At 41.3% G+C, this 144,179-nt stretch overlaps 3 protein-coding genes across 5 annotated transcripts in view; all 3 read right to left on the bottom strand.

Annotated features, from left to right (window-relative positions):
• The window catches only part of drgx (dorsal root ganglia homeobox), a 12,604-nt gene extending 6,309 nt beyond the window's left edge, over positions 1 to 6,295 (bottom strand). The window contains exons 1-6 of the mRNA XM_043678838.2: positions 6,170 to 6,295; positions 5,957 to 6,022; positions 4,632 to 4,732; positions 3,495 to 3,596; positions 1,344 to 1,516; positions 1,120 to 1,232 (exon numbers count right to left, since the gene is read on the bottom strand). Coding sequence (XP_043534773.1) covers positions 1,120 to 1,232; positions 1,344 to 1,516; positions 3,495 to 3,596; positions 4,632 to 4,732; positions 5,957 to 6,014 — 547 coding nt within the window. The 5' untranslated portion in view covers positions 6,015 to 6,022; positions 6,170 to 6,295. The remainder of the gene's footprint in view (positions 1 to 1,119; positions 1,233 to 1,343; positions 1,517 to 3,494; positions 3,597 to 4,631; positions 4,733 to 5,956; positions 6,023 to 6,169) is intronic.
• A 37,544-nt stretch (positions 6,296 to 43,839) lies between these two features.
• LOC122541707 (bone morphogenetic protein 2-like) lies at positions 43,840 to 49,524 on the bottom strand. The gene is made up of 6 exons (XM_087982345.1): positions 49,227 to 49,524; positions 48,636 to 48,763; positions 48,375 to 48,485; positions 47,056 to 47,239; positions 44,682 to 44,868; positions 43,840 to 43,951 (listed from the first exon to the last, which is right to left on the bottom strand). The coding sequence occupies exons 1-6, from the start codon at positions 49,522 to 49,524 to the stop codon at positions 43,840 to 43,842; spliced, it is 1,020 nt and encodes a 339-aa protein (XP_087838471.1).
• Positions 49,525 to 58,569: 9,045 nt separating this feature from the next.
• On the bottom strand, positions 58,570 to 115,504 carry ercc6 (excision repair cross-complementation group 6). 3 transcript variants are annotated; one of them, XM_087982430.1, is made up of 22 exons: positions 115,424 to 115,504; positions 112,038 to 112,478; positions 110,447 to 110,567; positions 109,587 to 109,692; positions 105,052 to 105,754; positions 89,085 to 89,219; positions 88,033 to 88,191; positions 87,145 to 87,280; positions 85,296 to 85,466; positions 81,876 to 81,935; positions 79,712 to 79,888; positions 78,328 to 78,444; positions 75,249 to 75,344; positions 74,618 to 74,836; positions 73,782 to 73,892; positions 73,500 to 73,619; positions 72,646 to 72,740; positions 70,999 to 71,144; positions 66,748 to 67,503; positions 66,111 to 66,312; positions 65,142 to 65,220; positions 58,570 to 59,550 (listed from the first exon to the last, which is right to left on the bottom strand). In XM_087982430.1, the coding sequence occupies exons 1-22, from the start codon at positions 115,459 to 115,461 to the stop codon at positions 59,134 to 59,136; spliced, it is 4,605 nt and encodes a 1,534-aa protein (XP_087838556.1). In that variant the 5' UTR covers positions 115,462 to 115,504; the 3' UTR covers positions 58,570 to 59,133. The 3 variants fall into 3 exon arrangements, with proteins under 3 accessions (XP_087838556.1, XP_043534776.2, XP_043534775.2); XM_043678841.2 differs by lacking the exon at positions 81,876 to 81,935; XM_043678840.2 differs by lacking the exons at positions 81,876 to 81,935; positions 115,424 to 115,504 and having other exon boundaries at positions 112,038 to 113,855.
• Positions 115,505 to 144,179: the final 28,675 nt, after the last annotated feature.

Raw genomic sequence — 144,179 nt, 5'->3', positions numbered from 1 at the left:
TAACAGGTCTCACGGGCTTATTTTGATATATTAACGCGACAGATAGCTGATGCTCAGAATTACAAAGTGGGAACACTGCGCCCGTAAAAGTCCACACAGTTTCTGAATGTCACCTTTTGGATAGTTCATACAGGCTGCGTTGATGGGAAATCTAATACCGAGATTGAATGTTACAGTGGGTAACATTTCTGGGTCTTGACGTGTGAAACAGGGTGGCGGTTGCTAGAGGGTCGTTTCCTACATTAGGAAATGTTATCAGAAATCTGCCCTGAAGCCTAACTGCTCTCTTAGTCTGCGGGGTTGGACTTGCCTGTTTTCTCAGTCATTACTGAATGCTGGTTGCGCGCAAATCTCCCCGAAACAGCGTCGGAAGAGACTCCTCTCGAGGTTTAGGCATGCGTTGAGTGTCCTACTGAACAAGTTGAGGGAATGTGAAAAGCAGACCGCGTTGTGTCACATCACCCGGTGGAAATAAATACTTAATGCCGTGAAAGGTTACATCAGATCCCAGATTCAATGGACGAGAGAGAGCTGGGCAGTATTTTGTTCAGTGTTCATTGGGAACAGTTGTCTTTCAGAACAGTGAGGTGGGTGGGGGGGTGGGGGGGTGGGGTTCAGAAGATAGAGGACAGAGGACGGGCAGCTCAAAGCTGAATCTCAGCACGGTTCATTCGGGGCTGGGGGTTGCTGAACTATGCAGGGCTGTTTTAACATTGAATGGCAAGTTCACACGTCCTTGACCGCCCTGTTGACACAAGCATTTAAAACCGAAAGAACTGCGGATGCTGAAAATCAGAACCACGAACAGAAATTGCTGGAAAAAGCTCAGCAGCTCTGCGGAGAGAAACCAAAGTTAACGTTTCGGGTCCCGGGACCCTTCCTCAGAATTGAGGCGTGACTTTTTCTAGCAATTTCAGTTTTTGTTTCTGTTTGCGTTAAAATTTGGATCCCATTTCGCCTGTTCTCGCCTCTTATTTTGTCCTCGAGTTCGCTTCATTCGATGAAAGTGTAAGGTAACCCCCTTGGTTTTCCAGCGGGCTGGATGAGTGAGTCGGGCCCCGGCCGGTAGCTGGAAATGAACCTGGACACAAAAAAAAGGGACGAAAAACTAAACCTTACCCTTCAGCGTCGCAACCTGCGTCAGAGCTTGGGCGTAAGTGGCCGTGTTGAGCAGAGTCGTGGGCAAGCAGGAGGGGAAGAAAGGGGCCGAAGGGCCTACAGTCCTGCCGAGGCTGAAAGACAAACCCAGCATTAACGGGACCATTTTCGGGCTGACCATATTACCCAAACGCATCCCCCGTCCCCATCTCCCCAACATCAGATTCGCCTCCCCTCCTTCTTACTTCTGTTGCATTTCCAAGTTTTCCTTTTTGCCCCGAGTCGGCTCCATGGGAGAGGGGGAATTTAGGTTTCTCATGGGCGGCGAACCCTCGGCTGCAATCTCCTTCCCACCTTCTTGATCGGAATTGCCCCTCTCCGTTTTCCTCCATTTCGCCCTTCGGTTTTGGAACCAAACCTGTCGGAAAATTGCTTTTAACAAAATCAGCTTTGAGAAGATTCGTAGCTCAGACTGAGCTTCTAGGTGTAGGTTTGCTCGCTGAGCTGGAAGGCGCATGTAAAAATAAAAATGCATCTTTACATTTAAAATAAAAACTAAACTGGACCGTCAGTTCAACTCAGGAATTCTCCCTCTGTGGTGGTCATCTGGAGTAATTTCTGATGCAAAGGGTGTGGGTTATTCAGGGACTCGGCTAACCTTTAAGATTCCTCTTATATGGAAATACAGGACTTGAAGGGAGGGGACAAGCGCTTGTCCAAAACGTTGCCTTTTGAGAAAGTGCAATATAACACTGACGGAGCTGATTGAGCTAAGATTTGAATCGAGTCCCATCGCTTCTTGCACCTTTTTCTGCCGTCCCCAACCATTCTCTCAGAACTCCAGCCCAAATTCGTTGGAACGGTCAACCCATCAGGAGCGAGGGGTTTTGTGTTTCCACATTGCGGCACCTTACACCTGGAAAGACGGTGTCTTCCTGTTCAGGGACAATGCAATAAATAGGGATCAGGCTTATAATCTGGAATTCAATCGGTTTTGCCCCGGGATTCCACAACTCCCGAACTCTCCCCCACCCCCCAGCTACGTGTATGTGGGCGATTGAAATCGCAGTTAGCTCCACAAGGATATTAATGACTTTATAATCGTGTAAACTTGGGTCAGTTAAGTGTGGACCAGATGCAGACAAGTTCTTGCATCGTAATTGAATGAAGGTCGCTGGCTATAACAACATTTAATTGAGCAATTTTTCATTATCATATTTTAATGACTTTCTGGTGACAGTTAGCCTGCTTCTGAGTAACATGCATGATGAAGTCGTTTATTTCCTATTTAGTGATTATTTGACAACATCAGCCTCGATTAAGGCTCGGCTTTCTAACGCATTAATCATATTTTAGTGGGTTACTGAATCTTTGCAGCGTTTTATATTTGTGTGTGGGGGGGGGGAGGTGATTTTTGTTTTCAGTTTTTTTTTGCCTTCAGTAAGGGTCAGGGAATAAAAGGACAATTCAAAAGATTCTGCTGCAGTGTGTTGGCAGAATAATTGTCTCAATTTGCTATCTCACCCTTACACCTTCCAGCATGAAGTCGTGATCCGCCCGTCCTGAATGCGCCCTAATTGCTGCATTTATCTTAATTTACAGTTCCTTCCCCAGCAGTAGGAGAGCAGGCGACATTCAGTGAGCACTTCAAACTATATCTAAACCAGGATCCCATTCGAAAATAATAACACGCCTCCGTGTGAACGCCGCTTCATGCCTAGATTTAATAAGCAGGATCCCTTAATCCGTTTAAGGAAGAATAATCTGTTTACAATCCCTAATTTAGAGCAATGAATTCCATTATCTCGCTTCATTTATTGTGTTTTAAACGATAGCACCATGACCCTCGGGGACTCGAGTCAAACTATTATAATACTTACAATTACGTTGGCTCATAGATCTCACCCTGTGCAAATCTGAAAGATTAATAAATACGTGTGTGCAAGTCTCGTATTAAAATGGGGAGGAGGGGAGGGGATGTTGATGCATCAATATTCAGGCCTGAGTGCCCACATGTATGCAGCTAAGAGACTTGCCAACTCGACTTTGCAAGTCTAGCTTCCTGCTTTTATTCAGTTCAATCTCAAAATCAGTTTGGGTTCCAATTTTAAAAGGTAGTTCGAAGTTTTTTTCCGAGGCAAGGAAATGGATGTGCATTGATGTAATTTAGTGCCTTAGAGACACGGACAAATTAGTGTAGAACATTATCACTAGTTAATTATGAATGACCGATTAATCAACCTAATCTAATATTCCACATTATGTTGACGTTATTAAAGTGCATCACATAAATGACAGATAGTCTTTCATTTGTTTTATCTCTAGCCAAATATGCACTTTACACTGACAGTGGCGTAAAGTCTGAACGCTCAGCTTTTTTTAAAAAGATGATTTACCTGAACTCTTGCTTCAGTGAGATTTATCTTCATTGCGAGCTCTTCCCTGGTGAATACGTCTGGGTAATGCGTCTGTGCAAAAACGGCCTCTAAAGCTTCTAACTAGAGAGAGAGAGAGGGTGAGTGTCTGGGAGAGAGAAAGGGAGAGAGGGAGAGAAAGAGAGAGAGGGCGAGGAGCTGAGAGTGAGAGACAGGGGGAGGAGAGGGGGAGGGAGGGTGAAAGAGAGAGTGAGAGAGGTGAATGAGAGAGAGGGGGGAAAGGGAAGGGGGAAGAGAGAGAGGGTGAACGAGAGAAGGTGAAAGAGAAAAGGTGACAGAGCAAGGGTCAGAGAGAAAGAGAGGGTGGTTTAGAGAGTGATTTAGAGAGATGTGAAATGAGAGGACAGCGTAATTTCATCTTTGAAAAAAAAGCCCAAAAGGAGTCGTCAATCAACATCGCAAACAGTTGTGATTTTAACACAAACACAAACAGAAAATGTTGGGAAATCTCAGCAAGTCTGGCAGCATTTGTGCAGAGAAATCAGAGTTAATGTTTCGGGTCGAGAGACCCATCCTCAGAACTGGTCACTGGGCCTGAAACATTAACTCTGATTTCTCTCCACAGATGCTGCCAGACCTGCTGAGCTGTCCCAGCAATTTCTGTTTGTCTTTCTGATTCACAGCATCCGCAGTTCTCTGGGTTTTTAGTTGGGATTGGAAGTTTCCGCAGAAACGCAAAAGCTGCGAAGAAACGGAAAGGCATCTGTGGAGCTGGTCGAGCGGCTGAGGGTTTGTTTTATATTTCTCTCTCTCTGACCAGCTTGCTTTTATTTTAATTTCCATTTCCAATGGCCTGGTCATTCAGAGTTTGCTGTGTTTGAGGTGAAATCTCATCAAATCCACACTTTGCCAGATTTGGCTGCCAGTTATATCCGATTGGTTGCAGGCAGGAATCTGGAGAAAACAAAATCAAAACTCCCGGTGGAAGAAGGCTGGCTTTTAAGAAAAAAAATTCAGTCCCACACAACGCCCTTCACTCCGTTCAAAAAATGGGGGGGTGTTAATTTGTACTGGGGTTGGGGAAATGAGCCCTAATGTTCTCCCGGAGTTTGGCAGTCAGTTTTAAGCATTGTTTGCCCCTCAGGGAGCAGGACAGACCTGCTGGAGGGTAAATGTCGTCCTGTTTCGGCGCTGCTTTCGGCGTAAGAAACCGTCGTCAAAATCGCTGGTACTGTGTCCGCCAAACCCGCCGGAACTCACTGGGGGAGGAAAAATGCAAAGAGAAGTTTTTATTTAAAAAAAGCCTGGACAACGAGAGAGAGAGAGAGAAAGTAAATCTTAGGTCAGATGCATATTATAAATTCGCCCAGCAATAAGCAAAGCCCTCCGACCTGAAGGACTTCACCAAACAAGCTCAGGAGGCAACTCCAGCAAGAGGGAGATTATCAAGAGTTTACAAAGGTTGGAATTCCGCCTCCCCCCCCCCCCCCAAAAAAAGCGCCAGTTCAAATCATTGCCCTAAGTGTTCGAGCCCCTTACCAGAATATTTCAAAGCCAATCCTCAAGGCTATTTGGCCCCTATTTGATTTGATTGTCCGCCGCCTGCGGACTTGTTTTTAACCTTCCAAGTCTCCGGCTGGCAGAGGGTGAGTATTCCCACACCCCCCGACACCACTCACTCCTCTTCCCTTGTTTGTAATTTGTTTGCAAAACAGCATAAAAGATTGATGCAGACCTTTTAGGGAAGGGAGGAGCGTGACCACTTTCCAAAGCTTTGATAAGAAGGATGACACCAACCATCTGCGATGGTAAAAGCCTATTTTAACCCTCAGGCAAAAAAAGGGTTTTGTGTGTGTGTGTATATACAGAGAGAGGAAGCAGGTGGCAATATACTGCTGGGACCGCCACTCGCTTTTCCTAGCACCAAAACACAGCAGAACACAGGAGAGCAATGCGATAGACTTTACCTATTGCAATGTTGAACGTGTCAGTAATTCCACAAAATATCCAAATGGTTTCAGATTAAAATAAGACTTATGATAACGGTACACATAACGAAACATAAGGTCCGAGATGGGACGTGTACATTGTCCTAATCTATCCATAGGATGTGGGAACAAACTGATTCAAGCTTCAGCCGCTGTCGATTTTCCGCCAACGTTATATCTGTCAGAAATGCTACCTCCCCAGTGCTCGACTGCATGTAGTTGCATATAGTTTGACACAGTTACAGGCTCAGCAAATCACGACGTAAAAACGGGGGGGGGGATGTGAAAAGTTGGAATCGCCTGTTAACACTGGTTTGAATAATGTCTAAGGTAAAATCAAACAGATTACGGGGCGTTTCGTGTTGACTTTGTCAGCCTTCGTTCCTCAATCGGGTGTCTGCGATTGTGTGCCTGTGTGTTGCAATATGTCATACATTCTATACACAGGAGATCAGGCGGAGGATAGGTAATGAATTTACATCTAAACATACGTACAGGAATTGGTCCGGTAACACTCGCCATCTAACTGCGGTGGACAGTGGAAATAAAACATTGTGGAGTCTGTAACAAAACACAGGAGCCAGTCAGCTGCTTCTGAGGCAAAGTTTAGACCGCCAGAGAGAGAGAGAGAGAGAGAAAACAACAAGGCAATTTGACATCTGCTTCCGCTACAATCTAGAAACAAAAAAGACAAGATGCGAACTGTACCTGAAACCGAGCAGATAGCGGAGCTGGGATGGAGTAGGGTTCCTGGCAGAGATTACCTAGCCATCAGCAAGCATCTGACCAAATGTCTTTATCTGTCTAACATGCCCAACCGCTCGGCAACTTGCTTTTATAATCTCTCGCGTAATTGGCCTTAATCTAATTATTTCCAGCGTTGTCTTCTGTGAGTAACTTCGATAGGTCCCTTGGGTTTTGCCAAAATGTGCACGTGGTCCAGGACGTCATTTCTCTCTCTCTCTCTCTCCCCCTCTCCCTCTCCCTCTTTCTCTGAGCAGAGCGGAATTTTCCTCCCCCCACTCTCTCGTTCATCTTCGGAGCGCCAAATGAAAACATTGCTTAAAATATCCTGCCGCTCGTTCTCGGGGTACGCGAGCAGACATCCGCGCTGCTGCTGATGTTGCCCTCCCCGGTCTCTACGCCTCCTCTTGAAAGGAGAAATATTGTTGCTGATCCCACGCTCGGATTGCACCCGTTCCCAGTTTGAAATCGGTGGGTTGTTCCACAATGTGAGTGAGGCTTTAGCAGCAGTTCAGGCGTTCGCTCACTCCCTCTCTCACTGTCGCGTCCCCAAATTTTGACTTCCAGCCCAACAGGGGGGAGGGGGGTTCCAGCAATTTATTTTGCTCCCCCTCTCTCCATATACAATGGACTGGGGAGTTTTAAAATCCATCAACATTCGCTCAAGCGCATTAGAGGGGACAAGACAGCTCACCTTCTGCAAATAAGTACTGGCTGAGATTTTTAACTTAGAGATGGGGAAATCACATAAAAAACCCAGCAAGTATAATGGTGCATAATTGGTTCTGTAATAGCATTACACAAGGATAATAGGCTGTTACAACCCCCTTCCCTATTAAGCGTTTCCCTGGCGTAAAGCCTTTATGATATTAAAGGGTGGTGGAGGGGGTGAGTGTAATGATATTTTGGTTATTAAATGCGTGTAATTAATTTATGCACCGCAGAAAATAAAGTTGCTTTATGACCTCTGCAAGACGCTCAGAGTCAGAGACAACTGTTGAGAGGGGTTCCCTTCCTTCCTGCCTCGCCCCAGCCCCTCCCTCTTGTCCTGGCCATGTGGGCTTTAAGGAAAACAGAGGTATCGAGCTATTGGCAACTTACCGTGAGGCAAGAGTAATCCAGTGGCCGGTCAGAACTGGCCTGCAGAGAATTCGTACGTGAATCTTCACCTCATCCACGCTGTTCATTGGGTCACCAGTCCTCGACTCTTTAACGAGAAGTATTAATGTGATTTACAGCTCAATTCCGTCGATCGAACGAAGAAAATGATGTTTGGTGTTGGAAGTGGTAATTAAATAATAATAATGACAGAGATCCACTCCTTCCCCCCCCCCCCCCCCCCGCTCCTTTCCCGGAATGTACAGTGGTCAGAGGGCATGCCGGCTCCCGGCCTGATCTAACACACACTCACTCGGTCCTGCACTCTCTCCAGCGGGAAATTCAATGCAAACACTCAAGCAGCCTGCAGAAAAGGAGACAAGACTCATCCGCAACCAGAACAAAACAGAACATGAGCAATTGGTCCTGGAAGATGTTGTGTTGGCTGTGAACACTAATTTTAAACAGGCAAGCGTCGATAGAAAAGGGTATCAGTTGTGTGTTGTATAATAATATGCTCAAGTTGTTCTAAGGAATTTATGTTTTTTAAAATATACCTTATTCATAAAAACATCTTTATGTTCAGTCACAGCTACTGAAACAGTTCTGTGTGATCTTTAGAAACATTCCAATCAATTCCCACAGTTGTTCTAAGGAATACTTCATTCATTTTGTTTTAGAAAAGAGAGCTTCCAAAACAAACTATTTTTTTTTACACGCCTCCTCAACATAAGTGGCATATTAGTCTAGGTGACTGGCTTTAATTGCATCTAACCTCTTTATTCTAGGTGCCCTGAAGCCTCACAATGTTAATTGGCTTGGGGTACACGGGTCAGCGGTTAAAACTGAGCAAATAAATCCTCCCGCTCGCTTTTCCTCGCTCAGAAAGTTAGCGTGGCTTTGGGATTGTTGGAATTAGTCAGTACGGGACAGTTAAGGAGAACATTCCACTGCCAACTTACCTACACAACCATGCTGCAGCTGGGGACTTTGTAAAATATGACCGCTGTAAAATGTGGTGAAATATGTCTGGTTGAAACGAAGATCAAACGTGTTGGCCCAGACCAGCATTCGAATCGTTGCCGATTTTATAAGAAAAAAAACCAAACCATTTTTGTTAGTTCGAATCATCACCCGAGTTGAAGTATTGGAGCTAAATTGCATCTTCAGGAGCCCTTGCTGGGGAAGAGGAAGCTCGGCTGTGAATTGCAATGGATTCCAAACATGTCAGTCGTTCGAATGTGACCACGAGCCTTTGGGAATCCCTCTGTCAGGGATTCCGCCCTCGGAGATCCCCAAGGTGCACGTGTCTCTTAAAGGGCGTCCACCATGTCGTTCTCGGAGCTCCGCAGAATGGGTGCCTTCCCATCAGCGTCAGTGCAGGTTGTGATAGGGCTCAACACAAACCCCAAAGAGCTGTGGATGTTGGAAAACAGAATAGAGCTCATTGTACCACTCACCACCCCCCCCCCACCTACACACACACACACACACACAGAGTAACGTGGGGCGTCCGCTTGGGGATGTTACTAGAGGAACCGGGGCTGCCGTTTGCAATGCAGCTTCTACCTGTCCCACGGGCGGTCGGCTTTATCCAATTATTTAAGGAACAGTAAATAGAGGAGCGTGTTTACCCTCGTGCAGTTCAAAGCTTGAATCTCCATCGATGAAGCCCAGTGGCGTACATCCTCACCCACTCGAATAATCAGTTCATCAGGTTTAAAACATCCGCTGTGAACCGCAACAATGGGTAGTTCCATTGACATAGCAAAACGATTCCATCAATATGCATTGATGGGTCATGGTGTCTGATTCTTTGAAGGCATTTTCATTCTGGCCTGTCACAAATTCGGGGTGGGCTGTTCCAATGCTACCGGCCATTCAACCCATCGGGTGTGTTCAATCGGTCCAAAGACATGCTGGCAAATGGGATCAGAATCATAGAATCCCTGCAATGTGGAAGCAGGCCATTCGGCTCATCGAGTCCTCCGAAGAGCATCCCCCCCCCCCCGGACCCACGACCCCTACCTTTAATCCTGCATCCCCCGTGGTTAATCCACCTCGCCCCTGCACATCCCTGGACACTATGGGCAACTTAGCATGGCCAATCCACCAAATATGATTAATCATAAAAAAAAACACAGAACGAGACCAGCCGGACTCGAAATGTTAACTCTGTTTCTCTCTCCATAGATGCTGCCAGACCGGCTGGCTTTCCCAAGTAATTCCTGTTCTTGTTTCAGATTTCCAAGCCCCTACACTTTGTTTCATATTAGAATAGTAAGGTGTATTTTTTTTTCCCTGACCGGCGCAGACGCGATGGGCCGAAGGTCATTCTTTTGCTGTGCAGTTAACCTCTGCGACTCTAACGTGACTGACATGTCTCGTAACACCATCCTTACCGTGTTTGGTTCTCTAACCTTCAGGTGCCCATTTTTAGTACAAATCTGACAAACTCTGTTTTGCCAATTTTGGGGCGGCTCGGTGGCTCAGTGGTTAGCACTGCTGCCTGACAGCACCAGGGCCCCTCGGTCTGTGTGGAGTTTTCACATTCTCCCCGTGTTTGCTCCGGGTTCCTCCCACAGTCCAAAGATGTGCAGGTCAGGTGAATTGGCCATGCTAAATCGCCCATAGTGTTAGATGCATTAGTCAGAGGGAGATGGGTCTGGGTGGGTTACTCTTCGGAGGGTCGGTGTAGACTTACTGGGCCGAAGGGCCACACTGTAGGGAATCTAACCTAATCATTAATTGGTGCCCTTGGGCTGCTGTAACAGTAGGATCATGCTGATTTAGTGTCTGCGTAAGTTAAACACAAATGAGCGAGACTTGAGCTGGGATTTCAAATCTGACCCACTGAAGTGAACATAGATTTCCTCTCCTCTCCACCTATTTCACTTTCCCCCTCTCCATTTAGCAAATAATCTTCAAGCCAAACCTGAAGCCTCTGGAAACAAAGTAAAGTCGGTACTATTTTCCAGGGCTTTTCCAGCAACACATTTTCAGCACTATTTTCCATTCACAAAGCTTTAGCTGATGTGATGAAATCTAAATAAGCATTTTATATCCTCTTTTTCTTAAAAGCTCAAGAATAATACAAGCAAAATATCGTGGATGCTGGAACTCTGAAGTTTTTAATAGGTACGAAAAGTGCTGGAGAAACTCAGCAGGTCTGGCAGCCTCTGTGGAGGCAGAAACAGAGTTAACGCTTCCGTGGTCTCGTCAGACCGGATCTGAAGGGACTGGACAAACCGTTTAAGACTAAGATAATTTTCATCACCCGATGAAGGGGCAGCGCTCTGAAAGCTAGTGCTTCCAAATAAACCTGTTGGACTATAACCTGGTGTTGTGTGATTTTTAACGTTGTCTACCCCAGTCCAACCACCGGCTCCTCTAAATCGAGATTTTTTTGGTTCACTCAGAGGCTGATGAATCCAGGGAACCCCACAGCACCGTGAGCTGAAAAGAGAAATTCGACAGATTTCTGGAGATTGGTTAAAAACCGAAAGAAGTGCGGATTCTGGAATTCAGAAACAAAAACTGAAATTGTTAGAAAAGCTTAGCAGATCTGGTAGCATTTGTGAAGATAAAGCTGAGTTGACCTTTCGGGTCCAGGGACCATTACTCGCAGAAACATTAAAACTACTTTCTCTGCACAGATGCTGCCAGATCTGCAGAGCTTTTCCAGCAATTTCTGGAGACTGGTGTCGTTTTCTTTTGAGCGGATAAGACTGAGAGAGGATATGGTTGAAATGTATAAAATTATGAGGGGCACAGATAGAGTAGCATGGAATTTTTTTTTCCGAGTCTAGATGAGAATGGTGCTGGAAAAGCACAGCAGGACAGGGAGCATCTGAGGAGCAGGAAAATCGACACTTCGGGCAAAAGCCCTTCATCCTGCTCCTCGGATGGTGCCAGACCTGCTGTGCTTTTCCAGTACCACTTTAATCTAGACTCTGATCTCCAGCATCTCCAGTACCCACTTTTGCCCAGAAATATTTTCCCCCTTTGTTAGAGAGATTAATGACCAGGGGGCAATGATTTAAGGTAAGAGGCAGGAAGTTTAGAGGAAATGTGAGGATAATTTTTTTTTATCCAGAGCGTGGTGAGAAGCTGGAACTCACTGTCTGTAAGGGGGGAGAAGCAGAAACCTTCAACACATTGAAGAAATATTTAGACGCGCTTGTCACAAAAGGCTGCTGCAGGAAAATGGGAGCGGAATAGTTAAGTGCTTGTTTTATTTTTTGACCGGAGCAGAATTATACAATCCCTGCAGCGTGAAAGCAGGTCATTCGGTCCATCGAGTCCACACCGACCCTCTGATGAGCATCCCACCCCATCCCTTTCACCCTGCATGGCTAACCCACACACCTCTGGACCCGATGGGCAATTTAGCATGGCCACATTTAGACTATGGGCGGAAAACCGGAGCAAACCCACGCAGACACGGGGAGAACGCCACACAGACCGGAGGGTGGAAGCGAGCCCGGCTCCCCAGCGCTGCGAGGCAGCAGTGCCAACGACTGAGCCACTCAATGGGCCAAAGGGTGCTGTAGAACTCTGTAACCCCCATGATAGGGATGATGGTATGGAGATAATGGCTTTGCAGGGATGTGATCAGCCATGATCTAGAATAGGGGTTGAAAGACCTAGACCTGTTCCTCTGAATAAAGAGCTGAGTGTGTACAGCATGTCAACTGCGATTCAGCTGGTGGGATGGATGGGGGGGGGGGGGCGGGGGGGGGGGGGGGGCGGGGGGAGAGAGAGAAACGGCAGTGAACCAACTGGCAAACTGACAGAACACTATTAGTAATGACATCACCGATCTTCTGAAAGTGTCTGGGAAGTGAGGCAGTCTGGTTTGACAACACTGAGGTCAATTTGGAGTAATCCAAACAGCCACAACATTGACTAACCCCCAGCCCGGGGACAACAAAATGCTTCTCATTTCAAACAGCCGCTGGAGCGAGTTAGTGAAAGAAATTGAGCAGCCTTTGGCGTGTCGTGTTTGAGTCCCCCATAATCGACATTTGTGGTGAAGGTTGTGTTTTAGTAAAACATTCAAAAACACGTTTGTCCGAGAATAACCATAGAAGTTGGGGTCTCAGTGCAGGGAAGACGCGTTGCATCCAATTCTCGGTTCTCTTTCACCCTCCTGAGTTGCTGTACATATTTCCAAGTTGAACTCATTGCCACGTGAAGTGCAAATGGGCTCCTAATTACCGAAAGGCATTTCCATCGGTATTGCATTGTGCAAAAGCAACATGAGCATCTACCTTCCAATAACATCAAAGTCATACAGAGCACCATGTCGAATTGCATGAAGAACTGTTTAACGGCTAACATTGGGGAATTGAAGTTAAAGGTTTATTCATCATCCAACTCCTTTATAGAATAAAAACAGGAAATGCTGGCGAAACTCTGCAGGTCTGGCAGCAGCAGTGGAGAGAGAAATCGGTTTAAACTGTGCAGGTCCAATATTAAAAATCACACACCAGGTTATAGTCCGACAGGGTTTTTTATGGAAGCACTAGCTTTCCGAACGCAGCGCTCCGAAAGCTTGTCCTTCCACCTGGTGTTGTGTGATTTTTACATTTTGCACACCCCAGTCCAACACCGGCACCTCCAAATCAGGTCCAATCTGCCTCATTCAGAACCTCGAAGCAAAAAAAAAACAGAAATTGCTGAAAAAGCTCAGCAGCCTGTGTGGAGAGAAGTCAGAGTTAACATTCCGGGTCGAGTGACCCTTCCTCAGAATTTTATTCAGAACTCACAAGGGCCACGTAAAACCGTTGTTTCTATCCATTGTTTTCATGCCTAGTTTAAAAAGATCATTTGATAGTTCGCTCTTTGAGTTAAGCAAATGGAGTGTGAGTTAAAATGGACTGGTTACTTCCATTGTGTCGAGTGCGCTGTTCTGCATTAAGGTCTGTTTTCTTGAGAGCTCACTACCGTGCCTCTTGTGCACGGCATACCTCATTGACAGGGTATTTCAAACATTGTGTCAGAGATTTTCATTGACGTTTAGGCTTTGAGCGATGAAACAAGGGGATGACTACACATAAATGTTTACTGTTGCCAAATGACTTGGGAGTATATTGTAAAGATCTGCCTTGGAGATTTCCTGTTCTGAAGCAGAAATGGGACTCGACATTAAAATATTGTCCTCTCCGGCGTCTCCGAAACTTTTCGCGTGCAAATAATATCTTTTGAATCACTGTACTCTTGAACAGCACAGCAAGACTTCACAGATCACATTGAGGCGAATGACCAGTCCAGCTTTGTTTTTACATTTGGCAGCGCCTGCTAGAAGGGATCAGAGATGGATAAGTATCAATCCCCAACCCGCCCGCCTCACTCCAGCACTTCAAAAATAAATAATGCTTGAGAATTTTTTCATAATGTTTGGATCTTCTTCATTTCACCCTAAGACAACAATAAAATCATCCTTAGTGTTTTTTTTTTCCCTTTGTTCTTTCACAGGAACTGTCATTTGTTACCCTGTCCCAAATCCCCTTGAACTGATTGATCTCCCCAAGCCATTTCAGATGGCAATTAACAGTCAAGCACATTGCTGGTCTTTACAACATACTGGAGTCTAGAGTCCCATGTAGGCAAGAACAGGTAAGGATACTAATTAATATCAAATTATATTAATATCAAAATATATTAATTATTAATATAAAAAGATATTAATTGCACAGAAAACATTTCAGAGACATTTTCCTGAGGCTGGACAGGGCAATATTTTAATGTTGTGTCCCATTTCTGCTTCAGAGCAGGAAATCTCCAATGCACCTCTTTACAACATACTGGAGTCTGGAGTCCCATGTAGGCCAGACCAAGTAAGGATGACAGATTCCCTTCCCTAAAGGACCCGAATGAAATAGATGGATCTTTTTGACAATCCATATCACTCCAATATTTTTGTTCTAGAATTTTATGAATTGAATGTAAATTTCATTAGTTGCCTGATAGGGTTTTCATCAGTATGGTCAATGTGTTAGCCTAGATACCTTGAACATTAGACTATTGACGTTATCATTAGCCTACCATGTAAATTACAGGCACAATTCTGGTGGGACTCAAAGGTGACAAGTCTAATAAATGCCAGAATATGGGGTAGAATTACAACAGGGGTCAAGGGCTTGATAATATCATTGCTAGATCATTAATCCACAGAATCAGATCATGTTCTGGTTTGAATCCTGCCATGGCAAATGGTGGAATTTGAATTCAATAATAATTTGGAATTGAGAATCTAATTATGATCATGAAACAATGACAAATTGCTGGGGAAAATCCTGTCTGCTTCACTAATGTCCTTAAGGGAAGGAAACATGTTGCCTTTACCTTGTCTGGTCTACATGTGATTCAGCAATGTGGTTGACTGTTAAGTGGTCACTGGGTAATTAGGGATAGGCAATAAGTATTCCAGCTATCAATATCCTGTCCATATCCTGTGAACGAATTTTAAACATGAGGTCAAAGTTCAACAATTTTAATGACTAACAGGATCAAATTAACTGCTCAGTTTTGGAGAAGGATCACTGGATCCAAAACATTAACTCTTTTTTTTCCACATAAGCTGCCTGACCTGCTGAGCTTTTCCAGAAATACCATTTTTTTTCAGCATCTGCAGTTCTTTTGAGTTTTGTTTTCAAATTAACTTTACAACTGAATTGGATTTTTGGGGAGGTGATGGCCTAGTGGCATTACTGCCGGCCTGTTAATCCAAAAACCCAAGTAATTTTCTGGAGATCTGAGTTTGAATTGGTTTGAAATGATAGAATTTGAATTGAGTAAAAATCTGGAATTAAGAGTCCAATGATGACCAAGAATAGACTGTTGGATAAACCCATTTGGTTCACTAATGTCCTTTGGGGAGAGAAACTGCCATCTTTACCTGGTCTGGCCTACATGTGACTCCAGATCCACAGCAATGTAGTTGACCACTAACTGCCCTCTGGGCAATTAGAGATGGGCAATAATTGCTGGCGCCTTCATCCTGTGAATGAATAACCTGAGGAGAAGGTGGTACAGTGGCTCAGTGGTTAGCACTGCTGCCTTATAGCACCAGGGCCACAGGTTCAATTCCACCCTTGGGTGACTGTCTGTGTAGAGTTTGCACATTCTCCCTGTTTCTGCTGGGTGCTTCATTTTCCTCCCATAATCCAAAGATGTGCAGGTTAGATGGATTGGCCATGCTATTTTACCCATAGAGTTCAGGAGTGTGCTGGCTAGGTGGGTTAGCTGGGAATAGCAGGGTTACAGGGATAGGCTAGTGACGTGGGTCTGGGTGGGATGTTCTTTGGAGGATCAACGTTGACTCGATGGGCAGAATGGCCTGCTTCCACACTGTAGGGGTCTATGAGTACTAATGCCAGAGCATCTGAAGTCTGCTCAATCAGGTCAACTCACATCAATTTTCTCCCAAAACAGTTTCATTAGTCTTGACAGAAATTGCACCTAAACAATTTGCAAATGGCAAGCATGCTTTTAGCTGGTCCTCGTTTTAATGGAAAGCAAGCATTGGGCCATCTGTGCTGGCCCAACCTTAGCATCTCAGAAATAGGGAATTGAGATTCTGTGCGAGTAGTGAATCACAATTTTGCGAAGTAACTTTGCAAGAGATTTAACATTGACTATGTAAACAGCTAAGAGCTGAAAATGTGTTGCTGGATAGTGCTGTGAATACTCAGCAAGTCTGGCAGCATCTGTAGAGAGCAACAAAGTTAAGGTTTCACTCTCTGACTTCTCATTAGAATAAGAAAATGTAGAGATGCTAATAGATGTTAATCTGATTTTGTATATTGCATTCCAGAAACTGGGATGTGACTGTTGGCTGCACTGTGCAACCCAACAGCTGAATACTTTTACAGTTTAAATTTGGGGTTTCAGTTTAATAGGTTATTCCTGGGGCTTCTTCTGTTTATTGCTCCTGGCAAATAAGGCTTCTGCACTACAATGTATATGAGATTTGTGGGACAGAATTACAAAGTAAGATCGCATCATGGTATTGAACCTTGCTGATCACTGAGATGCTCACCATGCCTTTGTGTGTCCTTCAGGAGGAAAAAAACATCAGACTATTCAATTCAACTTTATTTTCAAATAGAGTCCTGCATGGAAACAATAAATCACAACAAGATATAGAAATAAGCAATAAATCCAGGCTCATTCAACTGGGGATTAAAATAAGAGATGCAAACAATCCTTTCAGAACATGTTTTATATATATGGCTTGGTAAGAGGTAGGGTGTTTGACCTTCATAGTGTGGTATATTAAAGGAGGATACTTCCACTCTTCCGTGACATTAAGGTTTTGGCAATGTCACATATGACAAGGGTCTGCTTCTGCACAAGACCCACTATAGCAGTTTGTTGGAAGAATTACTTCAAGGAGGGGTTGGCTAGCTCTGTTGGCTGGATGGCTGGTCTGCGATGTGGAGTGACACCAACAGGGCAATTTCAATTCCTCTACTGGCTGACGTTTCCAAGATGGACTCTCCCCTCATCTGAGAAGTAGTGATCCTGAGTGTAAAACACCACCAGTCATCCCCCTCTATCTCTGTAATGACAGAGCACCCTGATGGTCTGGCAGGACTGTGGCGAATTTACTCTAAGGTGGATGGGTGTGGCAATGAAGATGACTCAATCAAGCACGGAGCTGTATCCAGGAGGACCTATAGTACGTTGCCTGCCATTTTAAATGAATGGACCCTGGCCTGAATATTTAACTGTAGGGACAATGCCAGAAACAATCTAACTGTAAGCTATAAATCATATTACTGGAGTCCAGCTTAGAATCTTAATAACCTGTTGAAGATTTAAATTATGGTTTCCTTGGCGGGATAAAATTATAGTTCATCCGTTTCAAGTAATGGAAGAATTCCTGCAACTGCCTAACTTATTTATGTTGGGAACTGTAGAAAGAAGTGTCTCACTTGTACATGTTTATGTTTCTGCCACAAGTGTAAGGCAGTATGGTGCTGAAGGGAAGTGACTAAAAATGGAAAAATGTGCACCAGGTAATTAGTGGCTAATTGCTGAAACAGTTGTTTTCACAGGACTCAGCGCTGCCTACCACTGCAGTACATCAAACCACACACATCCTTGATAGGTCTTCGGAAAGCTTCTAAGTTCACACAGGAGTATATTTTGCCCCAAGCATGACAAATGCATTATGTAATTTATTTTTCCTTAAATCTAAGCGGTGGCTGTCAGAGAGGCATTGACACCACTGATAATGATGGTCAGAAGCATTTGTTGCCATTTCCATCTTAAGACAGGTTGACTCACAGGTTGGGGACAGGTGGGTTGGCTATAATTGACGGTAATTAATCACACTGCTGATCATCATGATTGTACCTGCCAGCCCCCAGGAGCTGAGTCCTTTTTTGACTTCCAAGTGTAATAATCAATCTCTACGACCATCATGCAAACATTTTTGAAGTAGACTCTTGGGTGCCCCAGTGGTGTCTGGTTCCAGCTACCTTACTACACAGAAAGCCCTTGGGTTTGGAACTATTTCCATTCTGTGGATGTCACAACAAGCATGGGAGCTCTGCCTTTGAGAGGGCTCCTCTACCTGTGATTCCATCCTCCCATGATATATCTATAACATGCAACAGATATCAAAGATGAGAATTATTTAATTTCTTTTTCAATAATTGTTCATCATCCGTGCAATGAGGTAATGAAAATATAGGCCTTTGAAAGCATCAACTTAGTCCTGATGGTCAGTTTGATCTTACTTCACACCAGTGCCCGTTCCCGTGACCAAGTGTACCAGAGCTTGTGGTAACCACATCAGTCTATACAACCACCTAGGGACTCACCCTGAGAGTGGAAGAGAGTCATCCTGGTCTGTAAGGGACCGCCAATGATGATTCCATGTGTGTTTCTTAAGTTGGCCAAAGATGATTGCTGCTTTCCCTGTGCATGCATTGTGTTCTCCATCAAGGGACAGGTCATGGACTTGAGGCAGCAGAAGTTGCTGACCACTTCTAATGGAATGTTATTTTGTGTGATCTGGAGTGAAGATTCAACACTTTGTCCCATGACTACGGTTTCATTAATGGTTGGAAATAACTGAGCTCAATAATCTATGACACAGCAGAAGCATCATTTGGTAAAGCTGAGACCCTCAATATAGACTGCTTTCTGACCTATTGACCTGAGATGACATCTGCCATTGATGCGCAAAACAAAGGTGAAATGAGGCACAACTTGAATCCTCCAGCGAAAATAGTGCACCACCTGAAAGCGGCCAAGGAATCCATACAAAAGGTAAGAGTTTTTGTACAAACAAACACCAATTAGCTTATGGCCAGAAATCCAAACTGCCTGTGGCAATAGAAATTTATGATCTCTGTATGAAGGGATCAAGGGGGCACTTGGTTCTATCCTCTAGTTGCCTCTCTGAAATTGGCAGATGGTGAAGTACTCACTGACAGATGTAAACATATGTCCCACCGGGCTAAACATGAGTGTGTGCTGTAATCCTGAGAGATAGACATCTCCCAGTCAGCACTTGACACTTTCCAGCAGCTTTCTGTCATGGATGTGTTCAATGAAGAGCCCTCATCACTCGAGCTTTAGAAGGCCATAGGCCATTTAGCAAACAGAAAAGTACATGCACTAGTGCTTAATTAATATGGAATTTATTTACGTCCATTTTGTTTTTCATGATTTAGAGCTTTGTTACACTCCTGGATTACTATAGGAATAAATAAATTAACATCAACAGACCATCACAGAAGTATGAATTGTCTCTATAAAGAGTGAAATGCTGTTTTAAAATAGGTGATTCAAAACAACTGAGACTGTGTTATTGTTTTGTGAAAAGTTGACTCAAATCATGAAATTCAAATGTAGAAATGAGGTTCAAAGAAGAGGAGGCAAGAATGTACTTTATGTGCAAAATTGAATGAGATCAGGCTTTTCTTAGTTTCACATATTCCAATTTATCACCAAAAGCTGAATTCAGAAGAACAGTAGAGACATGAACAAAATTATAATTAGAAATGACAGACCGAGAAATGGTAACAATCTTCAGAATTTCATCAAAAGGATATCATTACTCAATAATAAATTTGCATGTGGTCTTTAAATGTATGTTAGGTTGAAAATACTTCAAAAGATAATTTATTAATTTAATTAACTGTAAGATATATTCAACTAATTTTCAACTAAATTGATACTGGATAATAACAGTATAATGACTGTACATTGTTCTTCACTGAAACTGAGAAAGGAATTTCCCTTAACTAATTTAATAGGCAGTAGAATGGACATGGGTTGAACTGCACAGATTTCTCTCTGTGAACACTATTCTTAGCTTACTTTCATCATAAAAAAAATGACAAGAATGGACTAAAGCACATCTGTAGAATGTCTCATTCTGAGTCTCCCATTTACTCTTTCTCAAATGAAAGTAGGTTTTATGAAGAAAAAGTTGATCTAATTTTTCCTTTAATTTTTCCCACATTTTTCTTGGCTATGCACATTTGCAATTTATGGATGTGTTCCAGTGATGACTCACATGAAGCCAGCTTATTGATGCAGATACACCCACATTAACCATTAGCATTGCAACAACACAACAGCAATGCTGTTTCACATTATTACGCCACGTGTTCTGGAATCCTTATCTGCAAATGTAAATAGAACTCTAGTGCAAAGTTCTCAATTTTGGAAGAATAATTCACTGTAAAAGGAAAGCTTTGTATTTATACAGCACCTTTCATGATCTTCCATGAGGTACTTTTGAAGTATGGTTGTTGTTGTAAAAACGTATATGTGGCAGCCATTTTGCACACAGTATGCTCTCATAAAATGTGATAAATTAATGTGCTTTTTTTCTGATGTTGATTGAGAATTGAATATTGAGAGTGACATTGAGGATTTTTCAACAAATCCATTCATGAGATGTGCTGCCAATGGCTGTGTCAGAATTCATTGGCCATCACTTATTGCCCTTGAGAAGGTGGAGAGCTCCCTTCACAAGCTGCTGCAGTCCATTTGGTATAGGTACATCCACCATGGTGTTCCAGGATTTTGACCCAGTTCACACAAAATGAAGTGTGATATATTTCCAAGTCACATGGCTAGTAGCTTGACAGGAAGCTTGCAGGTGGTGGTGTTCCCATTTATCTGCAGCTCCTGTTCTTTTAGATGGTAGCACCGTTCAGTTTGGAAGGTGCTGTCTCAGGAACTTTGGTAAGTGTCTGCAATGAACTCTGTTGATAATACATAATATTCCTACTGATCATCGGTAGTGGAGGGAGTAGTTGTTTGTAGATGTGGTGCCATTAAAGTGGGCTGCTTTAATCTGACTAGAGTCAAGCATCTTGAGTGTTATTGGAGTTCTACTCATCTTGGCAAGTGGGGAGTATTCCATCACACTCCTGACTTGTGAATGGGACAGGCTTTAGGGAATTAGGAATGAATTACTCACTGAAGAATTCCTACCCTCTGACCTGCTCTTATAGCTCTGATAGAATTTATATGGCTAGTCCAGTTGAGTTTCAGGTCAATATTAACCTCCGAGATGTTGATCGATGGGCAATGGTTACATTCTGTCTTGCTGGAGAAAGTCATTGTTGGCACATGTGTGTCACAAATGTTTCTTAGCAGTTGTCAGCCCAAACCCGGATATTGTCCAGGTCTTGTTGCATTTGTACATGTACAAATGCAACAAGACCTGGACAATATCTGAGCTGTCAAAAATGGTGCTGAACACTCTGCAATCATCAGCAAATCTCCATATTTCAGACTTTATGATGAGAAAAAGTGGTTGATTAAGTCACTGAAGGTGGTTGGGCCTAAGACTCATCCTGAAGAACTCCTCTCTTTTTCAAAATGAAGAATGGCGGAGAATGAGTAAAAGGTTAATCAAGAGGAAGACATCAGAGATGAGGGGAAGCTAGCTAGAAATGTGAAAATGATAGCAAGAGTTTCTGAAGGTATTTTAAAACAGGAAGCAGTAAGCAAAGTGAGTGTTGGTCCTCTAGAGAATGAGAATCGATACATAATGGTAGTGATAAGAAAATGGCAGGTTGAACACATAAATATTTTGCTTCTGTCTTCACATAGCAAACATAAAAACTTCCCACTAACAGCTGTAAATCAGGAGGTGGAAGGGAGAGAGGAACTCAGTGACATTATAATCACATGAAAGATGGTCCCAAAGAAACTTTTGAACCTTGGCTGGCAAATCTCTGGGTCCAAACTGATTTTATCAATTTAAGCATGTCAGCTGAGGGAAGGAACCTCCAACAGTGCAGGGAGAGATTGGGGATTGCAGATGTTGGAGATCAGAGTTCCAACTCTGACCTCCAACAGTGCAGCACTTCTTCGATATTGTACTGGAGTGGGAGTGTTAGATTTTTCTATTCAAGTAGACGAAACATGTTGACTATGCTTTGCAACATTTTCCTAGCTACTACAATTCTGAAGAAGGGTCACTACACTCAAAACATTAACTCTGCTTTCTCTCTACAGGTGTTGCCCAGATCTGCTGAGTTTTTCCAGAAATTTCTGTTTATGTATTTTTATTGCACTTGCCAGACACATTAAATCTCTGTCATCTTATTATCAACTATTTTATTATTGGGAACAATTTAGATGTACTCCATTTAAATTTGTCATTACTTTAAATATCTCTGTCAATACTTTTTCAGCTTTGTCTACTCTTCAGTCATAGAGTCATAGAGTTGTACAGTGCAGAAACAAACCCTTCATTCCAATCGTCCATGCTGACCAGATTTATTAATCTAGTCCCATTTGCCAGCATTTATCCCTCTAAACCTTTCTTTTCAAATACTCAATCAGATGCCTTTTAAATGTACCAGCCTCTGTCATCACTTCTGGTAGCTTATTCCATACACAGACCATCCTCCGCATGAAAATGTTGCCCCTTAGGTCCCTTCTAAGGCTTTCCCCTCTCACCTTCAACCTATGCTTTCCAGCTTTGGAGTCCCCTAGCCTAAGGGAAAAGACCTTGGCTATTCACTTTATCCATGCCCCTCATGATTTTATAAACGTCTAAAAGGTCACCCCTTTCGACATTCCAGGGAAAACAGTCCCAGTCTTCAGCCTCCCCATTTAGCTCAAACCCTCCAACTCTGGCAACATCCTTGTTAAACTTTTCTGAACGCTTTCAAGTTTGACAACATATTTTCTGTATTAGGGAGACCAGAATTGAATGCAGTATTCCAAAAGTGACTTAACCAATGTCCTGTCCACCTGCAACATGACTTCCTAATTCCTGTATTCCGTGCACTGACCAATGAAGGCAAGCATACCAAATGCTTTCTTCACTACCACAGTCGACCTGTGAGTCCACTTTCAAGGAACATTGAACCTGCACCCAAGGTCTCTTTGATCAGCAACACTCCCCAGGACCTTACCATTATATCTTGCCCTGATTTGCCCTAGCAAAATGTGGCACCTCACATATACCTAAATTAAACTCCATCTGCCACACCTCAGGAAGACAATCTTAGCATCCCCAATCTATCCATGCAATTGCAGTCTCAAATCTCTGGAATTGTTCCAGTAAATAGCTCTCCACAGCTTTCACAATCTTCTTAAAACATGATGGCCAAAATACTCCAAATGGGATTGAACTAACATTTTGTATAGATTTAACATAATTTCTTGGTTTTATTGCCTCTACAAAGCCCCAGGTCCCAAATGTTTTAGGATCTGATTGTAAAGTCCTATCCTTCTTATCAACACACACGTCTCTTCATTGTATTTCATTTGTCCTGGATTCATCCATTCCATCAGTCAATGTCTTGTTGAGGTCCATGACTATTTCCTTCACTGCTCACTGTACTTCCTAGCTTCATGTCATTTGCGAGTTATGAATTTACATTACATGCCTCCAAGTTAAATTATTAATATATATTAAATATGCCAATCATCCAACTGCAGAACAAGAAGAACAACTCAGTATACCCTCCTTCATAAAAGCTACCCTAACATAAAAGCCATTCGATTGAACTTTCTACTTCCTATCCCTTATCCAATATTATATCCACACTGTTACACTCCTTTATAATCTTTGAACTTCAATTTTGCTAACAGGCCTGATGAATGGTACATTTTCAAACATTTTTAGGAAGTCTATATATATATACATATATATATATAAAAACTGACGGCACTGCCCTCATCCAACATGTGTTTCTTTACCAAAACTTCAACCAACTTAGTCAAACCTGGTTTACTCTGAAAACCTGGTTTTACTCTGAGCAAGTTCATGCTAACTCTTCTTGATTAGTCTATGCTTGTCCACTTGGCTGTTAATGTTCTCTTTTCTGAAAGCTTCCCCACCACCGATATTAAACTGATTAAGCTTTAATTGCTGGTTTTCTGAAATTATCTTGGGCTGGGGAGTCAGGTAGATTTTCTTGATGTTTATTACACAATTTAGACATTGATCTGTTGGGTTGAGGGCCTGATGTTTGATTACAGACAGGGAGAACCAAGTCTGTTTTCATTTCAGTAACTATTTGCTTAGGAATTTACTGAACTCCCCTAAGAGTAAATCTCATTGACTCTGATTGAATTGTTGAAATATTTTCATTTATTTTAAGTAATAAAAATTTGCTTGTTTGAATAACACAATACCCTGGGCTTTATTTAATTTTACTGCAATAGTTTTCATCCATAAAAACATTTAAGAGCAAGTGTGGCATAGATTAAGAAAGGTTTTGCTCATTTCTAAAACCTAATAATGGAGATTTTTAACATGGGGGGTCTCTGGTACATTGGAACTGTTTGTAGACTGATAATCAACCTTTTTGACTGTGTTATGATGCACCTTCTGTGGTAATCATGGCTTGAGATGAGACTTGAATCCAGAGCTCTTGTCCAGAGGTAAGGATGTTCCCATTCCATTTCAAGACTTCCTACATTTGAGAGTATCCCTGAAAGCATACAAAACCTCCACTGTTCCAGATTTGGAGCGGATGAATTGATTATTATTGCAGCATACATGAACATAAAGAATTGGCATGGGCAGTTGTCAGATTATGTTATATCTAGCTAAATTATACTGGAGGATGAATGGGAAGTAACAGACGATATTTAGGCTACTGTTAGACCTCTGTATTGCACACCTTTGAAGTTGCTAGATGTGTAGACAAGAGTGTGACTAGGATGACTGTAATCAAAGGGACTAGGGAAATATTTAAAAACTAGAAGTTAAACTTGTTTCTTATTAGTGGAAAGAAGTTTGCTTATAAACATTATATAGGATAGGACAACATATCTATCCTAGGACAAGCAATCAGAGACATGCATGAGAATTCCTAGAAGCATGGCATTCCAACTGGAACTCTATCAACAAACACATTGACTTGGATTCCATATACCACCCATGACAAAAAGAACAGGAAATGACCTCATCATAGGAAATGACATCACCAACCAAGACAACCCAAACATATAAATAGACTGCAGGAAACACCAGAAGTGCTTCGTTTAGAGGCCCACTGAAGATGTCACCTAGTATGGTGACGAAATGTCTGAAAATGAACTTTCCAGCTGAGCAAGCAAACCTACATCCAGAACCTCAACCTGAGCTACAAATCTTCTCAAAACTCGTCAGGCATTATATACGTGGCAAAGTATATGAAAAGGTTGAAATTTGAAAGTTGTGCAATAAACATTGGACTGGGGAACACAAAGCAAGATCACAAAATAACATAAAGTCCTTCCCATTCAGAAATGTAGACATATTGACCAGACTCACAGAGAAAGTAACTTATTCAAGATCAATTGACATCTTCATAAAGGATTTAAAGCCCTCGAGAGGAGATGTAGACACTAGAGGTACTGAGAGAATCATTGTGTTGGTTAAAGGAGAGAATTAATGGGCGCTGTGAGGGGAGTCCAAATTTTAATAAGAACAAATGAAGTCTGGATGGAGAGGGATGAATGTTCTGAATGAACTTTTCTTGTACCTGTATGATTATTATATTCTTATGTAACAATAAGAATCCCTCTATGGGAAGATCGCATTCCAAAAAACCAAAGAAACCAAAGTCTAATATTAATATAAATTTCTATCAATATTAGAAGCAAAAGCTTCCTTTGACCATTACCTTAAACAAACATTGGGATATGCAGCCAAATCACTCTAATTCAAAGAGCTCTTGATCAATAGCTTGGATCTACTAATTGTTGTAAATCCCCTGAGAAAAGAACAAACCTAAACCTATGTAATATTTAAACATAAATTATTACTAAATATTGGGCATACTGTTGGAGAAATCTGTCTTCTGTAGAATAGTAATGTAATCTAAATGGTGGGGAAGGGTAAAACAAACAAAACTAGCAGAGGAAGGTGTCTGAAAATATCATGAATAAATGGAATTGCCTGTGTATCACTTAAAAGTGGACAGCAATTTCTGTTTGAAAATCTGGCTGTGTTTTTCTGTCCTATGTCTAATAACCATAGCTTTAACAGCATGCTCATGAGAGAAAGCAGAATACTTTCTCGAAAATTAGATAATGGTTGCAAGCCTTTGAGTTATTTATGATACAGCGTATAAATGCTTTCTTAGCTAATAGTTGATTTATTAAACTTTATTGCAATTTGTAAGATGTGTTTATCATTCATTTATAAAGCTATTCTGGCAGATTAGATAAACAACACTCGTAAGTATTACCGCCTATTACCCAATGGAATAGATGTGGAGCAAGAGCTGCAATTTACATAAGGTTTGCCAAATGTTTCTTCAGATGTTCCCCAATATTTAATATATTGGAACTTTCACCTTTTTGATTCTTGAAGAAAGTTAAGATTTACTACCATCCATGAGTGTTAGACATAGAGTCTTAGAGTCATAGAGATGTACAGCATGGAAGCAGACCCTTCGGTCCAACTCATCCATGCCGACCAGATATCCCAACCCAATCTAGTCCCACCTGCCAGCACCCGGCCCATATCCTTTTAAACCATTCCTATTCATATAGCCATCCAGATGCCTTTAAATGTTGTAATTGTACCAGCCTCCATTTCCTCTGGCAGCTTGCATGTAGTGATTCAGTATCCTATAGAAAAACAAGGGGAGATGGTGGCCCATAGTATTGTCGCTGGACTATTAATCTAGGTAATGTTCCTGAGTTCGAATTCCGCCACAGCAGATGGTAGAATTTGAAATCAATAATGGTCGGAATTAATGGTAACCAAAAAAAAAGTCAGAAAACCCATCTGGTTCACTAATGCCCTTTAGGGAAGGAAACATACCAGGTCTGGCTTACATATGACTCCAGACTCAAGGTAATATGGTTGACTCTTAACTGATCTCTGGGTAATTAGGGCTAGGCAATAAGTGTTGGGCCAGCTAGCGATATCCTGTCAGTATCCTATAAATGAGTTTAAAAATTGATGCAGGTTCAATTGCTTGGGGCAGGGTCCTCTGCTCCTAATGGGTGAGGAGTCCAAGGATGGGCAGCACAACACTGTCTTGATTATTTCTGCTCTATGGTAGGCTGTTTTCATAGCAAGATGCAGGTATAATGTGAGATGAAAGTGCACATATTACAGATATTGCTGTTAACGCTGATTGGGAGATTTTCAGAATGAGTGAGTAGGTTGGAAAAGGGCACATTGGTTTAGTGGTGTCAGGGGTTAGGATAGATGAGAGTGAGCGGGAAAGATGGTGAAGGCAATGGTCAGACTGGTAGATATTTGTTAGGAGATGGCTACAGTATATTTGAGTTCACATACATTTCAGCTATCCTTGCTGAGAGAATCTCATTCAGCATCCTTATAAATGGACAGAAAGGACTGCCAACTGAGCCTCCAAGTTTCACATGTCCCACAGACTAATGGATGCAATACTGGACAATGAACCGATAAAAATAAGTAAAAGAACCAACATTGTTTCTTCTACAATAAAGAAAATGTTTTTCATGTGTGCTAACTATGAGGCGTTCCAAACGTTTAGCTCTCTAAAACTGTCTCAATAAATAATGTTGCACATGTGAATAAAGTAAAACAAATGTAATTTGAAAAACCACAAGTGAAATTTAATTTTGTAAAGTATCCATGCCTCCTTAATGATCTGAAGTTTTACGTGACTGCAATGGACGTGGGCAGGAAGGCCTGGGCAATGATGGGGTGTCACCCTATTTGACGTAGGGACTCTTCATTCAGCTCCTCATGGACACAGTGATGGCAGGTTTCACCGATGTAAAGCTTCCTTTGTCGCAAAATCAAATGTGTTTTGCATGCATGCATGCCTCTTGCACTTTGAATGTTCATCATAATCCAGTGGAAAAAGACGAAAATAAAGTGAATTTGGCACATTCTTCCAGCTACAGTGTCAGCAATAGCACGCTGTTGACCAAATTCCAGCCTCAAATGTCCAAATTCTTCTTGGCCAGTAATCTGACTCCTTGCAATGGGAACAAACGCTCACTATATACATGGAAAATCACCAGATGATAAATGAATAGTCTTGTCCCTAGGTTAAGCAGCTACATATTTCATGTACTACATCACATTAAATTGAGGATCAACTGCAATAAAACTGATTTAAAGTTGATCTTTCTGGATATCTACCTTTCAAAACATCCAGTCACATAGGTTAGAGAGAGGCAGCTGTACATGAAATTTGACTTTTATAGAAGAAAAATGAATGGTAGCATTGGCTGCAATAAAACAAAATTAATGCTTTCTTCTGGCACACATTTTATTGAATGTCTTTCTGTGGAGCATTTACCTAGTTTATTAAAGTAATTGCACATGCTTTACAACCTATAATGATTGCATTATAGTTTGCTTTCTTTTTATGTGTTTTCTGCTTGGAAATATTGAAATGTTTTCAATATTTCTCTTCCAGTAGAGACTGCTTCTGTCATTGTCAATTTTCCAGTCAGAACTTGGTCGAATCCAAATACATTGTTTGTCCCATTTTGTTCGTTTGTAAAATGTATTTTGCCTTTAAATCAGCCATGGAATCCTATGAATCCTTTTCTATTTTTGTGTCCTGTCATTTTCAAATCAAAATTTTGATGATTTTTTTATGAACACAAACTAACAGACTTATAATCCGGATTATAGCTTTCCTCTTTGTCCTATAATTCAACAATCAATGCGAAGATCATAAGAATCCACAGACAAATCAACCTTAAATAATATCAGGAGACAGAATGTTTCCAGCTGAATTCATTTTAGTTCCAAAAGTAAATGAAAGGATTTATGTTGGATGCTAATTGCATACAGATATTATTCAAAACAATGGATGGCCATACATCTGTGTAGCTGAGCAGTGGAGTCAATAGGCTGAGGTGTGGCGGATGGAGTTTAATTTAGATAAATGTAAGGTGCTGCATTGTGTCAAGGTAAATCAGGGCAGGACTTAGACACTTAATGGTAAGGTCCTGGGCAGTGTTGCTGAACAAAGAGACCTTGGAGTGCAGGTTCATCGTTCCTTGAAAGTGGAGCCACAGGTAGACAGGATAGTGAAAAAGGCATTTGGTACACTTGCCTTAATTAGTCAATCCACTGAGTGTAGGAGTTGGGAGGTCATGTCGCAGCTATACAGGACAATTTTAGGCCACTCCTGGAATGCTGTGTTCAGTTCTGGTCTCCCTGCTACAGGAAAGAATTGTAAAACTTGAAAAGATTTACAAGAATGTTGGCAGGGTTGGAGGGCTTATGCTAATTGGAGAGGCTGAATAGGCCTATGTTATTTTCCTTGGAATGTTGGAGACTGAGGGCTGACCTTATAAAGGTTTATAAGATTATGAAGAGCACGGATAGGTGAATAGCCAAGGTTTTTTCCCTGGGGTAGGTGAGTCCAAAAGTAGACAGCATAGGTTTAAGGTGAGAGAGGAAAGATTTTAAGGGGATCTAAGGGGTAATATTTTCACATAGAGGGTGGTGTGTGAATGGAATGAGCTGCCAGAGGAAGTGGTGGAAGCTGATGCAATTACAACATTTAAAAGGCATCTGGATGGATATAGGAATAGGAAGGGTTCAGAGGGATGTAGGCCAAATATTGGCAAACGGGACGAGAATAATTTAGGATATCTGGACAGCATGGATGAGTCGGACTGAAGAGTCTGTTTCCCTGCTGTACATCTCTATGACTCTATGACTCTAATAGAAGATACATTTTGATGTCAAGTGCGGGCAGATGTATGGATAAATTAAAATGACTGGATTTGAAAACTAAGCAAAACAGTAAGTTACAATAAGAGACTAATAAATCTAAAAAAAAGCTAATGAAGATTAAACAAGCTGAAGAATACTTAAAATCCCTTTATGCAGATAATTCTGACATGGGTAAATAACCATCAAAGCTTATGGATAAAAAAAAACATTCCTCAAACTTGGTACAATATGATGACGCACAAGGATAGCACTAATCTCTCATCCATAAGTTTAGGTCTTAAGCCAAAAGTTATTCTCCTGTACTTAAAAGCTTCTGAAGTCTAAGTTGTGCAATCATGCCTGATCAAAGGGATGACTATAAGAACAATTGGATATGATGTTGATGGGCAAGCGTTCCCAGCGCAACCCGATCTCACACACCTGCTTTGCTGTATATAATTTGATAGGGATCATGAATAAAACCTTTAGATCTTGACCAATTTTTAGAATAAACAACTTGGTCTGAGTTTTCCAGACAATTTGTCTCCAACGTTCCATTGGAACTCCAAAAAAATTCAAAACGTTTTTCAAAAAATACCGGAATTCTCCAATTTCATTGCAAAGTTCAACTCTGGGTTTTTCACTTAGCCCTCCTGTCGCTGGTGCTCTTGATTAACTTAATAATTCTTTCTAAACTAACTTTATAACCTGGTGCACACATTTGCCTGTGGTTTAAATCATTGTTCTTTACAAATATAGTTTTGCCTTCAAATGTGTCTTTGTTGTAGTGTCTGATCTGACATAATAAATGTTTTTAGCTGACTGTTTATCTGTATAATAATCCATATTTCCATTGTATTAAGCTTTGCCATTACATTGCAGAATGCAGTTTATATCAAATCATAGCGATGATAGCACTGTATTCACAGAATGAAAGCTTAATTCTATGTACATAGTCCCTTCAATATCAAGGTTCTATTACTCCTGGTGATTGGCAGAGAGGTCACAAGGTCGATCTGGCTCAGGAAGCCAACTTACTCTTTTTTTAGCTCAAGTGTTAGCTGAAGAATCTTTACGATATAGGACTGTAGAGGCTGAGTTGTTATGAATAGTCCAAGCTGAAATAGACAGATTTTTAATCAATAAGGGAATTGAGGATTATGGAAAACATGAAGGGAAGTAATGGTGAGGCTTATCAAATCAGTCATGATCTCACTGAATGGTGGAACAAACTAGAAGGGCTGAATGGCCTACTTCTGTTACAATGTACTGTGGTCTTAAAGAGCATGGTATTGATCCAATATCTGAACTATTCCAGTTTTTAGCCTGCTCTGCTCAGAAGTCATTTCCACGCATTGATCACATTTTGCAGGATGAAGTTTCTGGCATCAATCTTAATTATGCTATTTACTAATTCAAACCTTTACCCTCTTGCCCACCTGTCATAACTTTGGTAAAACTTGTACTTAATTAGGTTTTTGACAAATTTCGCTGTCTTATAAACCTCTATGGTAATGTGTTTTAGACTAACAAGTAGCACAACGGTTTCTGAAAGATAGCCTTCATGATGCAAATTGTTCAGACAATGGAGTAGCTCTGGATCGAAATGTATTGTGTTTATTTAATGAGAAAAACTCCAGAAATATCAAATGGGGGCATCTGTCTCACAATACCAGTCAATAACAGCCTGACATAGTTATACTCATGGAATCACAGCTTTTTGCCAAAAACCCAGGCACCACCGTCACTGTTACTGGGTATGTCCTGTCGCACCAGCAGGACAGATCCAGCAGAGGTGGCAGTACAGTGGAATGTATTCAAAAAGGAGTTGCCGTGGGAGTCCTCAACATTTGACTCTGGAAGTCTCAAGGCATCAGGTCAACTTTGGGCAAAGAAACATCCTATTGATTTTTACATGCTGTTTCCCCTCAAATGATGTATCAGTGCTCCTTCATGTTGAGCAATACTTGGAGGAAGTATTGAGGGTAACAAGGGTAACACACTGTACTCACTGGACTTCAACATCCATCAACAAAAAGTCAATCAACAGTACCACTACTAATTGAGCTGGTTGAGTCTGAAAGAACATATCTGCAAACTGACTCTGCAGTCCCACCGCATCCAGTCATGGATGGTGCTGTACAAATAAGTTCATTGGAGGATGCTCCACAAACATCCCGATTTTTAATAATGGGGGAGACCAGCATACCAGTGCTCAAAGAATTCTGAAGTATTGACAACAGTCTTCAGCCAGACATGCCTCTTCCAGGGTATCACTGATGTCAGCTTGCAGCCAATCCAATTGGCTGAATATCAAGAAATGGCTGAAGGCACTGGATACTACAAAGGCTATGGGGCCTCAACAACATTCTGGTAATAGTATTAAAGATTTGAGCTCCAGAGCATGTTGTATCCCTCGCCAAGCTGTTCCAGTACAGTTACTATACTGGCATGTACCTGATAATGTGGAAAATTACCCAAGAATGTCCTGGACATAAAAAGCAGGATGTATTCCACTCAACATACACCCCCATCAGTTTAGTATTGATCATTAGTAATGTAATGGAAGGGGCCATAAAAATGATATCAAGCATCACTTCCTTCGCAATAATCTGCTCACTGACACTCAGTTTGGGTTTTGCGAAGGCTACTCATCTCCTGACCTCATTACAGCCTTGGTTCAAACACAGCCCAAAAAACTGACTTGCAGAGGTGAGACAAGAATCACTGCATTTGAAATCAAAGGCAGATTTGGCCAAGTGTAGCATCAAGGACCTAGCAAAATTCAGGTCAATGAGAATCAAAGTCAAAGGAAGATGGGTGAGGGTCTTGAAGGTCTATCATCTCAGCTCCAGGACATCTTTGCAGGAGTTCTTCAGGTGGTGTCCTTGGCCCAACCATCTTCAGCAACTTCATCAATGACCTTCCCTACATTATGAGATTCACTGATGATTGCACAATGTTCAACACCAATCTTAACTTGTCAAATACTGAAGTAGTGCATATCCAAATGCAGCAAGATCTGGAGAAGATCCAGTTTTCAGCTGACAGGTGGCAAGTAACATGCGTGTTGCACAAGTGCCAGGTAATAACCATCTCCAACAAGAAAGTATCTAACCATGACCCCTTGATTTTCAATGCCATTATTATCACTGAATCTCCCACTATCAATATTCGGAGGGTTTACCATTGATCATAATTTTAAATGAACAAATTATATGAAATACTGTAGTTGCAAGAGCAGGCCAGAAGCTAAGAATCCTGCTATGAACAACTCACTAACACTGTTCCCAAAGTAGCCTGCTTGATTGGCATCAAGTTCACAGGCATGTAGTCTCTTCGTCACAAATGCTCAGAAGTTGTAATGCACATGATCTAGAAGATGCACTGCAGAAATTCACCAAGACTCCTTAACCAGCATCTTCCTAACCCATGACGGCTGCTAGAAAGACAAGAACAGCAAATACATGGGTACACAACCCCCTGCAAGTTCTCCTCCAAGCCACTCATCAACTTGACTTGGAAATGTGTGACTGTTCCTTCAGGGTCACTGGGTCAAAATCCTGGAATTCCTTCCCTAACAGCATTGTGTGTCTACATGCTCCAAATGGTCTGCAGCAATTCAAGAAGGCAGTTCATCACCAACTTCCCAAGGATGCTGGGGACGGAGAATAAATGCTGGCCCAGCCAATAATACCCACATTCCATGAATGAATAAGAAAAATTCAGGAACTTAGCACAGAGAAGAAGCAAACTGACTCAATGACCTCAACTTGTGAGTTGGAATTCAGAAAGAATGAGTTCTGGCGACAATTGTATTTTGCTTTAAAGAGAGTTTCTTTAGCTATATAGTACTGTTGAACATGGGAATCTCTAATCCTTGGTATCTATATCACATCGAATAAATTGAACAATATGAATTTGTTATGTTTACCTGTTATATGCAAACTAAAACAGCCAGAAAAGGCTAGGGCTTATCAAATTCAGTATTAGATCTCATTTTGATACAGACAACAAATACTTACTGCACTTAAACTTATCTTTAATAGGTGTAGAGTCTTAGTCCTTCAGGTTTTAATTACTTTTGGGGGATTTGAAAGAAATTTTAAAATGTACATATTTTCTTTCTGTCTGTTTCTCAATCTATGCAGCATTTCATTTACTGTACCTTGTGATCAATATTCTAACTGCCATTTCTTGATTCACACTCTGCACTGTTCATTACAAATTCTTTAGTCAGATTGGTTATATACAATTCCACGCCTTGTTCACAGAGGATCCATATGCTCTGAGGAGGATAATGGATTGTTAGGCTGGTTGGCTTGCAGAAACTTTTGGAGAAGAAATTGATTAGTGAGGAAAAATGTAGGAAATGGCTCACGTCAATCTTTCACATCTGACAACAAAATCCAGCCCATTAAGAATGTTCAATTTAAAAAATGTAAATGACAAAACAATGAACCAACCCTAGATAGAGCAAGAAATATGAGCCTGATCTATTTGCACTGAAAAAGGATGAGGTAAATTTATACCTGGAAATTTAATACCACAACTTTCTGGAAGATCCTCAACTGAAATGTAAACTTTTTTTATTTCGATAAATGTGTGCATTCAGTAAAACATTCTATGTTCAGCAGCAAACCTGCTGGGTTACAGATGGTGGGTAGTGATTTGACTGTCATAACAATTCTGCTTAGAAGCACGAGCAGAGTAAAAGTTTGAAAATTTCCCCGTTTTAGTCAACATGTATTACTGCATGTAAAAGGCCCTTCACCCCGTTGTGTCCATATCAATCATCAAGCACTTATCTACTCCAATCCCATTCCCTGTATAGCCTTGTGTGTCATAGCATTTCAAGTGTTCATTGAAATACATTTTAAATGCTTGTAATGCTTCACCCCTTGCTTTACTTTCAGACAGCTCCAAATAACCACTGCCCCTTTGACTCCTTAAATCATTCTTAACATCCTGCCCCTTACCTCATCCGTGCTCCTTAGTAATTGAACCCTTTGTGGGCGGCACGGTGGCACAGTGGTTAGCACTGCTGCCTCACAGCGCCAGAGACCCGGGTTCAATTCCCGCCTCAGGCGACTGACTGTGTGGAGTTTGCACGTTCTCCCCGTGTCTGCGTGGGTTTCCTCCGGGTGCTCCGGTTTCCTCCCACAGTCCAAAGATGTGCAGGGTCAGGTGAATTGGCCATGCTAAATTGCCCGTAGTGTTAGGTATGGGTGGGTTTGGGTGGGTTTCGCTTTGGCAGCTCGGTGTGGACTTGTTGGGCCGAAGGGCCTGTTTCCACACTGTAATCTAATCTAATCTTTACTCAGGGGAACAATGTGTTCTTATCAACCCTATTTATATTCCTCATAATTTTGTTGGCGTAAGTCAGATCCCACCTCAACCTTCTCTGCTCCAAGGAAAGTAACACCAGCATACGTAGTCTCTCTTCGTAACTGAAATGTTTCAGCCCAGTCAAAATTCCGATGAATTGTCTGTGCACCCTCTAATGAAATCACATTCTTCCTCTAGTGTAGTGACCAGAACTGTGCAGAGTACTCCAGCTATGCCCTAACCAAGGTCCTATGCAACTCCATCTAACCTCTGAGCTTCGTATTCAATGTCTCAATCAATAAAGGAAAGTATCCCAGATGCTTTGTCAATCACCCTATCAAGCTGTCCTCTTGCCCTCAAAGATCTATGTGCATGCATACTATGGTCTCAGGGTCCTACCATTTATCTTGTACTCCTTTGCCTTTTTACATCTCCTAAAATACATCACTTGACACTGCGTTTGTTCTGTCCATCTGGTCAGCTCATGCTGTAGTTTAAACCTTTCCTGCCTGCTATTTACCACACCACCAATTTTCATATCATCTGCAAACTTACTGATAAGCATCCTATAATTATACAGTCATAGAGTCATACAGCGCAGAAACAGAACCTTCGGTCCAACCATTCCATGCCGAACATAATCCCAAACTAAACTAGTACCATCTGCCTGCTCCAGGCCCATTTCCCTCCAAACGTTTCTTCTTCATGTACTTAGCTAAATGTCTTTTAAATGTTGTAATTGTACCCATATCCAACACTTCCTCTGGAAGTTCATGCAACACATGAACCACTCTCTGTGAAAGAAAAGTGCCCCTCGTCTTTTTGAAATGTTTCCCTGCTCACTTTATAAGTATGGCCCCCAATCTTGAAATCTCCCACCCCCTAGGAAAAAAAGAACGTTTGTCTCTATATCCTACCCATGCCTTTCAGGATTTTATAAACCTCTATAAGGTCACCCCTCAACCTTCTGTACTCCAGTGAAAAACATCTCAGCCTATCCAGTCTATCCCCATAACTCAAACCTTCTACTTCCAGCAACACCCTAGTAAATCTCTTCAAAACCTTCTCTAGCTTAATAATATTCTTCCAATGACAGGGAAACTAGAACTGGACACAGTATTCCGGAAGAGACCTCATCAATTTGTGGGCGGCACGGTGGCACAGTGGTTAGCACTGCTGCCTCACAGCGCCAGAGATCCGGGTTCAATTCCCGCCTCAGGCGACTGACTGTGTGGAGTTTGCACGTTCTCCCCGTGTCTGCGTGGGTTTCCTCCGGGTGCTCCGGTTTCCTCCCACAGTCCAAAGATGTGCAGATCAGGTGAATTGGCCATGCTAAATTGCCCGTAGTGTTGGGTAAGGGGTAAATGTAGGGGTATGGGTGGGTTACGCTTCGGCGGGTCGGTGTGGACTTGTTGGGCCGAAGGGCCTGTTTCCACACTGTAAAGTAATCTAATCTAATCTAATCTAATCAATTTCCTGTACAATTTCAACATAATTGTGTCTACTTCAATAATGTACGCTGCAAACAACAAGGGATCCAGCACCAAATCCTGTGGTACGCCACTGGATACATGCTTCCAGTCACAAAGACGATTGCTGCTTGCCTGACTTCATTCCCTAAGATTTTGTCCAGATCTACCCCCTCTCTGACTGACTTTCTATGGGCTGGCTTAAAAAGCTCTCCTGGGCACCGTTCAAGCATACTGTCTCCTGTCAGCTCTTCAGACTTTGTCTATCCCAGTTAGTCTTAGGGAAGTTGAAATCCAAGCCTATTATTACCCGTTTTTTACTTTCATAAAAATTTGCCCATCTGTCTCTCCCTGACTATTAGGGTGTCTGCAACAACTCCCAATAACGTGATTGCTTTGTTTTTGCTTTTAAGTTCTTGTTAATGGTGGACTAAATAAATGGCTTCAAATCTGGTGAATCTGGAGTGAGAACCATAATCAGCACCACTTGGAAAGTCTCTTCAATCTCTTCACTGCCTCCCAGACAAATTCCAAATTCCAATCATTCTCTGGGTGAATGATCTTCCTTCAAATCCCCTCTAAGCCCCCTGTTTTTCACCTTAAAATTATAACATTTCATTATTGACTCTCTACTAAGGACTTGAAAGCAGTTCTATCCACCCTGTCCATTCTCCTCATGTTCTCATTATTGACTCTCTACTAAGGGCTAGAAAGCAGTTCTATCCGCCCTGTCCATTCTCCTCGTAATCGTATCCACCCCTATCAGGTTTGCAATCAGCCTTTTCTGCTCTAATGAAAACCCTGCGCTTATCCAACCTCTCTCATCACTGAACACCTCCATCCCATGCATGATCCTGGTGAATCTCTTCTGCACCCCCTACAGGGCAATCACACCCTTGCCATAGTGCGGTGACCAGAACTGCACACTATACTCCAGCTGTGGCCTAACCAAAGTTTTGTCCAAGTTCAATGTAACCTCCCTGACTTTATAATCTATGTACAACTGATTAAGGCAAAGTTTTTTTGAACTATTGAGGAATAAAAGTACAAACAAAATTTGGAAGAGTCTACCTCAAGATAACTCAGGATATTAACAGGTAAATTATTTATAAGCATTATAAGCATGTCTTCGAAAGAGCTCTGCTCAAAGAATGATGAATGCTCAGAGCAATCAGCCAGGCATGATCGTAGAGCTGAGAATTTTAGAGACATTGAAAATGTGGTTATATGTTATAACAGGGAAGTTAAAGTCTGAGAGTGATAAGCTTAGATGAGCCTAATAGCTTTTCGTATCCTTGGCTTATCTTATATTATTTGTGCCTCACAACAGCTCTCAGACAGGATAATGGCTAACCTATAATTAGTTAACTGGTGAGAGCCAGACAATAGACCATCACCAAACAGTCTGCATCATGCAATTAATGTGAGTTAATGAATTCTCCATGACAAGTACTTGTGGAATCCTTTCATCAACTTTTTGCTAATACCCAAAGGGTCCTGGGACCCTGTGGGGTTGAGATTGATGTTGAGCAGTATTGCATTATGGCTAGTACTTCATCATTCATTCATTCATGAGGTGTGGGAATTACAAGACAGAGAAACATTTATTGTCCATTCTGAATTGCCCTTGAAATGATGGTAATAAGCGACCTCTTGAACCAATGTGGTCCGCATGATGTGGACTCTCCCTCTTTATGGGCATTTAAGAGGGCATTGGATAGGTATATGGAGGATAGTGGGTTAGTGTAGTTTAGGTGGGCTTGGATCGGCGCAACATCGAGGGCCCAAGGGCCTGTACTGCGCTGTATTCTTCTATGTTCTATGTTCTATGTTCTATGTAGGAACATGGACATTACGGTGAGGAAGGGAGCTCCAGGATTTTGATCCAGGAAAGTGATAGATTTTCAAGTCAAGATGGCAAGTGGACTGGAGAGAATTTGACAGATGATGATGACCTCCTATTTGCCCACTGTCCTTGTTCTTCTAGGTGGTAGAAGTCACGGGTTTGGAATGTGCTGTCAAAAGGGTTTTGATGAGTTGTTGTATATGTCTTTTATATGGTACACACACTGCATGTGGTAGTGCGAGTTCATGTTGAATATGGTGGCTAAGGAGGTTAATACAGTATGTTGTTTTGTTTTGGATGATGTTGAGCTTCTTGAGTGTTGTTGGAGCTGTAATCAACCAAGCGAGGGGACAGTCTTTTATTATTTTCCTGACATGTACCTTGTAAATGGTGGACAAGCTTTGAGGAGTTAAGAGGTGAGTTACTTGTTGTAGAATTACAAACCTCTAATGCACTGTTATAACTACAGTATTTATACAGTTGGTCAATTAAATTTCTGGTCAATAATGATCGTCAGTGAAATGACTCCATAAACGCTGTTACCCCATCACTGGGTCACCCCATATTTACATGTGCGTAGTACTTGACACTGGTCCGGCTCCCTCAGAGCCAGCTCTCAGAGTGAGCAGAACCTCTGGCACTTCTATTTCTTTTTCTTTTTTTTTTCTTCTTTTTTTTTACTTCTGTTTATTTATTTTTTTTTATTTTAACCCCCACACTACCACCTAAGTGCGGTAGTGCTTATTTTATCCCCAGCACCCATGGTGTGTATGTGTGCAGGTGTGAGACACAGTGAAAGACACAAAGTGCACAAATCTTTATTCAAATTCCACCACCAGGAAGATAGGAAAACACCCGGGTGGCCAGTGACAAACACTGCCCTTCACATCAAAGGGCAGTGCCACTTCTATTTATTTATTTATTTATTTATTTTTTAGGGTGAACAGAAGCTCTGGCACTCCTGTTTCTTTCTTTTTTTTTCTTTTGATCAGGAGCGTGGGACTGAAGTGCAACCAAAAACAGAGGAGGACACTCCTGTTTATTTTTTTCTTTATTTTTTTTTCTTTTTTTAAGGGAAATCTCCTGTTCTTTTTTTTTAATTTTAACCCCCACACTACCACCTAAGTGTGGTAGAGCTTATTTTTTCCCCCAGCACCCATGGTGTGTGTGTGTGCAGGTGTGAGACACAGTGAAAGACACAAAGTGCACAAATCTTTATTCAAATTCCACCACCAGGAAGATAGGAAAACACCCAGGTGGCCAGTGACAAACACTGCCCTTCACATCAAAGGGCAGTGCCACTTCTATTTATTTATTTATTTATTTTTGTTTTTTGTTTTTCCGGTGGCCAGTGACAAACACTGCCCTTTACATCAAAGGGCAGTGCTGTGTGACACTTCTATTTATATCTGTCAGGAAGGGCTCCCTGATTGGACCAGGTTAACAGGCCCAATCAAGGATCTCATGTTCTATGAGCTCTGCTGGCTGACCTTGTTACAATCACTACACTCAGGCTGACGATCCTGGGGATGCAAAGATTGTGATGACAAGGAAAATCCAGATGGAGTCTTTTTTTGGAGATGGTCACTGACTGCGATAAATATTACTTGTCACTTACTGAGCCAAGCCACAGTGTAGTCCAAATCTTGCTGTATATGGACTCAGACTGTCTCAGAGTCTGATGGCTTACAATGATGTTGAACACTGTGAATGTTTTGTCAATCAGCCCCATTTCTAATGTTCTGGTGGAGGAGATGTCATTGAGATAACAGCTGACGGTGGTGGATTTGATTACACTATTCTGAGGAACTCTTGCAGCAATGTTCTGAGTGTGAGTTGAGCCTCTAACAACCACAACCTTCTTCCGTTGAACTTGGTTTAACTCCAAGTGTCAATGGATATGAATTTTGGACTGAGCAGTGGTGGCTGACGTGAACCCATTTTTAAAATAGTCCGATGGTCTATTGATTATGTGCTTGCATTTCAGGCCGGTCTGATATTGTCAAAGTCACATGATATGCTACCAACCATCTTATATTTTATATCCAAGTTAACACACAACCCTAAAGTTTGTAATATTGTCATACTTGTACGATACACCACATTGTTAGGATTGGGTTCACATCTACTTGGGCTTTGGACACCACATGTGCCCTCAGAGTTCCAAAATTTATCCATACAGGGTATAGTGATCAGTGGTGTGCTGGCCACTGTGAATGGCCAATGAGTGTATTGTTTGATACTGTGCATACATCATTGGGATGTACTTTCAAACCTCAGAAAAGTATATCCAGGATTAGATATGATTCTGCCATTGGGAATAATTTATTAAATAATCCAGACTGTGCTAAGAATTACACTGGAAACTAGTTTAAAACTCATCATTCAGGTGATGCATTTTCATGTGCTAAAAGCTAAATATTTAAGTACACTGACCCTGTTTTATGTAGGTTAAACAAACTTGCACATACATTGCACCTTTTCATAAGAAAAGGGGTCATGGAGACTGCCAATCTCTCATCCATTTCCATGGCAACATCCTGGCCAAACGGAATCTATCTGACTGGTCTGAGAATGAAGAGTGACAGTTAACTGCTCTTACTGTATCTCTGTGATGGCCAAACCAATCAATATCCTTTTCTCATTCTGTAGAATTTAATGCCCCTTTTTTCCAAGTTATTTAGTCACAGTGAGTGTGAGACGAAAAGCTTCTAATTCTTGTCTCCTTTTAGCAATGTGCAAGTTCTGTATGACCAAGCAACTATCCCATCGCTTACTGTCAGGTTAGAAAACTTTTCACAAGCTTTACTGGGCATGTGTTCCTGAGAGATCCAATTTCATTTAATGACGGGTTACACAGACATATCCAATATTTACCCCATCCTACTTGTAATTTGTTACGCCAATTGTAACTGGTGGACAGATTTTGCTGCAGAAGTTCAGCAGGTTATTGTCCAACAGGTTGTTGCTGGTTAGTTTAGTTTTATCTGATAAGATCTCTGACTAGGCCATTTAAACCCGATAATTACCCAGCACTCATCAAGTGTCAACTACATTTCTGTGGATCTGGGGTCATCTGTAGGCTTGACCAGGTAAGAATGGCAGTTTCCTTTCCTAAAGGGCATTAGTGACCCAGACCCAGGTTCTTACAACAATTGGTCACTATTAGACTAGCTTGTCTTTAATTCCACAGTTTAGTTGAATTTAAATTTCACCATTTGCCCAATTGGAATTTGAACCCACTTCTCTAAAACATTGACTTGGGGTTTGGGATTACTGATCCAGTGATGTTATCATCATGCCTGCACCTCCTCCATGGGAATGACCGTAACACCACACTTGGCAGATGTGATTTGCTTCACACCAGGCCACATATTGGAGGTAAATTAATATGGGAACAGCAAACATCTCTCTCAGCTTGCAGAGCAGGCATAAGAAGATTTTAGTCAGTGCACAGCATTCATGTGATGCCTTTTGGAACTCAGCAGGCTAATACTCCATTCTTAATGGAGAGCAGTGAGTTGAGGGGTGTGAAGGCTAAGTTATTTTATTTTGCATTAGGATTAACCCTTGGCACAACATCGTGGGCCAAACAGCCTATTCTGTGCTGTACTTTTCTATGTTCTATGTTCTATGTTATCCCACATCCCATTTGTCAGTATTAATCAGAGTGATCCAAATGTTCCTGGAGCAAGAAATGGGATGACTGGCCAAATTTTTTTCTGCTGTTGCTTGACAAGAATGGAAAAATTGACCAGAGATGCATGCAATTTCCTGCCTGTCTATGTCTGTTCTTGTGTGGCATGGTCATCAGTGGTTAGGATTGCTGCCTCACAATTCTAGGGTCCTCGGTTCAATTCTAGCCTTGGGTGACTGCTTGTGTGAATGCTTACACATTCTCACCAAGTCTGTGTGGGTTTTCTCTGGGTGCTCTGGTTTCCTCCCATAATCCCAGGTTAGGTGGATTTGCTAGAAATCGGGTAGAGGGCTGTGTCTGGATGGAATGCTTTTCGGAGGGTTGGTGTGGACTCAGTGGCTCAAATGGACTGCTTTCACTCTGTAGGGATTCTATGATTCTGGTAATGTCTACCAAACCCTTTTGCTCAGATAGCTGGGAGTTCAACTTAATTTATCTCCTGAAGGACGGCAGCACTGCTTTTATTTGGAATGAAGATATGATTGGTTAGGCCAGTACTCATTTGCCCATCCTTAATTACCCAGAGAGCAGTTAAGAATCAACCACATTGCTGTGGGTCTGGAATCATATGTAGAGCAGACCAGGTAAAGATAGCATTAGAGAATTTCTTTTCCTGACAATGGACAGTGTAATGATGGCCATCATTAGACTCTGAATTCCAGATTTTGTATTGAATTCAACTTGCACTGTCTGCACAATGGCATAATTTAAACCAGGGTCCCCAGAACATTATCTGGGTCCCTGGATTAATAATCTAGTGATAAGGAGACCATCACCTCCCCAGTGAATAATAATGTCCTGTGACCGTATGCGCTATCTTTTTTTATTCCACTTAATGTAGCAAATAAACAGTTACACCACACCCATCGTGCAATTGCTTCTGACTTATTGTATCGCTTGGAAAGTAAACATTTCGCTTTATGAAGTCCATCACAGTGTCTAAACGAAAGATTAAGTTGTCCCTGGCGTGTTGTCTGAAAAAATTTCAATCTATATACTTTCAATTCAAGCACCATCCACAGGAGTATCCCCTTCCAAACCACGCTGCTAATTCACATCCTAAACCCTAAATTGCCTCGGTTGTGGGATGGTTAACATTCTGTCAGTCAGTGACTCTCAATCCCTTTTTAGTGTCACCAGCTAGCCTGGAATGTTTTGATGGTGCATCGAGTCAGTATTAGAACATAAAGTGTTTCTTTCCATTAGAAGTGAAATTATCAGCATTACCTGATCCATTATCAGCTGAGGTTCTGGAATATGAATCGAGGTACTAGGATGAACGCAAGCAATGATCGTCCGCCCGTGCAGAGCGGATAAACCATTTTGGAAGTTCAAGGTAAACAAGACCATAGATGTAAGTAGCGCCAGATCTACTGAACAGGAGAAACCAGGATGAAGACATTGAAAGCAGCAGCAGTTTTCGTTACTCTGGACTCTGCAGGGACGCGCGTTTCCCAGGCTCACACACAAAACTGAAAGTGAATGTATGCAAGCTAGGATGTTGGAATCTGAGACAGAACTGATTATCTCGAGCAGAAAAAAATTCAACAGAAAAAAAAGCCCCATTTAGTTACCTATCTCCTGCAGCCAGGAAAATTAGTGCACTGTGGTAAGTTTGCTTTTACTGTACCCTGTAAATTGTTAATTGTGAACTGCCATGAACGGGCAAATTCATGTCCTGGAGTAGCATGTAATCATTTGGACATTGGCGCTGGTATTTTAATGTGACACTTTTGCAGGTATACTGGGGAAATGAAATATTGCAGGAAGCAATCAGCTGATTTCCACAATTTCACTAAAACTCGGTGCACATTATTAATAACTGGGAACTGTCGTATAATTTATTCAGACTGCAGCATAACATAGTACAGAATGAAAACGGGAGCGAAACGACTTCTAAGTTTGATTATTAGTTTATTTTTATTTACAAAGATATATATTTTCTCCAAATACTTGATCAAGTAAACGACGAAAAGTACAAACACTTTTTGTTCCCGCAAAATTGCCTTAAAACCATCTAAAATTGCCAATTCGGTTAGGGAATATGTCTGCTCTGTAATTTATTTGTTAAAGTTATCCTTCAAGCTTGGAGCTGGGACAGAATACTGAACTGTTGCAAACTGTTGCAAATCCGAATAACTGATAGCCGATTAACCGCCTTTCATAATTCAGATCTAATAAATATCTAATGGAAATTGAGATCACAGATGATCAAATTTGTGAGCGGAGATGGTCTTCCTTGCAATGTCAGTATTATCACGAGTAACAACATTGTAAAGAACTAATTTTTCATCTGACCAACCTGACAACCAATAAATGCAACGCATACTCAGCCGTTTCATTACAAGTAATCAATACCGAGTTACGTCCAGGTGATGATACGGATTGAGGAAGTGTTCAGCTAATTAACAGCGCAATAACTTAACACCGTTTTAATTTGTTGGAAAGAAATTACACCTCCCCTTTATTCAGTCTCTCAGTTAGTATAAAGCACGCCATAACCAAACGAATGGACTCTGAAGGTGGAGTTATGTAAGCAAATGCAATGTTTAAAAGATCAGCACACCCTTTTCCCTTCCGTGTCACTCTCTGCCCAAAGAGTACCCCCAGTTTAAGGTCCTCATTGAAAGTGAGCCACTGTGCCACATTGGGAGGGGGGAGCAGGAGCATTGAATCAGAGACATCCGCAACTGACTGCCACCATGTCCCTGTACTGCCTCAACACTACATTCTCCTCATTGTCAAAGTACAGCAGGTTTATGGAGTGTAAGTTGTCTGGGACGCAGCATGGACTCCCCAGCTCTGTGGACAGTTTCAGGGCATGCACTATAGACTGCACTGTGGCGTGGTTGGTAATCTTAAAGCCTTGCCCCAGTGGGAAGGGGCAGGCCCCTTGGCAGTAATAGGCGCTGTACCCTCTTGGGGAGATGATCCAGCCAGACCAGCCGATCTGCTCGAAGTCCACATACAGAGGATGTCTCTTGCAGGGCAGCATGGTCGGGAGCGGGACAGCTCGGATCTTCCTGCTTTGCGGGAGCTGGGCTAAAGGACTTGGCATTGCGGAAACAACTGACTCCTTCTTCATCCGTGATGGACTGTGGCCTAAATAAAGGGAAACCATTGACGTGATTACTATCACATCACCCGGAGAGAGAGAGAGAACACAGACTGAGAGAGACAGTCAACAAGAACTAAAGTCAAGATTCTTATATTCCTCGTTATGAATTGTGATCAGCGTGTGAGAGAGAGAGAGATGGAAGGGGGTGGGTATGTGTGTGAGAGAGATGGAAGGGGGTGGGTATGTGTGTGAGGGAGAGATGGAAGGGGTGTGTGTGTGAGGGAGAGAGATGGAAGGGGGTGGGTATGTGTGTGAGAGAGAGATGGAAGGAGTGTGTGAGAGAGAGAAATGGAAGAGGGTGGGTATGTGTGTGAGAGAGAGATGGAAGGAGTGTGTGAGAGAGAGAAATGGAAGAGGGTGGGTATGTGTGTGAGAGAGAGATGGAAGGGGTGTGTGTGTGAGAGAGAGAGATAGAAGGGGGTGGGTATGTGTGTGAGAGAGAGATGGAAGGAGTGTGTGTGTGTGAGAGAGAGATGGAAGGGGGTGGGTATGTGTGTGAGAGAGATGGAAGGGGGTGGGTATGTGTGTGAGGGAGAGATGGAAGGGGTGTGTGTGTGAGGGAGAGAGATGGAAGGGGGTGGGTATGTGTGTGAGAGAGAGATGGAAGGGGGTGGGTATGTGTGTGAGAGAGAGATGGAAGGGGGTGGGTATGTGTGTGAGAGAGAGATGGAAGGAGTGTGTGTGTGTGAGAGAGAGATGGAAGGGGGTGGGTATGTGTGTGAGAGAGATGGAAGGGGGTGGGTATGTGTGTGAGGGAGAGATGGAAGGGGTGTGTGTGTGAGGGAGAGAGATGGAAGGGGGTGGGTATGTGTGTGAGAGAGAGATGGAAGGAGTGTGTGAGAGAGAGAAATGGAAGAGGGTGGGTATGTGTGTGAGAGAGAGATGGAAGGGGTGTGTGAGAGAGAGAGATAGAAGGGGGTGGGTATGTGTGTGAGAGAGAGATGGAAGGGGTGTGTGTGAGAGAGAGAGATAGAAGGGGGTGGGTATGTGTGTGAGAGAGAGATGGAAGGAGTGTGTGTGTGTGAGAGAGAGATGGAAGGGGGTGGGTATGTGTGTGAGAGAGAGATGGAAGGAGTGTGTGTGAGAGAGAGAGAGATGGAAGGGGGTGGGTATGTTTGTGAGAGAGATGGAAGGGGGTGGGTATGTGTGTGAGAGAGAGATGGAAGGAGTGTGTGTGAGAGAGAGAGAGATGGAAGGGGGTGGGTATGTGTGTGAGAGAGATGGAAGGGGGTGGGTATGTGTGTGAGAGAGAGATGGAAGGGGGTGGGTATGTGTGTGAGAGAGAGATGGAAGGGGGTGGGTATGTGTGTGAGAGAGAGATGGAAGGGGGTGGGTATGTGTGTGAGAGAGAGATGGAAGGGGGTGGGTATGTGTGTGAGAGAGAGATGGAAGGGGGTGGGTATGTGTGTGAGAGAGAGATGGAAGGAGTGTGTGAGAGAGAGAGATGGAAGAGGGTGGGTATGTATGTGAGAGAGAGATGGAAGGTGTGTGTGTGTGTGAGAGAGAGAGATGGAAGGTGTGTGTGCAAGAAGGAGAGGGAAAGATGGAAGATGTGTGTGTATGAGTGAGAGAGAGAGATTTGGAAGGTGTGTGCATGCATGTGTGTATGAGAGAGAGAAATGGGAGCTGTGTGTGAGAGAGAGATAGGAGTTGTGTGTGTATGTGTGTGATACAGAGAGAGAGAGATTGATAAATATTATCAATTCTGTATTGAACGCTGATCAAAACTGAAAATACTGTGGATGCTGGAAATCAGAAACAAAAATATAAATTGCTGGAAAAGCTCAGCAGGTCTGGCAGCATCTGCGGAGAGAAATCAGAAATCCTCAGAGCAGTTTTGAGGAAGTGTCACAATGAGGAAGTGTCACTGGTTCTGAAACGTTAACTCTGATTTCTGACCTGCTGAGCTTTTCCAGCAATTTCTGGGTGTCTTTGTTAATCACCCTCTAGGACCACGTTAAACTGAAACAGCTTCTTACTCCAGGAGAATCTCAGGTCAAGGTGGATTTTCAATGTAATAGAACCATCAAGGGTTGGCCATGATTGAGACAAACTGCAGTAAGGTTAGGTTTGCCCAAAGTGCTTTTGCAAGTTGCCATTTGCTCTCAGCCGGAATGATACCGGTGGGAAGTGAATGAATTAGCTTCTGGAACACAGAGAGACCCTTTCACCTGTTGGATCGAGGGGCCTGAGAGCCTCGAGTTCACGGTCCTCACTGAAGATCACCAGGAAAGGCCGGGAGTCTGTATGGGCATCGCCATTCTTGGCAAATCTGGCAGCGCTGGGTTGTGACGGGATGCCAGCGCTGATCATGAAGCCGTGGTTTGAGCTGCTATTCCTAACCCACTTCCATACCTGGGGAAGAGTTAGAACCGGTCAATTATCTTCCACACAGAGTTACAGATAAGCAAATTTCCCTCTTCCATCTCCCGTTCACCCCTGACCCTGACCGATAACATCAAGAGCTCAGATTCGACCAGACCAGATGTGTGTGTACACAGAATGCTAGAGTCATACAGCACAGAATTAGACCCTTCGGTCCATTCAGTACATGCTGAACATAATTCTAAACTAAACTAGTCCCACCTGCCTGCTCCTGGCCCATATCCCTCCAATACTTTCCTATTCATGAACTTATCCAAATGTCTTTTAAACGTTGTAATTGTGCCCACATCCACCACTTCCTCAGAAAGTTCATTCCACACGCTATCTACAATCTGTGAAAGAAATTTGCCCCTCCTGTCATTTTTTTAAAAAAGTTCTTCTCTCACCTTAAAAACATGTCCCCAGGTCGTAAAATCCCCTATCCTAGGGAAGTTAAAAATCACACAGCACCAGGTTATAATCCAACAGGTTTATTTGGAAGCACTAGCTTTCGGAACGCTGATCCTTCGGCAACCACCTGATGAAGGAGCTGCACTCCGAAAGCTAGTGCTTCCGAATAAACCTGTTGGACTATAACCTGGTGTTGTGTGATTTTTAACTTTGTACACCCCAGTCCAACACCGTCATCTCCAAATCATATCCTACGGAAAGACATCTACCGCTAACCCTATCTATACCCCTCATTGTGTTATAAACCTCTGTAAGGTCACCCCTCTACCTCCTAGGTTCCAGTGTAAAAAAATCCAGCCTTTCTTTAGAACTCAAACCTTCTGTGACCAGCAACATTACACCTGGAGTATCTCTTAAAGTTATATTCTCAGCTCATTATGGGTGTGAAAATGAGACAAAAAGTGAGGGCAGGAATAATAATAAATGATTGTTTTAATTTTCACGAAGCCTTATTGAACACTGCAATTAATGGTCTAAATCGAATAATAGTGGCATATATAAGGCTCCTGCGTTAATGAACCGCAGTGTGGTGCTGGATCAATGCTTTGCAATTGACATGCCGTCCCCCTGGCTATCAGGATTCGGAGGGGCGTAATGATTCCATTAATAATTTGACAACGAAATTCCCTTCATAAAACCAGTGTCCTGCACTTACTGTCTGAGTGACAGGGAACACCTGCCATCCTTCAGTAGACAGAGGGATAACTCTGGAGGAAATCACTTCAACTCGTGTTCCGCTGCTGTCCAGCAACTCGCACAGATCGACCTTGTAAATGAATAAACAAAAACACAAGACATGAGGCTGAAATCGCAACAACAAGTCTCCCCACTGAGGACGGGGTAATCAGGACACAACCCAATATCAGCTCGATCAGCTGAACAGGAGGAAGACAAGTCATTGAGTGAAAGCGCTCACCCTACACAACTGAGAAACGTGCTGAGCATGTTCTCTTAACTTAAAGAGCCTCAGCTCAGCTTTGAGGAGCTGCTCGTTCCTGCCAACTGAAGTGACATTGAAATAAAACCAGGTCTGGTTACCGTGAACTGTAAGAAAAGAAAGACATTTCCGGGTCAGTGCATCGAGCTGAAACAACCCCTTCCCCACATTCACATGATAATTAACTCCAACAATGTCAAGCTGCCCCTGCGTGTGTATGACTCAGGGGCTCCTGTTCCAGATCTAAACATTTAACCAATCTAGAAAAAATTGACCACTTAACTCACAATATTAAGGGATACTTAGGTCAAATTAATCCTCTTGCATTTTACATAAAATCTACATTTGGAAATATATCGGTCAGGCGTATTTCCTTCCCCCATACTAATCCGGTAAAATAAAGGACAAATCCCCAAGTTATGTTAAAGTATCCAAATTATGTTAAAATCCTTATAATAATCTTATCTAACACTATCCTGCATGGGGAATGTGGCTCTATTTTAATTCTGAATTTGCTGTTGGGTGCCAGTAACTTTTTAAGTGTGTGCAATTTGTTTGCATTTTACCAACCTTTATCCTCATAACTTCGCACAACATTGCCCTGCAACAGTCCGGGAGATTTGCTCACACCATTAGCATCTGCCACAGCGTTGAAGAGATCCAACATGTACCGTGGAGCCCTCCTGAGTGGGCCACTTGCCCGCGGCGTCTCCCCCAGCCCAAGCACCTGGCGAAGCCTCTGGACGGTCTCGGGAACCAGCTGGTCCTTGGCCGCTTCTCCCTTGCTCTCCACTGGGACCCTGGACGAGAGGACTGACAGGGGCCAGAGCAACGCACCCCACCAGTGAGGAAGGAAACGCGCTGACATCCTGGGAGGGTTTGGCTGGGCCAAATGTCGCGGTCACTTCAGAGATAAAGGCTGTTAGCTCTGCCTTTCTGAAACATATTAGAGCTTACATTGAGTCCCGGAGTGGTCCCTCTCAGACACACTATATAAAGCATGAGGGTGCTGGACGCATGTAGCAACAATGTACTAAATCAAAGGTTTAGTACAGGAAAGTAAAACAAAAGAATTCCGGCCGCTTCAAATACACACTATTAATAGATCACATTATTCCTGATTGATGGATTTGAGTTTTGTTTTTCAATGGCTACAATTCTACTCGATCAGAATTTTATGTTCATCTTCAAATAAAGCCAACACAATTCATGCCCCCCAAACCTCAGCAAGCCGCCCTATTTGGATTAAACAGTGATCTTTAGTCCAATATATTTTACCTGTACCTTTTAATCTCTCGTTTCGTTAACAACCATTGACGCCAAACAAGACCCACTCAGCTTTCTGGATTTTTTTTTTCTAAACTGAACATCAGAAGGCATGTTGTTAGCAAGTTATTGTTGCAGACACTGACTTTTCCAATGTATTTTAAAAAAACGGCGTTTTTAGCTCATTGTGAGACGAAGGTGGGTTTTGTTGGAGCAAAACTGGTTCCATTAAATATGTTACTTTCATTTCCAAAATTCAAGTGCAGTTTGTATAGAAGAATTATTCTTTACACAACGCAGTAATATAATGATCCTTCCTCCTAGGAACTGTTTTGTATGTAATGCTCAATTAATATACTGTATATCCGTTCCTTTTACTAATCGCTGCTACTTCAATTTCTGTTGATGAGAAATTAATGCAACAACGCCTTGCTTCGGAAACGTTTTGGGTTGAAGTATTTGCAAAAAAAAATGCAGAAACTATTACCTAGCCTTTATGCTTGGTGCTGACCTTTGCAGTGTTCAGAAATATGTCGGCACTAGTCTTTCAAAAATGTACAGGTCTTATTGCACCCGGGCCAGATATTATATATAAGTCTACTGCAGTGCTACAACAGATGATTACACTAAGGATCTGCCATCAACTGTGCACGGGGAGTATTATGATGTAAATGGTTGGTTTAATTGTCAGAGACACTTTTTTTCCTGTTGGGATCCACATGCCCTTGTTAATTTCTGCTCATCCCGTTTCCCAGGGAACCTGGGTCGCGTTATCTGCGAGCTGCCAGCCGAGGCTTGGAAGGGAAAGTAAACGAAAAAAGCTGACCATTGACGCAAATGAAAACCTGGTGTTTGCTGTCTCTCCTTCCAACGCGGGTGGAAAGGACGCTGTAAATTTCTGTCCTTTTATTTGCCAATTTGTTTCCATTTCTGGTAATTGCATCGATCAGGAAGTAATTTACAGGGTGAGGCCGAAGGAGCTCCACGCCAATATTTCTTGGTGATCAGAATCTGGAGTTCCGGATTACATTCAGTCCAATTCATTCAATCACTTTTTTATTAAAAAAAATAAACGTGAAACAACTCTCACCCATTTCTGGGGATTTCAGTGAGAATTGAAATTAACTCTGCGCCAGTTATCTCTGAAGTGAGACTAACATTCTGTCACAAATTCGGGATCTGGTAACAGTAAGGAGAAATGCGAAAAAAAAAAGACCATAATGTTCCACGCCAATATATACCGTTGTTCAAAAACAAATTACATTCGAGGCAAAGGGAGGGATTTCAACACAGTTTGAAGAGAGGAAAATGCCAGATTCTATCAAATGCATCTCTCGATAGTAAACGTGAGGAATTACTATTTTTATACATAAAAAAAGATTTCGTTTCACAGATCAACAAACAAAAGATTATACTCAATCCAAAAAGGAAAGGCACAGCAGGTCAGGCAGCATCCGAGGAGCAGAAAAATTGACATTTCGAGCCGAAGCCCTTCCCGCAATGTTTATTTTCCTGCTCCTCGGATGCTGCCTGACCTGCTGTACTTTTCCAGCAACCCACTCTCAACTGTGATCTCCAGCATCTGCAGACCTCACTGTCTCCAAAAATGCAAGCCTAAAGAACCGCGGATGCTGGGAATAAAACCCCCCAGAAATTGTTGGTAAAACTCAGCGTCAGTGGGCAGAGAGCAGAGTCAAGTGTTGGCAGGTGCTGCCAGACGCTGCTTGAGCTTCTCCAGCAATTTCTGTTTTTCTTTCAGATTTCCAGCGTCAGCTTTTGTTTGCCCCCTGAAAATATTTCTGGAACAGCATTGACTCACTGTTCAGAATGTCTTCAAATAAAATGGCATCAAAATAAGGATGATATTGAAATGGAAAGTCGTGAAATGCACCGGGGATCACTTCTGCTTCAGTCGTATCCAGTTTCCTGTGAAGGTTATTTTCACTAACTCTCTCTTGATGCCTTGTGATTAAATGTTCGTCTTCAAACTCTGCAAAAAAAAGTGATATTTGTTTTTTTTTCCCAAGTACCCAAAAAGCATTTGATGTGCAAATTCAAAAGCCAAAGTAAAGCAAATTTAATTTTGTGGTAAACTTTTCTTCCAGAACAGATTCATTAACTAAAGGACCCATTATGTGATTATAAAGCATTATTTAATGTGTGCGTGGTGAGGAGAGAGTAATAAAGGCCCATATTTTCATTAGTAGGTTCTCATGAGGCAAGGTTGGAAGAGCCTCATAGGCGTGTTGTTGTTGTTTTTCATTAGTACACAACGATTCCGCTGACATAGTTATCTAATCCAATTCCTCGGTCTATCTCTTCGGTTTCCCGAAGCATTGAAAGGTTAGATCTTGGCGGTGTAATAAGTAAAATGTAATTGATAAGGAGAAGGTAGTTCAGCAAAATGTAATTACATGGATTGATATTAATGCATCTCATACTGTTGCAGGACCCAGCAATACTTCGGTTTGTAAATGATTCAAGAGTCTCGAAATCAAGGCCGAGCACTTTTTCTCTATTGACCATGTGTTGTGGTTTTATACCGCGCAGACTGCAGCTCGACCAGTGGGCACTTTATGCGAACGTTCAATTCGATTTGGCTTTCTGTTCAGGACTAATTTCTGAAGTCGATCAATGCAGGTGGAGTGAGAGAGAGAGACTACACAATCCTGACAAAACAAAAAGCAAAGCAAAATCAGGAACTTGCGGATCTGAAACACCAACAATAAATTGTTGGGGAAACTCAGCAGGTGTGGCAGCAACTGTGGAGAGAGAAACAGAGTAAACGTTTCGCGTCCACTGACCACTCTTCAAAATTGTGTAAGGCATCTCAGGATTAACTTAAGCGGTTTTGGTATTTATGTAAATAAACTTGAAATCCTGTGACCAAACTTCTGGGAACCCTGCCAGTTCAAGCTTATTTGTTAAGTTCTAAGAATATTAAACTTTATTTTTAATAAAGGGTTCTTATTTTACAGGAGGTGAAGTCGTGTCTTGGTTCACTCCCAATTCCTTCTCAAATACCTATAACCTTCTCCCAGTTACTCTTCTCTGAGTTTACACAGATATTATCTGACCTGCTGCCTTTCTCCAGCAATTTCTGGTTGTTTCTGATTTTACTTAAAAAAAACTTGGTGGGTGGTTGCTCTCAGCTGTTCACTTACCCCACCTCACCCCGATTATTACCTCCCTCGCACTCTGCTTGAACCTGAAAATAATATTCACGGTCACCTAACAACCAACTTTCTTAAATGTCCAGCTCGTCATCCTCTGTTCCCAGACCTGCTAGAGAAGGTCACATAAAAGGTTTCATGACGCCCACTGCCAAAGACGGTGGTCATCGATACAGTTAAGAAACAAAGGTTGTGTCCGAATGAGGAATGAATTGCTGCATGATTTAAACAAAAATTACTTAATTCAAGTTCCTGAGAGTGATGACCACATGTCCTGGTCCACTCACGTCGACGTGACCATCAAAAAAAGCACATCATCATCTCTATTTCATCAGGAGGCTGACAACAGTAAATCAAACTCAAACATAGCAGAAGAAAGAAATCAGATAAAATCTGAAGGTTTCCAAGACTGCTGAGATAAGAAGGGGGGGGGGGGGGTGGTTGGTGGGAATTGGATTGAGATGCTCACAAACTGTTTCAGTGCTGGTGCAGGGGAAGAGATTCCGAATGAGATTAAGTCAGGGCACGGGAAGAAGTGCTACAATGATAGGAGAATGGGGTCATGCCTGAATTTGGTTTTTTGTAGATTAGATTAGATTACATTACAGTGTGGAAACAGGCCCTTCGGCCCAACAAGTCCACACCGACCCGCCGAAGCGAAACCCACCCATACCCCTACATTTACCCCTTACCTAGCACTACGGGCAATTTAGTATGGCCAATTCACCTGACCCTGCACATCTTTGGACTGTGGGAGGAAACCGGAGCACCTGGAGGAAACCCACGCAGACATGGGGAGAACGTGCAAACTCCACACAGTCAGTCGCCTGAGTCGGGAATTGAACCCGGGTCTCAGGCGCTGTGAGGCAGCAGTGCTAACCATTGTGCCACCGTGCCGCCCACCAACGGTTGTTGAAGGTGAGTACGTAAAATACAAAGAGCAAGCAGCCAGTCTAAATCAGCAATGATTAATCAGCAATGAGGTGCACTGCAGGGCGGGATAATGGACCAGTTGGGTTTCAGGAAAAGGGATCTTCCTTGTTCTTCCATGCCCCTCCCAACTCTCACTTGGTTAAAAAAACTCACCTTCCTTCAGTTTTGGTGAAAAGTCATCAACCTGAAACATTAAAGCTCTGATCAAAAATAAGTAACTGGACTGGAAACAATAACTCAAGCTTGTCTCTCTTTCTCCAACAAATGTGCCTGCTGAGTTTCTTAACTTGGAAATGTTAACTCTGGTTCCACAGATGCTGCCTGACTTGTTGAGTTTCTTTTTTAGCGTTTTTGTCCTTTGCTATAGCATCCTACGTTTAGATTATTGTCCTATCTTTCTCCTATTCTCTATAATCCATAACCTTCATTTATAGAGTCATAAGATGGACAGCATGGAATCAGACCCTTTTAAATCTTTCTCCTCTCATCTCACACCTATGCTCTCTAGTTTTGGACTCCCCTACCTTGAAGAGAAGACCTTGGCTGTTAACCCTATCCAAGCCCATCATGATCTATAAATTTTTAAAAGATCACCCCTCAGCCTCCGAAGCTCCAGGGAAAATAGCTCCAGCCTTTTCAGCATCTCCCTGTAGCTCAAACCCTCCAATCCTGGCAACATCCTTGCAAATCTTTTCTGAACCCTTTCGAGTTTCACAACTTTAAATAACTAATCTGAGACTTTACAAATAATCATTTCCAGATACCAATCTGTGTCTTAAATAAAGATTCAGCAATTTATTAACACAATAACTTTACATAAACTCTTTGCCTCTACTTTGCCAATAAAAACTCTATCATCATTTGTTTCCTGATCTACTATTTACCTTTAACTGACCTCATTCACAATTCCTAAAGTGAACTGGGGAGGCATTTTTTATGTTGAAGGCATTTATAAATACAACTTACATTGTGAAAAGGAATTTATTTAGAATTCTTGGAAAGAAAACTACATACTTCAAATGGGTTTGTTCAACAAATCTTCAATGCCCACGCTTTTGAGGTTACCGAGCAGTTAATCGATTCAACAATTTTTTTTAAAGTGGGCATCTTGCACTTAAAGGGCAGCATTCAAATTTCAGAGAACATCCTATTGATTAAATTAGACAGGAATTGAAAGGTATCCAAGGCAGGAAAAAAATTAAAAATACAATTCCATTTGTCCATTTGGTTGGGCTATTGTCTTAGTGATCATAGTTCACTCTTGAAACTTTATTCAGCAACAAAGAGACTTTGGAGTGCAGGTTCATAGCTCCTTGAAAGGAGTTGCAGGTAGATAGGATAATGAAGGTGGCATTTGGTATGCTTTCCTTTATTGGTCTGTATTGAGTACAGGAGTTGGGAGGTCATGTTGCGGCTGTACAGGACATTGATTAAGCCACTGTTGGAATATTGTGTGCAAATCTGGTCTCCTTTCTATCGGAAGGATGTTGTGAAACTTGAAAGGGTTCAGAAAAGATTTCCAAGGATGTTGCTAGGGTTGGAGGATTTGAGCTATAGGGAGAGGTTGAATAGGTTAGGGCTGTTTTCCCTGGAGGGTCGGAGGCTGAGGGGTGACTTTATAGAGGTTTACAAAATCATGAGAGGCATCGATAGGGTAAATTGATAAGGTCTTTTCCCTGGGGTGAGGTTTAGGGTGAGAGGGGAAAGATATAAAAGAGACCTAAGGGGCAACTTTTTCATGCAGAGGGTGGTGCATGTATGGAATGAGCTGCCAGAGGAAGTGGCGAGGCTGGTACAATTACAGCATTTAACATGCATCTGGATGGGTATGTGAATAGGAAGGGTTTGGAGGGATATGGGTCAGGTGCTGGCAGGTGGGACTAAATTGGGTTGGGATATCGGGTTGGCATGGACGAGTTGGACCAAAGGGTCTGATTCCATGCTGTACATCTCTATGACTCAAAAGCTGGTCCCGTCACATATATTAATAATGCTTTGAGAAATTATAAATAAATGCATTTCAAAAGCAGTATCTTAAATGCACGCCCTAGTGGTAAATATATGTCTTTTCATTATGTGAAGTACAAAAAATTAAATCCAAACAAATATTCATTTGCATAGATGGGAAATCATAAAATAAATTATGTTCCAGTGTTGCATTTTTAGAATTTCTTATTGGCTATAGGATAACCTTATTATAATCCACATTTGTAAAACTGAAGAAATTAAATGTGTTTAGAATTTTCAGAATTAAGACTTTGTTCCCATCGGAAAAATCATCCTTTTAACGAAGTTTTCTGCCAACCCCTCATTTCAGTCTCCAATGTTCAATATCATTTACTTATTTATTTCCAAAAGTCTTTTTTTCTTCCTCTATCACCACCCTACTTACCAATCACAATTGTCAGGTATTTTCTGCAAGGGACAATGTAAATATATATCATCTAATATATTAAATATATTTTTGAAGTTATCACCAATTCAGGCTATGAAATGAAATCTCAAGAGTTGTGTCATGTGAAACTTCACTTGTCAAAAATGATAGAAAAGGTGTTTTTTATTCAAGTATTTTAATGCTTTGAAAGATTCAATTGAAATGTGAAAATAACCTTTTCTTTGACATTACAACACACTAACATCTACTGTAACAAAGGTACACAATCAACTTTCTAGCATCTTATGCATTAGTTAAGCAAATTAGAGAGCAGTGCTGCATTTGTAAAGCAACTGTAGCAAAATTTTAGTCGCAAGTATTCTTGTTGCAAGGTTTCCAAATAGAGCATTTGAACAAATTCATGAGTTGCTTAGAATTAAATAAAAAGCAGTGTGTCAGAGAGGTAATGAAGGATTTGGAGTGACAATGAGGTGAAGGAATAAAATGGAATGGGGGAACTGTGTACAGTCAGTTAAAAAGATATCACAAAACCCACAGCCATTCTCATTAAGAACAATTGTCTGTCAGTAACTGGGCACAATTTTGTGTTCACCTGTCTGAAATGCACAACAGTAATTCAAAATTACTTATTAGCTTGCTTGGTGGATTTTTTTCAGGATATGTTGTGACCATTGAACAGTGATCAAAGTACACAGTAACAAATAGTTGCATTTAGAGCAATGTTTGATGATTTAATTTGATGTTGAATGCAATTGCACGTTGTTGGAAACAGCAGGTAAACCCCTCCATCTGAAAGTTTTACTAAAACGTTCTCTAATTATTCAGCACGAGCTTTCTCACCCAAAATTACTGACAGGAGAAATTTTACACTCCTCACTTGGATTAGCCCACAAGCTATTTAATTACCGGTTACTGGAGTAGTCATGATTTGCATTGCTAACTTTTCAGTTTAGGTCAAAGAATTGAGGACTCTCAATATGGAACGGTTAAATTATTTCTACAGAAGCTTACATGCGAGGGATAAAAAATTTTTACAATGAAACACTGGACAATCCTTAATACACTCTTAATTCTGTCCAGGATTCAGCCTTAAAATACCTAAGTGAGATGGAAGAGCTAAATTCATAACGCAGCTTGGAAGAGATTGAACATTTAGAATGAGGTCACATTATTGTCAATGTAAGGAGTCAAACACTTGGTCAAATTCTAATTTAACCACCTCACACAAGTTAATTATGTTCAACAGTAAAACAGCAATGTATAAAGACATCTTAAAAAAATCCAAATGGCTGCAAAAAGATGATAATTTTTGATGTAACTGAAGAAACTGAAAATGTTAGTGTTCCTTTTCAATGGAAACTAGGTTTGGAATTTTAAAAGTAAGTTTTCTAATTTAAACTAAATATCGTGAATTCTAAACTGGCATGTTTGGTTGCTAATACTTTTACCTGAATCAGCAGAATGTGGTCCGAATCTCACCTTCAGGCATTCAGCTCTGGAACTGAGGAAGTGCTGTACAATCAGAGGTGAGACACCAGACCCAAGCTACACTTACTCAGAAGGAGCCCAATGTAACACTCAAAGAGGTGCAAGCAATTCTCTAATGTTCTGACCAAAACCATCAAAAACCAGATGATTGGGTGATTGATTCATTTTTTTTCCTGCTTAGGTTGGATGTTGCATTAAGAATGAATACACCTCAAAAAGGTGGCTCACTGGCTGAACAGCATTTTAAAATGCCCTGTGGATGTGATAAGGTGCTACATAAATTCAGATCTTGAGATTTCAGCAGCACACAGGAACTACATAAATTCAAATCTTGAGATTTCAGCAGCACACAGGAAAAAGAACAAACAGCAAAATATTGCGGGCAAGAAATGTTCATATTATGCCTGCTTAAACTGTGAAAATAAAATCAGGCAGTTTAAATGGAAGTGAATGGAGCAATCATAGATAATGCATTATCGTTAAATGTACATTGGCATCACATTATATCTCATTGTCTTTTAATGGACTGGTCTATAGCACACAAAGAAAACAAATGTTATTTTCACTGATATATCCAGTGTTCTATGTTAAAATTTATAATTTTAACCCATGTTGTGATTATATTCATTTAATACCAATTCACTGTAACAAAAAGAAATTTTTTGCAAAGTAGAAAACATCTTTGGTTTATTTAAGATGTTGTATACATTTAGTTTTTAATTAATATTTACAATTGTGTATTATTTACCAATATAATTGGGCTATGCTAATTAAGCATTCCCCAACTTTGCCTTCCAATGGAATCAGGTATAAAATTTCAGACATCTCAGGAGCAATATGGTCATATTCAGGAATACAAAAGAAGTGCTTTGAAATCATGAATTTAAACCTGACACAACACAATGTTCTTTTTCACATGCTGTCCATAGCAACTAGTCAACATTAAATTTTCAGGAAACACAATGCAAGTTAAAAATCTTTAAGTTTATGTCACTGACAATAAAATACAGCTTTCTTGCAGTCTTTTTTTCAGTGCTAAATTTTTATCCCTGCAAAGAAGCAAACTGAAATCAGTTCCCTATCTTCAAGTTTCCTTTTTGACAACACAAATTTGTCATGGATAATTCAAGCTTTCCTAATGAAATTATTGCATTATTTAGCAGCAATTAAACTTAGTTCTCAGTGACAGTACTGACATGATTAGTAGCAGCACCAGGAAAGTTCATCGGAATTCTAGTTTCAGTGTCCAGATCCCATCCCCAGATGCGTTTCTGTGGAAAGTGCACAAGTTTCTAAGAAGTTCTCGGAAAACAGCTGTCTGTGCAGGTGATAACTTGGACTGAAACTCTTGTAACAACTCAGTAGTTGTGGCTTGCCCATCAGTGCTAGCCTGGAATGCAATGAAGTTCCTCATTTCCACCAATAGCTCATCGTGCTCGGTTGGTACAGGCGGGGGCACTGCTGCAGGCTCAGAGCTCTCATCAATTTCAAGGCTTTGAGACAAAGTCAAATGATTCCTTGCTCGCATTTTGGCCAGTAACGAGGAAGAGGACGGGAGCACACGACCTGCCTCTTCTTCTGATGGAACGCCACTGAAGTGAGATTTGGCAGCTTCGTCCTTTTCAATTACAGCAGCATCCTAAGCAGAAAAAGTAAACCAAAGTAGCAGATCTCTACAATTAATTCACTGCCCTCTTAGTCAGTGAAGAAAGTGATCAGACAGCAAAGATTTAAGAAAACAAAACAAGCCAAAATGCCCTCAACTCTTGCAGCAGCTATTGCAGAGATTGAGAAAATTAATCACTCATTTCTAGTATTATAAAGTAAGTTTATCAAGGCTCATTAGAAAACTATATTCAAAAGCTATCTTAAAAAATTGTATCTGTAAAGGAACAGCTCATATTACTCTGATCACTAAACCTCCAACATGTTAAGTGTACCAGCAACATCTCATGGTCCAACACTGAACACTGTTGAAAGATCACATTTTGCTGGATAATGCAGTAAAGTACAGTATGTTGACTTTAAATAAATATGTTTCTAACAGCTGAATCAGAATCTAATCATACTAAAACTGCTTGGTGAAGGCATGCAAGATGCTACTAATTTTGCAGATATCTCAGCATGTTACTTACTGAACTAACATTAGCTCAAACATCATTTGCAATACAAACCCCCTTGCTTAAACTGCAAGCCTAAATAGTTTATTCACCAGCTTGGCTAGGTTTTCACACACCACTTAGTAGCATCACTGAATACAGCTGACCAGTTAACAGACTGGCGATCAGCAATCAAGCACGGTTACGAAAACCAAGAGCCAAGTGTAAAACTGTTTACCAGCCATTTGTTTTGAGCAATGCTTTTCTTAACTTTCCACAATATGTTAGCTGCAGACAGAATATTTGTGTCTATAGTTAATCAGAAGGAAGATGCTTCTGTTATCTCTGTAGAGAAATCCTTTAGTCAATGGCTAAATTATCCTACTTTCCAAGTAGGAACTTAAGTTTATTGGATCCAATACTGGGCACACGTTCGACTTAGTCATACAGCACGGAATCAGACCCTTCAGTCTAACTAGTCCATGCCAACCATGTTCCCAAACTAAACCATCCAACTTTCTTGCATTTGACCCATATCCCTTCAAACCTTTCCAATTCATGTACTTATCAAAATGTCATTTAAATGTTGTAACTGTACCTGCATCCACCATCAGTTCATTCCACACACTAACCGCGCTCTCTCTAAGAAAAAAGCTGTCCCTCATGCCCTTTTTAAAACTTTTGTCTCTTACCTTAAAAATATGTCCCTTAGGTTTGAACTTCTCTACCTTGGGGAAACGACCCTTGCTATTCACGTTATCTGTGCCCTTCATGATTTTATAATCTCATATAAGGTCATCCCTCAAACTCCTACGTTCCAGTGAAAAATGTCCCAGCCTATTTTTGTAACTCAAACCCTCCATTCCTGGCAACACCCTGGTAAACATTTTTCTGAATCCTCTCCAAATCAATAATATACTTCTTGTAACAGGGCGACCAGTATTGCACACATTACTCCAAGCAAGGTCTCATCAGCTTGTACAACCTCAACATGATGCCCCCAACTCCTACACTCAAAGGTCAGAGCAATGAAGACAAGCGTGCTAAATGCCTTCTTAACCACCCTGTCTACCTGTGATGCAAATTTCGGAGGATAATGTACCTGAACCCATAAGTGTCTCTGTTCTACAACACTACCCAGGGCAGTACCATTAATTGTATCAGTCATGCCCTTGTTTGTTTTACCAAAATGCAATACCTCACATTTATCCAAATTAAACTCCATGTGCCATTTCTCAACCCACTGAGCCAACTGATCAAGACCTCTTTATAATCTTAACCTCCTTCACTGTCCACTATACCAATTTTTGTATAATCAGCAAACTTACTCACCATGCCTCCTAGATTCTCATCCAAATCATTTTTATGAATGACAAGCAAAAGCAGACCCAGTACTGACTCCTGTGGAACGCTGCTGGTCACAGGCCTCCAGTTCAAAAAACAACCCTTCACCACCACCCTCTGTCTCCTACCATCAAGCCAATTTTGTATCCAACTGGCAAGCTCACCCTGAATCCCATGTGATCTAACTTTACCAGTTAGTCTACCATGCGGAACCTTGTCAAAGGCTTTACTAAAATCCATGTAAACAACATTGCCTTGGGGCCTGCAGAGCAGGCAATGTCACTAAAGACATGAGGAACAAGAGCCAAACCAAGACATAAAAAGTGAGTAAAGGGTATTGGACAACGGTTTTAAGGTTCAAGTGAATCAGCTGGTCAATAGGATAGAATCACAGAGTTGTACAGCATGGAAACAGACCTTTCGATCCAACTCATTCATGCCGACCAGATATCCTCAATTAAACTAGCCCCATTTGCCAGCATTTGACCCATATCCCTCTAAACCTTTCATATTCTTCTACCCATTCAGATGCCTTTTAAAAATTGTAATTATACCAGCCTCCACCACTTCTTCTGGCAGCTCATTCCATACATGCACTACCCTCTGCGTGAAAGAAAATGCCACTTAGATCCCTTTTAAGTCTTTCCTCACTCACCTTAAACCTATATCCTCTAGTTATGGACTCCCTTACCCTGGGGAAAAGATCTAGGCTACCCTACGTAGCACGTCATGATTTTATAAACCTCCGTAAGGTCACTCCTCAGCCTCCGACGCTCCAGCGTAAATAGCCTCAGCCTATTCAGCCTCTCCATATAACACAAACCCTCCAACCCTGACAATATCCTTTAAATCTTTTCTGAACTCTTTCAAATTTAACATTTTTCCTATAGCAGGGAGACCCGAACTGAATGCAATATTCCAAAAGCGGCCTAACTAATGTCCTGAACAGCCACAACATGACATCCCAACTCCTGTACTCAATCCACTGACCAATAAAGGCAAGCTGTATCAAACACCTTCTTCACTATCCTACCTACCTGCGACTCCACTTTCAAGGAACTATGAACCTGCACTCCAAAGTCTTTTTGTTTGAACACAAAGATGTGAGGTTTCAAAATCAACTTCAAAATTAAACAGAATAAATGATCTTAGGTGCCAGTATCTCCGAGGCTAATTATTTTTCCTTTGTAACAGACTGAAGCTGTGATTATTAATGTCAGTCCAGGAAGCGCAAGAAAGTAACAAAATAACTTTTGCCTGTTCCTCTGGTTATCAGTAGAAACATTAGGGTTAAGTAGAAGAGTTGAAAAACAAACAAATGCTTGTAAAAGATTTTTAAAATGGTCCTTTTACTTTTTACAGTATATCGACAGTGTGTAACCTATTTTAAACTGGAAAACGCGTCTTCTATATTGCAAATTTTATTAATTACATTCAACCAAGAACACAGTACATCACAGGAACAGGCTCATTGGCGGACCAAGTCTGCTCCAATACATGATGCCTTTCTAAACCTTTGCTGAAATGTAGTCTGTATCCCTCTGCTCCCTGCCTATTCAGGTATCTGCTAAATGCCTCTTAAACACTGCCATCTCCTCTGGCAGCACATTCCAGGCACTTACTATCCTCTGTGTAAAAAAAAACTTGCCAATCACATCTGTTTTACATTTTCCCCCCATTTACCTTAAACCTATGTCCTCTAGTAATTGACATTTCTACCCTGGGAAAACGACTGTAATTATCCATTCTATCCACACCTCTCATAATTTTGTAAATGTCTATCAGGTTGCCCCTCAGCCTTCAAAGTTCAAGTGAAAACTAACCAAGTTTGTCCAATCTCTCCTCACAGCTAACACACTCCAAACCAGACAACATCCTGGTAAACCGCTTCTGTACCCTCTACAAAGCCATCACAGCCTTCAGATAGTGTGGTTTAGCAGAATTATATGCAATATTCCAAATGTGGCCTAACTAACATTCTATACAGTTGCAAAATGATTTGCCAAATTTTACATACTTACCCTTGAACAATGAAGGTAAGCATGCCATTTGCCTTCTTGACCACTTATGTTGCTACTTTCAGGGAATTGTGAACTTATATGCCTAGATTCCTCTGTATGTTAATGATTGGAAGGGTTCTGTCACCTGCATTTGTCCAGATTAAATTCCATCTGCCATTTCTTCAGCTGAAAATGTGTTGCTGGAAAAGCGCAGCAGGTCAGGCAGCATCCAGGGAACAGGAGAATCGACGTTTCGGGCATAAGCCCTTCTTCAGGATTCCTGAAGAAGGGCTTATGCCCGAAACGTCGATTCTCCTGTTCCCTGGATGCTGCCTGACCTGCTGCGCTTTTCCAGCAACACATTTTCAGCTCTGATCTCCAGCATCTGCAGACCTCACTTTCTCCTGCCATTTCTTCACACAAGTCTCCACCCTATCCATACCTTGCTGTATCCTCTGGAAGTCCTCCTCACTATCTGCAGCTCGCACAACCTTTGTGTCATCTGCAAAATTAATAGTCAGACCATCTACATTCTCCAAGTCATTTATATATATTACAAACAACAGGGGTTCCAGCACTGATTCCTGGAGAACACCACTGGTCACAGATCTCCAGTCAGACAAGCACTTTTCCTCCCCTGTCTTTTATAATCAAGCCAGTTCTGTATCAATCTTACCAGCTCAGTGCAGATCCCATGTGACTTCAGCTTCTGTATCAACTTATCCTGAGGGACCCTGCTAAAGTCCAAGTAGATAACATCCACCATCTTGCTCTCATCAATAATTTTTGTCAATTCCTCAAAAATCTCAATCAAGTTTGTGAGATACGACCTTCCCCACACAAAACCATGCTTCTTATTGCTTTTAAAACCATACTTTATTCAATTGTGACTAAATCCTGTTCCTAAAAGTCTTCTCCAATAATGTCCCAACCACTAACATGAGGGTTACCAATCTCTAATTTCCCAGATTATCCCTGATTTCTTTCTTAAACAAAGGAACAACATTGGCTATTCTCTAATCCCCTAAGACTCTCTTGCGTCTAAAGAGGTTACAAAAATTTTCCAGAAGACTCCAGCTACCTTCTCCTTCGCTTCTCTCAGTATTCTGGGATAGATCCCATCAGGACTTGGGGGCTTGGCTACCTCCTTTTTCATCTTGAATTACCCTTGAATATCAACAGATACTTCTCCAGATGCACCATCCAACATTGTCCTTCTCTTTTGTGAATACCGATTCAAAGTATTCATTAAGGACCTCACTCACTTCCTCCAGCTCCTCACATAAATTCCCTCCTTTGTCTTTGAGTGTATCTACCTAGCTACCCTCTTGATCCTTACATACATGTAATACACTTGGGATTTTCTCTAATCGTGTTTGCCAAGGAGATTTCATGGCCTCTTTAGCCTTCCTAACTCCTTGTTGAAGTTCATTCCTGCTTTCATTGTATACTTCAAGAACTGCGTTTGTCTTCAGATTCCTCAACCTTATCGATGCCTCCTTTGTCTTTGTGGCTAATTATGATTTGAATAAATTCATTTTGTTTTGCTATGGACCTAGCATCTATAAAATCCCTGAATATGTGGTTACACTCATCAGTAGACAGACTGGCTATTCAAGTCCTAACAACAACTATCAATTGCAGTGTAGGACAATGAGCACTGGTTAAAGTGATTGCAAAATGTTGAGTTTGACCTCAATCCTCAATTAATAAACTGCCAAGCAATAAACTGAGTGCATTCTATCATCCTTTATGACTAGAGTTATTCAAAAGCATGTTAACTATACCTTGCATTTTTCTGGAGTGGATTTGGAAGAAGGACTGCTAGTTGGAAGCAGTGGATTTTTCTTCTGACCAAATCTTGGCCTAGGACATGAGAAAAAGGAGTAAGATTTTGAAATTTCCTGTACATTTTTCAAAATTGTGACTTGCGTTATGCTCACAATTTGTTACTAATTTCACTTTGAATCCATAATATTACATTTTCAGTTCATAATAATGCTGTTTACACATGAATATACTGTGCTTTAAATTCCATAAGTTTCTCTTCTTAATGCAGCTGGTATTCAAATTACGTTAGAAAATAATCAATGGAAAGGAAGGAAACAAATAATCAACAGGACCAGCTGACCTGTAAATTTAGGAGTAAAACTCAACCAATTTGGAAACCAAGCCTCATCAAATGTAATAATGATAGTTTGATGCCAATACTAAGCTGAAGACAAGAATCTGATTTATAGCATTTTCCTTGTAGATACACTCAAGTTGTAATGTGCGAATTCTAATTTTGCATTGTGGGTAACATTCTTGATTTTAATTTTTTAAATATCTCTCTGCAACAAAGATGGAGGAGCTGATGGATAAACAATGCTTCAGAGTTTAAAATCTTAAAAGTGTTGTTGGTTTGCCTTTCACTGTTTTAGTCATTTTATTACGCAGAGCAAAAGATAAGGTTTGTTATAAATTAAGCAGGTACCAGTAAAAGTGGCCATAGAGATATCAAATTATCAGGGAAACCCAATTGGTTCACTAACCTTTTTAGTTAAGGAAGCCTGCCATTCTTACTCTACAGATATGTGTCTGTAAATCCACACAAATGGGCTGCCCTCTGATATAGCTGAAGAAGTCACTGAGTTATATTAAACTGCTTTAAAGATGATCCACCATCACCACATTTTCAAAAAAAATAATTGAACCAAAGCAAAAAGTAAATAAAAACTTTCTTTGTAAAAATAATATTCTGTCTAATATCTTACTTTACAGCAGCTGCTGTTCCTGACAGCTGACTGCTATTGATCCTGGATGGCACACCAGAAGAGACACCCAGGCAACGCTGTCTCGAAGCCTTCAAAGCTTTCAAAGCCTCCTGAGCAACTCGATTAGCTTCTGCTTCAACTAATACATAATCAGGATTGGATGACTCCATAATAACATCATGCTTCATCACACTGTGGATTCCTTAATAAATCAGAAAACAATGTCAAATTAACACTGTCATTTACACAACAATACCAACTTTACAGCATTCATGCACTGAATTAAACAGGAATGAGTCTTGCTAATATGACTTTTTTCAGTTTTCCCATAACCAAATGAAACTAAATGGTGCAATAATAAAATACGAATGGAATAAACAAATCTTTCAGTATCATTTTCAGGTCAATTCACTAATAATCTGCCCTCCTGCTTAATGACATTTGTAAAATTTAACCACAGTGCTATGTAGTATAATTATGTATCTCGCAATGAACATACTAGAGCCACTTTTTGAATACTTGATTCAATACTACCAAGGAATGAAAATCTTACTACTAGAATGGAAATCTTTCATTTGAACATTAAAAACTGTCTTGCAGCCTAAAGATAGATACAAGCAAAATAAATAAAATTTACCAGATTTTTTGAACAGCTTTTCCAAGACATAATCATCACTCTGCCTGCAGACTTCCTTTTCTTTCTGCTCTTCCTCATGATCCCTCTTTTTGATTTTCTGCCTTTTTACCAAGTGGGGGATACGCTCGCCTTCAAAATATGCATCTTTGTGGCGTTTGTGTTTTTTGTGTTTGTGTTTGTACACTGAAAGAGCATCATCGTGCTCACTCTTCGTTATTTGATGTTTTGTTTTAGATTGGTGTTTATGATGAAGTTCATGGCTGTTGCCAGTTTCTTCTAGGTCAGCGCTACTTATATTTTGCAGCTTTTCTGAGTTCTGAGTGCAATCTTTCCTCTCCTCGTTTAGAATGATTTGTCCCGGTGTGTGGCCACGATCAAGTAGTCCAGCTTTATTGCTGAGTGCAGATTCTACGTTATTGTTGTCAGTTTCCTTATGTGCAGAATTGGTTGGTTGATCAAGCCTTCGATATTCAGACTGTGAAACAGTTGGAAATTCAGCACTTTTTATTTCTTGTTTTACCTGAGTAACAGTTCCACCACTGCCAAAAACACTATTCTCTTTTAATTCAGTCTGTGGGTTAACAGAAAGTTTTCCTGACTGACTTTTGTCTGAATGGCACTGGAGAGACAAATCCGGTGGTAACTTGACTTGCTTGCTGGAATCCTGATCTGATAGCATGACATTTCTCTTCCTGAATGAACTGGAACTTTTCCCAGTTTTTTTTCTGGTAGGAGCGTAAACATCCGAACCTGTGCCTAACCAGGAACAAACACATTCACTACAATTAATGGAGAACAACACAATTACAACACTTGTATTTTGCAGTAGCATTAACTTATACAATCATATTTCAAAATTAATCACTCGGTGCAAACTGCTTTGGGATGTTCTCAGTCCATGAAGGCACAACAAAATTACAAGCTTTCTGAGTAAACCTACAAATTCCTGCCAATGATTTCTATCATCTGAAACTGGTTGCTGTGGCCGCTCTGTTTCCTTAACAATCAGATTGCTTAGGTCCCTTCAATTACTGGTCATCATTCTCCACCAAACATGTGGATTTGGTCCATGAACCACCAGCTGTTGGAACAAATGAACAAAGGTGACACTATCCGTGCCAATCGTCAGGAATAGCAACATCACCTGCAAGTTGGAAGGTTATGGTCTCACTCTAGAAAGAAAAGAGCAAAAGCAAAGGCTTTCACTGTAATGAAGTACTGAGGAAGTGCTGCACTGTTGAAAGTGCTGTATTGCACATAGCAAGTTAAGCCATCTGTTTTTTCAAGTAGACTTAAAAAAATGCTATGACGCAAGTCAGAGGCAACAGATAAGGTAGAACTTAGAACATAAAAATGTGTTGCTGGAAAAGCGCAGCAGGTCAGGCAGCATCAAAGGAGGAGGAGAATCACATTTCGGGCATAAGCCCTTCTTAGGATTCCTGAAGCAGGGCTTATGCCCGAAACGTCAATTCTCCTTCTCCTTTGATGCTGCCTGATCTGCTGCGCTTTTCCAGCAACACATTTTTAAGCTCTGATCCCCAGCATCTGCAGTCCTCACTTTCTCCTAGAACTTAGAACAATCAATGTCTATAGTGAAAAGTTACTAAGCAAACTAATGGATTGAGGATGAACAAGTCCCTTGGGCCTGATGGCCTACATCCTAGGGTACTGAAGGAGGGGGCTGCACAGATAGTAGATCCATTGGTTACAATATCTCTAAAGTTCCCTGGATTGGAAAATGGGCTAAATAACGCCCCTGTTCAAAAAGGGAAGGAGGCAAAATGTGGGAAATTACAGACCAGTTAATTTAACATCTGATGCTGGGAAAGCATTAGAATCAATGATCAAGGAACAATATCAGGACATTTGGAAAGTCAAAACATTATCCATCAGAGTCAGCATGGTTTTATGAAGGGAAAATCATGACTAATTTGCTGGGGTTCTTCAAAGAGGTAACAAGCAAAGTGGATAATGGGGATGCTGTAGATGTAATTTATCTGGACTTCCAGAAAGTGTTTAATCAGGTGCCGCATAAAAGGTTCATTCACAAGGTTGGAATCATATGGAATTAGGGACAATTTATTAGCTTGGATGGATGACTGGCTGATGGACAGAAGACAGAGAGTCGGGATAAATGGGTTTCTTTCTGGATTCCAAGATGTAACCAGTGGGAGTGCGACAGGGTTTGGTCCTTGTACCCCAGCTATTAACAATCTACATTAACGACTTGGATACAGGGTTAGAAGGTTCTATGGCTAAATTTGCAGGCAACACAAAAATAGGTGGGACACTAAATTGCAACGAGGAAATAACAGCCTTACAAATGGATATAGATAGTTTTGGAGAATGGGCTAAAACATGGCAGATGCAGTTTAATGTGGCTAAGTGAGAGATCATACATTTGGGTCAAAAAAATGAGAAGGCAACCTATTATTTTAATGGGGATAGACTTTGTTGTGCTCTGGTGCAAAGGGATCTAAGCTGAAAAATGTGTTGCTGGAAAAACACAGCAGGTCAGGCAGCATCCAATGAGCAGGAGAATCGACGTTTCGGGCATAAGCCCTTCTTCAGGAATGAGGAGGGTGTGCCAAGCAGGCTAAGATAAAAGGTAGGGAGGAGGGACTTGGGGGATGTGTTGGGAATGTGATAGGTGGAAGGAGGTTAAGGTGAGGGTGACAGGCCGGAGAGGGGGTGGGGGCGGAGAGGTCGGGAAGAAGATTGCAGGTCAAGAAGACGGTGCTGAGTCCGAGGGTTGGGACTGAAATAAGGTGGGGGAGGGGAAATGAGGAAGCTGGAGAAATCTGCATTCATCCCTTGTGGTTGGAGGGTTCTTAGGCGGAAGATGAGGCGCTCTTCCTCCAGGCGTTGTGTTGCCATGGTCTGGTGATGGAGGAGGCCAAGGACCTGCATGTCCTTGGCAGAGTGGGAGGGGGAATTAAAGTGTTCAGCCACGGGGCGGTTGGGTTGGTTGGTGCGGGTGTCCCAGAGGTGTTCTCTGAAACTTTCCGCAAGTAGGCGGCCTGTCTCCCCAATGTAGAGGAGGCCACATCGGGTACAGCGGATGCAGTAAATGATGTGTGTGGAGGTGCAGATGAACTTGTGACGGATATGGAAGGATCCCTTGGGGTCTTGGAGGGAAGTGAGGGGGTGGTGAGGGCGCAAGTTTTGCATTTCTTGCGGTTGCAGGGGAAGGTGTCGGGAGTGGAGGTTGCAAAGGGATCTAGGTGTACTTGTTCATGGGTCACAGGAAACTAGCAGATAATAAAGAAAGAGAATGGAATGTTGGCTTTTATAGTTAAAGCAATAGATTATAAAGGTAAGGAAGTATTGATGCAACTATACAAGGTATTGGTGAGACCGCACCTGGAGTATTGTGCATAGTACCCTTATTTGAGGAAAACTGTAGTGGCATTGGAGGTAGTTCATAGGAGGTTCGCTGGATTGATCCCAGAGATGAGGGGCTTGTCATGTGAAGATAGATTGAACAGTTTAGGCCCGTACTCTTTGGAATTTAGAAGAATCAGAGGAGATCAAACTGAGGTATTCAAGATGATAAAAGGTGTGGATAAAATAGATGTGCAGCAGATGCTTCCTCTTGTGGGGCATTCTCGGACAAAAGGTCAGTCTTACAATAAAAGGCAGCAAATTTAAAACAGAGTTAAGGAGAAACTTCTTCTCCCAATGGGTTGTGAATCTGTGGAATTCGCTACCCCAAAGAGCAGTGGATGCTGGGACAGTAGTAAATTTAAGGAGGAGTTAGACAGATTTTTAATTGGTAATAGGTTGAAGGGATATGGAGAGAATGCAGGAAAATGGGGGAGTGAGGAGTATATCAGCCATGATTGAATGGCGGAGCAGACTCGATGGATCGAATGGCAGAGCAGACTCGATGGGCCAAATGGTCTAACACTGCTCCTTTAGCTTATAAACAACTTAAACAAGAGTAGGGAAGCACCTAAAATAGCTTATCTGGCTATTATCACTTGTTGGTTAGTGGAAGATCACTGTATGCAGATCAATAAACATGTTTCTGACATTACAGTAGTGACTGTATTTCTAAGTACTACATTGGGACAATCTGAGGTTTTGAAAGGCACTTTTAACTATTTGGTTAACTGTATACAGAAACTCACCAAGCGAATTGCTCTCTAAAGAAGTAAAACTGGGAATGAGAAGTACGGTGAATTACAATCCTGGCACTTTACTTCATAAACCACTGGATTCTGTTTGTTAATTTTAAATTCATAATACCTGCAAAAATTGCACTTGTTTCTGTTCCCTGAGTACCATCTGGACTGCTTAACGTGAAAAGCTCTGTAAGATCATTAGATTTGAAAAACCGTCTCTGCTTTGGGTCCTTCAATACTCGATTAGTCAGGAACTGCTTGAAAATTTGCCTATAATAAAGTGAGAATTATATAATTTATCTAAAGAAACCACATATAAAATGATTTACAACTTCCTATAATTAAGTTAGCAATAAAAAATTAAATTACATACCACCTTAGTTAGCAGTTTTCATCCGAACTATGTAGTGCTAGAACAAACTTGCATTTTAAGTGCAATCATATAACCTTTCCACATTCATGAACCTTTCACTATTATGAATTTATTGTATTTTAAATCTGTTTTATCTCCCAATGCTCATATTAACCAGAGACAAAAATGGTTAAATATGTAAAATATTACTAAATAATTACATGCAGAAATCAAGATGTCTCAATTTTCCCACGATGTTCACAAAAAGTAGCTGTCAACCACTAATTTAACATGGTCCCTTCAACAAACATTGCACTTTAAATCATATTTAGTCAGTATGGGGAGGGAAGTGGTGTGCCAGCAGGTGTTCAGTTCTCCCATTATTTAGTGTGAGAACTAGCACCTCCAATAAGGAACATACTGCAAATAAGATAAACCTGTTGGCAGTCGGCTATGTGAAAATTAATGCTGTAATCGCACCATCGATACATTTGGTTGAATGTTACTGAACAGTTTATTTTTCACGAGTTCTCTCAACAGACTTCTGTACTTATTTGTAACTTTGGCTTACTTATATGAAGGAAACCAAACTGTAGAGTGCAAACAATAAAGGATGGCTGCAGGAAACCAGAAGTATTGAATGTGAATAGCTGACATGTGAAAGAGAAAGAGAGGCTGATGTTTCAAATGGAATCCTCAGTTCAAACTTCTAGTGAAAGGGAAATAGCAGGTGCAGTGGGTAAAAATAATGGCCTTTCATGTCTGGGACCTGGATTCAAATAAAGCTTGGGTTAATTAATGAACTGTTCTTTTGCCACTTATCTTTTAAAAAGGTAATGGGATAAATGTGTAAACCAGGATTAATTGCGTTGCTAGTAAGCACAGACTTATAATTCAAAACCATTCCTATTTCAGTATTAATAGATAATGTTGCTCAAAAATGCTGCTGCATGGCTGATACAGGATATGAAAACCTATCAGTGGCATAATACAAAATGTTTTGCTAAGGCATTCTTCATAATCCAATAGAGGGTCCCTGAAAGGTCAACAGTTCCAAAACCCAGCTAAAGAGCCCCTTTTAGGACTATTTGTAGGGATCCTAAACAAAACATCAATTGGCCTTTCCCTTTCAGATATTTATTTTTTGCTGTATATTTCCAGTGTTTATTCATGTTTCTCTTTTAAATTTCGACATGAATGAATGCACAAAAATATAATTGTACTGATAACTGATAATAACTCGGGGGAGGGGGAATTAGGAGTCTTAGTGGTCAACCAGTGTGAAATTAAAATGTTTCTGCTTGCTAAACCATTAAGAATAAAACCAAATGGATCTTGAGCTCACGTACATTGTTGACAAAAACAAATGACAATTTACAAAGTTTAGTGTGACAGAACATTCCCAATTTTGGGACATACCGGTGGTAGATTTTTTCTTCAATTGATCCGGCTGTTAGTAACCTGTAAATAGTAACCTGTTTCTTTTGACCTATCCTCCAAGCACGCTCTCGGGCCTAAAAGAATGAGCATTTAGTGATTATTATCCACTGGCTTCCCCAGCACAGAGCAGAGTGCTTCATAATCAAATGTCAACATGAAAAGTTCATGCACAATTAATTTCTTTAAACTGTTGCAGTTCCAAGTTACTTTTTTATATTGCTGAAACGATGATCCTTTACTGCAGGGAAACATTCTACAAGTAGGGCAAAGGTTTAGTCACATTACAGTTTAGCAAAAATTTGTTACAGCCCCACCTGCACAAAGCAGTCATATTGCTAGAATTCCAGCAGTTTTTAATTAAGTTTTCTCCAAGCTTTATACTCAGTCTAATTGCTGACAGCTGAACAACCATGCTGCATACACCCAACCATATGTGAATCGACCAAAGTTGTGGGCAACTTTTTATTTCAGAATACTCTTAACAACTGTGCAAAGTAAGCTGTTCAGAGTCAGCACGGGGTCAGACATTTCAAAGCAATTCAGATTATTTCAATATGTACTGTTCTTTCTCAGGCATGAAATCTATCACATTCTCTGCCCCAACCAGAACAATTGAAACCAGGAACACTACCAGAGCATGAGGTAATAAAATGCACAGATTGTAGGTTTTAGCTGCTCCCAATGTAACACATTCAGTTCGCATTTACAAATATACATAATTGCTTAATAACTGCTCTAAATGCACATGCATGTTTGTGGCGTCAAGTTGAGCGCAGATGAGAGATTAAACAATCCAAAGCCGTTTGCATTGACACAAACTGAAAAGGGCCCACCTGTGTGTCAGTACTCGGGTTCCAGTCAGGGTCGTAGATAATAACGCGGTTTGCTCCTGTCAAGTTTACTCCCAAACCACCAACTCTAGTTGTGAGGAGGAAGACAAATATAGAGGAATTCTACAACAGAAGAAGAACAGATTTTTGTTTTTTGAAAGAACTTTTTTTCAAGAAAAGTATGTTCGTTAATTGAATAATCAAATGTAAACTTGGCAGGCACAGATTAAAGAGAAAAATGCAACACAGAAATAAGCACGAACAGCTTTTTTTTGAAGTCTTTACCTCATTGTATCTAGAAATGAGTGTCTGTCTAGAACCTACTGAAGTTGTTCCATCCATTTTAAGATATGAATAGCCCAGATTCCGTATGAACACCTCCAAGATGTCCAACATCTAGTAAAATGGAGAAAAAGAATACATTTATCTGTTTCGTCGATGTGTCTATAACAATCCTTTAAAAACAAATTAAACATCAGCATGGACGAGTTGGACCGAAGGGTCTGTTTCTGTGCTGTACATCTCTATGATTACCATCTAGAATCTGTTCTAAATACATATTAAGAGAAAAATAAAAAGCCATTATTCGTAACAGGGATACAGATTTGACAGTATATTCTAATAACAGGTGGTAAATGTACAACAAAATGGATTTTAATCTTAAACTTGTTTTCATTCTAAAACCAAATGAAATGACAAGAATCTGAATATTGATCAATTAAATGTGTTGAAAATGTGCCAAAACCCATTTTAAGTAACATAACTTGGCAACTTGCCAACTCATATACTGTTACAAGTGAAAGATTTCTTGGCTAATATTTAATACACATTAAAATCTGGCACAGGAATTGAACCTAGATTAGTTTAAAGTATCTGTAAAATATATAGTTTGCACAGAACTCAGTAACACAGAAGGTGGAGGAGAAATAATTAAATTCAACTAAAAGTAGTGTGAAGCAAACATGGAGGGGGTTTGGATTTTAAAATAAGACCAAAACATTTATAATAAACAGCTGACATCTTAGTTTTGTGAGGGAGTGAAGAGGTGTTAATAAGTGAGTTTATGCTGCATTAAACAATTGTCAAAACGTGCTTTTTGTTTCTCTGCTGGACGCGCTGACCTGTCGGGATTGAGAGAAAAGAAGTACTCGATGTCCTTGTTTGTACCACAGCTTTAGCAACGCATCGACTACAATCATCTTTCCAGATCGTTTCCAATACCCAAAGTGCTCTTCTTCTGTCAGCTGCTCATCAGGCACCCCCTTCAGAATCTTGGGGCCACCAGAAAACAGGTCGGGGTGATTACAGATCTTTCTGAGAGCTATCAGGCCAGAGAATACCTACAATTTTGTGGGTGGTGGGGAAAAAAAAGAGAAAAAAAAGAACAATCAATGCCTTTGATTATTTGCTCCACTATGTAAACATGAATGTTTTTCCATAAAGACATAAGAAATTGAGCGCAACAGACCACTGTACACAACACTGCAAGTAGGCGCATGCAATGTGTTTGGACTACACATGTGTCAATTACTGATAATAAGCAGCTCTACGTCACAGCACTGAATGGAGTTCTTTAATTATTTATCAAACACTTGAAGCTCCATTTGTTATCCTCTGTAAGACTCACGGATTCATATTAATGTTAAAGAAGAGCCTTTCACTGGTTCAATAGACAAAAGCAGCAGCTCACTATTCTCAACAATCCCTTCCTTAAAGAAGCAGCAAGAATATACAATAATAGCATTAATAGACCTGCATTTCTCTGTTGAGAATCTGATAGACTTCCTTGGAATCTATAAAGTTTTGGTAGACTTCACGTTGTTCTTCTGTTAAGCGACAAAATAGAACCTACAGAGAAATAGTTTCAGAGTCAGTTGCAGTTTTCTTTCCTGCTCATTTAGACAATGCTGTGACTTTAATTTATTCATGTAATAAATGCTGAAAACAGGAGATATGTTCAGTTCAAAACTTGATAGAACATTAATGTTAGCAGTAATTAACAGATTCAAGAACAACCCTGGTACCTAAGATGACACCATATATGACAACACGATACACTTTTCACTGTACTCATGTATTTAAGTACGTGACAATAAAAACCTGAATCCAAATCAATCAAAAAATAAGCAACACAAATTCAGATCTAAGTGCAACAATGAGAACTTCTATAAAAAAAACCTAATTTGACAACTCATACCCTTCAAATATACTAGAAATGTCCTATTGATTAGGCAGCTTAAAGCTAAACCATCAAGATCACATTCAGCAACTGGAATGCTTCTTTGACTGTCTGACTGACAAGATTCAAAACAAAATTAATTCAGATCAGTGGGCAACTAACACAAGTCCAGGATTTTGCATCACATTTTTTAAAGTGGATATTTCTCTTCTTGATTTGCTGTCTCTTGCACGCCTAAACAGTTTATTCCTTCAGAGACCACACTTACAGAAAAGTGAAAAAAACAGGCAGTTTACTGGAAACATCTGTAATGTCAAAAATACATATTTCTCCTTTTCAGTTGGGCATGAGCAAAATTCTAATATTTCATTTAAAATGCCATACAATAGACATGATCCCAATTTGGGTGTGGTGACTGTAATCTTAATTTCACCTCATCAAACTATGTGACTAGCCAAAAATCAGAAAGACGACCCAAGAGCAAAGCAATGATGTGAATTCAATTGATGTGTATCGTAAATTCTATCATAAATCCAGAATGTAGCAACCAGAGTTATACAATATCTCCTGGAATATGTTCTAACAATGGATCAAGGATAGGGTTTGGGGCAAAGTGGGATTCAAACCCCAAGGGAATTTTCTTGGTTCAACTGGGCAGAATACCACCTTCTATGGTGCACGGATTAAGACCATTCAAGGCACCTCACAGGAATCAGATGGCTGCTGCAAGCCTATGCTCTAAAAGCTGACCCATTGGTTAATCAATAGAATATTAACCTGTAGACCCTGAAAATTCTGCGGATTCACCAAGAAAAAAGGGCAATCCTTTCAGTCACATGATGAATCATCTTCCAAAACTAAAGCACACCAGGGCTGATTTACTTAAGTTTCTAATCCATGCACCTGCCAATAGTCTTGTGGGATCACAGGGTATTGCCTGCAATATGAAGTGTGACAGATGTCCCCCCATTCATTCTTTAAAATATTAATGTTTAAGTTCTGCCCCAAGCCCTTTTCAGGGCTAGACTTACTTGATCACAAAACTGACAAAAAGACGCAACCTTTGTTTGTCTATACAGAAGAGTGTAAAAATAGAGAAAGTGTTGCACTGCCATCAAATGAAGAGCTTTTTTGCATTGAATTTTGATGATTTTTTAAAACAATGCATTCCTCCGTAGGGGTTTCATAGAACATTGTCAACTGCAAGATAAAATTCTCACTGTTGCTGGTATTATACTTGGACTCTGGCCCCATCACTTTGTTATTTATTTTTGTGATGTCAACATCACTGACTGGGTCAACATTATTGCCATTCTCCAGGTGCCCAGAGAAGGTGCTAATAGGACTGAGTGACTTGCTCGGCCACTTCAGATGCAAGTTAAGAGTCAATCAAGTTGGCAGATTCTTGCCCAGAGGACATTAATGACCCAGTTATATTTCTTTGACAATGATGTGCAATTTTACTGGAAGCAGCTCATTTAAATTATTTTATTACTTTCATGGTGGGATTTGTACTCACGTTCTTCGGATTACTAACTGAACAGGAATACACAACGATATTCAGGAAATATTTATATCCTTTCATGAAGTGATGATGAATGTTATATCTACAGTATAATGCAACAACATTACTGAATGAAGTGTTGTGCATTATTTATGAATATTCCACTTTGTGATTAGTTTGGTCTTTAGCTTCTGCTTTTATACTAATCACTAGTTGCTCTTTGCAACAACTTTGCTGGAATACATTACCACCAGTTCTTAAAGAAACACATTAAAACAAAAACTAGACTAGTTTTACTGTTTATTGTTGGTGCGTGTGGAATTTTTGATTCGATACTACAAGAGGGCTGCTAATTAAAGAGAAATTCACAATTACAAAAAAAAAAGGCCATTACAGTTATTGGGATAAGATTAAAACAACGCACTGCCTCTTCAATTCAGCTATAACTTATTCAGGCAATTAAAAATTCACAGGGCACAATTTTAAAAACACAATCAGCATCTGTGTTCACAGATGTGAAGTGCTCCTATTTTTGTAGTAGGACTGAAATCTTTTGTTATTTTGCATTCATTTCCCCTGCTGTGCATCATGATGGCATTTAAATATTTAATGTAACTACTGTCACACCAAGCCAAGGGAGAGAACGACCGAATGAAGTTCTGGAGGTCATTCCTCCTAAATATTTTGTTCATCTGTTTTTTCAGCAAACCAGCTATCATCGGGGACTCTTGTTACACTGTGAACAACAGCTTTTTCAAATTGGATTAGTAGCTAACTTTAAAATTGAGATGGTGCTGCAATTAATACTCTACCCCAAAAGTGATGCAAAAATAATCAACTTATTAATTCTGAAATATCAATAACTCAGTGGGTAATTGCATTCATAAATTGTAGCAGTGAGTCTTAACAAATCAGCTAGATCCCATGTGCATTCCATGTACTGTGCTATCAAATAATCCAAACCAATGCAATAACTGGCACAATAATTGGCCAGAACCCCCCACTAAGAGCAGGATATTTCTGTCTCCATACAATGGGATAGGAATGTAGAATGCTCTCATTATGCTACAATAACTATAATACTTGGAATGGCTTGGCAAAAAATTTGCTTTAAACCTTCAAAAAAAAAACCCCTGAGTTTTACTCACCTGTTCATTCTTGTCTGGCAATGCCAGATTCATTTTTACATCGGCTTTAATTCGTCGCAACAAGTATGGATTTATGGTGTCCCGTAAAACACAAGCACACTTATAGGCAGTTTGCACCTGAGAACATTTTAAAATAACTTTGAGAAGGATACATGTGCAGGTTGCAATCATAATAAACCAGCAGGGATACATTTACACAGCAGTTATAGAAAAACGTGCTTTGATAAAAGCTAACTCACCACTTAACAGAGTCCTGAGAAGTAATACATTGGTAAATTCATTTTAAAAAACAAATTAAGAAGACATTTCATTGGGCACCATAACAAATATAGTGTCAATCTGGTCTCCTGTATGTTAATTTCGTCAAACTAAATTGAGTAAAAATGTAAGCCTGGTAATTAATATTGCAATATTACTATTAACTACAATTGTCTTCAAGCAATTCTGATACTTCTAGTGGCAAATTTGGCTTTAATGTTTAATTCTTAATGATACCAGTGCTCCGTTATACTAACGTTTGGCTCTATGTATAATGGCTTAGACTCAACAATATAGTTCAAAGCTCTCAGGAGGACACAAAATGGAAGTTTTATTAGCTGTGCAAGCCTTACCCTCAGGGAAATGGCCCTTTCATCATGGTACGTTATCTTTGTGTCTAATCCTATATTAGCCAAAATCCCATTTATCACTAATCTGAGTGGTTTAAGGATCAAAAGGAAACCTGCAGGAAGCCTGAAAGATGCTACACAATACCAAATGATAAATGCCCACTTGCCACTGTGTAAGTAGGCTTAAGGAATAGTAAAGGGTATCACACAAATAGAAGGGTGTTTTTGGTTTAAAGAACATATGGCACTGTACAGATCAGTTGTACAAAATGGGCAAGTGTTAAAATACATGATTGAATTGAAAAGCCTAATAAATTAACTTAAGAGTATTAGTATATCAAAATAAAAGACATCAATTGAGGTAAAATAATGAAAAAACTGGTGAAGTTAAAAGAAGAAGTTCCACATACTGAACAATATTATTTAATTACCAACTGTAATGGAAAGAAAATATGCACACTCAGCATTTCAGAATGGAGACACTTTAGCAGGCATGAAACTGTTGCGAGACAATAAAAGTAATCCATCTAACATTCTTACTATCTCTCCCCTTGTATTTTCTATCCTTACTTTTTCCAAACCTCAACTTTATGTGTACTTTTCTAGTTTTCCACCCTCTTCATTCCATTAATAATGTCACAAAACAAAGTGTGAATGTTGGAAATCTAAAGCAGAACATGTTACAACATGGCAAGAATGTCAGCATTTCAAATCCACAAACCATGAACTCGTTCTACTCTTTTTATTCATTATATTGTCGAGAAAGCACCACGTACCTGAACAGGTGAGGCGTTTTGATAGCCTCCCATTGTGATAGGGACAGAAAATTGTTCCATGAAGACTTGCAATGTTCCTAGCTTTCCTGGAAAAATGAAGTCAAATAAAGACCAGAGCTCCTTCAAGTTATTCTGCATCGGCGAACCAGACAGGATAATGCGATGTGGAGTGCGAAACTGCAAAGAGAATTTTAAAACTCATTTATGAAATTGCAACACTTCTCTAAAATGTCTTCAAGACTAGAACGGCTGCTTAAACGGTCTGCACGTTAAACATTTGCTTTGCACATCCTTTACCTCATTCATGATTGTGCCTTCACACTCAGGAATGCTCACTCTAAAACCCTCTGCTTCTACACTTCCCACTACCTTCTTCAATGCTTTTTTAAATCTACTTTAGGGGAACAGACAGGAAACTGCAGTGGGATCAAGATCAGATCAGATCAGTTGTCATCTTATTGACTGGCAGAGCTGCTGCAAGGGGCTATGTGGACGATTTTTGCTCCTATTTCTTAACCATTCAATAATTATTTTTAATTTCTATTTCTTCAGTTGAGCATTCATTTTTGTCTTGCACTGCCTTCAGTAAGCTTTTTAGGTATCTTTTTATGATATATGCACAATGAAAATGCAAGTTGTCATTTTTGGAAGTATAAGAACAATTGTTAACTAATCCCAACCAAAACATACCTCGTTTTTCAAAAAACATTCAAAGTTTCTTCAGTTCACAGCATTTTAAAACTTCAGTTTTGCAACACAGATTGGCACACAACCCCATAGTAATGCACACAAAAAAAAGTGAACAAAAGAAAAATACATACACGCTTTTGCTTCAGCTTAGCCCATGAGAATTAAAGGATACGTGAACAAGTGTTGTCAATGTTGGTGTTCAGTCATGATCTCATTTAAAGACAGAGGTGGTTTGGTTTGCTCCTGGTCCGAATCTTTGCGTGATCTTAATTGAATTCTCAAAGCTAGTTCCTAAAGAGGTATGTCAACCCAACAGAGTTGATGTTTTTCTTTTCAAAAGGAACTTCTCGTTGTTGGTTTGCTTAAAGCACTCAATCAAATAATAAAATGTAAAACACCGCAGTACAAAAATACCATGACTATAATGTTTTAATTTTTGGTTCTCTTAGTGCTGTTAATGCATACTACTTGCTTAAGTGCAAGATCACAGTAAAACCCACATTAAATAAATCTCTTTAAATATTTATCCACATTAAAAGCTCTTATGATTCAATAAAGCAGTGCTAAAATTAAGTTCACAAAGATACTTTTAAGAATGAGATACATCAGGAGAGATAGTTCAAATAATGGTAAGCAATAAGATTTGTCCACTTGCAATCAATGACTTAAATGTGATGTGGTGGTACTGTCCCTACCTCTGGACTGTAGGCCTGGGCTCAAGTCCCATTTATTCCAGAGGTGTGTAATATCATTCTGAATAGATTGATCAGAAAAACAGGTCAAATAATAAATTAAATGAATCGCACCACCAAAGGTATGATTGTTAAATTTACTGGTGACAGAAAGATAGATAGGAAAGCAAGTTACAGGCACCTAAGACTCTGCATTCTCCCACCAGAGTGAGTACGCCTTCCACATCCCTCAGGATCTTATATGCTTAATCGGGTCATGTCTTACTGTTCTAAACTCCTAGTGGATTACAGGTATAACCATTTTTTTTCTCTCAGAAAGCAACCAACCCATTTTACATATTAGCCTAGTAAACCTACTCCAAACTACTTCCATTGTTTTCATATCCTCCCTTAAATAAAGTGTCAAAACTGTATATGGTACTCCAGATTGGTCTCATCTGAAGAATAACCTCCCTTTGTTTGTATTTGATTACCCTTGCAATCAACAATAACATTTTATTAGCGTCCCCAATTACTTGGTGGGAGAAAGTGAAGTCTGCAGATGGTGGAGATCAGAGTTGAGAGTGTGGTGCTGGAAAAGCACAGCAGGTCAGGCAGCATCCGAGGAGCAGGAGAATCAACGTTTCAGGCATAAGCCCTTTATCAGGACTGAGAGGTGATGAAGGACATCTCTGATGCAGGGCTTATGCCTGAAACATCGATTCGCCTGCTCCTTGGATGCTGCCTGGCTTGCTGTGCTTTTCCAGCACCACATTAATTACTTGTTGTACTGGCATACAAACCTTTTGCGATTCATGTACTGGAACCACTGGATCCTTCTCCATCTCAGAGTTCTGAAATTCCTAATCATTTAGATAATAAGCTTCTTTTTTATTCTTGCTACGAAAATGGACAATTTTATATATTCCCACATCATATCCCTTTTGCTGGTTCTTTGCAGTCTCTTATAAAGTCATCAAGCATGGAAATAGACCTTTTGGTCCAACTCGTCCAGACCTTGAGGTTTTATAAACTGAAGTAGTTCCATTTGCCTGTAATTTGGCCCATCTCCATCTAAACCTTTCCTCTCCAAGTACCTGTCCAAATATTTTTGTAATTGTACTCACCTCGACCACTTTCTCTGGAAACCCATTCCATAAATGCACCATCCTCTGTGTGAAAAAAATTGCCCCTCAGATCTCTTTTAAATCTTTCTCCTCTCACCTTAAACCTATGCCCTCTATTTTTGGAGTTCCCTACCCTGGGGTAAAGACCATGGCTATTCACCTCATCTATGCATCTTATGATTTTATAAATCTCTACCAGGTCACCCCTCAGCCTTCTATACCACAGGGAAACAAGTCCCACCCTATCCAGTCTCTCCTTATAATTCAAACCCTCCGGTCTTTGGTAGCATCTTTGCAAATCCATTTTGCACCCTTTCCAGTTTGATAACATACTTTCTATAGCAGGGGTGACTAAAATTGTACACCAAATGTGGCCTTACCAATTTCTTCTGCAGTCGCAACTCCTGTACTCAATGCTCTGACTGATGAAGGTCAGCATGCCGAACGCCTTCTTCATCATCCCTGTCTACCTGCGATGCCACATTCAACAAACTATATACCTACACCCTTAGGTCTCTCTGTTAACCGTTTGTGGGGTCCTTATGCCCTCTTCATAACTTATTACAAATTTTTGTGACAGCAAATTTAGCAATCATCCCTTTGATCCTTTCATCCAAATCATTCAAGCAAACTGCAAACTGTTGAGACCCCAGCCCTGATCCTTGTGACACACTACTCGATATATTTTGCCAACAAAAACGACTCATTTTTTTACCTAATCTGTTTACTGTTCAGTAGCCAATCTTCTAACCAAGCTAATATGTCATTCCCTACATCATGATGTTTTATTTTTTGCAACGACTTTTGATCTGCTATCTTATAAATGCCTCCAGGAAATCTAAATATAGGGCATGCTACTTCCTCAAAAGAACTCAAATAAACTGGGTAAACATGACTTCTCTTTCACAAAAGAATGTTAACTCTGCTCGACTCCCACGCATATCTTTTGCATCTTTAGTGACAGCTTCTTTATGATAAATGTTAAGCTAACTGGCTTGTAGTTTCTTGCTTTCTGTCTCTTTCCCTTTGTGAACAAACTCACGTTATTAGTTATTTTTCCATGTAATGGAGCATCAACTGTCTTATTTGCCTCTTCTTTTAAGACCCTAGGACAAGTCCATCAGGAACCAGGATTTTGCTGTTCTGCAGCTCCACTGATTTTTTTTCTGTACATCTTCCCTGGGGATCCTAATTTTCTTGAGTTTCACCCTCCCTTCTATCTCCTGAGGTTCAGCTATCTCTGGGATGTTACTCGTGTCCCATACAGGTAGGATCATTCAAGATACCTTTTGAATTCATCTGCTGTCTTCTTATTTTCTATTGTTAATTCCACAAACTCACTTTCTACGTTATCAATGCAAACTTTGTTAATTCCTCCCTTTTAGATATCTACAATTGCTTTCATATTTTTAGCTAGCTTTCTCTTGAACTCTAAATTGTTCCCTCCTTTAATTATTAAGTTTTACTATTTTGGTCTTTTTAACATATTCTGTCCGATCTTTTTTTTACTTAATTGTATCTTATTTCTTTAAGTTTAATGCTATCTTTAAGTCAACTACAGATGGTGAGTCCTGTCTTTGGAATTTTTCTTTCTTGTTGGATTGTACCCCTTCTATGTATTCTGAAATATCCCCTTGAATGTTTGTCACTGCACCTCTACCGGTCTGTTCCTTAACCTAGTTTACCAGTTCATATGAGATAGTTAAGCTTTTATTCCCTCACAATTACCTGTAATTTTAGGTTTCAACTGCCAGTCTTGCATCTACCTTTCCCTTCATCCAACTGAATGTGAAATTCAATCATGGTATGATCGCTGTGACCTAGGGGTGCCTTCACTATGAGGTTAATCATATCTCAATGCACAATCCCACAGTACAGCTTGCTTTCTGGATGGCTCCAGAACTTGCCATTCTAAGAGAAGATCCCAAAACTTTTCTATGAACTCTTCATCTAGACTATCTATGCTCATTGTATTTTTCCAGACAACATGCAGAATTCCCCATGATTACAACCATACCTTCCGGACACCTACCATATTTGTTCCTTTATTTTCCATACAACCATATGGATTACTATTAGGGCCCTGTATTCCACTCTGACAAGTAAGCTCTTGCCTGTACCATTTCTTGTCTTCTACACAAACTGCTCCAATGTCATGGTTTCCAGAAAGAAGGTCATACCTCTTGAGTTCTGAAGGTCGCTGGACCTGAAACATCAACTCTTATTTCTCTCCACAGGTGCTGCCAGACCTGAATGTTTCCAGCAATTTCCGTTTTTGTTTGCGATTTAGGGATTTGACATTTTAAACTTAAATAATGCTCTTTCTCTCTCAGCCGATAGAATTATCTTCCCCAAACATCAGTGGAGGCTGGTTGATTGAATATACTCAAGGCAGAGTTAGGTAATTTTTGATCAACAAGGGAGTCAAGGGCTTTAGGGGAATGGACAGAAAAGCCATGATCATATTCAACAGTGAAACAGGCTCGGAGTGGGGTAAAAGGATTAGATCTGCTCGTAAACATCTTGAGTTCAGCTGTTCTGTTTGGAATGCCCTCTCTAAATAAACAGTAACCAGAAATTCTAATTCTACTCTAACTCCACATTTAAAACCTTTCTTAACACCATCTTTTTGACCAAACTTTCAGTCATGCCTATCTAAAACTCTCACCACTATTCACTATCCCATCCATAATTAGTTATATGTTTATTTTGTGTTTTCCCTGCCTTGCAAAGCATTTTAAGATGATTTTGCTTGAAAATGTGATAAGAACCTAGTCTGTTATCAGCTTCATATCAACTGAGGGCTTGTTCCTCTTCATACAATCAACCGATCTAGCCCCACGTTTACTTAAGAACTATTTGGCAGCTGGCCAAGGTGAGGCAGACACATTTATGACAGCATACACAATTTTGCCTCCCTGTGGAATAACATTTGGGAGTTGTTGTGACATCTCTGTTAAAGAAACAGCCAAACTTTAGCCAACCAACATGACAGGATCAACAATCACTTGGGAAAGAGTAGCAAATCTGGCCTCAGCTGGGATGCCCACATTCCAGAAGAAAATATAAAAGATTAAGAAAAATACTACCAGGTACCTGTTTACACGCAACAGTAATTGCAGCGTTTGGATTTCGTATCTTGTGCCCTTCATCTAAAATTACATAATGCCAGTTATAGTGCGCAATGGACTCCTGCATAATTCGGACGTAGGAATACGAGGTGATCAGAATACCATTACATGCCGCAATTTCTCGAATGAGCCTCTCCTGCAATATCACAATAAATTGTGTTGTAATTGCAATGAAAAGTACAAACATGGAACTCTAACATACAGAATGATCACAAAAATCATTATAAAGTGTACCGAGTCTTCCATCTACTGATGTAATACTCAAATCATCTCTCGTGATTCCAAATTAAGTGCTTGTAAAATATGTAACCTCTCCCAGTTTTTGCAATTAATAAGGGACGTCTGCAATTAGCCTAACTCGATGAACACAGTTCTGCTATCATTAAAAGACATTTTGTGAAAGTGCTGCTGTTGTTATTGATGCTCTGGAGACCAATCTCTCCTAGAGGGCAAATAGTGGACTGTTAGAAAACAACAGTCATAAATCACACTGTCAGGTACCAACAAAACAGGACTTAAATGCAGGCATATGAAGGCCATTCACAGCAAACAGAACATAGGAGGCTCACAGTCATGAATTGCTGAACCTATAATTAATTTAAACTTCCTTCAAGCAAAATTTTAAATAAACAATGTCTTGTGCTGACAAGGGGAAAAAGCAAGAAGGAGGAAGCTCCGTGTTGAAGTTAAAAAAGGTAAGTAGTCTTTGTCAAACCTCTTAATAATGTACACAAAAAATAAAAACATCCCTTTGTATTTTTTTTTGCGCTACTAAACCTCCTAAACCTGGAGAAAGTGTTTCACATCGTAATGGACAATGCAAAATGGGTTCAAAATTTATGATTTGCCCACAGCTCTCAGCACAGTAGCTCCTTCTAGTTATTTATCATTAAAATCAATGGCATTGGCAGATGATGGGAGATGATCCATAAATAAACACAGATATAGTTAAATCAGAAAACTAGGAACCTTTACAGGCAGAATCAACTGTACTCCAAGAATTATTAAAGATTTCTTCAGCTGAGTTCATGTGATTATGATCAGGTTGAATTGTACCTGTGCACGGAAATCTAGCTGGTTTCTATATTTAAGCCATTATTAACACTAAGACCAAAATGGAAATAATTCCAAAGAAATTATATGTTCAAGCTGTCTTTTGGCAGCACAGGTTTTGTCGATTTTACTGCCAGGTCAAATACTACTTAAATATAAAATAATGTAGAGCTGCAAACAAAGAACTGATCACTATGTTGTCTGAATACAGAAACATTATAAAGGAAAATAGTATAAAGGCCAATTTCAAATCTCAGGGAACAAAGGTATGCAGAATTGTTCAAGTGAATAAACAATTTGCTCTGAAAAAAATTAAAAGCAAGGAATATTAGTTGTAGGTTTTCGAAAGAACTCAATATTTAAATGGTGTGGAAACGACTTATCTTCAGCAATGAGCATTATTTCAGAAGTAAAAATATTTGCAGGTCTTTGACAAAGGATTGTCAGTCTTAAATCTTAGTTTTTACAAGTGCAGCCTGACCTGCTGAATATTTCAACATTTTTTTGTTTAATTATAAGACTTTTGGCAGTTGCAGCATTTTATTTCTGCAAATTCATTTGCTAGCATCAGTGTGACTGAGGCCAGAATAAGTTTACGCAATGCATCAATATTAATCAATGACTTTCATTTCGTTTAAAGCACTGACTGTTCACATTTTGATCAAAACTGGACAATGATTTTTCTATATTCACAAACATCTCAAAGTGTCTGCAGTATGGCATTAAACGTTATCATGATCTCAGCCGTTCAAGGTACCCACCTTCCTGCTGGTGAAGGAACCCGTCTCATGCAGGACTGCTACTCTGAATGGTGGCCACCATGTGTGGAATTCTTTCACCCACTGGTGCATCACTGTTGCTGGGCAAACAATGACCACAGGACCCAAGCCCTCATATCTTAAATTAAAAGAAATAACGAGTCACCAACTTTAATAAGCTCACTGTTCATAAATCCAACATGCTAACTTTTCAAAAATCCATTAACACAGGCTTTTTGTTTCAATGGTCAGATGCAATGTACACATCACTAAGTTCTGATGCAGACAAAGGTTGCTGCTGTACAAAACAGCTGGTGGTTCTCCAGGGCACAGCTACGCAAAGGCAACAGCTCGCAAAAAAAAAGGTATAATTCTACAGGGCAAAAAAGGACATCTGCATTATGCTGTCTTTTTAAACACAGACTGACAGTATTCAAAGATATTCATTACTGTGTAAAAGCTGTGGACACTGCATGCTGCCAAAAGTGATTTTATGCAATATTTAATAAACTAAGCTACTATTTACACAGGCAATTTAAAATTCTGTTTATACAAACTATTGATATTGAAGCATAAGTGAGTTTGCAAACAAACCCTACTGTGAAGGGTAACCTTACGCAACTTATCGACTCATGACATCACATGTTTCTCATCTGTAAAGTGAAGTATAAATGTTTTGCCTTTCATAAAATGTGTTACATGTTTAATTTCTCTTGCCCTTCAGCTTCTGCATCTCGTAAAAATTCCCTTTGATGGTTGTACTAAAAGAATTAAAGGAATATTGTAATTGAAATGTCATTAAAAATTCACGAGTCCCTCCTACAACAGCAATGCAACTGATGAAATATTAATTGAGCTGCACAGACTGACAGTCTGCAGTGGGGTACTTGCCTGTAATTTGAGCCTCGTGTCCTTATCTTGCTGTAGCTCAGGCCTGCCAAGAAGGCAATTATCTGGATGGTCTTGCCCAGTCCCATTTCATCCCCCAAAATTCCTCCTGCCTGTTGGCAGTGTAATTCCCAAAGCCAACGAACACCTGTCTGCTGATACCTGGGTGCAGCAAAATGATTTCTTTTAAAAAAGCAAAATATAATGAAATACATTCATAAATGAATCATCTACTATTCTACGATTACTAATTCAATTCAAAACCAGAAACAATAAAGATGCTCCATGCCAGCCCACTGTGACAATATTTGAATCACACTGCAATTTTGGTGCAAGGACACAAAGCAAAATGTTTCTTCAGATAAAAAAAATGCTTGAAAGTGCAATTAATTTGACAGAACGCATTACAGAGCACTCTTTGTTATGTATAGTTTCGATTTAAGTCTTTGTCAATATCTCACAAGCAATAAATCCCATGTTTATGAATATATATTTCTCCTAACAATACATGGCTTAATAGATTTTAAAAGTGGGTACTGAACTTTTCAACTAATTTGCTAAATGCTTCATGATCCATGTCTATTCCATTTAGAAATGGTTATTAATTGTTTTAATGGTCAATAAAGATAAATATAGAAGTGCGTAGCACCCTTTCCCACAGTGACATTAAGTGATGGTATTGAAAAGTGTCCAGCCCAAGACTGAAATTACACATCACTTTGTCTCTGCATTTGACGAGAGCCAGTTAGTATATTCAAATCAATTAACTTAAATAAAATTCAAAGTCACTGGCTCTATCACTCTCAGTAGTCAAACATGTTGTCCTCATATTCTCCCAATTTGTTTGTTCTACAGCACCTAATGTTGTTCCCATGTTAGCTGCAGTACAGCCTGGTTACTTATAAACTGACTTTTGCTTCTTAGTCAGAGGCAGACAAAGAGCCCACCATTATAAAAAGGCATGTCCCTTTCTGGAAAAATTCACTGCCATTGCCACTACCACACTCCCTGCAACACTATCTATATCCCGGAAGAGTCATTATGACTTTACGTACTTGTATAGCTTTCTCCAAAAGAAGCCAGGCACCTTGAACCCCTCATCAAATTCGGCATCGCTTTCGTCAGACTCTGCACCTTCGCCATTAGCTTGCTGCTCTGCCTTTTCCATCAGCCTCTTCCTTTTCCACTTCCTGTATGGCGATCAATTAGGTTACCGTTAGCACAGAAATAATGTGGAATCTACCAGTATAGCAACATTGCTTTTAATGTATAGCATGCCATGCATGCTAACCAACAGTCAACTAAAAATGAACAATGCCATTCTTCATTCTCATTAGATGGGGAGGAACCAAACAGCCATAGCTCCTTCACAGCTTCATGGCAGTTTTGCTTTACTGACCAAGACTGAACCAACATCGTAAACAAATTATTTGGCCATTATCAGACAGCAATACACACTAATGCTTAGGGTTGATTCCAGAGTATTGTATAAGTTCTAAATAACTTCAAACAGGATATTAAGAAAGACAATACACCATACACACCGTATCTAAAATACTCAGTGTATCAACAAGTTTGACTCTGTAACTTTGCAAAGGCTCTAAAACAATTTACGATCAGCTTTGAACAAACCATTGTGCTGTGTTGTTTACCCAAAAATCAATACGACTTTCCCAGGCCGTTGAGATGTCGACCCAATACATTGCTGGAAGATGCACTCCTAACAAAAGCATACTTAATTTAAATTCAGCTAACATGTACAATAATGGATATGATGGAAGGTGATTAGCATGATTGGGATGAAACAACACTCCACCCTCTTACTTTCTCCTTTTCATTAAAGATTACTGTGCGTGACACTGTAGGATTTTGGGAGAAGTCCATAATCTGATTTACATTGGACAATGATCATAAATTATGCAATTTTCAACTGTTTTACACAGTAATACACAATGAAAATGGAGGAAAATTCAACTGACCAGAAATTAATTATGATGGATAAGAAATCCTAAAGGTTCCTGATTCAATCCCGGGTTTTGGCAAAAGCAGCATTGCTTGAGTGCTCCCTCCTTTGTTTAAGGGACGGCATGGTGGCTCAGTGGTTAGCACTGCTGCCTTGCAGCATCAGGGACCCGGGTTAGAGCCCCACCTCAGGCAACTGTTTGTGTGGAGTCTGCACATTCTCCCCATGGCTGTGTGGGTTTCCTCTGGGTGCTCCAGATTCCTCCCATAACCCAAAGATGTGCAGACCAGGTGAATTGGCCATGCTAAATTGCCCATAGTGTTAGGTGCATTAGTCAGAGCGAAATGGGTCTGGGTGGGTTACTCTTCGGAGAGTCGGTGTGGACTTGTTGGACCGGAGGGCCTGTTTCCACACTGTAGAGCACCTAATCTAATCTAAGTAACACAGGACAGCTTTATACAACAGTACCAAGGAGGACACAATGAATGCAAAGAAAATACTCTAGGAAGAGAAGACAGTTAGGGACGGTGACAGACAGGTAAAATGGAAAGCAAAGCATATAAGGAACAGAGCGGAGAAACAAAAGGCTCATGGCATTTTCAAACTCAGTGGTGCAGTGCTAACGAAAAATGCACTGAAAACAAAGTCACACTGGATTTGCAAAACTGCAAGAAAAGTTCTAGTACAGCAGCAACCAAACAGCCTGACTTGTTTAATCGGCACCCATCATAAACATTGTATAGAGCGCTTAAACTGCTTAATTCGGATTTATAGAATGCAACACAAAATTAAACGTATGACCGTCTGAAAGACTAAAAACAATCTCAATCTAACCAACCTGTGGAAGGATTGCTACTTAAACTTACAAAGGGATATGAAGAACAGCTAACAAAGGCACCAGAAATTGCAAAATCAAATGTTAAAAAAATGTTCAGAAATCATTTATCTTCACAGGCAAACTCGATCGATGAATGATGGATGTAGAGCTTGTTATCTAATTGCTGTTCCACTAAACTTTGAGTTCTTCCCGTTTAGATTTCGACAATTCTGATTACCCTGCTCCATGAAAAAAATTGCTAAAATGAAAAGTAAAACAAAGAACTGCAGATGGTGGAGATCGGAAACAAAAGCAGAAAGTGCTGGAGCATGTCATCAGCATAAATACCACCGTTTCCCAGCTGCTTTCAGTTCTGATGAAAGGTCATTGGACTGGAAACGTTTACTCTATTTTTCTCTCCACAAATGCTGCCAGACCTGCTGAATTTCTCCAGCACTTCCTGTTTTAGAATAGAATATAGTAGTTGTCTCAATTTTATTTCAAGGTGAGAGGTGGAAAGTTTAAGGGGGATACACGCGGCAAGTACTTCATACAGAGGGTGGTGGGCGTTTGGAACGCGTTGCCAGCAAGGTGGTAGAGGCAGGCACAGTAGACATTTAAGATGCATCTGGATAAATGTATGAGTAGATGGGGAGTAGAGGGATACAGATGCTGAGGAATTGACCAACAGGTTTAGACAGTACATTTGGATTGGCTCAGGCTTAGAGGGCCGAAGGGCCTGTTCTTGGGCTGTAAATTTTCTTTGTCCTTTGTTATTAGCCTCAAGTTATAGTCTGTATCAGCCAAGGTAGGCTGTTCAGAATGTTTTAAGGTACCTCAGGCATGAACCAAAAGTTTATACAAAGTTTTACTGCATGTCTTTAAAATAGTTCTGAGAGATTGATTGCCATCATCTCAGATTATATTTGCAACAAAGAAATGGAGGTGGGTTGTGTTTCTGTCACTTTTTTATTTATTGTTTGTGTCAGATGGGCTACAAGGTACAAACCAACCAGTTATGATTGCTGCCATGAAGTCAATTTATAAGCAGAGATTATACAGATAATGTAAAATCATGAATTATGGAACACTGCAAAACAAGCAGAATATGGCAGGCAACAGGCAGCAAGTCCAACAAGAGCAACAAAGGGAGACGACACACCAGTGCTTGATTATAAAAGATGGGGAAGACAGTCAACAATTTTTTCAAAGAAATCACGGCAAGTGAAGGGCATAAGCACAGTGATACTGCTAATGTAAAGGAAGAGCTGATGATTTATAGGCTGTAAACTCTTAAAAAATGAGGAAGAGATAGAAAATGATGGGTAATAGGCACAGGTCCTTCATTCAAGCTTTGATAAGCTTTAGAAAGCCAGTAAGGGAAATAAGACAGTCCCAAATGGGATGGGTTGCAGTGAAATGTGAATGGGAGAAAATGGCAGCGGTTTAGAGCTACTAATGGAAGAAAATGTTGGAAAAGAACTGCCTGAAAGAAAAGCAAAGGAATCTGTAACGGGCCTAAAGCAACAGAAAGGGAACCATGAATGAAATTATTTGCGCAAGAGAGGTGACAAGGACAGATTTAAACACTGAGTAATGATGGAGTTTTCTGACTACAGGAGAAAGAACAAGATGGAAAGAGAGTGAGTGGGCATGCTCCAATGGAGATTGGCATGGAACCACCTTGCTCTGGATTTTAAATGGTACTTCTGACTGCAGCAATATTGCCTACCTGGTCACAAGGACACCAATACATCTGTCAACTTTCAACTAGTTAACTCATTAGTTAACAGTTGGCCTTTACACCTACACTTATGATCATACTTTGACAAGAATCAGACTTGGCAAAGGTGAATTGTAATGGTTTCATAAAATTAGCATGACCTTTGTGGTTTTTATTCATTCAGGAGATGAGGGCATTGCTGACCAGGCAGCATTCATTGCCCACTCCTAATTGCTCAGAGGGTAGTTAAGAGTCAACCACGTTACTGTGAGCCTGGAGTCACATGTAGGCCAGACCGGGTAAGGATGACAGTTTCCTTCCCTAAGGGACTTTAGTGAACCAGATGGGGGTTTTCCAACAATTGACAAATGGATTCAAGGTTATTATTAGACTCTTCATTCCAGACACTTACTGAATTCAAATTCCACCATCTGCTGTGGTGGGATTCAAACCCAGGTCCCCAGAACATTATCTGGGTCTCTGGCTTAATAGTCCAACAATGATACCATTAGGCCATCACTTCCCTCATTTTTCATGGAAGTAGAATGCTTAATTCTAAATCTCATTCCTGGTGGTGATGAAATGGCCAGCAATCCAGCTGGTTAGCCTAATCAAATCGCTACCAAGAAAATAAACTGAAGAACAAATCAAACTGTAATCAGTAATATTGACACTGGACACAGAGATACTTTGATCCTACTTGTCCATGTCAACTAGATATCCTAAATTTATCTAGTCCCATTTACCAGTATTTGTCCTTTATTGTTGTGGTTCTGTTCGCTGAGCTGGAAGTTTTTGTTGCAAACGTTTCGTCCCCTGTCTAGGTGACATCCTCAGTGCTTGGGAGCCTCCTGTGAAGCGCTTCTGTGGTGTTTCCTCCGGCATTTATAGTGGCCTGTCCCTGCCGCTTCTGGTTGTCAGTTTCAGCTGTCGGCTGTAGTGGCCGGTATATTGGGTCCAGGTCGATGTGTTTGTTGATGGAGTTTGTGGATGAGTGCCATGCTTCTAGGAATTCCCTAGCTGTTCTTTGTTTGGCTTGCCCTATAATGGTAGTGTTGTCCCAGTCGAATTCATGTTGCTTGTCGTCTGCGTGTGTGGCTACTAAGGATAGCTGGTCGTGGCGTTTCGTGGCTAGTTGATGTTCATGGATGCGGATCGTTAGCTGTCTTCCTGTTTGTCCTATATAGTGTTTTGTGCAGTCCTTGCATGGGACTTTGTACACTACATTAGTTTTGCTCATGCTGGGTATCAAGTCCTTCGTTCTGGTGAGTTGTTGTCTGAGGGTGGCTGTTGGTTTGTGTGCTGTAATAAGTCCTAGTGGTCGCAGTAGTCTGGCTGTCAGTTCTGAAATGCTCCTGATGTATGGTAGTGTGGCTAGTCAGGGAATTCCTAGAAGCATGGCACTCACCCACAAACTCCATCAACAAACACATCGACCTGGACCCAATATACCGGCCACTACAGCGGACAGCTGAAACTGACAACCGGAAGCGGCAGGGACAGGCCACTATAAATGCCGGAGGAAACACCACAGAAGCGCTTCACAGGAGGCTCCCAAGCAATGAGGATGTCACCTAGACAGGGGATGAAACATTTGCAACAAAAATTTCCAGCTCGGCGAACAGAACCACAACAACGAGCACCCAAGCTACAAATCTTCACCCAAAATTTGTCCCTTATCCCTCTAAACCTTTCCTATTCATGCACCAATCCAGATGCCTTTTAAATTTTATAATTATACTAGCCTCGACTACATCCTCTGGCAGTTCATTTCATACACTCACCACCCTCTGCGTGAAAAAGTTGCCCCTTAGGTCCGTATTAAATCTTTCCCCTCTCACCTTAAACCATACGACGAAGGGATGTCCTGAATTAGCCATATATCTCTAGTCAAGCTGTTTTATCCCAAAATGATGCAAATACAACCTGGCTTACTCTCAGCAATCAGCCATTGTGATGGGCCATTGTGGCGCAATGGTAGTATCTCTACATCTAGGTCAGGAAGTTGGATTCAAGTCCCATCTGCTTCAAAACATGGACAATGGACCTGAAATAAAGGAAAAAAAATACAAAGAACTGCGGATGCTGGAAATCAGAAACAAAATTCAAATTGTTGGAGAAACCCAGCAGGTCTGGCAGCATCTGTGGTTAGAAAGCAGAGTCAACATTTCGGGTCCGGTGACACTTCTTCAGAACTAATGTTAGCTAGGAAAAGGTTGGTGTATATGTTGAAGATGGGGTTGGGGAAGGGAGGAATAAACAGTAGGAAATGAAACAGAGACAGGGCGACTTCTTTGCAGAACATCTTGAGTTCGATTTGAAAAAAAATGACCCTGAGCTTTCTGTCGTCTGCCACTTCCACATGCCACTGTGTCTCAGGCTTTGCTACTGTGCTCCAGCGAAGCTCAGCACAAGCTGGAAGAATAGCACCTCATTTTCCACTTGGGAACGCTGCAACCTTCTGGACTCAATATCAAGTTCAATAATTTCAGGGTTTGAGCACCTTCTCCCACTGTCTTTACCCCAAATCCCACAAACCAGACCTTGACATCTAATGGGCTGCTATCACAAAGAACCCATTGCCAGCCACTCGTGGCCCTCGTTTGCAGCTAGAGATTTTCCTTGGCTGACCTTTACCCATTCCTTCGCCTGCCCCATTGCTTTTCTCTCTCTCTCTCTCTGGGCTCCATCTCCACCTATCACTCACTCTACACCCCTCCCTCCACCCCAACTTCAACGTATGTACCTGAGCTAAAATCAGTTCTGAAGAAGGGTCACTCGACCTGAAATGCTAACTCAGCTTGCTCTCCACAGATGTTGCCAGATCTGCTGAATTTCTCTAGCAATTTCTGTTTTTGTATCTGAAATAAAGAGGCTGCCTTTGACATAGGGCAACACAGGGCAGTCTCTGACATCAACCAGCATTAGACAAAATGAGGTCACTGGGAATCTCCATCAGCTGAAGTAATACAACTACATGGCATTTATTTGAAGATGTGGAAAATTACTCCAGTATGTTCTGTACACAAAAGGTAGGGCATACAACCTGGTCAATTAGGCTATTCTCGGTTCATTCGTAAAGTAATGGGAGAAATTATCAACAGTAATATCAAGTAGCACTTGCTTAGAAATAACGTGTTCCTTGACGTTCAGTTTGAATTCCGCCAAAGTAACTCTGGTCCTGATCTCAACACAGCCTTGATCCAAACATGGACAGAAGAACTAAATTCCAGAGGAGAGTTGAGAGTGACTCCGCTTGTCATCAAGACTTCATTCGACCGACCGTAGCATTAAGAAGACACACATAGCACGACACAGGGTGGTTGTGATTGTGAAGGTCACCATCTCATCTCCAGGACATAAGACTATCAGAAATTGGGACAGGAGTAGGCCATTCGGCCCCTTGAGCCTTCTGAGCATGGCTAATCCATCATTCTTCAGACCTACTATTCTGTCCTGTCCCTGTAACCCTTAATTTCTGTACTGATCAAGAATCTATCTCAGCTTTAAATTCATTTAAGGGCTCTGCCCCCAAAGCTCTCTGTGACAAAGAATTCCAAGATCTCTCAATCCTCTCTGAGAAAGAATGATTCCTCATTTCAGTCTTAAATTGATGCTCCTTTATTCTGACATTGCACCCTTTGGTCCGAGACTCTCCCAGGAGGTGAACATTCTCTCAGCATTTACTCTGTGAAGCCCCTTAATAATCTTATATATTTCAAGGAGATCACCTCTCATTCTTCAAACCTCCAGTGTGTAGAGTCCCAACTTGTTTAGCATTTGCTCATAAGACACTCCCTCCATATCAGGGATCATTCAAGTGAACATTCTCTGAACTGACTCCAAGAAAATAAGGAGACCAAACTGCTCATCGTACTCCAGATGTGGTCTCACCAGCACCATGTACAGCTGCAGTAAGACTTCCTTGCTCTTATACTCCAACCCCCATGAAATATGTGCCAACATTTGATTCACATTCTTGATTAACTGGAGCGCCGATGTGCTAGCTTTCTGTATTCCTTGCACAAATTCCCCGCAAGTCCCTTTGTGTTGCAGATTTCTGCAGTTATTCTCCATTTCAATAATACTGTTTTTTGTTCTCCCTTTCAAAAAGAACAGCATTGCATTTTCTCACTTTATATTCCATTTGCGAACTTTTTGCTTACTTTTTATTTAATCTATCAATACTAATGTCTCTGTAGATGTTCCTCAGAGCAGTGTTGTAAGTCTAACTTTTTTCAACTGCTTCAGCAATGATCTTCACCCCATTATAAGGCCAAAAGTGGGCAGGATTGTTGTTAATTGCACAGGTTCAGCACTGTTTGCAACTCCTAGTCCATTTTTAAATACAGCAACTCAAGATTCAGGTTGGAGCTGACAAATGGCAAGTAACATTTATAGCACAGAAGTGCCAGGCAATGGCCAACTACATCTGAGAGAAACTAACCATTGTGTTAACATCACTGAATCCCCCATCATCAACCTTCTGGGAGCTACCAATGACCAGAAACTGAACAGAACTAATCATATAAAAACTCTGGATACAACACAGATCAGAGGGTAGTAATCCTGCAGCAAGCAACTTATCCCCTGACTCCTTAAAGCTTGTCCACCATCTACAAGTCAGGGGTGTGATGGAGTATTTATCACTTGCTTGGATGAGTACAGCTCCAACAGCACTGAAGAAACTTGACACCATGTAGGACAAAGCAACCTGCTTGATTGACTACTTATCCACAAACATGCAGTTCTACGCGTAGCAACAGCAGTGTGTACCATCTACAAGATAAACTGCAGAAAATCACCAAGGCTCCTTTGATAACACCTTCAAAACCTACAACTACAACAATCTATAAAGACAACTGTAACAGATATAAGAGGACATCACTATCACCAAAAGCTCAATATGCTGACAAGACCTAAATCCAAGCCAGCTTAAATAAAGATTGAATCCTGTGATAATGGCATAAATCTGACCCATATGGGCCATCCAGTCAACTGTCCTGACTGGGCTCCATGCTTCCTCTCCTACCAGCTTTACTGTGGCAACATTCACTCTCACATGCATGTTCTCGTCTTACAAACTGCCACCACCATGTGTTGAAAGGATTTATAACTTGATACTCAACCTTGCAAACACACATTATAAATATACCTTCCATGGCCACCAAGTGCCAGAGTGGGAATTGAGCATGAAGTTCAGAGACAAGGATTTTATTGCTGCACTACAAGACATTCCAGGGTAATTGGGGATGAGCAATAACTGCCAGCCGTGCCACAATGGTTCACATCCTGTAAACAATTAGAATGTAGCAATCCCATCATGTCTGAGAGACTATTAGATGCTGAAGTGCATGGCAGTTAAGGATACTTTGAGAAAACCTATCAAAATCTGGATGGGTTTGTTGAGCTATAGTTCTTAATGTCCTGTTGTACAAGGAAAGCCTCCCGTATCCTCAGCACTTCGGACTTGCTACTTTGGGAAAGAGAAGCAACGCTAGCAATAAGCTACTCGTTTTCTGCACTGAAACCATTCTCAGTCAGACTCAGAATTACCCTTAGCTGAAGAAAGGCTGTGAGCTGCAGAAGCTGAACAAAAATGCTAGGAAATAAATTTGCCACTCAGATTTGCATAATTGCATTCTACAGTACTTTGTTACTGATCGTAATGCAGAAGCAAAGAGCTTGTATTGTTCTTACACAAGATTTAAAGTCCTGGAAGACCAATAAGGGCAGATTTCAGAGCAGTGAAGGCAGTTTCATTTGCATTTTCTGTTTCTTTTAGAGTATAATATCCTAACATTCATAAGCAGAAACTGCTCCACTATAAAAGGATAATAAGAACTGGAATTTGATTCTTAAGTGTTATATTTGCTGGCTCCATACTGTGTTTTTAATATTGCTAGCGTGTTTAAGCAATTTCTCATCCATTTAAAACAACACAGCATTCTCAGCTGACTTCTCTAATTCAGTAGATTAAGATGTTCAATGCAATTGGCGCGCCATCTTACTTTTATGGCATAACTGAGTGGATTTTATTGATGTGTCTTAACTGTCATAAGACATGCTTTTATTGGCACAGACATCATCTAGCAAAATTAAGATTGATAAAGCTAATTGTACACTGGAGTGAGAAATTAAAGGTGTGCACAGAGAGTTTCAGATAGTTTCCCTCGTCCAACTCCCAGTTTGGCCATTTTGACAAGTATGCACCCTCATTCATTTTAAGCTTTCACAAACACTTGGTATGTAATTAGTTTGAGAGATTAAAAAAAACTTCAAATGTAAGGAATATACATTACAATATAAAATCAGAATGCCGAGAATGTGAATTAAATTAGTCATTTGGGAAAAGTGAAACTTGAAAGACCCAAACTCACACCTGACATAGTACATAAGTAAAGCTTATTTCATTGGGAGCACAAAGGGTGTAGTTAGTTAGTTTCCTCTGACAAATATCCAGCATTTCTTTGCATTCCAACATGCTTAAGGAAGCACAGGATTCTTGAACACTGATCAAATTCTCTAAGAACTTATTAATCATTTGCTTTTTATTGAATCAATTCTGCCTAACCTGAAAGTTCAGACTCATAAACAAGAATATTGTAATAAGGACACATATTGAATGGAATATTATTTAATGCTACACAAGTATACTGGTACACAAATGTTTAACACCTTGGGTATATTAATGTTGTTGTGCTTTGGCAATAAATGGGGGACCTCATATTTTGTTTCAGATGAATCATTAGCTAGGCAAGAACAATAATTGGGATTTTGGAATTTCAATCAGTTCTCTTCATATGACATTTATGGCCCTCATTTTTTTTTTGATTAGATTACTTACAGTGTGGAAACAGGCCCTTCGGCCCAACAAGTCCACACTGACCCGCTGAAGCGCAACGCACCCAGACCCATTCCCCTACATTTATCCCTTCACCTAACACTATGCGCAATTTAACTTGGCCAATTCACCTAACCTGCAGGATTTTGGACTGTGTGGGGAAACCGCAGACACGGGGAGAATGTGCATACTCCACACAGAGAGTCACCTGAGGTGGAAATTGAACCCGGGTCTCTGGCGCTGTGAGGCAGCAGTGCTAACCACTGTGCCACCGTGCTGCCCACGGATAATAAAATCCATCAAGTGGATGTCAGTGCCAAAAACCAAGAGTATTCCTAAAATTCATAAATCATGAAAATGGAAAGAAAATACATTGCTAAATAATTTCATTGCACTTTTAATTCACTATACATCATGATCCGTAGTAAAGCTATTACTTAAAAATGTTTTATATTTGTGGTGGTACATCCTTAAGTTCATTCAGTTGCGCCTGTTTAAGTGCTGATCGATGTCTAGTTGCAAAAACAGAGATATGGTGATGGTATATATTTGTAGGGTTCAGGGAAGAGAAGCAGAAACTTAATTAACACTTAATCGGCAAAGTTTCTCCAATGTTAACAATATGGTAGAAAAGACAAAAGATTTAAAGGTGAAGTTTAGCAGGATCAAGTTAGCAATACAGCTCAAATATAAAGGTCAAAAAATGCACAAAATTATAAATGATAGTGTGTTGCAGATTAATTTTTCACATAAGGATAATTCATTATGATAATTACTGGAATGAGCTAGAATTTATTTGTAACTAAAGTACATCACACACAGGATGACTGGACGCACTGTGTGTACTCTGCCACTAGAGGCCACTGCTGCACAATATTCAATTCCTCTTTCAATCTGCAGTCCCAAGCTACCAGCTATCAGCCAGATTTGACTGTTTCCCCGAAAACTGTCCTGCTATTGCTAACCTATAGAGTTGGCTAACATGGGAAGAAATTTAAATGGCTTGTAAATGGCCATCAGAAATGCAAATGTTACATGTTGTATTTACATTACCATTCATAAACTTTCTAACAATTACTAGAAACTTGAAATCAGGTGACAGGACTTTAGGACAGAGGGTTACAAACTAATGGCCAGCATCTTAGGAGTTGTGAGATTTCTACTTTAGTGAGCACAGTCACATAGTTTCAGTTTGTTGCTTCAAATTACGACAACGGCACTGCTTTCTTTTGAAATAGAAACCAAGGGCTGGAGAAACTCAGCAGGTCTAGCAGCATTTGTGGAGACAGAATCAAAATTAATACTTTAAGTTCAATATGACCCAATGGCTTATCTTTGGAACCAAAGAAGAGTCATTAAAAGTCATGTTTGACTAAAAATGTTAATTTTGTTTTTGATTCCATGGATGCTGTCCAACCTGCTGAGTTTCTCCAGAACTCAGTTACATTTTCAGATCTCCAGCACATCCAGTACTCTGCCTTTATTTGGTTGCTTTCCACAAGTAGTTGACACTGCCTTTTGGAATGAGTGAAATTTAGATGATCTCCCACACAAAGAAGTTTGAAAGCAATTTCTTTTGTACACTAATTCACAATCTTGAGTTAATTTATATTATACTTCAAATTTTTTTCCACTGCTACTGAATACATCCATCTTTGTTTAAAATGGATACCAATGTTTTTATTTACGGTTTTATTTTGAAACTAACTTCAAATTTGAAATCTGCCTCACAGATGATAACTAAGATGCACTCTACAGCAACAGAAAAAAATGTATAGAATCAAAAAGTTATAAAATTCATAATCCTCTTAATTTCAAGTTGCTTCATTCAAATTGTCAATTCTAGTTGAAATTCGGCAAAATTATATACTGTGTTGTTTTATTCAAAACATTTAACTCAAGCTACTAAATAATTTTGAATGGTTTCAGTAAAAAGAACCTCTCTGAATTAAAAGGAGTAAAATGCGATTGCTACATTACCAAAAGTAAACTTTCAAAATGAATTGAAAAGTTAAAACTGAAAGCTGCTTCCAACCTATTACATTATTTGCCTTTTGTGTGCCTTTAACAAAAGATAAATAGTGCCTTAATTAGATCACACAAAAAACAAAGGAAAGTGACAGTTAAAATAATACATTTTATGCAGAATGACAGTATTTACAGTTTGGTTTTTCCTATACGCTGAGCTGTAAAAGCCACAGATCTTTGTGCATTGTGGCACTGAGGAGCTTGCTTTCTCTTCACAGCAGTTCCTTTTGCTGACTTTATTTCAATATATAACTTCAAATTTCAGGGAGACTAGATGTCATACATTTTTGCAAAATTGCAGAAATCATAGAAACCCTACAGTGTAGAAAAAGACCATTTGGCCCATCAAGTCCACACCGACCCTCCAAAGAGTAACCCACTCAGACCCATTCCCCTACCTTACTGCTCTAGATTTAGCCCTTACTAATGCACCTACCCTTCACATCCCTGAACACTATGGGCAAATTAGCATGACCAATCCACCCAACCTGCACATCTCTGGATTATGGGAGGAAAGTGGAGCAGCTGGAGGAAACCCATGCAGAAATGGGGAGAATGTGCAAACTCCACACAGACAATCGCGAGGCTGGAACCGGACCTGGGTCCCTGCCGCTGTGAGACAACAGTGCAAAATGTTGAATGGTTAAAGTGTTTGCATTGAAGTAGTCATTTGCTTACAAAAACCTTCAGACAGAAGTCTAAGGCAATTGTTTGTGGTCTTCCAACCTCGCCATAAGCTTTGAATAAGAGTGCGTATCTGCTCATGATTCCAGTGCCTGTTACAAACCAGTTGGACTTTTAACTGAGCTTTTAAAAAATATGTAAATCTACATTTTTAATGCATTTAAGAAGCTTCCATGTTAGATTGCACTACCTGTTCATAAACTGTCAGTTTCTGTTATAATTTTTATTTGTCACACTTCTCTCAACTGAGGTTTCTGTGTTTACAGCTGTAATAGAGTCATAGAGATGTACAGCATGGGAACAGACCCTTCGGTCCAACTTGTCCATGCCGACCAGATATCCCAATCCAATGTAGTCCCACCTGGCAGAATCTGGCCCATATCCCTCCAAACCCTTCCTATTCATATACCCATCCAAATGCCTCTTAAATGTTGCAACTGTACCAGCCTCCACCACTTCCTCTGGCAGCTCATTCCATACACCTACCACCCTCTGTGAAAAAGTTGCCCCGTAGGTCTCTTTTGTATCTTTCCCCTCTCACCCTAAACCTATGCCCTCTAGTTCTTAGGAAACTGCCACTACAAATGTGCCACAATGTATTTACACATTACAACCAAGTCTGGCAGCAGTGCTAGTTTCACATTTCCCAATTCCTCAGCCTGTACTGTAAAGCAGTATGCCTGTCTAGTTTGACAACATTAAACACTGGTCAAAAGAAAAGTCAAATATGAAAGAATGGTATGAGCTAACCCTCTCAAGTCAATGTTTTGAATTTTATGAGATTCCTCAGGAACAAAGCGATTGAAACTACGAATAGTTTACAATGTACCCAGGTGCTCTAATTGGTCAGTGGCAGTGCCTCTACCTCTGTGCCAGAAAATCTGGTTTCAAATGCCACCTACCCTGGAGATGCATTGTAACATGTCCAAGCAAGTTAGAATCATAGAATTCTTACAGTGTGGATACAGACCATTCAGCCCATTGTTTCCAAAGTGACCCTCAAAATAATATCTCACCCAGACCTAACCCCCCCACCCTATCCCTGTAACCTGCATTTCCCATGGCTAATCCACCTAACCTACATACACCTGGACACTACGAGCAATTTAGCACAGCCAATCCATCTTTGGATTAAAAATAAAAATAAAGATAATTTAGAAATAACTTACAAGTGATCCAGGCAGTGGGAAAGCCCAGTGGCAGAAAGTCATACTATGTGTTAATTATTTATTACAGTCCTAAATTTATCTTTCATTTGTTCCAATCTGTATCGCATGTCCTGCTCTCATAGGTTTAAGTCACAGAAAAATTTATCACACTTCAATTTCTAAATTATCTTACATAGCTTCATAAAATCACTTCACTCATTTTTTCTTTGTAGCTGTAAACCTGCATTTTTCTAGGCTGCCCTCATAAATTTATCTTGTGCTGCTTGGGACTTGCCTAGGAACCTTGCTCAACAAAACACTCTAGATACCAGAGTCAACTAGAAACCTAAACTCCGTCTCAGATTACTAGTAAGACACTAAATATTTGGTTAGAGTGATAACAAGAAAGCTGGGATGCATTCACTATAACACTAACAACTCAGAAAGAGAGCAAATGTACTTTTATAATAGAATATAAATTCCTATCGAGATTTAAAGAGGCAAAAATATAGTGGATGCTGGAGAAAATGTCTTTATTCTCGGGTTAAAAATTGAAGCTACCAAACATGTGAGGAGAAATGTCACATGTTGTGAATAGATTCATAGCTAGCACATGATGTTTGGGGCTTTGCAAATGTCAGGAAAAATAACCAACTCAAATCAACCAGGGCAACAATCATGTAACATCTGCAAACTGATTCCATTCTGGCTGATAGCCTACCCTACAATTCTGAAAAAATGGAATTTGAAAACATTTTTAAAAATAATTATGATGACCATTTGGGTCAAGTTATACCATTTGGGTTCAAGTTATTTTGGCTGCAGAAAACTGGAGATGTGTCATAGGTCTTCATCTCAAAGTAACATTTGTACCAGGCAATGACCATCTCAATCAGGAGATCCATCAGTTCAATGGCATTACCCTCACTGAATCCTCGATTATCAAAAACCTGGCAGTTATAGACGACAAACTATACCAGACAGCAGTATAAGTACTTCGGTGACATAAGCAGGTCAGAGGCTAGGAAAGCAGCAGCTCAAGGTGGCAACAGTGTCTTCACACCACCTTCTTCAGGGAACCTAGTGATGGTCAAGCTAATAAGTAAAAAGGCCTCACATTTTTCAGCATGCTTGTTAACAGCAAATCGGGCATTGACAGTAAAAGTCTTTTACAAAATGAGGTGGTAAATGATTGAAAATGTTAAATTTACCAAAGCAAAAGCAGAAATACTAAAAGGTACTATACCTTTAATCTGTATTTGGAATTGGGAGGAGAGACCCCCCCCCCCTTCAGATTGACATTACTTCTCCAAATCTGTTTCTTTAATATACTCACATTCATTCAATCTTTCAGCTAATAAAAAGCGTTTTTCACAAACATTGGCTGCCCATAAACAATGAGGTACTTTTTTTTTCAAAAAGGTAAGTGCAGCCACTGTTATGATGTAGAAAATGTGACAGCTCCTCCCAAATAGCAATGTGATAATGGCCAGAAAATGTGTTTTTGAGCTGTTGACTGAGGGATTGGCTAGTGCACCAGGCAGAACAGTATTTTTACAGTGAATTTTTACATCAATTCAGACAGATGGGGCTTGGTTAAACATTGGATCTCAAAGTGCAGCACTCCCTCTGAACTGGACAGTCAGCTTTAACCTTTGTGCTGAAGGCCCGATGAGAGTCTTGAACACTAAACCTTGCAACTCAGAGATACGAGTGTGACCAACTATGGTTGACAGGACAATGAATAATTCAATACTTAATTCTGAAATATATATGTTGATAGAGACCCTTTAGTATAAACGCAAATTTGCTTACCTCAATCTTTTCCTGTACAGCTCTTCATTTCCATCATCCTTGTGTGCTTTTATTCTGCGCCTCGATTCATCTTCGCCTGAGCTTGGTGAGAAAGCTTCATCCGAGTGACTCTGCTTTTGCCTTTTCTTTGGTGCTTTCTTAAATGTGCCATTATCGGACACTTCATCATCGCTGTTACCAAATTCATCTGGATAAAGTAACTCCTCATCAGGAACATAGAGTGACTCTTCACTGTCTGAGCCTCTGTCTTCTCGCCCTCCCACCAACTCTTGCAGGGAGTTCTTCTTGATTGGAGCTCCAGCTTTAAATTTAATCTCAAGAGTCTTGCGCTGCAGTTTCTGCAAATGCTTTTTCAGTTTGCGGTCTGTTCTTGACACAATGCTATTTTTCTTGGGGCCACCTTTTGGATTTTGAGTTTTGTCATCTGATGTCTCAGTTTCGGCCTGCACAGACACTGCTGTTTTTCTCCTCTTGGCTCTTTTTGTGAAGGACTTCCTCCGAATCGCAGCCATCTTTGCCTGATCGGCCAGATACTTCTCAAAGTCTGATGCGTCATTCAGCATGATCTTGCGAGGCTCCTTTTTTGTTTCTTTCTGAGGTATTTTAGTGCCGAAGGGTGTCATCTGTCCGGTGCGGATGAGATGCTCCCATTCTGTTTCCTGTGCCGGCATTAACATACTTCCTAACGATGAAGGACCTGGTTCTGACAAGGACATTCATAGAATACCATCAAATGTAACAAGAATTTACCTTTCTTTGAAAGAAATATTTCCTGTGTAGTGCTCACAAGAATGTTATTTTATAGCATTCAAAATAATATTGTCACTGTGGTCCCAAGTAATGTACACTAAGGATAGTTTCAACTGTTTGCAGATTTGCAACTTATTGTTGGCATTTCATTCATTAACATTCATATATGGAACACAAACGTCCTAGTCTGCACTTCCTATTGGGGGAAATTGAGCACTTTTTTGTGCTTTGAATAGAATTATATCCTCAGTGTTAAACTAAAGACTCCTCGATCTCACTCTCTCTTCAGGCACCACAGCCTAAGAGGGTATCAGCGACCGTGGATGTCCAGGTGTTGGTCTATGATTCGGTTTGTCAATGAATTGCAGAAGTTTGTTGTAGTTTGCCTTCTGCAGGTTACAGCTGATCAGTAGACACACCTACTTTTCTTGTTTGTCAAGATTTGCATATTGATTATTCATCTACTTGGCCAAGTTATGAAAGCACCTTCTGTGGCTATCAAGTCCCGGAATGAGACTCAAAGCTGGAGTTTGTGGCTGAGACTGTGGCTACACACTGTGCAACAGGATACCAGCAAAGACCCCTCTACTCGAGCTATTGATAACAAAGGTCAGCAGGCGAAATGTATCTAAGATGAGTAGTCTAGTACTCAATTCTGTCTAGTTTAATTCCTTCATACCAATATAAACCCATCTAATGCGGTTTTCGTGGGAAAAAAAACCGAATACGTGGACCGATCCCTGAGGGACAATGGATTGCCAAATTTTAGTCCTGTATAAAACCCAAGATATGAAAATTAGAACCAATGCACCACAGAAGAAAATAATCAAGATGTGGTTTTATGCACTGAGAATACCAGAATGGAAATGACAGGATATCACAGCGTAAAAGAAGGCAGTTTCGAGATTAGAATTCATCTCTGGGAAAAGAGCAAGTAATGAAAAATTCAGACAGGAATTGTCTCACTTCAATGCAATGTTTAATTCAAAATTAAATTTTGGCTACTTACCCTATCTTGCAACTCTTGGGTTAAATGAAAGGCTCAATGTATGTTCAACAACTGTTGCTTTTGAAAACCAATATGATTTATTCCTCAATTTATTTTTCAGAAATGGCAATATTGAACTCTTTAAATACTACAGATATATACAAAAGACAGGACAACATAGTTAGGCCGTCTTGTTTATTTTTCTGAAGCCACTTGGCTTCATTGAATATCTGTTGGCTATCCATTCCTGCCTAGGTTACACAAGTTTGTGGATAAGAGACCGGGAATTTATTTAGGTCATTAGGACTTGTTTAGGTCATTAGGAATGAAAATCAGAATGTACCTGGCAAATACATCAGTTTATAAGCAATGAAAGTTTGATAGCATATGGGGGATGAGTGCCAGGCCAGGGCCCTCATAAAGAGACTCAGTAGGCAGGAGTCCTGAAAGCTTAGCACCAGCTAGGAATAGGACCCTCGGTCATACTGCAACATTCACTCTTACACTTGTATTATTCTACTTAAAATTATTTGCAACAAATGCAATAATGATCTGATCACTCAATCCAACTGTAAATCAAATTTTAATATGATGATAAAGAAAGAAACGTGGCACTAGAGGATGAACTTAAAATGAATATTAATACAGAAAGAGAGATATCATGTTCTTGAATTTACAAAGGCTTTTGATAAGATACCAGACGATAGGTTGATGTCAAAGATTAGGGCACCAGGAGACACAGAACAAATAGTTGAATGGATAGTAAACTGGCTAAAGACGGGAAAGCAGAGAGCAGGGGGAAACGAGTGATGATTTTGACTGAAGGAAAGAAGGCAACAAGCAGCATTCTATAAGGTCAGTGCTGGCATCACTGTTATACATAATTGGCAGCCACAAATAAGTAACTCAATTTCAAAATTCGCCAAACAGGGATAAAGTTAATACCGAGGAAGAATAACACAGGATTTTTGAAACAATTGCTAAATTGCGCAGGTAAGTAGCAAATAAATTTTAATATCAATAAGTGGGAGGTGTGCACATTGGTGGCAAAGGCAGAAACGTAACCTCCACATAATCGGAATGGAGTGGTATAGCAAAGGGAGTTTCAGGTGAACAAATCAGTAAAAGCAGGATCACAGCTCAGTGAAGCATTACATTTAAAAATACTAGTAAAGCACAGGTTTTACCTGAAGAGGAACACACTTGAAAGGTTATGAAGTAATGTCATTCTTGTACAGTTTCCTGGTCAGGCTACTGTAGCATACAGTGTACCATTCTGGTTTCCATACTAAACAAATGACATTGAAAACCCTTATGAGGAATGGCACCAGATCACAACGATAAGGAAAAATCAAACAGGGTTTTCTTTTCTCTTCAGAAAATAGAAGACTTGGAAAATAATGGACACTGGATAGGAGAGATGTGGACTGCTTCTATTTGTAGCAGAATCCAAAACAAGGGACTATAAATATGCAATATTGACTAATAAATCTAACAGGGGAATAAGGGGAAATTTCTTTATTCAGAGTAGTTTCAGTATGGAACTCGTTACCATAGCAAGTGGTGAAGCAATTGGCTTAGACGCTTTCAAAAAAAATCTTTAACAAATAAATAAGTGTAAAGGCAATAGGAAGATTTTCTGAAAGAGTAAGCCAATGGAATGGGAGTAGACTCAAGTGAAACATCAACACAGACTAATTAGGTCAAATGGGTAAAAACAATGACTGCAGATGCTGGAAACCAAATTCTGGATTAGTGGTGCTGGAAGAGCACAGCAGTTCAGGCAGCATCCAAGGAGCAGTAAAATCGATGTTTCGGGCAAAAGCACTTCATCTGGAATAAAGGCAGAGAGCCTGAAGCGTGGAGAGATAAGCGAGAGGAGGGTGGGGGTGGGGAGAAAGTAGCATAAAGTACAATAGGTGAGTGGGGGAGGGGATGAAGGTCCATAATTAGGTCAAAGGGCCTATTCCTGTCCAGTGCTTTTTTGTGTAAAACTGCACTGAGCTTACTACCAGAAAGTTAACTTTGTTGTACTGCTTCATTTACTAAGCGGAATTGCAAATCACTGGAGTGTTTCAAATCCACTTCATGCACTTTGTGTTTTTGAGATAAACTGTGGAAATTAAGACGACAAATCAAAACTCCAAAATAATCGCGGTTAAAAATCACACAACACCAGGTTATAGTCCAACAGGTTTATTTGGAAGCACTAGCTTTCGGAGCACTGCTCCTTCATCAGGTGGTTGAAGGAGCAGCGTCCAAAAGCTAGTGCTTCCAAATAAACCTGTTGGACTATAACCTGGTGTTGTGATTTTTAACTTTGTCCACCCCAGTCCAAAACCGGCTCCTCCAAATAAAAAAATAATCAAGCACTGTGAACATGATAGCTGACAAATGGGACTAAAAGACTGAATCTCCCCAGCATTAACATGATATTCTCACTAATGTCAAAACTGTGGGTGTTTCAAGAGTACTTGACAATTCCAATCAGCCACACAGAATACTGGTTAATGTTTTAGAATCAACCTGTTTGAAAATGTTATTACACACCCTCTGAAGCAGATGGGACTTGAACCCAAACATTCTGGCTCAGAGTTAGGGACACTATAACTGCATGGTGCTCATTAACTACTCAGAGGTAAACAATCAACCTTGTTGGTTAAAATACATCTGAATCATAATGAGGTTTTGCCATCTCTGATCCATTTAGAAAAAATATAGCAGACGTGATGAAAGACTGACAGGTGAAAATCTATATAAGGCAGATATTAAACTGTCACCTTAAACCTTTGTTTACCTTCATCGCACGATTCGTATTCAGCTTCAAGCTTCTGAATGTCAGCACCACTGAGCACTGCCTGGAGGTGTTTCTGTTTGGCCCTTATCTTTTTCAACTGTCTTTCCTTAGGAACAGGGATAAAACAAAAGCAAAGTCACCGGGGAGAATACTACTCACAAACTACTTGACCAGAGACAAGGATGTTCCTCTAAGAGAATATATATTGATTGCGGATGCCCTGTATAATTACACTGTTTGCACAGAAAGGATCATAGAATCCCTACAGTGTAGAAGCAGCCATTTGGCCCATCGAGTCCATACCAATCCTCCAAAGAGCATCCCACCCCAGACCCACCCCAGCCCTGTAATCTTGCATTTCCCATAGCTAACCCACTTAGCCTCCATATCAATGGACACTATGGGCAATTTAGCATGGCCAATCCACCCTAATCTGCACATCTCTAGACTGTGGGAGGAAACCAGAACACCCAGAGACACGGAATGAAATGTGCAAACACCACGCAGTCACCAGAGGGTAGAATCGAATTAAGGTCCCTGGCGCTACAAGGAAGCAGTGCTAATCACTGAGACACCATGCTGCCATGCATGCAATTAGACATTGTATGTGCACGCAAGGTACATTGTTTGATCTCTATTTAGGCTGTTGTCTTTAGGGACAGACACACACACACACACACACACACCCCTCCATGAATGAAAAATAAAAGTGAAGGCGCACACACACAGCTCCATGAATGAAAAATAAAAGTGATTCTCGAGTGAAAAAATTGGAATAAATGGCAATAATTTGCCATCTCAAAAAAAAAGGATGAAGGGACTCTTGAAGGGTGGCACGATAAACAAGAGACGAACTGCACCTTGTTATCCTTCTGCCTTTTCACAGACTCCAGCTTTCTCCTTACTTCCTTGTTTGTAGCAGCATGAGGAGTCAACTGCTCAATGATCTTATTTGTTTGCTTCAGACAGATGGTGGTGGACCTAAATTAAAAGGTAAACACGTGAATAATTCTCGCCTCACAAAACAGAAAAACTTTGCATCAGAACTGTAGTGACAAACGAATCCAGGCAGATTGATGCACAGCTAATGAAGAGCTGATGATGGGGTTGTCAGAAATCTAGGACAGATGGGTTTCAATTCATGACTGCAGTTAAACTGACTGACACAGCCTAACTCATTGCAGTCTGAAACACTGAACCAAATCTCACTCAGTTCCTTATGACTTCCTTTATTCAATATCAATCGGGAGAGAGTGAGGATTGCAGATACTGGAGATCAGATTCAAGTGTGTGGTGCTGGAAAAGCACAGCCGGTCAGGCAGTATTCGAGGAGCAGGAGAATCAACGTTTTGGGTATAACATTTGAATCTCATTCCCGATGAAGGGCTTATGCCCAGAATGCCGATTCTCCTGTTCCTCGAATGCTGCCTGACCGGCTGTGCTTTTCCAGCACCACACACTCAACCACACTTTTCAATCGCCCCTCTGACCAAATCTGCTTCTAAAACCATTGATAGGGGTGGCTATATTGGACAGGAATTGTTGACTCTAAAAGCCTCAGAGGTTCCCTGTTTATATTCTAAATGGGCATGGAGAGATATCCGTGCCCACCATATCGCTCTGGTTGCTTCGTGAATCTTAGTGTTGGGGGTTTTCCTAACTTGAGGAACCAGGAAGCCTCACCAATGTGGACACTTACAGTCACAGAGTCATACTGCACAGAAACAGACCCTTTGGTCCAACCAGTCCATGCCACCCACAATCCCAAACTAAACTAGTCCCACCTGCCTGCTCCAGGCCCATATCCCCCCAAGCTCTTCTTATTCATGTACTTATCCAAATGTCTTTTAAATGTTTGCTTTGATCGCTTCCTCTGGAAGTTCATACCACTCTCACTGTAAAAGAGTTTCCCCTCCTGTCTTTTTTTTCCTGCCAATTGTGTGGCAGACAATTCCCAGGAAAGCCCCAAATCTCCAGTTGAAGGCTGCACCGCGCTCTCCAAAGGAAAACCCAACCTTTTGAAGCCAGGTTTCCATTGGTAACTGATCACAGAGCAACTCCCACTGAGAAGTTAGCATTTGCAGCTTCTTCAAGGCCCAATCCATCAGAACCTGATTCCTGCCGCAAGGAGCAGAACTGGCAATGTGCCAGTATTTGGGTGCTAGAAATGTAGGAAGGGGTCAGCAGCAATACTACAGCATAACGCTTTGGGAGCAGCAAATTCAATTCCAGTCCCTTTTCCAAATGATATCGCTACTGTCATTTATGTCCAATGCAATATCAAGTATATTGATTTACAGCCTAGCCTAGTCCATAACATATATTTTATAAATTCAATACAGATTACCAAAATCAGAATTATGCATATCAGTGAGAGTGAACATTGTCAATCTTGATCAGAAACATTAAATTGAATTGCTTCAGCCCAGTATCATTTAAAATCTTCAGTACCTCAGATCATCTAAAACAGAACAGTACTCTTTCTCTGCATCTGCTCTTTTGGCGGCTTGACTGGCTTCACTAATCGCTCTGTCCACTTGCTGGAGAACCCCCTGCTCCAATACATCCTGGTCGTAGACATCAACTCCGAGACCTTGCAGCTCCAGAGCCTGGGCACTCTGGTCCACGGCTTGGATCTGCTGCCGATCAATCTGGACGATTTTCTGAGTGCTCCTTGTGTCGGCAGGCTGGAAGGCAGTGGAAGTGGATGGTCTGCTATCCGAGGTGTCACAGTCAGCAGGAGCATCCGGATAACTAGCCAAGAATCCATTATCTTGAAGAGTCTGGGGAGCCGCCGAAATGAAGTGAGCTTCAGAATCAGCCACACCTGGTCTGCAGCAACCTGCTGAATCATCAGCTGCAGGAACTCCTGCGGTCGGCATTTTATATAATCTGTTCATTGGAGAGACAGAGCGAATGGATTTAGTTAAAAACTTTGAGCACGCAAATAACATACAAAAACATTGTTCATGGCACCATGGCAATGTCCCTACCTCTGGGTCACAAAGTTCAAGTCCATGGGTCATATAATGTCTTAATGGGATGACTACAAATATTCTTTTATTTTTCTCTCTCTCTATATAAATAAAACAAATATTTGGAATACTTGTAACTCTTCATGCCAAATTGTGCTCTCTGTAGAGTTTACAGGGACTCGGAGTGAAAAATATTGTCTCAAATCTATTTAATTCAGTTTGAACGGAGTGTCAGTAATCTGAAACATAAACTCTGCTTCTCTCTCCATGCTGGTGACACTATTGGACCCACAATTTTATTTACTTTATCTTAAATATGCTGTTTAGGAAACATTGTGCAAAGAAATCAATGCAACAACTGTAGTCTGCATCTGTTTATTGCTTATCTTCACCTCAATTAAAGTTTGTTAACAATTACATTTATCTGTTCATTCATAAAACAATTTTAGTAAATATTATTTAATGGATGTTTCATACACATTATTCTCAGAAGCTTCAATCAAAATAAGCATAACTTCTGCATTCTCTTGTGCGATACAGTTTGCAGACAAGCAAAAAGGAACAAAGCGACATTGAAAATACAATCCCTATAACTATTTAAAAATATTATCAGTCCATGTCTAACCTATCTTAAAAACAGAATCCAAATTGGTATAATTTTAAATATTTTAGTACGTGATATTTAATACGGATTAATATATGTACTTTGAACATCCTATGTTTAATCCCAGTTAATACCTGAACCCAGGCAGGATCATGGGTAATCCAGATTAATACCTGAACCCAGACCGGTCCATGGTTAATTTGGGTCAATAATTAACCCAGACCGGTCCATGGTTAATCTGGGTTAATAATTGAACCCAGATCGGTCCATGGTTAATCCGGGTTAATAATTGAACCCAGACCGGTCTATGGCTAATTCGGGTTAATATCTGAACCCAGACCGGTCTATGGTTAATCCGGGTTAATGTCTGAACCCAGGCCGGTCCATGGTTAATCCGGATTAATATCTGAACACAGGCTGGTCCATGGTTAATCCGGATTAATACCTGAACCCAGGCCGGTCTATGGTTAATCAGGTTTAATAATTGAACCCAGGCCGGTCCATGGTTAATCCGGGTTAATGTCTGAACCCAGGCCGGTCCATGGTTAATCCAGATTAATATCCGAACCCAGGCCGGTCCATGATTAATCCGGGTTAATATCTGAACCTAGACCGGTCCATGGTTAATCCGGGTTAATATCCGAACCCAGACCGGTCCGTGGTTAATCCGGGTTAATATCTGAACCCAGACCAGTCCATGGTTAATGTCCGAACCCAGACCGGTCCATGGTTAATCCGGGTTAATAATTGAACCCAGGCCGGTCCATGGTTAATCCGGGTTAATATCTGAACCCAGGCCGGTCCATGGTTAAACCGGGTTAATATCTGAACCCAGACCGGTCTATGGTTAATCCGGGTTAATATCTGAACTCAGACCGGTCCATGGTTAACCGGGTTAATATCTGAACCTGGGCCGGTCCATGGTTAATCCAGATTAATATCCGAACCCAGACCGGTCCATGGTTAATCCGGGTTAATAATTGAACCCAGGCCGGTCCATGGTTAATCCGGATTAATATCCGAACCCAGACCGGTCCATGATTAATCCGGGTTAATAATTGAACCCAGGCCGGTCCATGGTTAATCCGGATTAATATCCGAACCCAGACCGGTCCATGGTTAATCCGGGTTAATAATTGAACCCAGATTGGTCCATGGTTAATCCGGGTTAATAATTGAACCCAGACCGGTCTATGGCTAATCCGGGTTAATATCTGAACCCAGACCGGTCTATGGTTAATCCGGGTTAATATCTGAACCCAGACCGGTCCATGATTAATCCGGGTTAATATCTGAACTCAGACCGGTCCATGATTAATCCGGGTTAATATCTGAACCCAGACCGGTCTATGGTTAATCCAGGTTAATATCTGAACCCAGACCGGTCCATGATTAATCCGAGTTAATATCTGAACTCAGACTGGTCCATGATTAATCCGGGTTAATATCTGAACCCAGACCGGTCCATGGTTAATCCGGGTTAATATCTGAACTCAGACCGGTCTATGGTTAATCCGGGTTAATGTCTGAACCCAGACCGGTCCATGATTAATCCGGGTTAATATCTGAACTCAGACCGGTCTATGGTTAATCCGGGTTAATATCTGAACCCAGACCGGTCTATGGTTAATCCGGGTTAATATCCGAACCCAGGCCGGTCTATGGTTAATCCGGGTTAATATCTGAACCCAGGCTGGTCTATGGTTAATCCGGGTTAACATCTGAACCCAGGCCGGTCCATGGTTAATCCGGGTTAACATCTGAACCCAGGCCGGTCTATGGTTAATCCGGGTTAATATCCGAACCCAGGCCGGTACATGGTTAATCCGGGTTAATATCCGAACCCAGGCCGGTCTATGGTTAATCCGGGTTAATATCTGAACCCAGGCCGGTCTATGGTTAATCCGGGTTAATATCTGAACCCAGGCCGGTCTATGGTTAATCCGAGTTAATATCCGAACCCAGGCCGGTCTATGGTTAATCCGGGTTAATATCTGAACCCAGGCCGGTCTATGGTTAATCCGGGTTAATATCTGAACCCAGGCCGGTCTATGGTTAATCCGGGTTAATATCCGAACCCAGGCCGGTCCATGGTTAATCTGGTCTATTTTCTAATCCGGGATTCGGTGTATAATTCGGTTAATTTCCCCCTTTATCCTCTTGCCCAGAGCCGGCCTTCCCAAGCTGCCTTTTCCATCCCTGCGCGCTGGTACCGTCCGTTACCTCACAGACCGACCCCGAGTGCCCTCCATACTCACCCGGGACAGGCTCCAAATCCAGGCCCGACCCGGACCATAGATTCACACAAACCCAGGCCCCAGGATACACACAGGAGTCCTCCTACCACAGCGGCACCAACAGGCTGGGAGGACAATGCACAGGTAGAGCCCTCCCAACACAGCGGCACCAACAGGCTGGGAGGAGGACAATGCACAGGTAGAGCCCTCCCAACACAGCGGCACCAACAGGCTGGGAGGACAATGCACAGGTAGAGCCCTCCCAACACAGCGGCACCAACAGGCTGGGAGGAGGACAATGCACAGGTAGAGCCCTCCCAACACAGCGGCACCAACAGGCTGGGAGGACAATGCACAGGTGGAGCCCTCCTAACACAGCGGCACCAACAGGCTGGGAGGAGGACAATGCACAGGTGGAACCCACCCAACACAGCGGCATCAACAGGCTGGGAGGACAATGCACAGGTGTAGCCCTCCCAACACAGCGCCACCCACAGGCTGGGAGGGCAATATATCGGTAGAGCCGTCCCCAAACAGCGGCAGCCACAGGCTGGGAGAACAATGAACAGGCGGAGACCTCCCAACACAGCAACACCGACAGGCTGGAAGGACAATACGCCGGTACAATCTTCCCAAATGGCGCGGCACCAACAGGATTGGAGGACAATGCGCAGGTAGAATCCTCCCAACACAGCGTCTCCCACAGGCTGGGAGGACAATGCACAGACTCCAACTCACAAACACATGGAGACACATGGACATCGGCACCAACAGGAGAAGCCCTCCCAAAAGAACGAAATTCAGGAAAGGGAAGATAATCCACAGATACTGGAATATCCACAAGAGGCTAGCGACATTGGCAAGAAGGCAGATAAATCTACAAAAAAAACACATTAAGAGCCATACCTAAAAACAACGACGCTGACAATGTGGAGCCCTCCTCAAACAGCGACTCCCATAGGACAGAAAGATAATAAACGGGAGGAGACTTCCCACCACTCAGGAGGGGAGTAGAATTTACAGATACCGTCACCGGTGGGGACCTCCTGTGACAGCGACACCCGCAGGAGGGGAGGGGGAAATCACGGATACTGTCACCTGAGGGGACCTCTCTGTATGGCGACACCTACAGGCTGGGAAGACAGAACTACGCACAAATCATGATTTTTACCAGGACATTTTAGTAGGCAAGGATGGACATGGAAATGGTGCTGTTGGACATAGGAGGCAGTGAAATGAAACCTCCAGGAATGTGTCCAGCCTTGCATCGCCCACCCTAGGTTAAAGATTGTGACCAGGACTGGAGGAGTGTGGTATCCAATTCCTACCCCATATCCATTTTCTTTATAAGTCGCACAACATCAAACCGCAAATGCCACCCAGACCCATCCTCTGGTGGTGACCGAAAACTCTCCCCCTTATTGATTACTGCGAAGATCACCTGTATACGAGGAAACTGGACTCATTTCATATACTCACAGCACAAAATGACGCCTAGTTTAACTTAAATTGGCATGAAACTTGAAGCCTCTGACTGGTAAATATCAAACATTGTTAACTGGTAAAGCATGGAGGGGATGCATTCGACCTCTTACAAAAAAAACTTTGTTTTTGCATTTATCCATTGGATATGGGCTAGCATCTGTTGCCCAACTGATGAGAAAATGGAGGTGAACAGCACACTCTTTCGAAGGTTACTTTGGATTTAACTTTTCCAATGCTTGATCCTGACGCTGGATATCCAAAATGTAAAGGGTTGACGTTTCATGCTCCTGACATGTTTCTTCATGATGAATGCAAGAAACAAAATCACCAAGCAAAGGAAAAGAACATGTTTATTAACAATGTGGCACAATTCCTTGTATCAGCTCTATTGATCTTGGCACAACTGAGTCATAATCATTGTGCTGCTCCTCTGTGGCTGTGCACAGCAAGTCTTGATCCATTTTCTTGTTACTGAGAAAACAATGTAAGCTAAAAGCAGTGCTCACACCTAGGAAATCCGAGGAACACAACCGGTAATGCACCATCCATTTCCTGAGTTCTTGTCCCTCAGAGTGCTGCTCTCCTCTGGGATTGCTGAATTGCTAAATCACTGCAGTTGTCAACACTTAAGATGATTGTCCCCTTCCACAATCGTTATCCTCTTCCCTCTGTAAGTACCTTCTCGTCTTTTTCCCAGCTGTGCCTACCACTAACTTTGTCTGGTACTTTAACCTCCTGTTTGCTCTCTTACTTATTTACTGCTGGTGCCCCGAGGCTGTTTAAATATTATAATAAATATTATCTACCTGCCCACTCTTAATAGTTCTCCAAATCACTTTTTGTACTCTCTGCTTATGTTCCCTCTAATGTTCCTTCATGCTCATGGCCTTTTAAATGCAAGGCATACCCCAATCAAATTGCTACGTGATGGCATCAGCCTTTGCTAAACATCTCCATTTAGTCTTTTATTTTTAACCTTTTCTCATGTGTGTGTCTGAAAAAGACTACTAATTGTTAATGTTTAATGGTTTCCAGTTTTCTCAAGGGTGATCTCTTCCAATCTTTTGACAACAGGGTTGACTTTGAGGGGGAGGCTTAGGTAAGTATATGTAAGAGGCAAAGAATAGAAGGACAAAGTGGGCTGTAAAAAAAAATGCTACCACAGACTGGTTAGGCTGAATGCCTTTTCATATGTTTTATAAATTCAACGTCATTTTATTCCACTGCTTTGCTGGATCATGATGCGTTCTGTTTCTATTCAATCCTTAAGATAACGTTTCCCATGCCCAGCTCTGTGCTACTTCACTACATCAAGTACACTTAAACATTCCAAACTCACAGATATAAAGGATCTTGTGTTTTTTTTCCAACCTGTCTCACACAGTTCCCACCTGTCCAGAGCATCTAGAGCCTTGTGAGAAGTGAAAGAATAGATGAGTTGAGAGTGTGGTGCTGCAAAAGGACAGCCGGTCAGGCAGCATCCGAGGAGCAGAAGAATCGACGTTTCGAGCATAAGCTGTTCATCAGGGATGAAAGAATAGATGATCCTATTAGGGAGTGAAATCAATTCTCTCCTCCTCCCTCCAGCCTTTTGATGTTTGATTTTATTGTCACGTGTATTCAAGTACAAAATTACAGTGAAAAGTGTCGAATGTCACCACACAAGGCACCATCTCAGGTACAAGTACCCAGGTGCAGAATCTTAAGAACAAGGTAGAAAGGAGGAACAAAGGTAAACATTGCAGTAATTATAGTCCAGCATAAAATGTACAAAAAATGTTAAAAGTTATACATCGCAGACCTTCTCAATTTGAAGTAGAAAATAAAGAAATAAAGCTGAAAGTTCAAACATTTCTTAAGTGCTTAGCCCCACAGTGGGACTGCACTTCGAAGACGCACCTCAAAATCACTACACTGGGCTGAGAGACCATCACATACTGCCGAAAGACCACCACGCCGGGCTGAGAGACCACCACATACTGCCGAAAGACCACCACGCCCGGCTGAGAGACCACCACATACTGCCGAAAGACCAGCACATACTGCCGAAAGACCAGCACACCGGGCTGAGAGACTACCACATACTGCCGAAAGACCAGCACATACTGCCGAAAGACCACCACAATGGGCTGAGAGACCACCACATACTGCCGAAAGACCACCACGCCGGGCTGAGAGACCACCACATACTGCCGAAAGACCAGCACATACTGCCGAAAGACCACCACAATGGGCTGAGAGACCACCACATACTGCCGAAAGACCACCACACTGGGCTGAGAGACCAGCACATACTGCCGAAAGACCAGCACATACTGCCGAAAGACCACCACGCCGGGCTGAGAGACCAGCACATACTGCCGAAAGACCACCACGCCGGGCTGAGAGACCAGCACATACTGCCGAAAGACCACCATGCCGGGCTGAGAGACCACCACATACTGCCGAAAGACCAGCACATACTGCCGAAAGACCAGCACACCGGGCTGAGAGACTACCACATACTGCCGAAAGACCACCACACTGGGCTGAGACACCACAACATACTGCTGAAAGACCATCACGCTGGGCTGAGAGACCACCAGGTACTGCTAAAAGACCACTATGCTGGGCTGAGAGACCACCAGGTACTGCTGAAAGACCACCGTGGAAGGTATCTCCCAGCCTGGTCAAGAACCAGCTCAAGCTTGAAGGAATGTGGTGAGGTAGCATCCATCCCTATTCCCTTGTAGCATTGAACTACAAAGCCAAGTAAGAAATTTATTTTCCTTTGGTTTCACTTGTCCCAGTAACTCTAGCTCTATTCAAATAGAAAATGAACTTTATTTCTTTTTTTTAACCTGCCATAAAACTGATCTTCTGCCGACACAGTTTTGTGGCATTGTGCTCTCTCAGAAAGATATTCTCATACTGTTGGAAGGTAGATTATTTTATGAAACAATCTCAGGAGACTCAGATACAGGTTAACAATTGTTTAATGCATTGAGAGAGCACTATCCAGAGAAGACTCTGAGATAGACTCTGCCCTCACCAAGGTATTGATACATTGAAAGTCAAATAGACAGTACATTGTTCAGACATGTTCCAAAATGGCAGAGGCAGCTATCTGTTTGCAACAATTTGCCTGTTTCCTTCCCAGAGCCTGTGCTTCATTCCCATCTTGACTAAATCCCACTGCGATGTCTTCAACATGTTTGTTCAATGGTACAGGGTCATTCCATCTCCAAATAGGACCTCGGGTCACATTGCAAACTTTTACAAAATTCTGTCTGTCTGCTCTATCGGTATCCTGAGCCTGTTTGTGTGTTTAACTCGGGCATAAGCCCTTCTTCAGGAATGACTGAAGAAGGGCTTATGCCCGAAACGTCGATTCTCCTGTTCCTTGGATGCTGCCTGATCTGCTGCGCTTTTCCAGCAACACATTTTCAGCTCTGATCTCCAGCATCTGCAGTCCTCACTTTCTCCTCGAAGATTTTAACCTACTGCGAATCCTCTTACAAGGATGCCTTCCTTGAAGAAGCTCTCTTCCTCCCTCTACAAAGATTTCAGTGAAAAGTCATTCCTGAAGAAGGGCTTATGCCCGAAACGTCGATTCTCCTGTTCCTTGGATGCTGCCTGACCTGCGCTTTTCCAGCAACACATTTTCAGCTCTGATCTCCAGCATCTGCAGTCCTCACTTTCTCCTGTGTGTTTAACTCTTCAACCTATTTTTCTTGAATAAGAATAAATGGGAAACACATTTGAAATAAATGTTTCAAATAATTGTTACTTGTTAAGCTAACTACAACTCACTGCTTCAGTCTAACACGTCCCAACTCATGCCATACCCAATATTTCTTCCTGACATTATAAAGTAGATTAACTGCAAGGTAACAGTCTGCCTCCCTCTAGTGGCACTTGTTGAAATCTACATCCTTTCCAATGATCATGCTTTTACTCAGGAGACCCTTCTGTTTTAGATTAGATTCCCTACAGTGTGGAAACAGGCCCTTCGGCCCAACCAGTCCACACCGACCCTCCAAAGAGTAACCCATACAGACCCATTTCCCTCTGATTAATGCACCTAACACTACGGGCGATTTAACATGGCCAATTCACCTGACCTGCAAATCTTTGGACTGTGGGAGGAAACTGGAGCACCCGGAGGGAACCCACACAGATGCGGGGAGAATGTGCAAGCTCCACACAGACAGTCACCCGAGGCTGGAATCGAATCTGGGACCCTGGCACTGTGAGGCAGCAGTGCTAACCACTGAACCACTCTCTATGATTCTATGACTCTGTTTGATTGCAATAAAGACATTTTGGAAAACTTGGCTGGGGTCAATCATGGGGAACATTTTATCCTTCTTGTAGATAGGGCTTGACTTCCACTGACCACTGTTTATCATAATCAATAATTGGAATGACTAATGCTTTGACTGATAAGTTGGAAGAGTGAAATTAATATTGTGATAAAGAAACCATCTCTATATCAAAACGTACTCATAAATCTTATTAAATGAAAGTACAAAGAAATGAATATTGCACCAGATATAATTTTCACTGAGTTGGTTCCTGGAGAATTTATGGAGCTGTGCCAGCCTTTGATTTTTTTTTATATATTCTTGCTATAATTGCAGCTAAAGTTACTACTGGACATATCAGGTCCCAGTATGAAATCTGTCTTGACAGTTCATATATCACTTTTTTAATTTAAAGTGACTGTCACTGAAACAAAATGAGCTGCCAGAGGAAGTGGTGGAGGCTGGTACAATTGCAACATTTAAGAGGCATTTGGATGGGTATATGAATAGGAAGGGTTTGGAGGGATATGGGCCGGGTGCTGGCAGCTGGGACTAGATTGGGTTGGGATATCTGGTCGGCATGGATGGGTTGGACCGAAGGGTCTGTTTCCGTGCTGTACATCTCTATGACTCTGTGTAGATTTGGTTTTAATAATAATTGAGAAGTTTATTACACAAAATAAATTGAATTAGAAGAAAACAAACTAAGCTATCTAAATATAACACCGTTTGGAAGATTTCAAAATAAGCAGAATAACAAAAGTCTCAACTTTACAGTTACTCAATAATACCATAGAAATCTATTTTCCCTGTCCAATCTGTAGATTTGATGTAAGAATTCTTTCCTCAGTTCCTGTCTTGTGAGCTGTGGAGAGTTTTCCCTGTATTGGTCATACAACTTTGTTTTAAAGCCCCCCCTTTAGATTTAAACTTTGACTCCAAGTTCTAGATTCTTGTGCAAGAGGAAACATTCTTTCCATATTCTCCCAATCAAGTCCTCTTAAAATCTTAACTGTTTCAATTAACTCTTTTTGAACCTTAATTTGACTCTTTTAAACTCCAGAGATACAAACCCAGCCTTTCCCCATGCAGTAATCTGTTCATTTCATGATGTCACGTGATTTTATTCTGAAGGACTGGGGGGGGGGGGGATGGTCTAATATGGCCATTGAGCCCAGTGAGGAGAAAGTGAGGACTGCAGATGCTGGGGATCAGAGCTTAAAAATGTGTTGCTGGAAAAGCGCAGCAGGTCAGGCAGCATCAAAGGAGAAGGAGAATCGACGTTTAGGGCTTATGCCCGAAATGTCGATTCTCCTTCTCCTTTGATGCTGCCTGACCTGCTGCGCTTTTCCAGCAACACATTTTTAAGCATTGAGCCCAGTGACCCAGCAAAAGTGAAGGGATGAGGAGGCTGGTTGGAATGCCTGCCTAAGGTGTCCAGCACTGTGTTCAAAGTTTAAAAAAGAAAGATTAAACATAAAACATGCCTCCTGCTGTCATTCCCTCATTTTTCCATGTACTATTCATGCCATCACATGAATGTGCGCTCTGTACCCCCACTCCCATTGTCCTCACAATGGCCCCATACCTCCATGCTAACACACTTAGTCATCCATGTCTCCTTTTAACCTATATGTGTCAATCATCCTCATGACTGTTAATAGTCCTCCTGCCATTTCAGTGACATATCATCAACCAATTCATTATCCAGCACAGGCATAACTCAGGAAGAATCCTGACAGAAAATAAAGTTATCAGTCTTCATTATTGAAAGAGAACACAGACTCATTGATGCAACAAAACATCAAATGTATTAGAATTGCTTCAATGATCCCTTACAAAAACAAACATTTCACTTGGTTGTTCAATGCCTTGAAACCACTGAAAAAACAATCTGGTTCACTAATATCCTTCAGGGAAGGAAACTGCTATTCTTATCCAGTCTGGCCTACATGTGACTCCAGACCCACAGCAATGTGGTTGACTCTTAACTGCCCTCTAGGCGAAAGTGAGGAATGCAGATGCTGGAGATCAAAGTCAAAAGGTGTGTTGCTGGAAAAGCACAGCCGGTCAGGCAGCATCCGAGGAGCAGGAGAATCAACGTTTCGGGCATAAGCCCTTCATCAGACTCTCCTGCTCCTCAGAACCTGGGATGGCATAGTAGTTAGCACTGCTGCCTCACAGTACCAGGGACCAATTCCAGCCTTGGGTGATTGTCCCTGTGGCGTTTACACATTCTCCCCGTGTCTGCATAGGTTTCCTCCCACTATCCAAAGATCTGTAGGTTAGGTGGATTGGCCATGCTAAGTTCTTTGTAGTGTGCAGGTTAGGTGGGTTAACCATGGGAAATGCAGGGTTATAGGGTCTGAGTGGAATGGTCTTCATAGAGTTGGTGTGGACTGGATGGGCCAAATGGCCTGCTTCTACACTGTAGAGGTTCTGTGAGTCTATCACTCCTAATGCCAGCCTGGAGTAAACAGCTGTTATCCTGTCAAACCCTTTAAGGATCTGAAATGCTTCAATGTGTTTCTTGAGAACATTGAGTGATAGGCAATAAATGCTGCTCCTGTCAGTGAAGCCAACAATCCATGAATTAATAATGCGAGAAAGAAGAGTTAGTGTTCCAACCTGCTTTGCCTTAGTATATGTGAGTTTTAACTTTAGTAATTTTGGATTATCCAGTATTAGAATAATTCATATGAATGTGATACAGTCAGAAACCGACTGTGTGAGAAGTAATAAAATTGGGTTATGAAATATATAAATCGGACCATGGAATGTAATTAAATTAGTCATTGAAATGTTGTAAAATTATACAGTAAAATAAAGTAAAACTGAGCTGTGAGAAGTAATGAAAACTGGGTAGTGAAATCTATTAAAATGAGGCTATAAAATTAAGTCGATCTGAGAGGATTAATGCAGTCTAGTGGGAAAGAGATAGAGAAAATTGGGAAAAGATTGCCATCTTGGAAATAACTAGATTTGGAAATGGCAAAAGAATATGTAAAACCTGCCAACATAGCTCTACACTTAGAGTTGTAGAATCATTCAGTCCTAGATTTATACAGAATGGAAAGAGACCCTTCAGTCCAACTTGTCCGCTCAGACCACATATCCCAATCTGATCTAATCCCATTTGCCAGCATTTGGCCTATATCCCTCTGAACGCTTCCTATTCAGGTCACCATCCAGATGCCTTTTACATGTTGAAATTGTACCAGCTTCCACCACTTCGTCTGGCAGCTCATTCCTTACATGCACCATCCTCTGTGTGAAAAGTTACCCCTCAGGTTCTTTTTAAATATTTCCTCTCTCACCTTAAACCTATACCGTCTAGTTTTGAACTCTTCCACTTAGGGAAAAGACCCTGGTTATTTATGCTATGCATTCCCCTCACGATTTTATAAACCTCTGTAAGGTCACCCCTCAGCCTCTGATGCTCCAGGATAAAAAGCCCCAGCCTATTCAGCCTCTCCCGATAGCTCAAACCCTCCAATCCCAGCAACATCCTTGTAAATCTTTTCTGCACCCTGACAAGTTTAACAACGTCCTTTCGACAGAAAGGTGACCAGAATTGTACACATATTCCAAAAGTGGACTCACCAGTGTCCTGTACAGCCATAACATGACATCTCAACTGCTATACTCAATATTCTGACCAATGAAGGCAAACATGCAAAATGCCTTATTCACCACCCTGTCTATCTGCAACTCCATTCTTAAGAAACTATGCACCTGCACCCTTAGGTCTATATTGGCAAGACTCCCCAGGACCCTACCATTAACTGCATAAGTCCCATCTGATTTGCCTTACTAAAATGCAACATCTCACATTTATTTAATTAAACCCCATCTGCCACTCCTCAGCCTACTGGCTCACCTGATCAAAGTCCCATTGTACACTCAGATAGCCTTCTTCACTGTCCACGACACCACCTATTTTGGTGTCATCTGCAAACTTACTAACCATGCCTCTTCTATTTACATCCAAACTATTTGTATGAATGATGAAAAGTCTTATTGTCTGGTAGTTGAGCATTACTGATGGCTGACTAAAAGGCAGCAGTCATGTCATTTTCATCATTTTTCTCATATGTGTGTCATAGGACTGTAACTTGCATTAAAAGAATTAAACTGCTTTCTCCACTGCAGGATCACAGTTTTTAATGAATAGACTTAAAGGTGCAGGTAGCAGTTCTAATTTGCTTGAATGTTTTTGGCTTAATAAGTACCTCAAGCTTTTTGAACCCATTTGCTGTGTTGCGGGTGATTATATGTTGATTATATCACAATAAATCTCAACTGAGTGGCTCAATGTCATTCATTTATCAGTAGTGTGGACGCCATTGTCACTCAATATTTTGGAACACTTTAACAATCAACTTCAACACTGACAGTTTACACAATCATAGAATCACAGATCTGTTACAGTGCAAAAGGAGGCCATTTGATCCATTGTGTTTCTGCCAAGTCTCCAAGGAGCATCACAACTAAGTGCCATTTTCTTGTCTTTTCTTTATACGCTTGCATATTGGTTCTCTTCAAATCGCCATTCATCGCTGTCTTGAATGCCTCAATTAACTACCTCCACCACACTTTCAGATCTTAGGTCATAAAATTTCTTCTCACATCACATTTGCTTCAGTTGCAAGTCGTCTTAAATCTGTGCCCTCTTGTTCTCAATCCTTTTGCAAGCAGGAACAGTCTCTCTCTATCTACTCTATCCTATATTCATGATTTTGAAAACTTCTATCAGATCTCCTTTTAGCTTTCTTCTCTCCATGAGAGCAAGTCCCAAACTCTGAAGTATCCATGTAATTGAAGTTTCTCTTCCCCGGAACAATTGTGTAAACCTTTTCTGTACTCTCTGTAATGCATTTACATCCTTCCAGTAGTATGGTGTCCAGAACTGTATATAGTACCCAGCTGAAGTCTAATATGTGTCTTATACATATTCAACATAAGCTCCTTGTTCTTGTACTATCTGCCTCTATTAATAAAGCCCAGGATACTTTATGTGTTATTAACTGCACTCCACCTGCCCTCCCACTTTCAACGATATACACACCTAGATCCATCTGTTCTTGCATCTTCCTAAGCATTGTACCCTATATTTTATACTGTCTCCCAATGTAATTCTTACAAAACTGCATCATTTCATGCTTCTCTGCACTGAAATTTATCTGCCCACTTTACCAACCTATCTACATCCTTTTGAAGTTCTTCACTTTTGCCTTAAAGTCTCCAATGTTTCATATAATCCGTCATCTTTTAAAACTGTCCTCTGCACACCAATATTGAGATTTCTATGACAAATCGGGAAAAGGAAGTGTCCTGGGGACACCCAGCCCAAAGAACATCCCTCGACTACAGCTCTTGGTTACCTATTACACAATAAACTTGGTAACCATGGTGCTGCTGTCTGTGTTATTCCATGAGCTATAACTTTTAGATTAGATTAGATTAGATTACATTACATTACAGTGTAGAAACAGGCCCTTCGGCCCAACAAGTCCACACCGACCCGCCGAAGCGAAACCCACCCATACCCCTACATTTACCCCTTACCTAACACTACGGGCAATTTAGCATGGCCAATTCACCTGACCCTGCACATCTTTTGGACTGTGGGAGGAAACCGGAGCACCCGGAGGAAACCCACGCAGACACGGGGAGAACGTGCAAACTCCACACAGTCAGTCGCCTGTATGGTATGGTAAGTGACATTGTAGCGAATGCCTTTTGAAAGCCAATTTCCACCACATCAGAGTGTTGACCCTTCCTGTTGCCTCTTCAAAAGAGTTCCAGCAAACCAGTTGAACATGATCAACACAAACACAAACCTCAGTTCATTGGCTTTAATGATTTTACAGAAGATTTTCCCTTCAGAGCTGAAGTAAGTATTTAAACCTGTGAAAAGGAAATCCACAAACACTTTTGAATATCAGTCATCACACTTTCCATTTTCAACGTTATGGTTTGTTGAGCTCTACAAACAATATTCACCTTCCTGCAGCGTATAACAATATTCACCTTCCTGCAGCGTATAACAATATTCACCTTCCTGCAGCGTATATCAGCCCTCACAGAAATGTTGACATGTCTGAATGCGACAATTTACATCTAAATTTGACAACTGTTTTCAACGACGTTACCATGTTTTGAACAGGGAGATCCTGATTAACTCTGTTCCCATGTAAGGGACTACAATTTCAATCAAATAGGCCAGTTTCACAGGAGCTACTATCACCCAATCCTGTGACTCTGGATCTCAGCTAAAAAGTCAGTTCTAGCCCCTGACAATGGCCTGGGAGAGTACCTGTTTGACAGGCTCTCCCTGAGCTAAGTGGGATTCTGGAGTCCTGTACATGAAAGCAGAATTGATTTCTCTATTGCTGAATGTGGAAATAAAATATTCACTGATAAAAAAAAAAGTCAGTTCTGGGGGCGGCACGGTGGCACAGTGGTTAGCACTGCTGCCTCACAGCGCCAGAGACCTGGGTTCGATTCCTGCCTCGGGCAACTGTCTGTGTGGAGTTTGCACGTTCTCCCCGTGTCTGCATGGGTTTCCTCCCTCAGTCCAAAGACGTGCAGGTTAGGTGAATTGGCCATGCTAAAATGCCTGTAGTGTTAGTTGACGGGTGAGTGTAGGGGAATGGGTCCGGGTGGGTTGCTCTTTTAAAAAAAAGTTAGTTCTGGGTACAGCATGTTAGCACCTGCATTCAGCACTTGGAGAGGATGCGGAAGAGATGCTAGAATGGTATTTGAGATGACTTACAGTAGAGAAGCTGGGGAGATGCTTTTCTTTTAGCTGTGAAGGCCAAAAGGAATCTTGACAGAGATTTTCCAATTTACAAGTAGTTTTTGTTTGATCAAACAATAAGATATTAATTCTGGTTGGTACCTTATTCATGGATGCACCTACTGTGGATGCTGCCATATTCTCCTCATTTAAACAGGATTGATCCCATGGTAGAGGGAGAGATACTCCCCTGCTCATGACTCCACCCCCATTTCCCCTACCACCACACCCACTCCAGTTACAGGCTCTGCCCCCACTCCTAGCTCCACACCTACACCAGGTCCTAGCTTCCAGCCCTGCCAAGTTTTCACCATCCCCCCAGACCTTCCCATCACTGAGGACGAACGATCAGTCCTTAGCAAAGGCCTTACCTTTATCCCCCTCCGTTCACACATCAATGAATTTAATACACATCGTGACGTTGAACACTTCTTCTGCCGCCTCCGCCTCTGAGTTTACTTTTACAATCAAGACTCCCGCCCACCTTCCAAGGACCCCTGCACTCACCTCCAACACACTCCATCGACCTGGACACCCCGCGCTGGCCTATTACCTGCCCTCAACCTCTTCATTTCCAACTGCCACCGAGACATTAACCGCTTCAAACTGTCTACCCCCCCCCCCCACTCCAACCTCTCACCCTCACAATGCGCAGCCCTCCACTCCCTCTGCTCCAATCCCAACCTCACCATCAAACCAGCGGATAAAAGGGGTGCAGTGGTAGTTTGGCACACTGACCTCTACACCGCTGAAGCCAGGCGCCAACTGAAAGACACATCCTCCTACTGCCCCCTCGACCATGACCCCACCCCCCCATCACCAAACCATTATCTCCCAGACCATACAGAACCTCATCACCTCAGGTGACCTCTCACCCACAGCTTCCATCCTCATAGTCCGGGAGCCCTGCAATGCCCGATTATACCTCTTTCCCAAGATCCACAAGCCTGACCACCCCGGCCGACCTATTGTCTCAGCATCCTCCTGCCCCACCGAACTCATCTTCACCTACCTCGATATTGTCCTATCCCCCCAGTCCAGGAACTCCCCACATATGTTCAAGACACCATCCACGCCCTCCACCTCCTCCAAGACTCACGTTTCCTCGGCCCCCAAATGCCTCATCTTCACCATGGCCATCCAATCCCTCGCCACCTCCATCCATCATGACCAGGGCCTCCAAACCCTCCGTTTCTTCCTCTCCCGACGTCCCCAACAGTACCCTTCCACAGACACTCTCATTCGTTTGGCTGAATTGGTCCTTACCCTCAACAAGTTCTCCTTCGAATCCTCCCACTTCCTCCAGACCAAAGAGGTAGCCATGGGCACCCGTATGGGCCCCAGCTATTCCTGTCTCTTTGTCGGCTACGTAGAACAGTCCATTTTCCGTAGTTACACCGGCACCACTCCCCAACTCTTCCTCTGCTACGTTAATGACTGCATCGGCGCCACCTCGTGCTCCTGCAAGGAGGTTAAGCAATTCACAACTTTAACAACACATTCCACCCCAACCTTAAATTCACCTGGACCATCTCTACACCTCCCTCCCCTTCCTGGATCTATCTCCATTAATGACGACTGACTTGACACTGACATTTTTTACAAACCCACCGATTCCCACAGCTACCTGAATTACACCTCTTTCCACCCTACCTCCTGCAAAAATGCCATCCCATATTCCCAATTCCTCCGCCTCCGCCGTATCTGCTCCCAGGAGGACTAGGTAAAAACAAGGACTGCAGATGCTGGAAACCAGAGTCTAGATTATAGTGGCGCTGGAAAGGCACAGCTGCATCCGAGGAGCAGGAAAATCAACGTTTCGGGCAAAAGCCCTTCATCAGGAATAGAGCTCTATACCTTTTGCATGAACTCCTCGGATGCTGCCTGACCTGCTGTGCTTTTTCAGCACCACTCTAATCTAGTCCCAGGAGGACCAGTTCCACAACAGAACACACCAGGTGGCCTCCTTCTTTAGAGATTGCAATTTCCCTTCCCACGTGGTTAAAGATGCCCTCCAACACATCTCATCCATATCCCGCACCTTTGCCCTCAAACCCCACCCCTCCAACCGTAACAAGGACAGAAACCCCCTGGTCCTCACTTTCCGCCCTACCAACCTTCACATAAATCGCATCATCCGCCGACATTTCCGCCATCTCCAATCGGATCCCACCACCAGGGATATAATTCCCTCCCTACCCCTTTCCGCTTTCCGCAAAGACTGTTCCCTCCGTGACTACCTGGGCAGGTCCATGCCCCCCAACAACCCACCCTCCCGTCCTGGCACCCTCCCCTGCCACCACAGGAATTGCAAAACCTGCGCCCACACCTCCTCCCTCACCTCCATCCAAGGCCCCAAGGAGCCTTCCACATCGATCAAAGTTTCACCTCCACATCCACCAATGTCATTTATTGTATCCGTTGCTCCCGATCCGGTCTCCTCTACATTGGGGAGTCTGGACGCCTCCTCGCAGAGCGCTTCAGGCAACATCTCCGGGACACCCGCACCAATCAACCTCACCGCCCTGTGGCCCAAAATTTCAACTCCCCCTCCCATTCTGCCAAGGACATGCAGGTCCTGGGCCTCCTCCACCGCTGCTCCCTCACCACCCGATGCCTGGAGGAAGAACGCCTCATCTTCTGCCTTGGAAGACTTCAACCCAGGGCATCGATGTGGACTTCACCAGTTTCCTCATTTCCCCTCCCCCCACCTTACCCTAGTTCCAACCTTCCAGCTCAGCACTGTCCTCATGACCTGTCCTACCTGTCTATCTTCCTTCCCACCTATCCACTTCACCCTCCCCTCTGACCTATCACCTCCATCCCCACCCCCATTCATCTATGGAACTCTTTGCAACCTTCCCCCACCCTCCCCTCTGACCTATCATCTCCATCCTCACCCCGATTCACCTATTGCACTCTTTGCTACCTTCTCCCCAGCCCCACCCCCCATTTATCTCTCCACCCCAGAGGCTCTCTGCCTGTATTCCTGATGAAGGGCTTTTGCCGGAAATGTCAATTTTCCTGCTCCTCGGATGCTGCCTGACCTGCTGTGCTTTTCCAGCACCACTCTGATCTAAACTCTGGTTTCCAGCATCTGCAGTCCTCACTTTTGCCCTGGAGAGATGTACTTGACAATCCCACTATCAACAGATCACAACAAGCTTTGCACTTCTGCCACAGTCAGTCATGAATGCTGGTGGCCAATTATAATATTAATCAATGGAGAAGTTTCCACAAACATCCCCATCCTCATTAATGGGACACCCCAACATAATGCGAAGCAGAAATAATTGCAAAAATGTTCAGCCAGAATGAATAATTCATGGGCTTTCCCTGCAACGACAGGTTCTGATCAAACACAATTCCATCTGTTGCATTTTGTAGTATGCATGGATGTATAACATAAAGCAAACTCTTCATTAACCAATACCCTTGAGATCAGAAGGTGTGCCAGTTGATCTAATATTCCCGATAATCAAGAAGTACATCTGACCGCAGTAAGCCCTGACCAAGTGAAGCTTCAAAACATCAACATATCTTGAAACATCTAAGTAAAAATGTCAATGACATGGTGGTGCTGGTGTTGGACTGGGGTGGACAAGGTCAGAAGTCACAGACACCAAGTTATAGTCCAACAGGTTTATTTAAAATCACAAGATTTCGGAGCACTGCTCCTTTACCAGGTGGAATGAAGAAAAGCGCACAGGCACAGAATTTATAGGCAGAAAGATCAACAAGTAGAGAAATCAAAAGATCAGGCAAATGGTGTGAGTGGAATGTTGATAGGCTGAACAGTAAGTCTCTACAGGTGATCAAAAGTGTCAGATGGTGTGAGTAAAGTGTAAACAGCTGAATAGCAAGTGAAGGGATGACCCACAATCCAATTAATTGAGGCAGAGAAATAATTACAAAAAAATTCAAAATAAGGTGGTGCTGGAGACAAACCAAATAGCTGGAATAACATGGTAGCTATAAGTGGTATAAGAATATCAATACACCTCCTAAAATCAATATAAAAACACACAGTAATGCAGGGGTTACACACTTTACTGTTATACTTTATTAATAACATAAATACCCTGACATCACAGTAGATTACGGTATTTGAGGTATATAATTTTTGAAGGTTTGTTAAGGGTGCCAGTTGATCATGTGCCAGTTAAAACAAAGTTTGCTGTATATTACAATGAGAGATTGGTGTGGGAAACACAAAGCAGGATTTGTGACTCTTGTTACATCTAGCAACTCACTGTCCAACTGACTGACACTGCCGTTACTGCGTTGACTGAAAATGTGTGAAACTATTCTAAGAGGTGTGCATTTTTCAAACACATCCCTGATAAAATGAAAGATGAGATCTCTTTAACTCTTTTAGAATTACAATCAAGTGTGACCAACACAAGAATTTGTTCTATATGTAAACATTTAGACTCTAATTAAATAGAGGTTTTCAAAAGCAAATAAGATTTTAATGGTATTAACTATAACTTAATACTGATAATACAAAGAAGAATAAAGAACAAACAAAAATACAGCACAGGAACAGGCCCTCCGGCCCTCCAAAGGTGCTCCAACACATTTTGCCCTTCCATACTAAAACTGTCTTCCCTTAGAGGATCCGTTTCCCTCTATTGCCTTCCTAATCATGTGTTCATCCAGGTGCTTCATGAGTGCTGCTATTGTGTCTGCTTCCACCACCTCCTCTGGCAGCGCGTTCCTGTCACTCAGACCCTTTGTGTGAAAAACCTGCCTCGCACATCTCTTTTAAACTCGCCCCCACCTCGCACCTTGAACCCGTGTCCCCCAGTAATTGGTCCCTCCACCCTGGGAAAAAGCCTCATACTTTCCACTCTCTCCATGCCATTCATAATCTTATAAACCTCTGTCAGGTCACCTCTCAACCTCCTGCTTTCCAGTGAAAACAAACCCAGTCTATCCAATGTTTCTTCATGGCTAAAATCCCCATACCAGGCAACATCCTTTTCTGTACCCTCTCCAAAGCATCCACATCCTTCGGGTAGTGTGGTGACTGGAATGTACGCAATATTCCAAGTGTGACCTAACTAAAGTTCTATAAAGCTGCAGCATAACTTATCCTTATACTCAATGTTCCTTCCAATGAAGGGAAGTGTACCACAGGCCTTTTTTCTTACCTTATCTATCTGTGCTGCGGCCTTCAGTGATCTGTGAAACTGCAGACCCAAATCCCATAGTGATGAGATGCCTAGTAGTTATGACATTTTTTATACAGTCTTACAGAACAGAAGGAGGTGAATCAGCCCATTGAGCCTTGATGGCTCTTTGAAAAAGCTATCCAATTTGTCCTGCTCTGCTATTCTTTTCCCATATCCCTGAGTGTTTTTTCCATTTTCAAAAATGTGTTCAATTCCCTTTTGAAAGCTACTATCGAATCAACCTCTATCAGCCTTTCAGACAGCCTACTTCATTTCAACGAGGCAGAAGTGGGTACTAAAGATGCTGGAGATTAGAGTCAAGATTAGAGTGTTGCTGGAAAAGCACAGCAGGTCAGGCAGCATCCGAGGAGCAGGACAATCAACATTTCGGACAAAAGCCCTTCATCAGGAATCCTGATGGAGGGCTTTTGCCCAAAACGTCAATCTTCCTGATCCTCGAATGTTGCCTGACCTGCTGTGCTTTTTCAGCACCACTCTAATCTTGACTATTTCATTTCAAAACAACTCTCTTAAAGTAACAGAGAAGTGTATAGGAATTTACTAGAATTGCTCTCAGAATGAGAGAATCCAGTTAACGTGGAGAGACAAGAGAAGCTGGGATTTTCCTTCTTTCAGTATAGAGGGCTGCAAAATACAATTTCTTTTCATCAACCCATTGGTTATAATCCTAAATCCATATCCTTTAGTTTTTTGCCATTTTACCAGAGAAAACAAATTTTCTTTCTCTATTCTTTCTGATTTTGGACACCTCCAATAAATCTCCTTGGAACCTTCTCTGAGGAGAACAATTTTGATTCCTCAACTGGAGTCTCTCACAGGTAAAACTCTTCTGTGCACTATTTGAATACAGTTGAATATATTTGAATTAAAATTAATTCAATAATAGTGAGAAGAAAAAGAAACTGCATCTTGGCAAAAAAAATCATTAATTTGCAAAAAATTAAATTAACTTATTTTTTGCATGCACAACGGTGAGGTAAAGTCAGCGAATCACATCCTTGCTGATCAACATTTAACAGCAACGATTAAACTACACCCTGAATTTCTAATAACATTGTACTTTTAAAGGCCTCGTGCTCCTCAGGTATAAAATAATAGATTATAGCTACGGCCCAGTGTGCCCAAATTAATTTCACTTAAGATGTTTCATAATTGTAAGAATCAGCGGACTCTCATTCCATTTTTCTAGATGGATGAAAGGACAATACTGTCACAACCATATGCCCACATTCTACAAGATGATTTATCATCCCACCTTGGTCTTCCAAATGTCCTGTGGTCAACTGTGTCACCACTCAATTGATATTACATTGTTAAAATACAAAATTATGTTTAATCCAGGATTACAATTTTAACGTTTGCAATTGAAGATTTGAAACTTAGTTTGAATTTGGACATGTGATTTGACACAGTAATTAGCAGACTAACTTAAATTTTATGTACACTTAGAATTGAATTTTGATCAAGGTTTTCTGAATTTGGATTAGATTGTAACCTCTGCTTTTCAATTCAATTAACTTCGAGATCAGTCTGTGACTTTTGTTGATTTGGACATAGAATTACTTTTCTCTTCTTTTGTGGGATGCCTCTGACTCGGCAGATTATTATGCAAAATAGCAGGTATGATACCAATCAAGCAGGTTGCTTTGTCCTTGACAGTGCTGAGCTTCTTGAGTGTTGCTGGAACTGCACTCCTCCAGACAAGTGGTTGGTATTCCATCATACTATTGTGAGTGATGGACAGATTTTGAGAAATCAGGAGGTGGGTTTCTCACCGTAGAGTTCTCAGCCTCTACCCTGCTCTTGTTATCATAGTATTTATATGAATGAAGCCTGGATATTGTCCAAGGCCGTTCTGCTTTTGGACGTGGGCTAGTTCGGTATTTGAGGTGTCATTAATGGTGCTGAACATTATGAAATTATCAGCTAGCATTCCTACCTGTAACCTTATGATGGCTGGGAAGGTCATTGATGAAGGAGCTGGAGAGAGTGGGACAGTAGGACTTTAGGACGTTATCCTGCAGTAATGTCCTGAAACTGGGATGATTGTCCTCCAACAACCATAACTGCTCATTCCCTCTCTATTTCCACTCCCATTCAGGTCCCGTTTTGCTAAGCCTTCTTGATTCTAAGGTCAGTCAAGTTATTGCTGCTCAGTGTGACTCTTCCCCCACCCTTCACCTCATCAGCACATCCTTCTACAGGTGTATTCCACCCTCCCTAGATTCCTGAGCTGCCATGCCATTCCATTTGGCTACTTTATTTGGGAGAAAGGTCCACCTTCTAACCACTCTCTGAGGAGAGAGCTTTCTCCTGAGTTAATGGTTAGATTTGCTGGGTAACCTTCTTATATATCTTGCTGTTTGGCTTCATCTGCATCCTCTTTGCATTGACTATATCAAACTCCTTCATAACCTTAAGATCCTCTATGAGGTCACTCATTGGCTTCTCATTTCTGAAGCAAAGAGACAGGATTTCTTCAATCTCTGAGGATATTCCGGGAAATACATCCAGGGAAGTTATTTGGGTGGAACTGAGAAATAAGAAAGGGATGATCACCTTATCGGGATTGTATTATAGACCCCCCAATAGTCAGAGGGAAATTGAGAAACAAACTTGTAAGGAGATCTCAGCTATCTGTAAGAATAATAGGGTAGTTATGGTAGAGGATTTTAACTTTCCAAACATCGACTGGGACTGCCATAGTGTTAAAGGTTTAGATGGAGAGGAATTTCTTAAGTGCATACAAGACAATTTTCTGATTCAGTATGTGGATGTACCTACTAGAGAAGGTCAAAACTTGACCTACTCTTGGGAAATAAGGCAGGGCAGGTGACTGAGGTGTTAGTGGGGGAGCACTTTGGGGCCAGAGACCATAATTGTATTCGTTTTAAAATAGTGATGGAAAAGGATAGACCAGATCTAAAAGTTGAAGTTCTAAATTGGAGAAAGGCCAATTTTGACGGTATTAGGCAAGAACTTTTGAAAGCTGATTGGAGGCAAATGTTCACAGGTAAAGGGACGGCTGGAAAATGGGAAGCCTTCACAAATGAGATAACAAGAATCCAGAGAAAGTATATTCCTGTCAGGGTGAATTGGAAGGCTGGTAGGTATAGGGAATGCTGGATGACTAAGGAAATTGAGGGTTTGGTTAAGAAAAAGAAGGAAGCGTATGTCAGGTACAGACAGGATAGATCGAGTGAATCCTTAGAAGAGTATAAAGAAAGTAGGAGTATACTTAAGAGGAAAATCAGGAGGGCAAAACGGAGACATGAGATAGCTTTGGCAAATAGAATTAAGGAGAATCCAAAGGGGTTTTACAAATATATTAAGGGCAAAAGGGTAACTAGGGAGAGAATAGGCCCCTCAAAGATCAACAAGGCGGAGATACTAAATGAATATTTTGCATCAGTATTTACTGTGGAAAAGAATATGGAAGATATCGACTGTAGGGAAATAGATGGTGACATCTTGCAAAATGTCCAGATTACAGAGGAGGAAGTGCTGGATGTCTTGAAACGGTTAAAGGTGGATAAATCCCCAGGACCTGATCAGGTGTACCCGAGAACTCTGTGGGAAGCTAGAGAAGTGATTGCTGGACCTCTTGCTGAGATATTTGTATCATTGATAGTCACAGGTGAGGTGCCAGAAGACTGGAAGTTGGCAAATGTGGTGCCACTGTTTAAGAAGGGCGATAAAGACAAGCCTGGGAACGATAGACCGGTGAGCCTGACCTCGGTGGTGGGCAAGTTGTTGGAGGGAATCCTGAAGGACAGAATGTACATGTATTTGGAAAGGCAAGGATTGATTCGGGATAGTCAACATGGCTTTGCGCATGGGAAATCATGTCTCACAAACTTGACTGAGTTTTTTGAAGAAGTAACAAAGAAGATTGATGAGGGCAGAGCAGTAGATGTGATCTATATGGACTTCAGTAAGGCGTTCGACAAGGTTCCCCATGGGAGACTGATTAGCAAGGTTAGATCTCATGGAATACAGGGAGAACTAGCCATTTGGATACAGAACTGGCTCAAAGGTAGAAGACAGAGGGTGGTGGAGGGTAATTTTTCAGACTGGAGGCCTGTGACTAGTGGAGTGCCGCAAGGATCGGTGCTGGGCCCTCGACGTTTTGTCATTTACATAAATGATTTGGATGCGAGCATAAGAGGTACAGTTAGTAAGTTTGCAGATGACACCAAAATTGGAGGTGTCGTGGACAGCGAAGAGGGTTACCTCAGATTACAACAGGATCTGCACCAGATGGGCCAAAGGGCTGAGAAGTGGCAGATGGAGTTTAATTCAGATAAGTGTGAGGTGCTGCATTTTGGGAAAGCAAATCTTAGCAGGACCTATACACTTTATGGCAATGTCCTTCGGAGTGTTGCTGAACAAAGAGACCTTGGAGTGCAGGTTCATAGCTCCTTGAAAGTGGAGTCCCAGGCAGATAGGATAATGCAGAATGCGTTTGGTATGCTTTCCTTTGTTGGTCAGAGTATTGAGTACAGGAGTTGGGAAGTCATGTTGCGGCTGTACAGGACATTGGTTAGGCCACTGTTGGAATATTGCTTGCAATTCTGGACTCCTTCCTAGCGGAAGGAGTGAAACTTGTGAAACTTGAAAGGGTTCAGAAAAGATTTACAAGGATGTTGCCAGGGTTGGAGGATCTGAGCTACAGGGAGAGGCTGAACAGGTTGGGACTGTTTTCCCTGGAGCGTTGGAGGCTGAGGGGTGATCTTATAGAGGTTTACAAAATTATGAAGGGCATGGATAGGATAAATAGACAAAGTCTTTTCCCTGGGGTCGGGGAGTCCAGAACTAGAGGGCATAGGTTTAGGGTGAGAGGGGAAAGATATATAAGAGACCTAAGGGGCACCTTTTTCACACAGAGGGTGGTACGTGTATGGAATGAGCTGCCAGAGGATGTGGTGAAGCGCCTGTAACAATTGCAACATTTAAGAGGCATTTGGATGGGTATATGAATAGGAAGGGTTTGGAGGGATATGGGCTGGGTGCTGGCAGGTGGGACTAGATTGGGTTGGGATATCTGGTCGGCATGAATAGGTTGGACCGAAGGGTCTGTTTCCATGCTGTACATCTCTATGACTCTATGACTCTGCTGGTAGAAACATTGAAAATAGGTGCAGTATAGGCCATTCATCCCTCTGGGCCTGCTCTGCTATTGAATTTGGTCATGGTTAATCATCCAACTCAGTACTTTGTTCCCAATTTCTTTCCATACCCTTCGATCCCTCTAAGCCTAGGAACTATGTCTAACGCCTCCTTGAAAACATGCAACGTTTTGCCCTCAGTTGCTTTCTATAGTAGTGGATTCCACCGCCTCACCAATCTCTGGGTGAAGATATTTCTTCTCATCTCCGTTTTAAGTATGTCCTTCGACTGGGATTCCTGATTTGGGGTTCCTGGTCATTGGAAGCATTCTTCCTGTGTTTACCCTGTCTACGGTTTTATCATTTCCCAGGAATTAATCACTGGTAAGACTTTGTTGCACTCCTTTGAAAGCCAGTCCAAAGATGTGCAGGTTAGGTGAATTGGACATGCTAAATTGCCCATAGTGTTTCGGGATGTGTAGGCTAAGTGCATTAGTCAGGGGAACTGTGGAATATTAGGATCGTGGCGTGGATCTGAATGGGATACCCTTTGCAGGGTCAGTGTGGACTTGTTGGGCTAAATGGCCTGTTTCCACACTGTAGGGATTCTATGAAATTCTATGAAATCTGTTCTCAGATAAGGAGACCAAATTTGCACACAATACTCCAGGTGTGGTCTCGCCAAGGTCCTGAATAATTGGTCGAGAGTATAGTGCTGGAAAGACACAGCAGGTCAGACAGCATCCGAGGAGCAGGAGAACTGACATTTTGGGCATTAGCCCATCATCAGGAATGAATCTCCTGCTGTCTCTTTCCAACACCACACTCTCAACTCTGATCTCCAGCATCTGCGGTCCTTATTTTCTCCTCCCTGAATAATTACATCAAGACATCTCTGCTCTGTACTTAAATCGTCTCACTCTGAATGCCAACATATCATTTTCCTTCTTCACTGCCTGCTGCACCAGTATGCTTATCAATTGGAATAACCTCACAATTGTGGTACCATTGTAATTAATATTCTCTTGCACTTTGCCCATATTTTATTCATTTAAATTGGGACCTGGTTTCTAATTCTGTGCTCGATCTTTTTCCATGCTTGATTTTCAGATGTTTTGCGAATTGCTGCTGCTTTAAACTACATTAGACAAAGCTGTCTTCCTGCTTCCAAACTGATCTGAACTGAACCAAGTCAGGGAAATTTGATAATTAGCAAAATTCAGATTAGAAAATGTCTTCAGGGCCCTTCTAGTTTATTAAGAGCTCTTTATTGATCCTAAGTGCTTAATTACGGTGCTTTTATGTTGGACTGACACAAACCTTCTTACCACTTATCTAACATTAAACATATAATTTGTACTTTTGAATTTTCTGGAGGTATGATCCCATATGTTGCTTCACCCTGATGTAAAAATGGATTTGCCGTGCCATAGTCCAACCATTTATATTCTCAATAATGTCACTAGGTGGAGTTAGTGACTGTGGAAAGAGTTCTCAACTGAAAATGAACCGTTAACCCAGAGGCAAATGCAATATATGTCGCTTATCAACATGCCAGTCGGCATCTTACAAGATCTCAACATATTGCCAAGGTGAAGTTTCCCTCTCAGTGGAGCCCCTGAGTTGCGCTTGACATCCTGTTAATTAGTGCATGATGGTATCAATGTAAGAGGTTTAATTAAAACTAATCAATGAGCATATGGAGCTTTTGTCCTCCTAACAATTAAAACATTCAGGGAAAATAACCCATACTGAGGGAGGAGATGGTTGAAATGGCTGTCACTGCATTGACAAGACTATATTCCTTGAAATGAAATTCATTGCTGTTAAGATGAATTCTCTCCAGTGCTGCTTCAGATTGTGATAGCTTGCTATCAGCTTGCTTGTGACAAAATGAATGCTTTTCCCTTTTTCGGGACTGCTTCTAGACATAAATCACAATCTGGGTAAGGGTAAAAGGAGGATATTTAACACATTTTCTTTGGAAAACTATGTAACAGGTGAGGAATAATTACAAATAATTTGTTTACTTTCATTTAAAGAGGAGGAAAACAATTTCTCTACATCTGAAGCTTTAACATATCGGCCCCTTGGTGTGACTTGAGAGATATTAATGCTGAGGGCGAAATGGGTTTAAGCTACAGAATGCATTGCCCAAGAGGCTTAGATTGTAGCATTGTTCCCGACTTAGCAAAAATGTATGTTCTTGGCAAATCTTAAAGGGACAATTAAGGCACATGTGAATAATCATGATTAATCAGCAATCTTCACATCCTTCTCCATATATCATTCTTGAGAAAATTGAACGCTTACAGTTCAGACTATGGTCACAGGGAATGGGGAAAGAAGTAAATGCTCAGAGTTGTCACTTGTTACGTTACAAATATTCAGTAATCACAGCGTGTGCATGTCAATTAATGTCTGGTTTACAGTGTTACAGTGGAAAATTAAATTATTTGCCTTATGTTGTCTGGCTGTTTTATTGTCCCTGTCAGATTGGGTCAGAAGTTGGGGAGTTATGATTTCCCCAAATAAAATGTTATCCTGTTAAAAGGAAAAGCTAAACCACCAGCATCTCAAATGGATAAACTCAACATTAGTGGTTCAACAGATCTTGACCAACTTTGCCCAATTTAGACAAACTTGGATTGTTTTCACTAGAAAGTTGGAGGCTGAGGAGCGACCTGATAGAAGTATAGAAAATTATGGGAAGCGTAGATAGGGTGAATAGTTGGAGTCTTGTTCCCAGGGCAGAAATGTCAAATACTACGGGGGCATAGGTGTACGGTGAGAGGGGGCAAGTTTTTCACACAGAGGAATAGACTAGGAGAAACTGAGATGCTGGAGATCAGAGTCGAGAGTGTGATGCTGGAAAAGCACAGCAGGTCAGGCAGCATCCGAGGAGCAGGAGCGTCGATGTTTTGGGCATAAGCCCGCCATCTTGATTCTCCTGCTCCTCAGACGCTGACTGACCTGCCTGGAATGGACTGCCAGGGGAGGTGGTAGATGCAGATATGATGGCAACATTAAAGAGGCATTTAGCTAAACACATGAACGGGCAGGGAAAAGAGGGATACAGACCATGTGCAGGCAGTTGGGATTTGTTTAGAATGGCAACATGGTGGGCCAAAGGGCCTGTTCATGTGTAGTATTGTCCTATGTTCTGTGTTCTATGTCCGATCTCAGCTGCTTGAGCAGCGTTGTCCTTGCAACAACATCTTGCAACCTTTTTTTTCTCTCGTGCAGCATCCTTGATTGCAATCTCTCCAGTAGGCCACTGTATCAGTGACGTGTTGTTCTCATCCTAAAAGGTGAGATTGCTACTCACAGGCATGATGGCTCAGTGGGTAGCACCATCTTTGCTTGCAAGCCCAGAAGATCTGGGTTCAAGGCTATCTCCAGGACCTGCTGGTTAACAAAGAAATACCCATGACATGGTTCAGTTAGCTTGCAAATATTTTCTACTTTCTCCAAGCAAATGTGTTCTTGAAGTTGACTGTTAATTCTCAATGACAATCTGATGAAGAATTTGATACAATGCAAGGAAAGGTATATAATGTCCTGACTACCAGTAGTTCCAAAGAAGTGTCATGTCAGACTTAAAACACTAACTTTGTTTCTTTTTCCACAGATGTTGCCAGATTTGCTGAGGTTCTCCAACGCTTCCTGTTTTATTTTCTGTTCTACTATGTTAGATTTGTGACACAAGTCCATGGCAATTGAAAATGTAGCCTCAATGAATGTTAACTTTGCAATTTGGGAAATGCACCTAAAGAATTTCCCATCGTGATTCAGGATTCCCCAGGAACACGCTGAGAGGATTCTGCTTGCAAGGTTAATAATAATGCTCTGAAAGAGGCTTTTAGTAAAAAGTGGAAGTGGTTATGGAAGAGGGGGTCTAGATTGCATTTACTTGCAGCTGAACATCTTGAAGAACCAAGGAGAAATAGGAGCAGGAGTAGGTCATTTGTCCCTTTCAGCCTGCTCCACCATCCAACAGGATTGTGATTGATCTGGCAGGAGAAGTCAACCTCATAACCAGCTTGTCCCTTTTCCAAATGCACTGGCATTGCAATTGGATAATGCATCTAGCAATCAGTAAGTGTGCCAAAAGATTAGAATTGGACATTGCAATCGTCAAAGTGGCTTTCACATTGAAAGTTGTTGAAGAAACTATGTGAAATTTGGCATAATGTGTGCTGAAGCTATGACCTGGAGGTTAGTTATGAGGATACAAATTGGTATACCAAGGATCCAGTGCCTATTATGATTAACACCACAGCCAAGCAGTCAGCTGTTATTGAAGTTTTCTATCTCCAACTGAAGGAGGCGCCCTTCCATGAGATATGTTCTTGTTGGGCACATGGTCAGAGTTGTAAAGAAGCTGTTCCTTTAACAAGGTTATGTTGTCCTTGGCTTTTCTTCAGAGAGGTCGTAAAAGACACAGACTCTGAAATGTCTGGGGTTGAAGGGTTTTAGGGCAAATGTGATGATTGCTAACAGATACTGCCTCAAGCAGAAGGCTTTCAGGTTTTAAAAAGGAATTCTTGTACCATGAAGGGGGAGTGGCCAGTTCTCCTGGCTCAGCTTTTCTTTGGTTTGGTTTGGTTTCTGAGCAATAATGGGGAAAAGGAGCAGGTCCAGGCTGGTACTCTCTCTCTGACTTCTATACTGACAAAATCTGTGTTTGATTTTACCTTTTGTGCCAAGGAATGTTTATAGGGATTGTTGCAAGTATTGAGAACAGCATCATTAAGTTGGGATGATCTGTTGGGATTTCAGAGAGGTTAAATTATTCGTATTCTGTTTTCTGTTGTTTGTGTTTCATTCAGTAACCTTGTAAATACATTCTGTTTTGTTCAAAACAAAGTGGTTTGACCCACAGCATTTCTCCTGGAATATCCACTTTACACCTGCTGAAAACAACTAGCAAAGTTAGGGTCTGGGCTACCTTCTTGAAGTGTTTTGAGGTGTTCTGGCCAGGTCCATAACAGAGTGCTACATCACTTGGGGGAGGGGGGCAATGGCCGAGTGGTATTATCACTAAACTGTTCATGCAAAGGCCCAGGTAATGTTCTGGGGACCCAGGTTTGAATCCCACCATGACAGATGGTGGAATTTGAGCTCAGTAAAATCTGAAGAGTCTAATGATGTCGAAAGTTGGAACAACCCATCTGGTTCACTAATGTCCTTGAGGGAAAGAAACTGCCATCCTTGCCTGGTCTGGCCTCAATGTGACTCCAGACCCACAGTGATGTGGTTGACTCTTAACTGCTCCCTGGGCAATTAGGGATGGGCAATAAATGCTGTCTTGGCCATTGATGCCCTCATCCTGTGAATGAATAAAAAGAAGTACCATTTTCCTGATGAAGCAATCCTGGTTCCTAGTGCCCACCTGGCATGGTCTAAAGTCTGTGGTAAACGGTTGTCCTATCACCAACTACCAGAAGGATCCTGACAAAGATTCCTTGGGATCAAACTCTGCAGTCCACAGCACCAGTGTATGTTGCTTCCTATCCTACATGCCAAAATAAAGGGAACACATTCCCTCCAGAGTATCTGCTCCAACCTTCATGTTTTCCCTCCAATAATTATATCATGACCATTAGGCTATCATCCAGATATATATTTGGTCACCATCGATGTCCATATCTGGATCTTTACCTGCCTTCACAAGTGATGCTAAGATTCGTTACACTTTACATCTAAATTTGAGGAATAAGATGAATCCTAAAGTGCATTTTATCCTTCAAACCATTCCATATGTGAGTGTTTTTCCTCCTGTGTGTGCAGCCTCCTGTGTGGCTCCCTATCAACACCCCCTCCTTGAGTAAAAATGCAAACATAGCCCATTCCTTTATCAACTTGAGGGTCAATGAATGAGTTCCTCATCAATCT

The sequence above is a fragment of the Chiloscyllium plagiosum genome, unplaced genomic scaffold, assembly GCF_037043375.1.
Source record: "Chiloscyllium plagiosum isolate Xiang-an unplaced genomic scaffold, Cpla_swu_hap1 HiC_scaffold_43, whole genome shotgun sequence".
NCBI lineage: Eukaryota > Metazoa > Chordata > Chondrichthyes > Orectolobiformes > Hemiscylliidae > Chiloscyllium > Chiloscyllium plagiosum.
This window is presented reverse-complemented; position numbering and strand designations above follow the sequence as displayed.

Coding starts and splice junctions, on each gene's coding strand:
- ercc6 (XM_043678840.2), bottom strand. CDS start 112,612: ATGACCCATGGACTTGAACTTTGTGACCCAGAGGTAGGGACATTGCCA. Junction 75,345..78,327: donor TGCCAGACAAGAATGAACAG/GTGAGTAAAACT, acceptor ATTTCTCTGTAG/GTTCTATTTTGTCGCTTAAC. Junction 74,837..75,248: donor TTCTCAACAGAGAAATGCAG/GTCTATTAATGC, acceptor ACAAAATTGTAG/GTATTCTCTGGCCTGATAGC.
- LOC122541707 (XM_087982345.1), bottom strand. CDS start 49,524: ATGTCAGCGCGTTTCCTTCCTCACTGGTGGGGTGCGTTGCTCTGGCCC. Junction 48,764..49,226: donor GCGAAGTTATGAGGATAAAG/GTTGGTAAAATG, acceptor CTTTTCTTACAG/TTCACGGTAACCAGACCTGG. Junction 44,869..47,055: donor CAGGCCCCTCGATCCAACAG/GTGAAAGGGTCT, acceptor CCCTTTATTTAG/GCCACAGTCCATCACGGATG.